Source organism: Salvia hispanica, chromosome 3 (genome assembly GCF_029641045.1).
Source record: "Salvia hispanica isolate PSC_SH4W2 chromosome 3, Shi_PSC_v1, whole genome shotgun sequence".
Taxonomy (NCBI): domain Eukaryota; kingdom Viridiplantae; phylum Streptophyta; class Magnoliopsida; order Lamiales; family Lamiaceae; genus Salvia; species Salvia hispanica.
Window position 1 is genome coordinate 47596710 of NC_142694.1, and position 140895 is coordinate 47737604.

The window sequence follows — 140895 nt, forward strand, 5'->3', positions numbered from 1 at the left end:
TATGGCATCGTCGTCGACACCATTTAATTTCAGAGTGTTTGCGATTTCCACGTATTTGGAGAGATGGCGGTTAGCATCTTCAGTCGCCCTACCTGCAAAAGGAGTTTGCTCGACCCTTTGGATAAGGGGCATGCGTAACTCAAAATTGTTAGCATCAATACGAGGGCCGTTAGGAAAAGTGATCATATTCCCATGATTGAACATGTTCATCACAGGTAATGTTTCTCTGTTCTTCTTTTCCATGGCTTCTCGGGCTGCTCTCTCCGCATCTCTCTCATCCATCAGCAACTTCACCATCTCCTGCAGCTTCTCAATATCTGTTCGGTCACCCATTGTTCCTGATCCTTTTTCACTTCTTATTATTCTACGAGTTCTTTCAAGTTCTAAATCAAGCGGCTCTAAGATGTACTTCCCAGAACGCGTTCGCATACAAAACCTGCAAGACTCGAAAACAAAAAAAAATTAAAACAAAAGGCAATAAAAATCCAAAGTAGTAAACTTATCGTTTGAAGATATCACTCCAAAGTGAATTGTCTTCCCCGGCAACGGCGCCAAAAACTTGATGCACTTTTTATTTGCACTATAAATACCTGCAAGTATACAGAGTAGGTATAGTATAGCAAAAGGTTAGTACCGGGTATCGAACACGGGGAAGATGTACACAAAGTGTCTATCTTCTACTAGAACTCAATTACTATCTGGAGAAACAAGAATTTTTGGAAACTTTTGAAAACAGTAAATATTAAAAACAGTAAACAACTAAATGCAAGCAAATCACGGAGAGAAAAGTATAGAGATAAGGGGAATTCCAGGGATGTGCTTTCACTTTTATGGTTATACAAATTCCAAACTACAATACCCTAGCACGGTTAAATCCATTATAGAGGATTCCTACCTGATGGTCTATGGAAAAACCATGGTTTGGGCACTTTCGAAGAAGAGCTTTGAAACGAGCAAATGCCTCATAGAGGGGCTCGTCATGGCCTTGTGTGAACTGAAAGATCTCACTTTTGAGCTTCAAAATAGTGCCTGGCGGGTAGTATTTGTCGAGGAAGGTAGCTACGATGTCCTTCCATGTGGAGACCTTTTCTGGTGGCATACACTCAAACCACTCCTTAGCAGAATCAATCAATGAGAATGGAAAAAGTCTTACCCGTATGGCATCGTCATCGACACCATTTAATTTCAGAGTGTTTGCGATTTCCATGAATTTGGAGAGATGGCGGTTAGCATCTTCAGTCGCCCTACCTGCAAAAGGAGTTTGCTCGACCCTTTGGATAAGGGGCATGCGTAACTCAAAATTGTTAGCATCAATACGAGGGCCGTTAGGAAAAGTGATCATATTCCCATGATTGAACATGTTCATCACAGGTAATGTTTCTCTGTTCTTCTTTTCCATGGCTTCTCGGGCTGCTCTCTCCGCATCTCTCTCATCCATCAGCAACTTCACCATCTCCTGCAGCTTCTCAATATCTGTTCGGTCACCCATTGTTCCTTATCCTTTTTCACTTCTTATTATTCTACGAGTTCTTTCAAGTTCTAAATCAAGCGGCTCTAAGATGTACTTCCCAGAACGCGTTCGCATACAAAACCTGCAAGACTCGAAAACAAAAAAAAATTAAAACAAAAAGCAATAAAAATCCAAAGTAGTAAACTTATCATTTGAAGATATCACTCCAAAGTGAATTGTCTTCCCCGGCAACGGCGCCAAAAACTTGATGCACTTTTTATTTGCACTATAAATACCTGCAAGTATACAGAGTAGGTATAGTATAGCAAAAGGTTAGTACCGGGTATCGAACACGGGGAAGATGTACACAAAGTGTCTATCTTCTACTAGAACTCAATTACTATCTGGAGAAACAAGAATTTTTGGAAACTTTTGAAAACAGTAAATATTAAAAACAGTAAACAACTAAATGCAAACAAATCACGGAGAGAAAAGTATAGAGATAAGGGGAATTCCAGGGATGTGCTTTCACTTTTATGGTTATACAAATTCCAAACTACAATACCCTAGCACGGTTAAATCCATTATAGAGGATTCCTACCTGATGGTCTATGGAAAAACCATGGTTTGGGCACTTTCGAAGAAGAGCTTTGAAACGAGCAAATGCCTCATAGAGGGGCTCGTCATGGCCTTGTGTGAACTGAAAGATCTCACTTTTGAGCTTCAAAATAGTGCCTGGCGGGTAGTATTTGTCGAGGAAGGTAGCTACGATGTCCTTCCATGTGGAGACCTTTTCTGGTGGCATACACTCAAACCACTCCTTAGCAGAATCAATCAATGAGAATGGAAAAAGTCTTACCCGTATGGCATCGTCGTCGACACCATTTAATTTCAGAGTGTTTGCGATTTCCACGAATTTGGAGAGATGGCGGTTAGCATCTTCAGTCGCCCTACCTGCAAAAGGAGTTTGCTCGACCCTTTGGATAAGGGGAATGCGTAACTCAAAATTGTTAGCATCAATACGAGGGCCGTTAGGAAAAGTGATCATATTCCCATGATTGAACATGTTCATCACAGGTAATGTTTCTCTGTTCTTCTTTTCCATGGCTTCTCGGGCTGCTCTCTCCGCATCTCTCTCATCCATCAACAACTTCACCATCTCCTGCAGCTTCTCAATATCTGTTCGGTCACCCATTGTTCCTGATCCTTTTTCACTTCTTATTATTCTACGAGTTCTTTCAAGTTCTAAATCAAGCGGCTCTAAGATGTACTTCCCAGAACGCGTTCGCATACAAAACCTGCAAGACTCGAAAACAAAAAAAAATTAAAACAAAAAGCAATAAAAATCCAAAGTAGTAAACTTATCGTTTGAAGATATCACTCCAAAGTGAATTGTCTTCCCCGGCAACGGCGCCAAAAACTTGATGCACTTTTTATTTGCACTATAAATACCTGCAAGTATACAGAGTAGGTATAGTATAGCAAAAGGTTAGTACCGGGTATCGAACACGGGGAAGATGTACACAAAGTGTCTATCTTCTACTAGAACTCAATTACTATCTGGAGAAACAAGAATTTTTGGAAACTTTTGAAAACAGTAAATATTAAAAACAGTAAACAACTAAATGCAAGCAAATCACGGAGAGAAAAGTATAGAGATAAGGGGAATTCCAGGGATGTGCTTTCACTTTTATGGTTATACAAATTCCAAACTACAATACCCTAGCACGGTTAAATCCATTATAGAGGATTCCTACCTGATGGTCTATGGAAAAACCATGGTTTGGGCACTTTCGAAGAAGAGCTTTGAAACGAGCAAATGCCTCATAGAGGGGCTCGTCATGGCCTTGTGTGAACTGAAAGATCTCACTTTTGAGCTTCAAAATAGTGCCTGGCGGGTAGTATTTGTCGAGGAAGGTAGCTACGATGTCCTTCCATGTGGAGACCTTTTCTGGTGGCATACACTCAAACCACTCCTTAGCAGAATCAATCAATGAGAATGGAAAAAGTCTTACCCGTATGGCATCGTCGTCGACACCATTTAATTTCAGAGTGTTTGCGATTTCCACGAATTTGGAGAGATGGCGGTTAGCATCTTCAGTCGCCCTACCTGCAAAAGGAGTTTGCTCGACCCTTTGGATAAGGGGAATGCGTAACTCAAAATTGTTAGCATCAATACGAGGGCCGTTAGGAAAAGTGATCATATTCCCATGATTGAACATGTTCATCACAGGTAATGTTTCTCTGTTCTTCTTTTCCATGGCTTCTCGGGCTGCTCTCTCCGCATCTCTCTCATCCATCAACAACTTCACCATCTCCTGCAGCTTCTCAATATCTGTTCGGTCACCCATTGTTCCTGATCCTTTTTCACTTCTTATTATTCTACGAGTTCTTTCAAGTTCTAAATCAAGCGGCTCTAAGATGTACTTCCCAGAACGCGTTCGCATACAAAACCTGCAAGACTCGAAAACAAAAAAAAATTAAAACAAAAAGCAATAAAAATCCAAAGTAGTAAACTTATCGTTTGAAGATATCACTCCAAAGTGAATTGTCTTCCCCGGCAACGGCGCCAAAAACTTGATGCACTTTTTATTTGCACTATAAATACCTGCAAGTATACAGAGTAGGTATAGTATAGCAAAAGGTTAGTACCGGGTATCGAACACGGGGAAGATGTACACAAAGTGTCTATCTTCTACTAGAACTCAATTACTATCTGGAGAAACAAGAATTTTTGGAAACTTTTGAAAACAGTAAATATTAAAAACAGTAAACAACTAAATGCAAGCAAATCACGGAGAGAAAAGTATAGAGATAAGGGGAATTCCAGGGATGTGCTTTCACTTTTATGGTTATACAAATTCCAAACTACAATACCCTAGCACGGTTAAATCCATTATAGAGGATTCCTACCTGATGGTCTATGGAAAAACCATGGTTTGGGCACTTTCGAAGAAGAGCTTTGAAACGAGCAAATGCCTCATAGAGGGGCTCGTCATGGCCTTGTGTGAACTGAAAGATCTCACTTTTGAGCTTCAAAATAGTGCCTGGCGGGTAGTATTTGTCGAGGAAGGTAGCTACGATGTCCTTCCATGTGGAGACCTTTTCTGGTGGCATACACTCAAACCACTCCTTAGCAGAATCAATCAATGAGAATGGAAAAAGTCTTACCCGTATGGCATCGTCGTCGACACCATTTAATTTCAGAGTGTTTGCGATTTCCACGAATTTGGAGAGATGGCGGTTAGCATCTTCAGTCGCCCTACCTGCAAAAGGAGTTTGCTCGACCCTTTGGATAAGGGGCATGCGTAACTCAAAATTGTTAGCATCAATACGAGGGCCGTTAGGAAAAGTGATCATATTCCCATGATTGAACATGTTCATCACAGGTAATGTTTCTCTGTTCTTCTTTTCCATGGCTTCTCGGGCTGCTCTCTCCGCATCTCTCTCATCCATCAGCAACTTCACCATCTCCTGCAGCTTCTCAATATCTGTTCGGTCACCCATTGTTCCTGATCCTTTTTCACTTCTTATTATTCTACGAGTTCTTTCAAGTTCTAAATCAAGCGGCTCTAAGATGTACTTCCCAGAACGCGTTCGCATACAAAACCTGCAAGACTCGAAAACAAAAAAAAATTAAAACAAAAAGCAATAAAAATCCAAAGTAGTAAACTTATCGTTTGAAGATATCACTCCAAAGTGAATTGTCTTCCCCGGCAACGGCGCCAAAAACTTGATGCACTTTTTATTTGCACTATAAATACCTGCAAGTATACAGAGTAGGTATAGTATAGCAAAAGGTTAGTACCGGGTATCGAACACGGGGAAGATGTACACAAAGTGTCTATCTTCTACTAGAACTCAATTACTATCTGGAGAAACAAGAATTTTTGGAAACTTTTGAAAACAGTAAATATTAAAAACAGTAAACAACTAAATGCAAGCAAATCACGGAGAGAAAAGTATAGAGATAAGGGGAATTCCAGGGATGTGCTTTCACTTTTATGGTTATACAAATTCCAAACTACAATACCCTAGCACGGTTAAATCCATTATAGAGGATTCCTACCTGATGGTCTATGGAAAAACCATGGTTTGGGCACTTTCGAAGAAGAGCTTTGAAACGAGCAAATGCCTCATAGAGGGGCTCGTCATGGCCTTGTGTGAACTGAAAGATCTCACTTTTGAGCTTCAAAATAGTGCCTGGCGGGTAGTATTTGTCGAGGAAGGTAGCTACGATGTCCTTCCATGTGGAGACCTTTTCTGGTGGCATACACTCAAACCACTCCTTAGCAGAATCAATCAATGAGAATGGAAAAAGTCTTACCCGTATGGCATCGTCGTCGACACCATTTAATTTCAGAGTGTTTGCGATTTCCACGAATTTGGAGAGATGGCGGTTAGCATCTTCAGTCGCCCTACCTGCAAAAGGAGTTTGCTCGACCCTTTGGATAAGGGGCATGCGTAACTCAAAATTGTTAGCATCAATACGAGGGCCATTAGGAAAAGTGATCATATTCCCATGATTGAACATGTTCATCACAGGTAATGTTTCTCTGTTCTTCTTTTCCATGGCTTCTCGGGCTGCTCTCTCCGCATCTCTCTCATCCATCAGCAACTTCACCATCTCCTGCAGCTTCTCAATATCTGTTCGGTCACCCATTGTTCCTGATCCTTTTTCACTTCTTATTATTCTACGAGTTCTTTCAAGTTCTAAATCAAGCGGCTCTAAGATGTACTTCCCAGAACGCGTTCGCATACAAAACCTGCAAGACTCGAAAACAAAAAAAAATTAAAACAAAAAGCAATAAAAATCCAAAGTAGTAAACTTATCGTTTGAAGATATCACTCCAAAGTGAATTGTCTTCCCCGGCAACGGCGCCAAAAACTTGATGCACTTTTTATTTGCACTATAAATACCTGCAAGTATACAGAGTAGGTATAGTATAGCAAAAGGTTAGTACCGGGTATCGAACACGGGGAAGATGTACACAAAGTGTCTATCTTCTACTAGAACTCAATTACTATCTGGAGAAACAAGAATTTTTGGAAACTTTTGAAAACAGTAAATATTAAAAACAGTAAACAACTAAATGCAAGCAAATCACGGAGAGAAAAGTATAGAGATAAGGGGAATTCCAGGGATGTGCTTTCACTTTTATGGTTATACAAATTCCAAACTACAATACCCTAGCACGGTTAAATCCATTATAGAGGATTCCTACCTGATGGTCTATGGAAAAACCATGGTTTGGGCACTTTCGAAGAAGAGCTTTGAAACGAGCAAATGCCTCATAGAGGGGCTCGTCATGGCCTTGTGTGAACTGAAAGATCTCACTTTTGAGCTTCAAAATAGTGCCTGGCGGGTAGTATTTGTCGAGGAAGGTAGCTATGATGTCCTTCCATGTGGAGACCTTTTCTGGTGGCATACACTCAAACCACTCCTTAGCAGAATCAATCAATGAGAATGGAAAAAGTCTTACCCGTATGGCATCGTCGTCGACACCATTTAATTTCAGAGTGTTTGCGATTTCCACGAATTTGGAGAGATGGCGGTTAGCATCTTCAGTCGCCCTACCTGCAAAAGGAGTTTGCTCGACCCTTTGGATAAGGGGCATGCGTAACTCAAAATTGTTAGCATCAATACGAGGGCCGTTAGGAAAAGTGATCATATTCCCATGATTGAACATGTTCATCACAGGTAATGTTTCTCTGTTCTTCTTTTCCATGGCTTCTCGGGCTGCTCTCTCCGCATCTCTCTCATCCATCAGCAACTTCACCATCTCCTGCAGCTTCTCAATATCTGTTCGGTCACCCATTGTTCCTGATCCTTTTTCACTTCTTATTATTCTACGAGTTCTTTCAAGTTCTAAATCAAGCGGCTCTAAGATGTACTTCCCAGAACGCGTTCGCATACAAAACCTGCAAGACTCGAAAACAAAAAAAAATTAAAACAAAAAGCAATAAAAATCCAAAGTAGTAAACTTATCGTTTGAAGATATCACTCCAAAGTGAATTGTCTTCCCCGGCAACGGCGCCAAAAACTTGATGCACTTTTTATTTGCACTATAAATACCTGCAAGTATACAGAGTATGTATAGTATAGCAAAAGGTTAGTACCGGGTATCGAACACGGGGAAGATGTACACAAAGTGTCTATCTTCTACTAGAACTCAATTACTATCTGGAGAAACAAGAATTTTTGGAAACTTTTGAAAACAGTAAATATTAAAAACAGTAAACAACTAAATGCAAGCAAATCACGGAGAGAAAAGTATAGAGATAAGGGGAATTCCAGGGATGTGCTTTCACTTTTATGGTTATACAAATTCCAAACTACAATACCTTAGCACAGTTAATACTTTGAAAGGACGAGTCACCTAGCTTATGCTCATGCGATACAAACGTTGATTACTAACATTAGGTTTGTCAATCCTAACACGTAACTCCAAAAAGCTCCTAAGACCCTTGAAAAGTCCTCACTCTCAATTAACAGTGCCGTTTTAAAGGAAGCTAACTGTAGTGTCTACTAAGTGGATCTAACTCGCTAGAACTCTGTCACAGTTATGAAGCAAGTTGTATTGAATCATACATAATTGTGTCACTCAATTATGAAGCATCATGATTAACTTAGGGAAGAAACAAAGTAAAAACAAAACGGATATTAAATAGAAAACGGAATTGTATAACCAAAGTTGCTACTAACACATCCCTAGAATCCTATGAGTTTAGTTACACATGACTGAATAAACTAAAAACATAGATTGAAGGGAAAACAATTTGAACATAAAACTAAAGCAAATAAAACCCGTAGGTTGAATCCTTGTCGTTCTTGATGTTCTTGAAATCCTTCTCCAACTCCTTGCACAATTGAAGTACTCTAGCTTTTGATCTCTATGAATGTTGCAAGTAGTCACTCTCTTTCTCTATGAATGTGTTCTTGTTGTGTGAAACTCTTTTGATGAAGCTTGAGGTCCTATTTATAGGGGAAGATTATTCCTCATCATAGAAGGAAAAGATCTTCAAAATTTGGTAAATCTTGGAGCAAATCTAGGGCTGGTCGGATTCGCCGCCTTTCTCCGGCGGGCCGCCGCACCTTGGCCGACGATCGCCGCGTTGGAGTCCAGAGACTCTGACCCTTCGGTGGCGGACCGCCACATGTCCTCCGGCGGTCGCCGGGCGAGACTCTTCTCCTAGCATAAATTTCCGAGGCGGGCCGCCACATAGCTCTGACCGCCGGGCACCGGCGGTCGCCGTACAACTTCGCGGCGGTCGCTGGTCGCCGTCTGACTCCAGATTTCCAGACTATGCGTTTTTACTCCCCTTTTCGGCTCAAATATGCACATTTCTCACAAAACACGTCAAAATACCAAAATGTATAGAATATGCAAATAATGGACATGTAGAGTGATTTTGATAACAAAAACGGACCAAATAATGGCCTTAAAACAGTGCAAAATCCGGGCGTATCATTATTTTATTGAATGTTGAAGATTTGAATATTTGAAGATTTGAAGATTTGAATGTTGAAGATTTGAAGATTCGAAGATTTGAAGATTTGAAGATTTGAATGTTAAAGATTTGAAGATTTGAATGTTGAAGATTTGAAGATTTGAAGATATGAATGTTGAAGATTTGAAGATTTAAATGTTGATGAAATTTGAAGAATGTTGAAGATTTGAAGATTTGAATGTTGAAGATTTGAAGATTTGAAGATATGAATGTTGAAGATTTGAAGATTTGAATGTTGAATATTTGAAGATTTGAAGATATAAATGTTGAAGATTTGAAGACTTTGTAGCTAGAGATTTAGAGAGAATTTTAGAAAATGATTTCACACAATTTAATGAAAAGACAATTATAACCCCTTATTGACACAATGAGGTATTTGTTGACATTTTGTTAATCTTGTGGATTAGTGGTCCATATTGCATCTCATTTCTCAATTTAGCTAAATAATCTCAACCTAACAAGACCCTATATATATATATATATATAGGGATGTATTCAAATCCTTTTCATATCTTTTGTCCTTTTTCCTTCTTAATCCTAGCCCCATAATTTTGTCATCTGACGGTTAGATTAATGCCACGTGTCATTTAATAATGCACATTTTCATTATAATAATGCACAGCGGCTAATAATGCAACATTATAGACTAATAATGCACAACGGCTAATAATGCAACATTATAGACTAATAATGCATTGATCATAACCATCCAATTCAAGGATCCAAGGGCTGAGATTAAGAAGGAAATAGGACACTTAGGGTGCAAAGGAGCCTAACGCACCCCTATATATATATATATATATATATATATATATATATATATAGGGATGTATTCAGGTCAGAACGCTAAGTATAAGTAAAACTCAAAACACTTGCAGTCCATTGGATCATATGATCTAATGGTTAGATTAATGCCACGTGTCATCTAATAATGTAGAATTTTAGACTAATAATGTAGCTCGGATAATAATGTAGCAATTTAGTTGAATAATGTAGCATTTTAGTTTAGAAATGTACAGTTTTAGTCTTACAATGTACATTTCTAGTCTAATAATGTACCTCGCCTAATAATGTAGATTTTTAGTATGATAATGTAACAAATCACAACCATCCAATCTAATGATCCAAGGGCTGTGATTTGTGCTGTGTTTTACACTAAGATGCTGTAAGGACCCTAACACACCCCTATATATATATATATATATATATATATATATATATATATATATATATATAGGGTTGCATTAGGGTCCTATTACACTCTTAGAGTCTTTCCTCTTCTTAATATCAACCATTAGATTGATGGAATGGATGGACTAGATTAAAAGGGCCAATCTGATCCCGTATTGCATTATTTGTGCATTTTCGTGCATTAAAAGGGTAAAGCAGTAAAATAACACACTACACAATCAGTTTCGAAACGGCAGGTCCGAAATTTACGCGGCATTTTCATCGACCTCTCAACTCCCCTCTCTCTCACTCCATCCCATCAACTCTCTCTTCTCAAAAATTCTCCCCCAATTCCACAAAACCCTAGCCGCCGCCGCGAAATCAAGTTTTACCAACGCTGCCTGCCGCGAAATCTCCGTTGGTGGACCATTCCCGCTGTGGAATCTACGTCGGTGGACGATTCCCGCCGTCAAATCACTACGCGCTCTCCGTTGAAAAGTGAAGCGTCGCCTTCCAAAAAAAAGGTTTGGTTCTATTTTTTTTGTTTGGTAGGCAAAAACACTCCTAAACATCGATTGAAGTCAGAAACACTCTTAAACAGCGATTTATAGTTTATAATCGTAATAATTCACAAAAGTGTTTGGCGCGATTTTGTTGGAAAAGATGAATTTGTGGTTATTAGAGTTAAGGTTTTGCTCATACTTGCTATAAAAATTCGTGAAAACCCAGTTGGATCTGGGTTTCATCGGTTTAATTTACAGTTGGTGTAATGCACAAAAGTTGTTGTTTTTTTGTTGGAGAAGTCGATATTGTGAGCATTTCTATGTACTGAATGCTTGATTTCTGGCCAATATGTACACTGTTGGTCATTTTTTTGGGCGATACCACACTGATATATGGTTGAAAACTAACCGATTTTGGCACTCTCGTCGCGCAGATATAGAATGAATAAAAGAGCTCGCGCCTACAAAAGCCAGCCAGAACCCAATCAAGGTTATGCATCATTCCAACATTTTTTGTAGGTGATTGTTCTGTTCTGTAGGTTATTGTTCATTTTATAGGTTGGAAAAGGTGTTCATTTTCTGTAGCTAGTAATTGAGTAGTATAACTAGGTTTGTACATTAAATCTTCAGATCTGTGCATTGTTGAATAGAGGTCGTGCATCACTTGTCTTTAGCTTAGGTTATGCATCATTCCAACATTTTTGGTAGGTGATTGTTCTGTTCTGTAGGTTATTGTTCATTTTTTTGGTTGGAAAAGGTGTTCATTTTCTGTAGCAAATAATTGAGTAGTATAACTAGGTTTGTACATTACATCTTCAGATCTGTGCATTACTTACTGTAACACATAGATTATTTGTTGTTAACCATTGTTTTTCCTGTTCTGGACAGGGTCTAAGCACCATCGGATTGAGTTCGACCAAGCAGTTGACGATGTTATTCCCTTAGCATTAGCACAGAAACTTCGACAAAGGTTAGCCGCGGAAGAAGCTGGAACAAGTTTACGCAATGAAGACGTGGATAAAAAGAAACCGAGAGGGAAGAAAGCCGACCACCTGTATTGTCGACAGAACCCCACCGAGTTCATTTCATGTAAACAGAAGCTGACTTCCCGGCAAAGTGAATGATGCATAAAATATAATATTTAATGCATTGATATAAACGTGGTAATGCACATTAACAAATTTATCCAGTAATGGAATATATAAAGTGAAAGATGCATAGGATATAATATTTAATGCAATGATATAAACGCGGTAATGAACATTGACAAATTTCTGCAATAATGGAATGAATAAAGTGATTGATGCATATAATATAATATTTAATGCAATGATATAAACGCGGTAATGCACATTAACAAATGACTCCAGTAATGGAATAAATAAAGGGAATGATGCATAGAATATAATATTTGATGCAATAATATAAACATGGTAATGCACATTAACAAATGACTCCAGTAATGGAATAAATAAAGCGAATGATGCATAGAATTTAATATTTAATGCAATGACGTAAACGCGCAAATGACATTAACAAAGTTCTCAAGTAATGGAAAAAATAAAGGAAATGCTGCGTAGAATATCATTTTTAATGAAAGGCTACAAGCGCAATAATTCGCACTAACAAAGTACTCCAGTAATCTAATAAATAAAGGGAATGATGCATAGAATATCATTATTAATGCAAGGATTTAGTTCGTCTTCCTCGTTCGACCTCTTGCAGCCCTCCCTATTGCATACCACATGATACCAAGTAGTAACACCGTCCGACGCCTTCCTCATTCCTTGTTTGCGCGTATCAAACCCAACAGCGCGGGCATACACATCATAAAACGCAAAAGCAAAAGCTATGGATTGGAACTTCTGCCCAACCACAGGCTTCAATTGTGGAGATCATTCAGGTATAACGAACACTATACATAAAACGAAAGAAAAAACATATCAGAATATATTATCATTACATGATACAAATCGTACATTACAACTAAAAAATAGTGCATTAGAATAGAATATTTGAACATTACATACGACGATTAATACCACACTGTAGCCGAGATAATAACTAAACCCTAGTCAAAACAATGAAGCGCGTCGACTCAATAACTAAACCCTAGTCAATCATCGCTGATTGGAGAAATATGATTACCTTCTTCCATTTTGTAGAAATCGAAATCAATCAACGATTGCTGCCAAAAACGTTTTTCAACGAGCAACAAAAGTTAATAGTTTACGTACTAATGTTTCAACAGCGTTTTTTCTGGACGATGAAATATCTTCAACGGAGAAGAAGGGAGAAAAGATTGCACAGAAAATTTGGGTAGAATCGTTTATTTCTGTAGAAAAAACCGATACAATCATGAGAAGAGAAAATCAAGGACTTACCATAACTAACTATATTGTGTATTCCTAATCAGCCCTTTTCGTCAAATTCAATGATTAAAAATAAATAAATCAGCCTCTATTTTGGGCCATTAGATCTCTAAAATGGAAGGCCAAGATTAAAAAAGACAATAGAACATAATATTAGAAAAGGATATGAATACATCCCTATATATATATATATAGGGTAGTGATATAATGAAAACCATATATATAATGAAAACTCAAAACTTTAATCTTAGCCACTAATTATTAGTTATCAACGCTTATTATATTTCCAGATTATTAATTTCAATAACCTCTATGAATCTGGCAACAGAGGACATATTAGACATTTTCATAATAGAGTGAATCATTTATTTATGGAATAATTATGCAATCCCGATTTCGTCGTTCTCTCTCCTTCCACTATTCACGTTAACTAATCAGTTTCAATTACTCACAAAATCAACACAAAAGCAATGTAAGTTTCTGTACGGAATACACCTAAAATCATATCACAAGATCAACACAAATCAACGCGCAATCAATACAAATTCAGCACAAACTCAGCAGACCAAATTCAACAGCAGAGACTATTACCAACAGATATCAGAATTCAATAGCAGAGACTATTACCAACAAAAATACGATTTCAACTGCAGAGACTATCAGAATTCTACTGCAGAGACTATTACCAACAAAAATACGATTTCAAAAGCAGAACAAAATAATCAAGCAATTTAAACGTAAAAATCAATATATAATCAACACGATTTCAACAAAAAATTCAACATCAACACAAGATCAACACAGGATCAACGCAATTTCAACGCATAATTCAAGCCATTTCAACTGCAGAGACTATTAGAATTCTACTGCACAGCCTATTACCAACCAAAATTCGATTTCAAAATCAGACCAAAATAATCAAGCAATTTAAACGTAAGAATCAATATAGAATCAACACGATTTCAACCCAAAATTTAACATCAATACAGGATCAACACAGGATCAACGCAATTTCAACGCATAATTCAAGCCATTTCAACTGCAGAGACTATCAGAATTCTACTGCACAGCCTATTACCAACCAAAATTCGATTTCAAAATCAGACCAAAACAATCAAGCAATTTAAACGTAAGAATCAATATTGAATCAACATGATTTCAACCCAAAATTAAACATCAACACAGGATCAACACAATTTCAACACAAAATTCAAGCATTTTGTTGCGGGAAAAAATTTCACTTCTTGTTTGAACTAGGGTTTTGGCTGTATCAACTTGAATTTTGTGCTTTTTTTCAACCAAGTTTAAGTTTTGACGTCAATTATGTGTTAAGATCTGAAAATTTTTGGTTTTGGAAAGTGGGAGAGAAATCAGGATGACAAACCGTTCAAAAATAATCTCACAAAAATACCCCCTGTTGATAAAATACATACTTTTGTTGAGATTAAAAAACAACGCAATATTAAACACAGATCTGTAAAAATTAGTGGCTAGGATTATGCCTATATGTGGCTATGTGCGTGTTTTTCATTGTAAGATCGAATTTCTGCAGCTACAGATAAACATGTTACTAAGGTTAATACAGTATGAGATATGAAGAGTAAATTGGTGGGCTTTGTAGGAGTAACTAGTAAAAGATCCATAAAACGAATATTCATATCGAACCATAAAACGAATATTCAACAATACATGAATTAAAAAGAGATACGGAGTACTGTTTAGCAGAAGCATTCAAGAGCGAATGACATTAATATACTCCATGGACACATGTTACTCAACACCGCTCATCATCGTTGCCGCTCAATATTTACATTTTTAAAACATGTGCAGGACTGAGGACTTGATATACTCCATGGACACATGCCATACGTTGTTAATTTGAAGTGTTTGCCTAAGTTGTACTCCCTCCGTTTATGAAATAATGTCCAATTTTGCTATTTTGGGATGTCCGTGATTTAAAGTCTAATTACTCTTTTTTCTAGTTTAGGTAAGGTGACACACCATTCATCTAACTTATTACACTCACGTTCTATTATAAAACCAATATATAAAAGTGGGTCCACTTTCCACTAACTCATTTCCACATTGTTCTTCACAAAATCAAACAACTTCTTAAAATCCTTGTCGAGTTCAAATATGACTATAAATGGCGGACGAATGGAGTAACTTCATTAGTCCCAATCTCACTGACGCCATTACTCACAACCAAACTTCAGTGATCCGATAGCAGTGGAATCTTTATCCTGATGGTTGTCCCTTCCCCATCATCCCGAGCCGCCCGCTCACAAAAAAGAGAAGATAGTTTAATGATCCATGGAATCATGAAATCAGAGTATTGATATTGCAACTAGTCTTCATGTTGTTGTTGTATATTTTTGGGAAGGGGGAGATAACCTATGCATTAAATTTGAACAAGAGCCCAGAGCATCAACATTTACCAGGGGCATCAAATAAAAAATCTTACTAACAAAAAAGCCACAGGTCTTCGACTTATACAAGTCCAGAGGAAACAATTTCATAGATTAATAGTGCAACACACCCACATAATGGACCAAAATGATAGGATGAATGAAGCATATGCACTATTGTAAAATAAAGCAAAAGAGGAACCAAATGAGGATGGAAGTAGGCATCCCATTTTTTGCAAAATGGATAAACAGTAAAACCACAACTAGAGAAGCAAACAACAGTAATAATATAGTGGCTACAAGCAACAGCCAAAGATCTCTAAATTGCATAAAAGACAAACTAAATCAATAAACGAATGGAATCTTACCGTCAGGCCTTTAACGATGCTCTCATTACTATGCCCGACAGTATCAGTTTTCCTTTCGCTACAACTTCACTGTATTCATGGAATGAAGTGTTTGAAGATGTTACTGCTGTCTTAAATAAGGTCTAAGCTTGTCAGCCGAGTTCTGAATTACTCTCTCAGCCAGTTTCTTCGCAATTGGTGTAACATCCTGTCAATGCATTTCTGTCAGCACCTCATAGAACATGATCTATAATATTTAAAAATAAGTTAAAATAATATTAATAGTTATTTATATTTAATTATTTTATTTTTCAATAAATCTTAAGATTGTAAATTATAAAATGACTATATATATAACTTAATTTCCTAGTATTAGTATCACCCAACTAATTTGGTCGATGACCATTAAGTCGATTTTATTGTATACGTACTATGCATCTTCAAGCAAAAATTGTGAAACAAAATTAAATATGATAATACAAGAGTGAAAATAATTTAAACTGATAATTATTAAGTCAATTCTAATAATGTTAACTATGGACGTTGCTCGAAGTCTACATGATTGAAATACTTAGTAAAATACTATAAGTTTGAATTTAAATATTTTAGAAATGAATTAGCCATAAGAAATCAGTTACAAACTCATAGAATATTATTTTAACTTTATCAGATTTAATGTTGTTACATAGATTTGTTTTAAAATTTTACTCCATATATATCAATTCAATTTGAACTTAGGGCCGATTCCATAAGTAAAAGATTACTCCCTCCGTCCCAGTTTAAGAGTCACTTTTTGCCATAAAAGTCCGTCCCAGTTTAAGAGTCACTTTTAGTATTTTCCATATTTGTTCATACAATTTTACCCCATTCTTCATCAAAATTACATAAAAATGCCATTACCTACATTAAAATAAACCAAAATAAAAATCAAACATTTAATTAACCCCAACCCCCCCAACCCACCTAACCCTACCCTCATTTGACTTTCATCTATCTCTCTCTCTCCCGACTGTGTTTCTTCGATCTAGAAGAAACCTAATCGTCGCCTCCGATTCATCTAGAACGGAGCCCTAATCCCCGCCTCCGATTAATCGCCTCTCTAAAACCGCCGTTACTCCATCACCGTTGCCTTTTCATGGCCGATGAATGGGTTGCAACCCCGGATTTTGAATCGTCAGAAACCCTAATCGTCCCTGAAACACCACCGGAGGTCCTTGACCGGTGGGAAATCGAACGAGCGGTGGATTTGTACCACCGATCGGGAAATCGACAACCGTTTGGCGGCGTTGACGGTTCTGAAACGCCTCCACCATCTGACGTCGTCCAAGAATCTGAATTTCTTCCACCGGCTGGGGTCTTCGACGGATCTGAAACCCCACCACCGTCTGAGGGCTTTGAAGGATCTCAACCACCGTTCCAGCCCTATGACGACTCTGCAACGCAGGCACCATCCCTGCCCTTTGACGAGTCTGAAACGCAGGCACCGTCCCTGCCCTTTGACGACTCTGAAACTGAACCACCGTCCCACCCCTTTGCCGACTCTAAAGCTCAACCACCGTCTTCATCAAAGGTGGAGTACACCGAGAATGAGAAAGCAATGTTGTTGATCTTGTTGCCTAGCATGAAAGATTTCCTCTAATCTGTGAGTATTTTTTCTGAGTAAGCCACCCCCTGTATTGGGTTTGGAGGCTGTTTCTATGGAATTGATTGAGGAATATTGATGCCTTGGCTATGTTGGAGGTTCTGATCTTGTGTGATGGTTTGGAGGCTCTGATTTTGTCTGATTGTTTCTCTGTGATGACTTTTTTGTGAGCGTTTGACATGCTATTGTGTGTATAAACTGTCTTGGTTGGATTATTATGATTAGAGCCACCCCTTTGATGGTTTGGAGGCTTTGATCTTGTGTGATTGATCCTCTGTGATGAAAATTTTCTGAGAGATGCATGCTATTATGTGTACACACTGCCTTGGTTGGTTTATTATGCTTAGAGCCACCCCTTTAATGTTTGGAGGCTCTGATCTTGTGTGATTGGCATGCTATTATGTGTCTACACTGCCTTGGTTGGGTTATGATGCTTACTGCCACCCCTTTGATGGTTTGGAGGCTCTGATCTTGTGAGATTGGTGCCTTGTGATGAAATTTTGTTGAGATTAGCAATGCTATTATGTATATACACAGCCTTGGTTGGGTTATGATGCTTAGAGCCACCCCTTTGATGGTTTGGAGGCTCTGATCTTGTGTGATTGGTCCTCTGTGATGAAAATTTTCTGAGAGATGCATGCTATTATGTGTATACACTGCCTTGGTTGGTTTATTGTGCTTAGAGCCACCCCTTTGATGGTGTGGAGGCTCTGATAAGCCACCCCTTTCATGGTTTGGAGTCTTAGGGCATATGATGAACCTTTTGTGATGGTTTTTAAACAAAAACACCCACTTATAGCAGTTACACTTGCAATTCATACATACTGCAGCTTATATATTGCAGCCTATATACCCTAACCCAAAATAAAGGCTGCAAACCAAAAAACAAGTTTACATCCTAAACACCAACCTAATTTGATGCTTATACTGTAAACCCCATGACCCAAGTGCCCTATCTACAACCCTAACACAGTGCTTAGATGCCCTATGTGATATGAGCCACCCACATCATTCTCAGGGAGTAGTAGATACTCCAAGCTGCCCCTTACAAGAGTTTCTTCAACCTCAAGTGAGGTTGGAAGCCCCACTGTCCTACTCAACCTATCTTTGTTCAAGTGGGGTATTTTGTAGTTGTTGCCCCCATGGACTTCTAGGATCTTGCTTAAACAGCTTTGCAATGTTAGGAAAACCTTGTTCAGAGTTTGTGGTGTGAGTTCCTCAAAAGAACTCCAAACATTTGCCAACAATTCATCTATATTGGTGGCTAGTTTGTCATCTTGTAGTGACTGTATAGCCCTAAAAAATCCAAGGTCCAGCACATTAGTATCTGGGGAGTTGGCTGGTTGGCTAATTAGATGGAATTTAAAACCATCTGTACTTGCAGCAGCCTCAAATTGGAAGTCAGAGGATGTGAGGTGGGGTTTGGCATTATCTTGTTGGATGTATATTTCCTTGCTTGCATTGGCTGGCCACTTAGCCTTGATTGCTGGAATAATCTGTGCATGATTTGTGATTGAATGCTTAGATGACTAAGTGATGACATTACTAATGTCTGATAGCATTGTGAAACAAAGAAATGTACAAACCTGATTAAGGAGACATTCTCTCATGGCTTCCTTGTTAACTGATGGGATAGGCTTTGTCTCAAGTGTCCCTCTTGGCCTATTCTTTGACTTTCTTTTGGCTGGAACTTGCTCTGTGAATGGAAATATGCCTATTTTACCATCAAAGATGGTCTGCCCATCACTGCCAAACATTGGCCTACTGACAGCACACATGAACATCACTTTAGTGATGAATCTTTTTGACTTACAAGACCTGTAAGGCTCATCCTCATCCGGCAACAGGTAGTATCTGTCTGAAGTCTTTGTCATGTAGAACCATTTCTCATCAATATGAACAATGTTATGCATTGCATGATAGAGAAGCTTACCTTCAGCTATGGTTGGCTGAATATGAGTCAGACACCATCTCATTCTTGAAATTTTGTTTGCATCAGTGAGTGCAGGCTTGATGGCATTTGTATGTGGTCTTATCTTGTTAGCCTTGGACCATCTGCCAGCTGTGGTCTTGCTAACTTGCATCTTTATAGCAAGTTTTCTTATGGAGGATCTCTCAAGCATAGACAAGTGTCTAAACTTGTCTTCATCAAGGTCTATTTTACCTTTTGTCTTGGTATAACCTGATGCTTTTCCTTTCATGACAACAGGTTCTCCTTGTTCCATTTGATGACTGGCTATCCTCCATAAGCGGCTGACTGTCCTTGGATGCACTTTGAATTTGTTGGCTGCATCTTTCAATGAACCATGTGGAAGTGCTCCAGCACGGCATTGCTGTTGAAGGAACTGCACAATAAGGTTCTTCTCTTGGCTGCTCAAACTCAGAGAGGCCCTCGACCCTTGCCCAAACTCTGCCTCTTGAAGAGGCTCTGCCTCTGGAAACTGTTCTGCCTCTGGAAATTGATCTTCCTCTTCAAATAACTCTTGCTCCATCTCCTCCTCCATCTCTTGCTCCATCTCCATTGCCCAATGATGAGAATTTTCTGAGGGTAAATTAGCTATAAATATGTTTGCTTTCTTTTTTGGTAGGTAGATTAGAAGTGGTTGATAGTAATGGTGGAGTGAATGTATTTATAGGTGTACCTTAGCATTTGATTTTTCCCTCCATGGATTGTACTAATTCCCTCCTAATTTTGGAGTTTGAATTAATGAAAAAATTGTTTCCCTCTTGTTTGTTTTGTTAAATTTTGGCCGATGGCCTCTTCACCTTTTAGGTGACTTAATTGTTGTTTTTATTAATCATATTGAAACATTTAAAATCTTAAGTTTATTTAATTTAATGAATTTGTCTTACAAGTCAACATTAAACATATTTTTACACCTAAAACTTAATTTAATGAATTTGTCTAACAAGTCAACATTAAACATATTTTTACACCTAAAAAGTCAAAAGGGACTCACTTTCAACCAACTCAATTCATTTATTACACATTCTACCTTCTCACTTCATTTATTACACACCCCACCTTCTCACTTCATTTATTACACACATCAATTCTTTCTTAAAACCCGAGCCATAACTATAACTGACTCCTAATATGGGACGGAGGGAGTATATAAATGGAAATAACCAAAAACGTTTTTAGTGGTATGTTTACAAATATAAAAAGAGGAATTTAAGAAGGAAATAATCAAATAATAGTACATTAATAAGGAAACAAGATTAAATAAAATCGGTTTATAATTTAAAGACTATTTATTTAAGTTAAGTTTCCTTTTATTAGTATCTCATCCCCTCCTCTATTAATACGTCGTTTTACCTAATCTGAAATCTCCCTCGCAAAATTAATCAAAATTCTCAACATGAAAACCCCTCGGATTTTGTTCCTCCAATCCCTAATCCTCCTTCTCAGCTTCGCCGGAGCTCAGCTGCCGACGGAATCCACCAACGACAGCCACTACTACCGTTGCGCCAGGATCAGCCCCGTGGCGTGGACCATCATCGCCGGGTTCATCGCCGTCGCCTTACTCTTGTGGCTCTTCTCGATCTGCATCGAAATGTGCGCTGCCGCTGCCGCCGCCGCCCCCGCAATGCGCGTCCGCTACCGCACCGCCACCGTAGTGCGCGTTCCCCGCGGCCTCGGTGCAGCGGTGCTCGACGCATTCCCGACGTTCACCTACGCGGAGGTGAAGGAGCACAAGATCGGGAAGAGCGCGCTCGAGTGCGCCGTCTGCCTCAGCGAATTCGAGGACCACGAAACGCTGCGTTTGATCCCCAAATGCGACCATGCCTTCCACCCCGAGTGCATCGACACCTGGCTCGAGTCAAACGTCACCTGCCCGGTCTGCCGGGCCAATCTCACCCCACAGACCGGCGACGAACCGGTTCATCTGCTTGAACCGGGGATTGGCAATATTATGGAGGAGACTAACTCGAGAACCGGCGAAATCGCGATTCAAATAGAAGGGGATGATGATAACCCGAGCCCCGGCTTTGATTTACCGCTCCGGTCCCTCAGGTCGTGCGCGACCGCGAGAGTGGTCGCTTTGGATAAGTTTAGGTCGCACTCGACCGGGCGCTTGTTGGTCCAACCGGTGGAAAATCTCGACCGGTTCACATTGAGGCTGCCAAACACGGTTAGGAAGAAGATGATGGACCGGACCGGTTCGACCGGTTCACTCCGGCGCTGGAGATGCGTGGCTACTTTACTGCCTAAAACGAGGAGCTTGCGGAGAGGTTTTAGAAGCGAGGAGTGGAGTGGCCAATGGGGTTTTTTCTCGAAAGGTGAAGGTCGACGAAAGTGGGGAAGCAGTGGGTCGCTGCTGAGGATACCTTCTTTCGTGTCGTTGGAGCCGACGACGGACATTGAAGCCGGTTTAATGTCAGAAAACCGGAGTACGTCCCCGGTTTAATATGTTGACTTTGAGTAGAATAGATCACTAGAGGGAAGCTTATTAACAGCAACCAAATATTTTTGAATTCTTTGGTTGATTTGATTTTTGTGTTTTAATTTCTTGCTCTTGGTAATATATCTAATGATGGATAATATTGTTTTCTAATCTAAGAAAGAAGGATTGGTCGTAGCTGTGACGTAAATCAGAGACTAATATTAGCTTGTTATTGATTTAATAATTTTTTACTATGATAACATCATAGTCTTATTAACCAGTTATTGATATTTTAACATATTTAATAATATATGAGAATGATTCTTAAATTTCACTATTTTTTTCCATCCGTGTTCTCTATATCTTAAAATTTTCATGTTGAACTCATAAAATTCAGATATATAATTATAAAGAGTATTATTTTATTTTTAACATTTTATACATATATTTATTTATCATAAAATTTGCACCCCTAATTCAAAAACTCTGTATTCGCCGCTGGTTAACTATGAACGTTGCTTGAAGTGTAAAGGATTGTAATACAGTACATAAGTTTGTAAATTAAATGTCCTAAAAAGGAATTAGCCATAAGAAATAAGTTAAAAACTCTAAACATATTATTTTAAAATCTGATATCGTTTTATAGATTTGTTAAATAAAATATTACTATATCTGAATTCAATTTGAACTTTCCTGAAGTAATAGCGGTTCCATAAGTAAAAGTTTATATAAATGGAAATAACCAAAAACGTTTTTAGTGGTATGTTTACAAATATAAAAAGTATATTGGCATCTAATATCATAAAACTTTCAAAAGGTTGGGTTTTTCCCATGAATTTTAAAATTGGCAAATAATATCACGAACTTTATCCCGGGTTTGTTTTTTTCCACGAATGAAAAATTCATTTTATTTTAATAGATTGAAGAACAATTTTGGAGGATGTGCTTCAACAAAAACTATCGTCAAAGATTGAAAAGCCTGAAGCTTTCAAAATTGTTGCCGTATCATGATATTATTTGTGGGAATTTTTTCATTCATGGGAAAAAAACAAACACAGGGTAAAGTTCATGATATTATTTGTCAATTTTAAAGTTCGTGGGAAAAACCTTACTTTTTGAAAATTTCATATAAAAAGGGCAATTTAAGAGGAAATAGTAAGGAAATAAGTTTAAATAAAACCGATTTATAATTTATCGACGCTTTATTTAAGTTAAGTGTGTCCTTTTATTTGCATGAGTATCTGTTTAAAAGATTAAAATAAAGCTTAGTCGTATCCAACTCTATGTGGAGTATGATTTATCCAATAATTAAATGGAGTAGTAAACAAATCCCCTATTTAAGTCTCACTTAATGATTCCTAAAAGCTATATATACTTCTCATAACTATCGTGAATTCTAGTAGTTCTGTGTTCAAAATTTCACAGTTTGAAAGCGCATCTGCATCAATGGCGGGAAAGGAGGAAGGACGGACGGTCGGGATCGATTTGGGAACAACGTATTCGTGTGTGGCAGCATGGCAGCACAACCGCGTTGAGATCATAGCCAACGATCAGGGCAACCGCACCACACCCTCTTACGTTGCTTTCACCGACGACGACGAGCGTCTCATGGGAGATGCAGCCAAGAATCAAGTCGCTAGTGCTCCAACTAACACCGTTTACGGTCAGTTTTTTCTCGTCTATGCACTTATTATCTCAACATTAATAACTATTATTACAATTAAATAAAAACTAATGCACCCTCCGTTTGTGAATTAAAAGACACTTTTAATTTTCCAAAATAGCAAAACGAGTCTTTTGTTCACGACGGAGAGAGTACAACTTAGTTAAAGAAAAACAAAATTCTACGTGTAAGACAAGTTGAGGAAACATTGTTTAGACAATATAAAACGATTTTCTTTTACCATGTAGAAGCACCTTAAACTCGAGAATTGATCAAACATCTTAAATATGCTAAGTTATGCATATCGAACAAACAATGCTCTAGATAAAGATGTTTGTATTGTTTCTTACTTAGCTAATTTGCAGACGCAAAGAGGCTGATTGGCCGGAGATTCAATGACCCAATGGTTGAGAGTGACATGAAACTGTGGCCATTCAAAGTCATTCCTCACCCCACCGACAGCAAGCCTATGATAGTAGTGAGCTACAAAGGGGAGGAGAAACAGTTTTCAGCTGAGGAGATCTCTTCAATGCTGCTCTCCAAAATGAAGGATATCGCCGAGGCTTATCTTAGATCACCTGTGAAGAACGCTGTCGTCACCGTGCCTGCTTATTTCAACGACTCTCAGCGCCAGGCCACCAGGGATGCCGGAACCATTGCCAGCCTCAATGTTGTAAGGATCATCAACGAGCCTACCGCTGCAGCCATTGCATACGGTCTGGATAATGGGGGCAATGTGGCTAAGAATGTGCTGGTTTTCGACCTTGGAGGTGGCACGTTCGACGTTTCTGTGGCCACAATTGAGGCAGATATCATTGAAGTGAAGGCTATTGCCGGCGATACTCATCTTGGGGGCCAAGACTTTGATAGTAGGATGGTGGATCACTTTGTAAAAGAGTTTGAAAGGAAGAATGGTAAGGACATTAGTATGAATCCAAGAGCTATTAGGAGAGTAAGGAGTGCTTGTGAAAGAGCGAAGAGGATCCTTTCATCTACTTCCCAAACTAATATTGAGATTGAATCTTTGTTTGAGGGTATTGATCTGTTTTCGAATATCTCTCGCGCCAAATTCAATGAGCTCAACATGGATTTGTTCAAAAAGTGTATTGAACTGGTTGAGAAGTGTTTAAGTGATGCAAAGGTGGAGAAGAGCAGCGTGGAGGAGGTGGTGCTCGTAGGCGGGTCGAGTAGGATTCCGAAGGTTCTATTTAAAAATCCATTAGACTTATATAATTGTCTGTTGTCTATTTATTACACCAATGTGTCATAGTTATTTTTGTTTCATAATTGCCAACAGGTGCAGGAGTTGCTGAAGGAGCTTTTCGATGGGAAGGAGGCGAGCAAGAGCATTAATCCAGACGAAGTTGTGGCGTATGGTGCTGCAGTGGTGGCTGCCAAGTTGAGCGGTGAAGGCAATGGCAATGTGCAAAAGCTCATCATTTTCGATGTCAATCCGCTTTCACTTGGTCTTAGAATTTATGGAGATGTGATGTCAGTATTCATTCCGAGGAACACACCAATCCCTACAAGAATGGTGAATATTCATCCGACCACCGGTGACAATCAGACCAGTTGCAGGTTTGCGGTGTTTGAGGGCGAACGAAGCAAGACAACCGTGAACAATCTGCTAGGCGAATTCGTTCTGAGAGGCATTCCAGCAGCGCCCAGAGGTGTTGCAAAAGTCAAAGTGTGTTTCGACATTGATGTGAACGGTATCTTGAATGTGTCAGCAGAGCACGAGGGCACCGGGTTGAGAAACGAGATCACCATTGCCAACTACAAGGGCAGGCTGTCTAGAAAAGAGATCGAGAAGATGATTCGGGATGGGAAAAAATACAAGCTGGAGGATGAGGAGTTTAGGGAGAAGGTTGATGCGAGGACTGCGTTGGAGGACTACGCGTACAACATGAGGGACGCCATGAGATGTGAAGCCCGGATTGGAGCGGACGACAAGGTGGAGATAGAGAAGGCTTTCGAGGCTGCAACGGAATGGATCAAGTCGAACAAACTCGCGAGGGTTGATGCATTTAAAGAGAAGATGGAGGAGCTTAAGAGGATTTACAATCACATTCAAGCAAAGATGCTCCTCCACAGTATGGAACAAGTAGATTGATTATGAGCATATGTGTAAGGGCATGATCGTGCGCTGTGTGTGTGTCTTTACATATATATATGAAATTTTAGTTTAGAATTAAACACAATATTATAGTATCTATATCTGTACATATATAAAAAAGAAGTTTTGAAATAAATTACATGAATGTCATGTGTAGTAAAGTTTATTTCAATTTAGTAATGCAATTATGAGTTAACGTTGCTTATTAGTGTACCACCTTTTATTTGTTTGATGGTCGTGAATTTGTATTCTGAGACAATAATTTGATATCCTGATTTAATGTCCATTACTCATATACCGTTAACAATTGTTGGGTATCATAAATTCATTCTTATACAACATGTCATGTACCACCTTTTATTTGTTTGATGCTAATGTGAGTTGATTTTTTTTTGAAAATATAATTCAGTTTCTGAAATGGTACACGAGTACTACAATTAGAGATGCCCAAGGTTTACGGTTCGGGCGCTGAATCGTGAAACTGTAACCGGCGGTTACGGTTCCGAACTAGAACCGTGAGATTTAAATGAAACCATAATCGTCACTTTTGGAACCGTGGGCCGGTTCAGGTTTAAAATTTTCAAAACCGAAACCGTGCCGGAACAGTCGGTTTCGGGCGGTTTCAAATCGAAACCGCGAAAAAACGCAGGAATATCGTGAAACCGAGTTGAAACCGGAAAAAACCACCTGAAACCGTCGCTTCGGAACTGTGAAAAACAGTAAAACCACCGGTTTGAAACTAAAACCAAAACTGAAACCGGCGATTTTAAAACCAAAATCGTAACCGTGAAACACCCTCACGGTTCAATTCTGATTTGAGAATTTCCAAAACCGAAACCAGCATTCGGAACCACCCTCACTCTTACATAACTCTCTCCTCACTTTAACTATTTATTACCATCATTTTTCTAAAATGAGTGCAAGAAATAAAATGATTCAACTACCACGGAGTGGAGGGAGTATGTAGTTATAGTATTACATTTGTGTTGTGTATTAATTTATTTACAACTTATACAACTAGGATCCACTATTAAACACTAAAAATAGTATTCCCTCCCTCCCATTAAATATGCAACATTTTCTTTTCGGCACAAGATTTTATTTGTGAGTTAATAAAGAGAGATTAAAGTAAGAGATAAGAAAAAGTAGAGAAAGTATTATTTTCATTTTTAGAAACATTTCATTTTTAATGAGACGTACCAAAAATGAAAACTTTTCATATAAGATCTCACAATCACTAACACTATTTTTATTATTCTTCTCATTTCTCTTAACTTACCGATCATGCATTGATTTACGTATTGTCCCAAATGTCGCTTTCTTTATGGGACGTTGAAAATCTCACAAAGAGACGAACTTATACTATAAAGTTGTCAATTCCATCGAATTGAGTAGCAACCTTTAGCTTTTCGGAATGTTTATGATGAGTTGACCGATATTTAATAAGCAACGTCATTTTATTATACTACTAGGGGGTTTCACATAATTTTTCTTTTGTTTTTGCACCAAAACTGGTGGTTTTGGTGGAAAATCGTCTGATTTTAGAGACACTACATCCACCCAGCCTGCACCTCAACCGCCGCTCTTGAACCGGGAAATCGGTCGTAAATCAGGAAATTGCGCTTCTCCAATAGCGCCAATTTAGAAACGGTCACCATTGCCAACATCAAGGGCAATTGAGAGGATGATTCGGGAGTTCAGGGAGAAGGCTGATACGAGGAATGCGCATGAGTGACTGCACCAAACATGAAACCAGGATTAGAGTCTTACAAACTTGCCAAGGTTGATGCTTTCAAGAGAAGATGGAGGAGCTTAAGAGGATTTACAATCCCATTCATGACAAGATGCTCCACAGCATCATTATGGGACAAATCGAATGATTAAGAAGATATGAGTAAAGGCATGATCCTGCGCTGTCCTTTTCTATATGGAACCATAAAACTAACATTATTATAGTGGCCTTAACCATCAGTTATCCATCACCTGAATAAAGAAAGTTCACTTAATACACAAAAACCACTACATTCTGAATTCTCATCTCCAAACTAATCTATGAACACACTCCACCCAAGCAAAACACTAGTTGCTTGCAACCATGGCATCATGGGCTAGGTTTTCCACTTTTTTGATACACAATCGGTTGTTATCCTGAGCATCCGGGATCCGATCAAGAACAATTGAATCTTCTTCCTTGATTTCACCCCTTAAGATTTCCATAGCTATCTCATTCTCAACCATCTGTTGAATCACCCGCTTCACTGGCCTCGCACCAAAGTTGGGGTCGAACCCTAAAGTTGCCAGCACTTTAACCGCATCCTCCGTGTACTGCAAGTTGATATTCCTCTGTTTCAGTCTGCCTCTCACACGATCCAGCTGCGATAAAGAAAATACATAGTTCCATCAGTATATCCTCTACTTGAACATGTACGTTGGTCTAGTCGAGCATATAAAACTGATGGAGCAACTTACCTGAATTTCAACAATTTTACTGATTTGTTCCGAGTCCAGAGGCTGGAAAACAATGTATTCATCAATCCGGTTCATGAACTCTGGACGGAAAGTTTGTCTTGCTAGTTCCACCACCTGCCTTTTCATCACATTATATACTGCATCCTTGCTATCCTCTGTGTTTCTAAGAGTATCGAGGATGTAATGAGATCCGATGTTTGATGTCATGATCAGAACCGTATTAGTGAAACTCACAGTCCGTCCTTGAGAATCGGTTATCCTTCCGTCATCCAAGAGCTGCAACAGGATGTTGAAAACATCATGATGTGCCTTCTCGATTTCATCAAACAACACCACTGAATATGGCCTTCGCCGAACCACTTCTGTCAACTGTCCACCCTCTTCATACCCAACATAGCCTGGGGGTGCACCAACCAGACGTGAAACTGCATGCTTTTCCATATATTCACTCATATCAATTCTTACAAGTGCATTCTCAGTGTTGAAAAGGTACCCAGCAAGAGTTTTTGCTAGTTCAGTTTTACCAACACCTGTTGGCCCCATGAACATGAAGCTTGCAATAGGGCGATTTGGGTCAGAAAGCCCTGCCCTCGAACGTCTTATTGCATCAGCTACAGATCTCACTGCCATATCCTGCCCAACAACCCTTCTGTGGAGAACGTCCTCTAGCAAAACGAGCTTCTCTCTCTCAGTCTGCTGAAGATTAGATAGTGGTATGCCAGTCCATCTGCTTACTATCTCAGTTATGTCAAGATCCGTAACTTCCTCTCTTAGTAATGACTTTCCAGATGTCCGATAATCAGCAATGTTTTTCTCAGCTTCTTCAAGCTGGCGCTGGAGTGCCATCAATGTACCATACTTGAGTTCAGCAGCACGACTCAGGTTGTATTCACGCTCAGCAGCTTCCATCTCTAGGTTAACTCTGTCAATCTACTCGCACCAATAAAATAGATAAGTCCAAGGATAGCATGAGGGAGCAAATTTAATAGCTGCTACGAGAGTTTTAAGCTATTACCTCTTCTTTAATTGACCGAACTCGGTTCATAAGAATTTTCTCATTTTCCCACTGTTTGTTTAACTCCCCTTGCTTTTGTTTTAGAGCCACCAAATCATGTTCGAGCTTCATCAATCGCTCTTTTGAAGATGGGGCTGTGTCGTTTTTAAGAGACAGCTTTTCCATCTCCAACTTGAGCACTGCCCTGTCTATCTCATCCAACTCAGTAGGCTTCGATGTGATCTCCATTTTCAGCTTTGCAGCAGCTTCATCTACAAGGTCAATGGCTGGCACACCAAATTTCACTTGTATGAGTGTGTGACTGAATTTGGATTATCTATTTCTTAAAGTAAACACCCTAGAATATTCATGTTTAGATAACTTTATAATTACTGAAACAAGGAAAAGATCATTGGGACGGATTATACTAGCGTTAGTTCATTTCTGCATAATAGGGCCTTAAGTGGTCCCACACTAGAAAAGATGAGCAACATATGAGAAACAAGTTGTGTTCAGGCAACAATTAATCTAGTTTTGCTCATACCCTATTGCTTGCTAAACTATAATGCAGCCATATATGGCTGAAAAGTTACCAGATGAAGAGTTCTCTAGTTGATATGCATCTGTAATGCTAGAGGAAGAAATATAACGTAATATGAGAGCATGTATAGTGTCGCTTGTGTAAACAAAACCTCTGGTTTACCTTTGTCAGGTAGAAAGCGCTCTGTGATGTATCTATCCGAAAGAATTGCTGCTGATACAAGAGCATTGTCTGATATTTTCACCCCATGGTGAAGTTCATAACGCTCCCGTAACCCACGCAAAATAGAAATTGTGTCTTCCACAGATGGTTGTCCGCAAAATACTTGTTGAAATCTACGTTCCAAAGCAGGGTCCTTCTCAATGTATTTCCTGTACTCATTCAGTGTGGTGGCGCCAATGCATCTCAGTTCCCCACGGCCAAGCATGGGTTTCAACAAATTTCCAGCATCCATAGCACCACCAGTAGCCCCTGAAATGGAGAAATCTACTAATCACAACATGTTCATATGTGTACAAATTACAATCATGATCACAATATTTCCCAGGCCTACAATTAGGACATAATCATATATCCAAAAGGTAACTTCTGTAATCAGTAATAAAGAAATATAACTTGATCTTAATCGGAAGCAAATTAACAAGGTGAAAGCATCATGCTTCATTACAATGAACTTTTTAAATACCTGCTCCAACCACAGTGTGAATTTCATCAATAAACAATATGAACTGCCCATTAGAAGCCGTCACTTCCTTCAGGACAGCCTTTAACCTTTCCTCGAAATCCCCTCGAAACTTTGCACCAGCGAGCAAAGAACCCATGTCCAGAGAGATCAACTAATGCACACATGCAAAAGAAGATTCGAAATTAGAATGATGAGAGAGGTAAGAATATTCAATAAAACCAAATTGTAAAATTGGAAGGGTCAGGGGACTCCTGCAACTGAAAAATACTACTCCTGTTAAACTTCAACGCAGATATTATCTGAATCTCCTTTTTAGATGCATGTTAGAGTAGAGTGTTAAAAATGATGACAAGTGCATATGCCCCAGCCGGAGCAGATGATTCTTAATATTTTCAGTGATGACTGATGATACTAACAGAGGAAGTAATGAACAAGTGGCTTCTTTGCAAATGATAGTTTTATTACTGATGAAGATGGAGTGACTACCTTCCGATTTAGCAAAGGTTCTGGAACATCTCCACGGACAATCCTTTGAGCTAACCTGCAACATAGATGGTGTATTATTGATAATTGCATCCCATCTTCTAAACCTTCAAATACAGATTCTTTTCATATACAATGTGCAAAATCATCAATACGTGCTAGAGTTTGCAATAAGTTAATGTCTGTCCTAAATCCTAACACGGGAAAAAGGAAAATGAACACCCATTAAGCAATGCAAACCAAGTCAATCTCCCAAGTTCTTCCAGAATTGAGTATATTCATTGAGAAGCTTCTTCTGATCAGAATATGTCATATAAAATTAAATGAGGTCTACTGAAAGAGCATATAAGAAGACGAAATACAGAATAAGACACAATTGCAAAAGTTTTGAGATATTACCCTTCAGCAATTGCAGTTTTTCCAACTCCAGGTTCCCCAATTATAACAGGGTTGTTCTTTGTTCGACGAGATAATATTTGGATGCAGCGGCGTATCTCATCATCACGTCCAATAACTGGGTCGAGCTTTCCACGCCGGGCAAGCTCAGTTAAGTCATTCCCATATTTCTCAAGTGCCTCATATTTACCTTCTGGATCTACAATTGGAAAATAAACACTAACTTATAAACCATAAACAACAAATGAAGCACAAAAAGCAGTCTATAGTTAAAACTGTCATCAATCCACACGGATAAGCATAACAATGGTAGTTCAATAACGCATCCTTCCTCTGCCTAGAACCAACATTGCAACAAACTCTTTCAAAACATAACTAAAAGGTGTTGAAAGTAGAAATTGCAAGATGGTAGTACAATACATACTCTGATCGGTCACTCTTTGACTGCCGCGCACGGCATCAACAGCATCCTTCAAAGCCTTGTCAGTTAGCTGGAGATTGGCCAACAGCTTTTGCCCAAATCTTTTATCCGAAGGGAACGACAAGACCAGATGCTCAACAGACAAAAATGAATCTCCCATTTGCTTTTTACATTTGCGAGCATTCTCCAAGAGAGAAGTGAAGTGCGGGCCCACAATAGGCCCGGTTGTATCCCCGGAGACCTTAGGCTGCTGAGATATGAAGTCGTGAGTGGACTGCAGCAGCGAAGTGTTGTCAACACCAGCCTTGGTGAATATCCTCCGAGCAAGGCCATCCTTCTGCTCCAAAAGAGCTTTCATGAGATGCTCAGTCTCCACCACTTGATGTTTGCTGTCTTTTGCAGCATCCACAGCTCCGAGAATTCCATCCCACGCCATTTCAGTGAACTCGGAGTTGCTAATCTGCCACACGCCGAATTGATATTGGAATAAACAGCAATTCGTGATTAATTCAGCGAGGAAAAGGAAAATTATGGTGAGATACCTGAGAAGAGGCGGCGGAGGAGTAAGAGCGGATGCATGATGAGGAGACTGAAGGAGAAGAAATTGTGTTGGCATTGAGGTTAGGAGTTAAGGGACGAGCATAGAGACTCGTGGCGGAGGCGGAGCGGAACGCAGGGGAGGATGGTGGTGGGGTTGGAGGAGCCCTGGCGGTTGCCCTAAGCGCTGCGACGGCCGACCTGCTGAGGCGCGTCGCCGGAGAGCTTCTAGAAATTGGCATCGTCGCGGAATTGAAACGAAAACAGATTTCAAGTGTGTGATGGGGTTTATGAATTAACGGCCAAAGCTTGGGGAAAGGGAACGCACTTCTACTAGTACACTCTAGAATCACGTAGAGAATTCATTTTGATCTATATAATAAATTATTAATATAAATATAAATATAAATATAGGGGCATGTTAGGGTGTCACCACCCCTTAAAATAACACCATACCGTCATTTCTAGTCAATCATTTGTACACATGGACGAATAATAAGTTGCCACGTGACAAAAGAAAAAGACCCAAAAAAGACAGTCAGCAATTTGCTGGCCTTTATCCAGCAATTTTTCTTGTCCAGCAATATCCGACACACTATACAACAATCTATAAATTGTTGTGTAGTGTTTGTAATATTGCTGTGTAGCGTTTATAATATTGCTGTATAAGTGGTGTCACGGTGTCACTTTAAGAGGGGTTGTCATTTTAACAGAAACTTATAAATATAAATATAAATATAATTATAATTATAAATAAATGAATGAAAAGACCATTAAACTAGTCACGTTATTTTAGTCGATTTATATTTTGGATTATGGTAAATCAAATCGTAAATGTGGTCAAATTATAATTATTTTTAATAAATTTTAAAATTGATTTAGTTATTTCCGTACCGATATTTATGGCAAAAGTTTATTTCATTAGAGCAACCGTAAAATATTTATGATATTTAGACCATTTTTTAAGTTTGTGACAAGTAAGTTAAAAAGCAAGCCATATTGATTTAGTTGTATTAAATAGGATAAAACAGCTATGTACTTTAATCGGATATACTGATTGGTTTGTTGTATAAATTAACAAACGAAATATAAAATTTGTGATATTTTAGAACAATTTTAATAGCTCGTGGAAAATAATTTAGCTAAAATTTAATGCATATGGATGCCAACATCGTATGCCCGCTTAAACGACGTAGTTTGTAGGTGAAACTTATAATATTATAAAATAATTACACAAACTTTAGTTTGAAACTTTATTATGGAAATTTTATTACTACAAGTTCTACGTTAGTGTATCTTTCCACCACTATAGTTCACAGTTAAATTTGACAAAAGTTAGTGTATTTTTTTTGCTGTTAGCCCTTTGAAAAAGAGAAATTATTTCATTATTACTTGAAAATAGGAAAATACAACTAGAATTTAAAAACTACAATATAACCAAATCTTAAATTTTTCTCGAGCTTCTTGGGCATTTTATTGTGATGCTAGCCTCGGGCAACGTGGAAGGTCCATAAAAATGATCAATGTGTAAGACTTATGCAATTAAACTCCGGCACCTACACTCCGTCGTCGGCCTATCATCAAGTTCAGTGATTCCACCATCGACAACCATCATTTTCAAACACGAGCAACCGAAACATCAACGAGTTCCTTCCAATCCAGAGTATATAATCGACCTATGTTGTTTTCATTTGCCAAAGCTCTATGAGTTTGAAGGGTATGGCATGGAATTATAGAAATATTAGGGAGTTCTTTTCATCTTTTTTGCATCATGAGAAGGACCATGTTTATAATTCTTGCTTACGGAATGCATACATATATAACTAAATCGGTGGGCACTACCAATTTAAAACCTTCCCAAGATACAAATCCATGCATTTCCTTATCTGATTAGAGGAACAAATGGTCATGTTTGGTAGGAGTGATAACTCATCTAGTAAATTGTTCATAAAATTCCTTATCACCCCTATCAAATATGTGCTAATGAAATGAATTATGGGGATTGCAAATATGCAAAACCAATTTTTAGGAACTCTCTTGTAGTGCATTTTAAAAATTAAAATGTGTGAATGTCATTAAACATTTTTAATATTTTATTTTTGAACGTTGGACAACTTTAATATTTATGAAATTGAATTTTATAAGTTAGTAAAAAAATAAGTAACACGTCAAATTCTCATTAAACAAGAGTATGTTACAAATTTACAATTTTTTATTAGATACGAAAGCATAACATAAGAGCATCTCCAATAGCGGCTAGTCCACCGATTAGCCGATTCACGTCGCTAGCCGGTCGGCTAGCCGAACTATTGGAAACGGCCAGCCGTGAATCGGCGTGGGCTAGCCGATTTGAGAGCGCTGGCCGCCATTGTGGCGTGCCGATCGGCCAGCCCCCAATTTTTGTTCTTTGTTAAAAAAAATTTTGAAAACCTATATATACGCGATTTTAGTTTCATTTTCATTTGCACCACTTGTTTTAACGAGTTTTCTCTCTCTCTAAATTTCTGTATAAGAGCAATATCGAGCGATGAGTAACGCGGGTGGTAGCAGTGGTGGTAGTGGTGGGGATACTGAGGAGTACGAACAGCAGATGAACGAGGCTATGGAGGCCTACATGAACCGCGAGCTAGAGCGGTACATCGCCCTCCCCCCGTTCTCCACCGCCGAGCAGTGATTGATCGGGATCACGTAGCTGCACATCAGCGGCTATTTGACAACTACTTCTTAGAGAACCCGCGGTTTCCCGCCAACATATTCAAGCGGCGTTTTAGAATGCGGAGGGAGTTGTTTATGCGTGTCGTTGACGCTTTGGAGCGTCGATATCTTTATTTTCGCTTCAGGCACGATGCGTCTGGCAGACCCGGCCACACCCCTATTCAAAAGTGCACGACGGCAATCAGGCAGTTGGCCTACGGAGGCGCGACAGACATGTGGGATGAGTACCTCCACATCAGTGAGTCGACAGCCCTGGAATATCTGAAGTATTTCTGTCAGGGCGTGATTGCAATTTTCCGTGATCAGTACCTTCGAACCCTACCCCCAAAATTGTCATGATCTGATGCAGATGCACGGGGAGCAGCATGGATTCCCCGAGATGTTAGGCAGCATAGATTGTATGCATTGGGAGTGGAAGAACTGTCCGACTGCCTGGAAGGGAGCCTACACGACCGGCTACAAGAGAAAGAATCCCACGATGATCCTCGAGGCCGTAGCTGATTACCGGCTGTGGATCTGGCATGCGTATTTTGGGGTAGCCGGGTCGAACAACGACCTCAACGTCCTCAACTCGTCGCCCCTCTTCAACGAGCAGTGTCAGGGCATCGGTCCGGCCGTCTCATTTGTGGTCAACGGCAACCGGCATGATATGACTACTATTTGGCGGATTGGATATACCCTAGGTGGCCCGTCTTTGTGAAGACGATCAGGCATGCGGCGGATGACAGGAAGGCTTACTTTGCGGAACGACAGGAGTCGGCGCACAAGGACGTGGAACGTGCATTTGGTGTGCTCCAGTCTCGATGGGCAACAATCAAGGGTCCAACGCGTTTGTAGGATGTCAAATGCATTGCTGATATAATGTACGCCTGCATTATCTTGCACAACATGATCGTCGAAGACGAAGGCGTACAACTGACTAATTGGGCCAATGACGATGAAGCCGGTCCAAGCCACAGAACGGCCACCCCTAGCGTATGACGTGGGGTACCTCACGATGAAGTCGGCCGCCTCTAGGCACATGCCGACATGCGCCAAGTGGATGCTCATATTCAGATCCAAAATGATATAATTGAAGAGTTGTGGGCACGAAAGACTGCACGACGATAGTTTTTTTTCTTTATTATGTAATTTATTTTTTTAAATGAATGTACTTTTTTTTAATGCAATTAATGAATTTTCCCGTATATGTCTCGTAAATTTAATTTCGTAATTTAATCGTAAATTTTATTCCGTAAATGTAGTTGTTTTTTAATTATTTTTATTGCGGCTGGCCTATGGCTGGCCTAAGGCTAGCCTATTTGAATAAAATGTAGATGTGGCAAGTGGATTTTTAGTGCTGATGACGTGACAGAGAGAGAATGGATGGCTGACATATTCTTATTGTGGATGCTCTAGCTTAAATAGGTTAATTTCAACACTTTTTATAGTTATATAAAATATTCATATTTGAATTTGAATAATTACTATACCTAGGTCCAAACCAGGCACCCGTCTTTGCCTCTGAACCAATACGTCGTCGTCGCCATAATTCTCCAACAGCAGAGGGCAAAATTTCTCCGCCGCCGGCCCTCGGCCACCGTCAACACCTTCTTTCTCCTATCGCGGCTTCGACCACTAGTAATTAGATGGGTTCGGTGAAGAGACGGACGTTGGAGGAGGGCTGCGACACTCCGCCGCTGAAGCAACGGAGAGAGAATGGGAATGGCGATGAGAATGGTTTGATAGATGAAACTGTAACTTGCCTTCACGAAGTATCGTATCCAGAGGGGTACCAGCCTCCCGCTTCAAATAATCAGCAGCGTGAAGCAAAGCCTGCCAAGGAATTCCCCTTTTCTCTTGATCCTTTTCAGTTGGAAGCTATCAAGTGTCTCGACAACGGAGAATCCGTCATGGTATTAAACACGCCGCTTTCTGGTTAATTTTTTTTTTTTGTTTAATGGAAGGAGGGGAGCAGCAAATAGTGTTGAACCAATTAGTGTTGATTGCTTAGTTGTTTGGCCAATGGCCAAGCTTAGTTTAGAGAGCTTATTATAAGCTCCTACTTCCTATAAGATGTTTCATGAGCTTTATAAGACGTAAAGTTGTTAGTGCTTATATTGTCAAAGTGTTTGGATAATCTAGTTTATAGAATTGTGAGTTAGAGAGATGAAATTGGAAAGGTGTATATTGAAAGTAATAAACTTTAGTATGATTGTGGAACTTTTTTGGGGGGAGCTTATAAGTTTTTGGAGCTTATTTCTACCGTTTATGACCTGTTTAGGAGCTTATAAAACATGTGTGTTATTGTGTGAGAGGTCTGTTTTTGATGGGGACAGAATATGGTTATGAAATGTTTGTAGGTCTCTGCACATACATCTGCTGGTAAGACAGTTGTGGGCTTGTATGCCATAGCGATGTCGTTGCGGAACAAGCAACGTGTGATATATACATCTCCGATTAAAGCTCTCAGCAACCAGAAATATAGAGAGTTTAAAGAAGAGTTTTCTGATGTTGGGTTGATGACAGGCGATGTCACTATCGACCCCAATGCGTCTTGCTTGGTGAGTTTGCTGATACTTACATATGCAGATATGCGTAGTTGTTGATGTGTTCTTTCTTTTAGTTTACATAAATTTGATTTTGGAATCTTGTTTCAGGTTATGACCACTGAGATCTGGCGAAGCATGCAATACAAAGGATCAGAAATTACTAGGGAGGTGGCCTGGATTATTTTTGATGAAGTACATTACATGAGAGACAGAGAGAGAGGTGTTGTGTGGGAAGAGAGTATAGTTATGGCCCCGAGGAACTCCCGATTTGTGTTTCTATCTGCCACAGTGCCCAATGCAAGGGAGTTTGCTGATTGGGTTGCAAAGGTACTTGACTTGATTCACCACTTTGCTTAATGGAGTATTTAACAAATGCTATGCTTCCGAACACATAAATCACGAATATGTTAATATTAAGTCTGATAATATTCATAATATTTTGTGTTTTGTGTCAACCTGTCAAAAACAATAAAACGATAACCTGCTAAAAACTCAATAATCCGGTAGTGAATGATAACCTGCTAACAATCTACTAATAATTTTGATAAAGACTATTTAGTGACACATGACATGATTGCACAAATTCCTAGCCCTACTCAAAATTATAAGAAAACTATGAGTCTATCAATGCTTATCTATTATATTTGCATGAGGATGGAAGTTCCTTTGAGATTCCTGCATATGTATGATAGAGATAGAAAGACCTTTTTCAACGCATTGATTTCGAGTAAAGAAATGACTTCCATATTTCTTGGGGGTTGAGGGGTTTCCATTTGTTTTAAATTTTTTTAACTCTCTTGAATCTATTATTTTGCAGTATTTTCTCTCTTGTATTGTTGTGCTAATATCCTCATTTATTATCCAGGTGCATCAGCAACCATGTCATATTGTTTACACAGATTATCGGCCAACACCCCTTCAGCATTACGTCTTTCCTTGTGGAGGTGATGGCCTCTACTTAGTGGTTGATGAAAAGGGTAAGTTTCGCGAGGACAGCTTTCAGAAAGCTCTTAATGCTCTGATTCCGGCCAATGAAGACAGAAGGAAAGAGAATGGGAAAGGTCCGAAAGGTTTAGTTGCGGGTAAAGCTGGTGAAGATAGTGATATATTTAAGATGATCAAAATGATCATTTTGCGCCAGTATGATCCTGTCATATGTTTCAGTTTTAGCAAAAGAGAATGTGAATTTCTTGCTATGCAGGTAGCATTCTTTCTTTACATTCTTTTGAGGCCGAATAAGATGGATTAGTACTACCTTTTAAGAGTGACCAATCACCTTTATAATTTCATGAACAGCATATTTATCTTAAATGTGCAATCGTAATGTCAGTTCATAGTATAAGAAATAGCTGAGCCACACCTGACTTAGATTCAGCCTAAAGTTTGGTGTCCTTGCAGTACAGAGTGCTATTGTAAGACTGCCAACTCTTTTATCTCATCATCAGAAATATCATGCTATATTACCATTTTAATTATCTCCAGCTTGTAGACCAGTGCTGTAAAGATATTCATAGTTATTATTTGCGCCGTTATAGTTAGTAGATACTCACTCTGGCCCATTCAAAGTGACACATTTCTATAAATAAAAACATCTCTCTACTTTATTCTCTCTCTCCACTTAACAGTTATCACACAATAAAATCTGCATAAAATCATGTGCCCAAAAAGAAATGCTTCACATTGTTTGGGATGGAGGGAGTAACATATTCTATTTCCAACAGATGGCAAAAATGGATCTAAGTGATGAGGATGAGAAAGTAAACATTGAAACTATTTTCTGGAGTGCTATGGATATGCTGTCGGATGATGATAAGAAGCTGCCACAGGTTAGATTATTTCATATCGCATCCAATATAATATAAGACGTATTGACCACTATAATGAACATACTTCTTACTATGTTATTGTTCATGTCTTCGTATGTTGACCAATCCTAGGTTTCAAATATGCTGCCCTTGTTGAAACGAGGCATAGGTGTACATCACTCTGGTTTACTGCCCATACTGAAGGAAGTCATTGAAATCTTGTTCCAGGAAGGATTTATCAAGGTCAGTTACTTGATAGGAGGTGTTGATGATACCTCATATCACTCATTTGTCTAACTTCACTTCTTTGCTCAGAAATAGTGCTTGAGCCTGTCCGTAATATTGGCTCAAGTTTGTGTTTTCTTGGGTCTGGAAATTGAAAAGGCAAGCATTATCTCCATAAGTTTTTTAATGTACGATTCTATAGTGGTACAGTGACCTACCTTCTGTATGTTGCATACTTCCTGTAACCTATATAGTTTTCTCTGATATGACGCCAAAAAATCTATATGGTCATATGTATGTTGTAAAGGTGAATATTTTCTAGTTATGGCTGAGAGATGTTGATTACCTAAATTACTTATGAATTTACTCTTACACTTATTGTATGCATTGCAGCAATAATTTAACTGGCGCTGTATGTTGTTTTTCTCTCATGCATTATTTCTGATTAAGCATTTTTACCTTCTGTCTTCAGTGCTTGTTTGCCACAGAGACCTTCAGCATTGGGCTAAACATGCCTGCAAAAACTGTTGTCTTCACTAATGTTCGGAAATTTGATGGAGATAAGTTTAGGTGGATATCCAGTGGGGAGTATATACAAATGAGTGGCCGAGCTGGTCGTCGTGGAATTGATGATCGGGGTATTTGCATCCTTATGGTTGATGAGAAGCTAGAGCCTTCAACAGTGAAATTTATGTTGAAAGGAAGTGCAGATTCTTTGAACAGGTGCTTTATCGGAATTGTTATTCAGTGACATGGTTATGGCATAATTATTAGTTAAAAGCAACGATATAGTTGGAGTATTGCATGAAGTAGGCTTCATTTTGTACCATCTTCTCGAGCTGTCTTTTGCTGTTATAATTAACTTGTCCTGAGTTCTCCTGATCATGCTAATCGCCTATAATTAACCTGCTATAAATTCTTCTAGTTTGGTATATTCCAGTTCGAACACATTAGCTGCATACTTTAAGGTGCATTACTACACATTAATAAGTATTAATCTATGTTCTAAATACAGATTTAGACACTGCTGTAAATTAATGGCTACGACAAATTTATTTATTATATAGATGTATAAATTTGTCTCATTTTTACGTTACAGTTAATTAGTTATTGCTCAGACAAATAGTCTGATTGTTTTTAAATTGAGAATGGTTTTATATCGTGTGATTGCTTTTAACTATTTGTTAATGATGAAAATATATACTGGTATTCAATTGCTTCAATAATTCTTGATCTGGATACTGACTTTAACATTAGTCATTGAAAACACTCAAGATTGCTTTTGCAATCAAAATATTTTACTTGGATATAGATCTAATTGCTTATATGATGGATTACTTCTCTTAATATGCAGTGCATTCCACTTAAGCTACAATATGCTTTTAAATCAAATACGAGCTGCAGATGCGGATCCTGAGAATTTGCTTCGTAATTCTTTCTACCAGTTTCAGGCAGATCGTGCCATTCCTGATCTTGAGGTCAGTTGGTATATATGCTCTTTTTAAATTTTAGCTCGTATGTGCAATCATATTCTAAGCATATAACTTTTCCTTGCAGAAACAAGCAAAGATCCTTGAAGCAGAGAGGGATTCTATTGTAATAGAAGAAGAAGATAGTGTGGAAAACTACTATTCTCTTCTAAAACAATACAAAAGTCTGAAAAAGGAAATCCGTGATATAGTTTTTTCTCCAAAAAATTGTTTGCCTTTTCTGCAGCCTGGAAGGCTTGTTTCTATACAATGCACAAAGAATGATGAGGACTCCCCATCATTCTCTATGCAGGATGAGGTCACATGGGGAGTAATCATAAATTTTGAGAGGGTTAAAGTAGCCTCTGAAGGTAAGATGGGTTTAAGTTATTTGTGGTCTTTATGTGTATTCGCTCACTCACTAGCCTTACTCTTGTGACCCAGATGATGCAAACAAGAAGCCCGAAGATGCAAGCTATACAGTGGATATTCTCACAAGGTGTAGAGTGCATAAGGATGAAATTGCTAAAAAAACAATTAGAATTGTTCCCTTGAAGGAGTCTGGAGAGCCTGCTGTCATTTCGATCCCTATTTCACAGGCAAAATATTTTCTATCCCATAACTCTTCGATATCTTGTGGTGGAATTTGTTTTTCACGTTATGTGATGTGATTTATTTTGGCATTTACTTTTTACCTAATGCTGCTGAACTTAAACAGAGGGTGGTGTTACAGTGGATCTGAGGAAAGATTTATGAAGAATTATAATTTGGTCAATGACCTTAATTTTTAGTTTTGGAAGCTTTATAATTCAGTTAAATGACCTTAATTTTTAGTTTTGGAAGCTTTATAATTCAGTTAACTTGTTCTTTCCTTGCTATGAAAATTATTTATATTTTCCATAGCACTCCAATATGCAGATCAGACTTTAAGTGATGGTGTTATAGAATAAAATACAATACTTTTTCTTCAATTTTTTATATTTATTTTGTTGATTTTGCAAGTAATTTGTACTTCTCCTTGTGATGACATTTCCTATGATGTCTTGTCATCAGATTGATAGCTTAAGTAGTGTCCGGCTAATAATACCCAAGGATCTTCTTCCATTAGAGGCTCGAGAAAATACTTTGAAAAAAGTGTCCGAAGTTCTGGTAAGATTTGCAAAAGAAGGTGTACCTATTCTAGATCCTGAAGATGACATGAAGGCAAGTTAGGAATTCAGTTTTCCATTATGGATCTGATACTCAAGTATTTAGAAGTTTTTAATCTAAATTAATCTGGTTAATTAATGGTCTAAAAACTCCAGGTTCAAAGCAGCTCTTACAGGAAGGCGACACGAAGGACAGAAGCACTGGAGAATCTTTTTGAGAAGCATGAAGTTGCTAAATCTCCTCTGATTGAGCAGAAGCTCAAAGTCCTGCATAAGAAGAAGGAACTTACAGCAAAAATTAGATCTCTTAAGAAAGCAATGAAATCTTCGTCTGTGTTGGCATTCAAAGATGAATTAAAAGCCAGGAAAAGAACTCTTAGGAGACTGGGGTAAATATGACTTAACATCTATGTCTCTTTTTTAAAACAAAAATCTGCTACTTCCACCTTTATTTGGCTGACGTGGATATATATCTAGGGAGAACGATTGTCCTTTCCAGATAGATATTGTTTTGGACTTTGTTACACTAGTTCAGTCTTTTCTTTGTTCTCTAAAATATTTGCCTTATGATTTTACTCCCTCCGTCCCAAAAGAATATGCACTTTGGATTCGCCACGGGTTTTAATGCAAAATTGGTAAAGTAAGAGAGAGGTAGAGAGAAAGAGTAATTAAAGTATTGTTAGTGGAGAATGGGTCCCACCTCATTAGAGAGAAAACAGTCTTCAAAATTAGAAAGTGCATATTCTTGTGGGACAGACTAAACAGGAAAGAGTGCATATTCTTGTGGGACGGAGGGAGTACTTATTTATGAATATAGAATGTCTTGATAAACATCTCCTAGAAACATTGCCATTCTTCTCTATCTGCCTCTGTTATATTGTTTCTCAGAAATTGGCTTCAAAATCTATGTGCAAAATAATTTTTGAGAGCGTGACAGCTTGGGAGTTTGTTTTCAAATTTCTCCTATTTAAGTGGAGAGCCAATTATATGCCTAAAAACCCTTTCTTTAAGAACTTTATATGCTATGGCTACTCTTGAACCTTGATTCTTTCTTAGTGATAAGTTCTTCATCTACTGCTATTGCTATGAATAATGATTATCATATATCAGTATTAATCTGAAGATCTTTCAAATACACAGATATATCACAACTGATGATGTTGTTGAACTAAAGGGTAAGGTTGCTTGTGAAATCAGCAGTGCGGAAGAGTTGACATTGACAGAACTCATGTTCAATGGGGTTCTAAAGGATATAAGGGTGGAGGAGATGATATCTCTTCTGTCATGTTTTGTTTGGCAAGAAAAACTACAGGAAGCTCAAAAGCCGCGGGATGAGCTTGAGTTGCTTTTTATGCAACTACAGGAGACTGCACGTAAGGTGGCTAAGGTTCAGCTTGAGTGCAAGGTACCTGTTCACTTTATTCGTAGTTCTCCTGGAGATTGATTCTAGTATTAGTGTCTGTAGTTGCTTTTAATGCTATCTCTTGTTTGCATACTTCATAGATTGTCTAGCGTTGTTCTTAGAAAGGATAGAAACTTTGTTTTGTTAAAAAATATTATTCCGTGTGCCCACAAGGAATAGAATTTTGATAGGAGTAGGATTATCTAACAAATGGGAAAGAGGGCAGTGACTCGATTATGGTCTAGTTGGTGACTTGGAGTCAAACTCCATATGCATAAAGCCATAAATTGATAACCTTTACCTCCCTAATCAGTGGCTGGGGTTTTGCTTGGTTTACAAGGTTTAATGGTTACAACAAGATGACAATGACCATTGCTCTATGTAATTGTTGGCTTTGTTTTGTTTTCTTTTGTTTTACTTGACTAATTTATGGGCAGTTGTCAACTTTCTGCGGAAGGTATATGCTCCTGCTTTTAAGATAGTCAAATACCTAGTTTAATCTCTGGTGGCAGGTCAATTTATTTTGTCACAGCTTTACATTTTGAGGGCCTCCAATATAAAATAGTACTGTAGCTGTTTTTACAAGTGAAATGGTGGAAACAGAATTTCAATTTCATGCTGATATGTACCTTTCATTTGAAATGGTGGTCTCTGTGATTGTTTAAATTTAAATAAGATTACCTTCACCTGTGTCATCTCAAATTTCTATTTACCCCAGGTACAGATTGATGTTGAGAATTTTGTGAGTTCCTTCAGACCAGACATCATGGAAGCTGTCTATGCTTGGGCTAGAGGATCTAAATTCTACGAAATTATGGAGATGACTCCTGTTTTTGAGGGCAGCTTGATCCGAGCAATCCGGAGACTGGAAGAACTCCTTCAGCAGCTCATACTAGCTGCAAAATCAATTGGTGAGACAGATCTTGAAGTTAGATTTGAGGATGCTGTCACCAAGATCAAGAGAGATATTGTCTTTGCTGCCTCCTTGTACTTATAGACTATAGACGACTTGGGAGTAATTTTTATACCATGATTCAGCGTGAGAGCGATGGCTCCAGTGTAGTAAACGTCATGTGGGGAAGAGAACACCTTGGATCTGGAATGTCCACCAACTTGGGGAGAATCTTCATTGCTGGCATTGGGGACAAGCTGGCGAAGTTCCCCATATTCCAGAGGGAAGGTGCTATGCTGGAGTAAGCAGAAGGAAGAGACTTTAACTTAAATGCTTGCTGCAAAGTTGGGAAGAAAGCTGTTGCTATAGAAGATACCTGAATCATGTTATACTTGTCCTGTTTCACTATAGGTTGGTTTAAAAGTAGCTACTTCCTGTTCCATAGATTATAAGTAGTTTTGTTATTTTTTTGTTTTCATGTTTCTCCACATCTTCTGTTGCTGTAAAATGCTTTTAGAAAAGGAATCAATTAGAGTTTGATGATAGATTTTCCCATTGTACTAGATATGACATTATATAAACTGGTTCAATTTCTTCCAAATTCATTATGTTCCTTTGGCTGATTGTTGCAGTCGGGCAGAGAATATTCTGGTAGAGAAACGAAACTAACAAAACTGATAAGGATCCAGGTAGTGTGAGATCCATTTCCCAAAGAAAACCAAAAGTGATATTTTATTTTACTAATTTTTTTGTGGTGATTTTCAATTTCTCAAGTAGGCAAAAGATAAAATTAGATCCAACAACTATTGAATCTAAACCAAAAAAGAAAGAAGATTAAGCAATGGGTAATGAAGAAAGAGGGATAAATGTCATAGATGGAATAAGCTAAGGCATTTACACCATGCTAATATGCATTCATGGCTGAACCTTCAAGTTATCCACAAGCCTCAAAGTATACCTCTACTTGATCCATGCTTCACTAAGAATTGATGGATTCAAGCAACCTATAACTAAGAATTGAATAGGAAACCCTCTTCAAGAGAACAAATCTCAAGCATATAATTTCATAAAAATCTAAGTCCGCATGATTTTATAGTTTAGGCCCAAAGTTCAAGGAAATGACCCACAAAATCTAAGTCCGCGTGATTCGCCCGGTCGGGCGAACTGTAAGGCGCAAAATGCCCGGCCGGGCGTTCTTTCTGGAACTCGGCAGAACGCCCGACCGATTTTCAAGGAGCAAAACGCCTGGTCGGATGTTCATTCTGGATTCCTGGCGTCATTTCATAAATCGGCCATAACTCTCTCAACCGGATTCTGATTGAGGCGTGCAAGGTATCCACGCGAAGCCCTTTCGAAGAAGAAGACATTGATAGGCTGATCACCGGTTGAATCCAGCTGTATGTAAAATCCTCGATGCACGGCTTCCATGATAGTATCATCCTTCCCTTCTTGGAAAGGATTCGTCCTCAAATCCGAGCCTTCTCTATTCCTCGCATCCTAGGGAGGCCCACTAGTTTTGTTGGACCCTTGGCATGTCTTCTGTCTCATCCATAGCTCACACCGAAGTGAAGACTCTTGACGTCTAGCAACCGTGGTCATATCAAAAACTTTTATAACAAATAGTCTACTAGTAAAAGGCATGTAGTTTTTACAATAAAAATCCATGACAAAAAACTTTATAATCATCCTCATTAACAAAGTGATGCTATTTGCTAACATGGAGAAGTTTTTTTTGTTTGTTTTTGATTGTAAGTCAAAAGTGCACACTGCTTACGGATGATGCATGCTCGCATAACGCATGTGTATTGATAGTTTTGTAAATAGTTATAATTTAATAAAATATTAATAAATACTTTCATATTAATATTGTTTAATTGTATAATTATAATTGAAATTTAAAATAAAGAAATTATAATTCAAAATATAGCGTTAAAAGAAGAAAAAGAAAATGAAATAACATTTTAAATACTATATACTAGTTCACACGAATAGAAATTAGGTGCAATAACTTTTTTTTAAACTAACTCCAAAAGTTTATTTCAAATCCAACCTCATATTTTATATGAGAGTAACTATAATTTAAAATCTACTTTTTTATAAATCACATAATCAAATTAGAGTTCTCGTTATGCTTTTTGTCTTTATAATTAATCAAGCTTCGATTTTTTTTATTTCTTTATGCATCTTGTTTTTTAAATATATAATATTTGAAATAGAGAAAAATAGAGAATGAAAAATGTTTTCATTTGAAATTAGCATTTCTCAATCCTTGTGTATAACTCACAAAAGATGCATCTAATGGCGGGAGTTTCAGTTAAATTGCATAATTAAACTGTTTAGATATTACAATAGAAATCAATATATGAATATTAATTAATTTCAAATGAATTAATATTAATCAGTATGCAACAATTTAGAAACATGCAACAATTAAACATCATGCATAGTTATCAATTGATCGATTTGATAATTTGGATTGGTTCCTTGATTTAATGATCATTTACAACCAAGAGATCTCGAGTTTTAAATGAAAGTTTTTGGTTGATCATTCACAACCAATAAAGTAGTAGGAGTGTTTTATAAGAATGAGAGGTTTTAGGTTCGATACAACGCTTGTTCTTGATTTGACGTTTTGGCAACGGAACTGGTTGGAAACACAACGTAGGTCTTGTAAGTTGTAACTATTGTAACTGTGGATGAATGACGTCGTGATGTAGAATGATTGACGTCACAAATGATGGAATGATTGGCACTGACAAACGATTTAGAAAGAACTTTTGATAAGTCGGATTAAAGAACTCAATCAATTGAAGATTCGAGAGAACTTATGAAACTTTTGTAATCCAACAATGAGGCCAAGAAACTTATGAAAAAATAAAACTTAAAAATATAAGTAAAAGGGAAATAAATTAGAAAGAAAACCAAAATTAAGTAGAATTAAAGACAGTTAATTTAACTTTCTATCTAATTATCCTACTGACTAGGAAATACTACATAAATAATTAAAGATAAGGACGTTGATGTCATTGTTCGACCTGGCTACACCGAAGTACGCATGCCAAATCCATGGTCACTGGTCAGCAATAACTTCGCGAATGATCGTCGGATGGGTGCCTTTGTACTCGGTATTGAACTGGTCTCTCCAAGTGGTCGGACAGTTCTACCATTGGTACTGGTAGTCATCAGGTCGGCGACCGCAGATATGTGGGGCTGAAAGTCTTGATGACGTCCTTACAAAAATACTTCAGACACTCGCGCCTAGTCGTTATGGCAACTTGAAGATACCCGTCGAACATGTAGACCGCTTCTTCGTAAGCCAACTGCCTAATTGCAATTGTGCACTTCTATAATGGCGATAGTCCAGGTCTGCCACCGGCATCGGGACGCTACTAGAAGTACCCGTAACGTGCCGAAAACGTGTTAAACAATATGTAAGAAAAGTTCTCTAAAACGCCGATGGAAAATCACCGTCCCCCGTCGTGGCTCCTCGGCAAAGTAGTCTGCAAACAGCCGTTCGACAGCCCCAACGTGGTCACAGATGACCGTTTGTCAACGTTGGATCAGTCTAGGGACCCCAGCTGCAGCTCTGCTTGAGCATGTCATTCCTATTTCGAGTAAAAGTTTTTCGGCTATTAATCGAATACCGATGTTTTGCTCGTCACTTCTCACGTGCGAACAACTTGCATCGTGCTCCATTCCTCATCCTCCGCAGGCTACACTATCTTCCCACTAAGCTTTAGGTGGAAAATCTTGGTGTCAGAAGTATAGGACAAGTTACCCCCAACCTTTTTAACCACCATGTTGATATTGGAGTACTTATAATACAAAGATAGTGGTGATATAATGTTTTTTTCCATCTTGTCCACATTGAAAACATTTGATACAAAAAGTAGTACTAGTATGATAAAAAAAAATTCCATTTTTTTGTATTTTTCAATTTCTCATAGTAAATTTATGAATGTAATCTATAATGTCATTAGCTGCCAAAGGGAGTTACATTTGCCAGCCCAGTAAAAAAAGTAAGCAGAAAAAATAACGATCGTCGATAATATCAATCTAGCATTTGGAAAACGAATCAAACATATCCAAATTAAATACTACCTCCATCCCCAAAATTTTGACACAATTTACTATTTTGGTCCGTCCCTGAAAATTTGACACACTTCACTTTTTACCATTTTTGGCAGTGAACCTCATATTCCACTAACGCATTCATACTCACATTTTATTATAAAACTAATACTTTAAAAATATGACTCATATCCCATCAACTTTTTCAACTCACTTTCCATTACATTTCTTAAAACCCGTGTCGAGTCAAAGTGTGTCAAAATTTGGGGGACGAAGGTAGTAATTGACTTTGAATATTAGAGAAACACACACCTTCTCCAACACATTCTACTCTCTAAGCACTTTGCAACAACTCTAATAAATGAACAATAGCCAGAGCATAATTTGTCTTGCGGAAAGAGAATTTTCCTCGATTTGACTTACAGTTTGATTTGTTTTATTGCTTACATTGCAATTTCCATCTTCGTTCACTTTTTATTTCTTCGTTTTATTTCATTTGTCACTGGACAAGTAAAATCAAATTAGACTTGGTAGTAATAATTAGGATACATGTGCTGTTGACAATAGGTTCTCTACCGTTGTCGTGACTGTTAGGAGAATGACATGACCACATAGAAGTGGAGCACTAGGTTTAGCTAAAGCATTTTCACCAGAGCACAAGGTTCAGCCAAAGCTAATCAGCACAATGCTCTAAAGTTGGGAACTCACTTGGGAAGTCAATGGTTAACAAAATCGTCTGCATCTTGCTCATCCAAATACTCCCTCTTTCTCATTTCCTATACCGATCAGTTCACATTTTGCAGAAAGAGTTATTTTGTACGAAGAACAGCAGACCTCGACGACAGAGGGTCAGTTTCTTGGCAATGCATTTATCCTGGTGATAACCTCATTTCATGGTGCTCCAAGAAGTCATTGGTGGTACAGCGCTCGAACACAGAGGTCGAGTACAAGAGCTTTGCTCACGCAGCTTTGAAGATGAGCTGGATGAGTGAACTTTCAAAGCGGTTCCAGTTATATATGGATGGACACTCTAAGCACGATTATCTTAGCTTCCAGCCTTGCTCCACGTTGAGCTGAACGTTCATTTTGTCTGCGATTAAGTTGCAGCCAAGAAAATCAACCTGAAGCATGTGCCCTATTGTAATCAGGTAGCGGATATCTTCACTAAACCGCTAAGGTACCAATTCTTCTCAAGGCTAAGGAACATGTTGATGTATCCCCTTGACCGAATTAAGGGGAAGTGTGATCAGACTCAGGTAAACAAAAGTAGGATGTAAAACAAGCATTGCTTCTAACAACTAAAGTAGGATTGCATCTACAAAAAATATTCCAATCGTGAACCAGCCAACGTATTTCATACAACGCTCTGCCAGAGCAATCATAATCCTCAATAAAAATCTACACTAGCAGAGAGAGTACTCTATATGTTTTACATTACTCATCTGCAGTTTCCATATTTGCACCTTTAAGATGTAAATGTTTTTCTCTTTTCTGAAACTCGGTCAAACCCTTCCCGCTTCCAGTCACTCCAACTTTCCCAAATGGATCATCAGGTGACTTGAATATGCTCTCGCGCTTTCGGCCAGAGAAGAAACCAACCTTTGGGACAGCCAAAATTCAGTAGAGCACATGAAAAATGAGAACCTTACTGAAAAGACATAACATGTGTAAAATGCTTGTCTTGCAGATTGTAAAGTAAGTTTAAGCATTAGTAGTAATATTTAGTGACTAGATTCATATGAGATTACAGCTTGGAGTTTCGAAGGCAAACAAAATATGTGAATGACAGGAAGAAAAAAGAAATAACAGAAAATAAAGTGATTGATGATTCTAGATTCTGTCGCTAAGATAATTCATAGCAGTGTAACTATATGTGCCTAATCTTTTATGAATTATGCCTGTAAGCACATTGAGACATGCAGGGATAAGCAAATCCCAAAAAAATACTAACATAAATACCACTATACCAGCATTGTGCAAGCATCAAAATGTGTGTGTGCAGGTGTTGCATGTGAGTGACAGACAGATCCGGCGTAAAAGGCGGTGCATGCTCATTTTGAAACACAAGAGAGGAAAACACTGCTAGCTTGCAGCAGTATATCAGCAGTCAGAATCCAATTAATGTGAGCAAAACACAAGCACAAGCAGGCACCCAATGTCAACATACCTTTTTAGCTTTGCCTTTAGTGGTCTGGAATTGCTGCCAGGCATTCTGCCTCTTATTTTGTGTGACTTCTTTTGCTTCCATACGCATTTTGGATTTAAACGCATGGATCTTTTTACGCTTTGCAGCTTTCTGCAAAAAAAAAAGAAAGATACAAAACCGAAGTGTACAAGTAAGAACAGAGAATACCATGAAGTGATAAGGGATGGCAATTTTCCACAAACCACATCATGGGTCCTTCCTCAACCGGTCAACCCTAAAGATGGCATAACCCCTATAAAATGGCTGCAAATCCAAACATACCACATCTTCCGAATCATTAGGATCAATATGAAGTTTTGCAGGAATAGTCCAGGCCTCAAATTCCTTGCTAGCAGATTGGACAATCTTCTGTTTAAGGGCTTCTTTTGTAGCCACAGCAATCTTTTCAGCTTCCAGCAAAGGGTCTGCAGTGCCTTCTTGGATAGGTCTCACATTATCAGGATCCACCTGGAATCACCAAACAAAAATCCTAAAATCTTTCACATCAAATTTTCAACTTTCCGATGCAAAAGCTGATGGGTTGATTCACCACATGCAATCTCAAAAATCACAATACTATATAGTGCTACTAAATTTGGGCACCACCTAACATAACTCATGGGGTCGAGGTGTGTGCAATGTGAGATCTGACTGGGTCAGATAATCGGTTGAAACATTTAACAAATTTTAATAGGATGTCTTCCCATTCATGTTATGTGCCAAGGTTAAAAACAACATATTATGTTTTACTCTCCATGATTGATGAAGCTAAGAAGCAACCAGAAACTAGAATTCATAGTTAATTGAGATACCCCCAGCCAACCCCAAGAATAAAGCACCACATGAGAAGGAAGATAAAATATACCTCTTCCTTGTTACCCCATCCCTCATAGCTGACATAATACCCGTTTGCAGTATGAGCCTCAATGGTTGCATCATACCTGAATATTCAATCTAAATCAACCACAAACAAGAGGGAGAAGAGATAAAGAAACTGAAGGATAAAAACATCTTTACTACACAAAACCCAGTAAAAAAAGGACTACGTACCACTCTCCATCTTCGCTCCAGACTGCTTGGACTTTGATGCCAATAGGAAATTTAATACCATTAATAGCAGTAGCTGTTGGGTTCTGCAAGAAATACCAATATAAGTAGTCGCATCAGCATTGCATGCAGTGACACCTAGTAATCACTAATCAGATATAAAATACACTTGTGTTCAATTTGAAAATTGAAATTATAATATGAGAGTAGTTGAAGTGGTGGTTGGGGGGGGGGAAGCTGGCACCTACTGCAAACCAGCATCAGAACCACTCAAAACTGATGGTTCAGGCTATCTGTTGTATTATATAAAACCATGGTTCAACAATAGTAAAGCTGTCATCTGAGATCAGGCATGACCACATTTCAAAATACAGTGACTTCCCATCTTCAAAGATGTCTAACACATATATGTCATAATTGTGTTAGAAATTTTAAATGTAGCTAGGAGCAGCCATAACTTATTGTACAGAATATAAAGAAAACAAAAATACAGTAAACTAAGTTGGAAAAACATGTTTACTTTACTTGAGAAACACAACTCATCAGTATTTTGCAACAAACCTTCAGCATCTGGTCACCCCCCAACCCCTAGTGTCATCATTCAGAGGCGGTAGATCAGTTTTTCTTCATATACTATATATATTAAAAAAAGCAATCGCCACCTGTTGGTCTAAGGAGCCATTACCCCTGTTCCCAGAAGTGTTCTCTTCACAATCATGGTTATGCTTTTCTTTCAGCAGAAAATGACTAACATCTTAAGAAGGTGCCACTATGGGTTTACTGCTTCCTGATATCTACTAGCAACTTAAACATAAATAAGTGGCATGTTAGATGAGAATGTGGAGGAACTGAAAAGCTAATAACCCCCTCCCTTAAACATTGCCCATTTTGCGATTTTAGTTTATTCCTTAAACATTGCCCATTTTGCCATTTTATACCCCATATATTTCACATTTTACTCTCACTAAACAACTTATTTACACAAAAACCAAGCGTGGCCTGAACACCAGCCTAACATTTACGAATTAAATAAAATACCACTATGAACACAAGTACGTATTGGACTAACATCAAAGGTTCTCCCAGAAAGTTGCAGATCAGGAGATGCTTCACCACTGGTCCCAGTAACAAGTTCAGAACTACCATCATTTTGTTTTGCAGTTTCCAGAAGCTCCTCTGTCAATTCAATCACCTTCAGCCACAAATAAACCAAAATTATAATCAGCCAATAATCCTAATACAATTAGTAATAAGATGAAAAAACATGAACTCCAATCCAGTGTGGCACTGTAATAGCTGAAATTCACAAGAGAGAACAGGCTGGCCATCACCACATAGCACACCTGCAATGGAATCAAGACACAAGTGATGGACATCTTGACAAGTCCTAGTGCCTTGTTTCTAAACCCTGACACTTCTGCACACTATGTATGCTTATTTCTTTTAACAAGATGAGATATTCTCACCTTGACAAACCAAAAGGGGAAAAACATCTTTCATGTTCATCTGTCAGAGGTAGTTCCTTGAAACTGCTTGTACGAGCAATAGTAATATTTGAGAAAGAAAGAGAGAGAGAAAATGAAATTAAACTTTCAGGAAAGAAATGACTCTCTAACCTATTACTGCATGTTAATGATCAGTGTTCTTAAACATCTTTAACAGCTAGAACTATGATGATACATGTAATGTTAAACCAACAAAAGAATGGGAGAATCTCATCCTTAGAATGGAGGGATCCACCATCAATGATGAAAGAAAGGAATTTTTCTAAAAAAAAATCACCTCTGCGAGTTCCTTCTCCATGTCCAAAAACTCAGAATTCTTCGGGTCATCATTCAATAGTTTACGTACCTGAGTCATATTAAAGGTGCAAACAGATGATCATATATGCCATATTTGGAACTGGAGTAAAGTAATGTTCAATTTTAAGAGAAACCAAAAATCAAAAGTTAACAATAGTTTAAGGAATGAGAAAATTGTTCATAGGCCTGACATAACTAAAAACAAGATAATGAACAAGTGAACACCATACATACTCCTCCTAATCTGACATAGATACAAAATTAGAAACAAAAAATGAGCAAAACAACAATACAAGATCACCTACACTAGATAAGAAATTTAACGAAATGACTTAATAAAAACATTATTGCCTATGCAGTGAGTGATATCATTTCAAAATCAGAGATACAGATTCTAATAATAAGCTCACCAAAATAATGTAAAAATTTTGTAATTCAGGATTTTGTATTCATCTAGTTAGTAGCTCAATCAAGACTAAGAATTAGTCAATTTCCTCTGCATGGTGTTGTTCATGGTCTTCCAGCTCAAGATTTTACTATTCTTACTATAGGTCCTTTATTATAATCTTACTAACCCTCAGTGGTAAATTGAAAAATGATCCAAAAGTAAAATCCATATTCCTTCTAGGGCTCTTGTTAGATTTAAAGACTAAGGAGAATTCCCAAATTGTACAAAGCTATAACCTCAAATCTTCCTTACCAAATCAGCCAAAAAGAAGTCTTTGAATAATGTACACAAGAACTGAAAAGAAAAGGAAGCACCTGCTGAAGTTGGTCTTCGTAAGTAGAAAGGTTGGCAGCCAATTCTTGGATATTCACCTCTTCGCCTTCCATCTTTTCCTTACAAATTCTACTCAAATTTCTCGGGACGATAATTGAAACGAATCAATCGTAATTCTGCTCAAGACATATATAACAAAAAAATGGGGAATAAACGAAACCCTCGTCAGGGCATGGCGGCAACGGTCGAGTCTCGAGTCTATAATATTTGCTCAGGAAAATATTTAAGTTTCTAAACTTAAACAAAACTTTGATTTTGCATGTTAAATTTAATATTCACATGTAAATTAAACTTAATATATATCATAACTCAACAAATGAAAATGATTTAATTTTGTATAATAAGTTATATGTTGTTTCAATGCCTAAAATGTAACGTTGTTTTAGTTAACTTTTGATAAAAGTCGATTGTCACTTAAGTAAGTTATCAAATTATGTCGGCGTTCAAATATTGATAGGTTATAAAAACAAGAACAAATCAATAATTTAGTACTACATGCAAATGTTAAAGCTGATATGCAAATTTAAAATTTGATAAATTTAGTACTCCCTCCGTTTCTTCATAATTGAGGCGAAACTTTTCGACACGGAGTTTTAAAAAGGAATGTTGGGTGTGTTAAATAAATAGATAAAAAAGTAAGAGAGAGAAAAATGTAGAGAGAATAAAATCTAAAGAGAATAAAGTAGATAGAATAAAGTAAGAGAGAGTAAAATAGGAAAGATAAAAAAGTTATCATATATGGAAATGACTCAACTATGAAGGAACTTCCTGATATGGAAAAATAACTCAACTATGAAGAAACAGAGAGAGTAATTTAGATGAAAATTACTCAATATTTAAAACATCTATCACTTTTTTTAAAATATTCAATTACTTTTTTCTTTATATTTAATAGTATCGATCATATTTTTTATTAACTAAACACATTAAGTAATAGTAACTTCTAAAATCTTGTGTCATCCAAAAAATATCGTCTTGTCTTGGGCGAAGAGTGTAATTCCCAAGCTGTAAAGTTGTGTTGACTAATGTATATGTATCTACGACGTACAACGAATATCGTATTCAAATATAAAATACTTAAAAAATAACTAGAGATTGGACATTCCCTGCAAAAGGAAACAACCTCAACTACTTTGATTCGGATACTATTTGGGATTAAGACTAAAAAGGAAAAATGTCAATTATTTTTTTAATATATTCATTTCGATCCAATATTATTCTAAAATTTGAAATTTCTCAAAATTTTAATCCGATCCAAATCGAAAACACAAAAGAATATGAAATGGATTTTATACATCGATTTGATTGGATATTTGGATTTCAGATATTTTGTTTCACTCTAACTTCTACTCGTTGAGACGAAATTGTTTATGTTTGGGGACTATACATCAATCCATGAGCACTAGTAGATCTGTATCTCGTCTTGCAAATCGAGGAATGCTCTGGGCTGGATCTGTACATGTCAATTAGTTTGTTGTACTTCTTTTGTTATTTTTCCATTTAGTTATTTGATATATTTGAAATATTAAAAAAGTCCACTTTTACACTACATTTTTGCACCCCAATTTTATTTTATAATAACAATCGCAATACAATATATTTTGTAATCTTGCTTAAACTAGAACCATGTCTACTTGAGCTAGATTGACAGGAAAACGATAGCGGTGTGGTTCGATCTTCATTTCCCACCGCTAGCATTTTGGTGTTGGTAGTATAAAATGTTTGTTCTCCCTATCCTATGTTAAGCTCTGAAATTCTCATCGGAAGGATGTGCTAGATGCCCCAGACACGTAAAAGAACTTGGTGTAATTCATCCTCACATGTAAATCTAAATTAAGTAACATGACAAATTTAATTTTCGTTGTAGATTGGTCTTACCTACGCTACATAAAAAGGTGAAACATTTCCATCAAGATGGCTGCTTAATAATAATACAATACTACATATATTTCACCGTTAATTCAATCCTACACGTATTTATTGCATAGTAATTCTTCAACTATAATTGAGTAACTAAAACAGCTCACTAGCCTGAATTAGAAAAACTGAAACCCTCATCAACATTAATCTACTAAGAAATGAATCATGCATCATCCCCAAAGTTGAGAAGCTTCCAAATATCAACGTCAATGGAGAAATCAGCGAAGTCCTCCTTTACATCATCACCTTCATCTTGTTGTTTGTTGCAAGCATCATGAATTAATCCCGTTTCGCCGTCGCCGTTATCAGTGGCTATTTCGAGCAAGTTGCTCCACCACCTCGTGCATTCATCTGCGTCGTGGCTTTGAGATGTATCCGCGGTGACTAGGCCGGGCTCAGGGCGTGGGGATGAGAAGGTCCGAGGTCGGGGGCGCAAGATGTTGCTGCGAGTGATGGATTTCTGGGCTCTGGCCCGACCGGCCTCTGCTGCTGCCCTCTTCTCGATATGGCTGTTCCAGAAGTTCTTGATGTCGTTCGCTGTCCTTCCCGGTAGCCTACCCGCAATCAGGGACCATCTGAAATATCAAGTATACAAATTGAAATATTCTAGTAAAAGATGGAGTGTGAAATATACAATTATACATAATGATTTCTTCCATTTTGGAAGAAAGTGTTAGGAATACAATAAGGAAATAAATTTTTAATGTAACATGTATTGTTTAGCCAGGAAAAGTTTGTTTTAAATGGTGCATCACATGATATTTCTTTCCTAAATCGGATATACTACTAGTACTACTACTATCTAATTATTGGATACCAGAATCATTGAAAAAAAACAGAGATTTTTCAACCTTGCATTTAAGACAATATGAGATCACTAAAGGGCTGTTATCTAACTTGTCGAGCTCCGAACATGCGTGCATTTATGAACATCACATTGTATACTAAATTAACCCTTTTTTATGGTAGAAGTGTGCATAATAATGCAAACCCTCTGATAATTTCTCCTTTCCATGTAACTAATAATCGATGATTGGGGTGTGATATTGCAATTGGCAATTTTAACATTGAAGATTCAAAAAAAATTCGGATACAAGCAAACGACTAAAAATTCTTTTAGTTTCACACAAAGTGCAAAGTTTCAAGGCATTCAAGATTTTTAAAGAGCTGAAAATCAATAGTACGTGTGAAATATTGATAAAATAAATTAAAAGTTGACATCAAATTAACCATGTTTTACATTAATTTTATGGAAAACTTGTATGCAGAGAGAGATAAAAAGTGAGTCGAAAATAAAGAGCAAAGTGCGCATGCCTGTTGCCTAAGAGCTTGTGAAGCCTGACAATGAGATCGACTTCGTCATTCGAAAATTGGCCTCTTTTGATATTAGGCTTCAAATAATTCAACCATCTTAACCTACAACTCTTCCTGCATCTGTTCAGCCCTGATATATATACATTCAAACATAAAACAAATTTGCATTTCACATATATATAGATGTAGTACAGTACTATCTAATTACCTGCTCTAAGAGGAACAAGATGCCACTTCCCTTGGCCATAAGTCTCAATGCATTTCCTAAGGAGAATATCTTCCTCTGGGGTCCACATGCCTTTCCTCACTCCCTCCATTGATTCAATTATCCTCCTCTTCTCTTCAACCAATCTTATATAACTTGGAGCACGTGATGAGAGTGGTAAAGAATTTATGGAGCATCTACCGTATCTGCTCTTCCCGTTCGGTGTTTATGAGTTGCACATATCATCCCAGACCATTTCCGAATTTCTGTTAACTGCTGAAAACGACGTCGCACTCATCTTTCTTTGCTTCGTCCCCCCTTCAAACATTGAACTCTCCGTCACTGAATCCATTTATTGACAAACTACGCGAATCGGTAATGGCTTTGACGGTAAAAATTTGTACCAACGATTTTTGGCCATCAGTGAATTTTACCGACATCATCCATTCGTGTGGATCATACTTTTCCGCCAGCAAAATAATAATGTTTGAAGAACTTATAGATTGTCGAATAATTAAGCTAAGCTAATGAGGTAATTATAATTTAGAAGCTGATAATTTTAGCCAAACAAGTAACTATATTATAGATTTTGCATTGAAGCAACGAGTAATTAAGCACCATACATATATACCTATAGGGTTGCATTTTACTTACTTTCCCTGCATTTTTTTACTTATTTCCAGTGTAGTTTAGCTAGAGATGAGGCTGTTGTTGGTTTCATACAGTTGAAACAAATTCCAACACTCAACGGAAGTAGCCATTGCCGTTGTGCCCCTTGTCCAATTCTTCCTCCCGAACCTCGTTGCGCGATTGCTGTTCCTCTCTACTACATCTGGATAGCATTTCGATGTGCTTTCTTTTCATTCTGCTCTTCAACGACTCTTCCTTCTCATCGACAAAAGACAAGAATCTTCTTATTCGTACAGATGGTGAACTGGCTTGCGCGGAGGATTCTGACAATTTAGGAGAATGCCGCCGGAACTTGCTGCAAATCAAGCAGAAATAGATGAAGACGGCAGCTAAGCAGGTGATTCCACATATTAGGAAAAGCCCCCTGAAGCTCTTCAGGTGAAGTTGATCAGTGTTATCGGAGCTTTTCTGACTGCAAGTTCTTGTATTCAGCCACCTGTCGTGTATCTTTTGAAGTTCGCCACTCTCCGACAGAGATAAAATTGCAGTGGACATGTCCATAGCTAGAGGAGAGTCTCTTGGAAATGCCTACAAAAGGAAGCATGCACAAACCTTACACGATCTAATCAAATGGGAAAGAACGAGACAAGAAGATTTCCATCATATATGTTGCGCAAACTTATAACGAAAACAGTTGGTCATACATCCATGTTTGGAGAAGGATCAGACACCAATTACAAGATCAAGTATCCATAGCTAAATCTAAATGACAATTCGAGTTCCCAAGATGCTAAACCGTACAAAGAACACGTGTATACATACTAGAGCGTTTTCCCGAAAATGTATTCAACTAATGTTCACTTCAAAAACCTTCAAACTTAGGAAAAATTTCATTTATGTCCTGCTTTACAGAATCTGGTGACAGTTATCAGTCAATTTGCCAGAATCTATATTATCCAATACATATTCTAAAATGCTCATTAAGCTCTATGAAGCTAGCAAGGTGTCTCATAAATCAAAACTTTTTTCCAAAATCGAGGGATTTTGAACTGAAAACTTAAGCTGGAGATCCAAACTATAATGAACCCTTATTTGTATGTGCAGAAGGATCAGAAGATTGCTTCTTTCGGAACTCCGGGCAATATTTTTAGTTAGCAACAAGGAATTAAGTACTAGCTCTACAACTTAAATCAATGAAAACAGTTCTAAACCATTTCCATTCTCTTTTTTTTTCGAATTTACCAAATGAATTATTTTGAAAATTTTCTCTGCTAATTGTTAACAATCATGTATGCACGACTCAACCAATTGAACTAGAATGTTTTCTTATATTGACGACAGCTACAAGAATGCAGGCTTCCAAGTTGGCATCAGTTAGTGATATCTTTATGTGACATCAAGGTTAGAAATACTCACAAATCCCCAACCGCTTTTTGTGAACTCTTGTCCAACAGTTTGGAACATGCAGTAGTTTGAGAGGAACAAGTCTACGTATGGACGCTCATCCACGACTGCAGCAACTCTTCCTCTGGTAAGTGCATCTGCATATTCTTCCGGCGAACCGAGAGGGACAAGTCTAGATTTGGCAATGTTGAGCTCGTCGCTTAGATAACTTTCGGCAAAGGACCCCACTTGAAACCCGATATGGTCATTGCTTGTGGTCAAGGACTCAATCCCCCTAATGGTTGGGGCTAATTGTTGAACGGTGAGAATTGAGGTCAAGCTTGCAGTGTAGCTTGATGTAATTATCAAGACCACAAAAAGCCAGAGGATTAAAACCATACGACCAAGAGTACTTGTCGTATTTTCTCCTGAAAATGCAAACAGCCATCGAATGTCAGAGAAAAAAATTATGCTACTGCCAAGATATTAGCCTAAACACTGTTGATACTTACTGTGTGCAAAAAACATAGTTGAAAAGCCAAACCTGCAAGGTGAAGATAGAAGAATACTGAGTGTTTAAACTACCAAATCTCATACAAGTAGAAACAGAACAGAAAAATAAATAAACATAGCTTAGAAGCACGTTCATCGAGGACTCGTGTAAGAAATAGATTGTCTCTCCTAGAGACGATGTTATATTGCTTATAATCTCACCATAAAATTGTGAGGAACTGTTTCTTTGGAGGACCACGAAATTCATCATTTATTCTGTGTTCGAGGATCCAAATCACCACTGCAACAATGAGGAAAAACGCCGCTGTAACAACCCACATCAAGGCACTGAAAGGGCGCATGAAAGCCCAAGGGCTGGAGTTCATTTTCCTGACTGGCGCCACAACAACCAGCCCCGACTCTATATAAGGCTGAGTGAAGTCCACTATCTTGGTACGGTTGGTAACGATTGCTATATCACCAACGACTGCATCAAAGGCCTGCACATAAGCAGTTGTAGAACACAAATTCAAGTTCATTTTCGAGGATACAAAACAGATATTATCAGTTACAGACTACGCTTACATTGGTTGTGATCAGCCTCACGAGCTCTGCATAATTAGGATTCTTGTGTCCATCCCCATATAAGACAAACTTATGAGGGACCGCATATGAAAGCAAGTTTATGGCAGCAAGGAATACATCTATGCAATATCCACCAATCTCATTGGTTTTTTCATCCTCCGAGACAAAAGCTTTGTAACTGACCCTGTTTGGAATTCCAATTTTTAACTGCCTCCCATTATGTGGGAAAACCCACCCTCGTGGCTTGTCCACAGTTTGCCCTGGCCACACCGTGCGGTCTAATTGCTGGCTAGAACTTGAACGATTACGTTCTTTGGTGTAAAGAACCTCTGGAGGCACAACCGAAAGGCCAGAATAGTTAGACCAGTAACCTATTTGCTTGTAACTCCCCCCAACAACATTAAGTATATCAAATGCAGGATGCATTATGGATTTATTATCTACATCAAAGGCAATCGGACCAGTTAAACCTGTCATATTGGTATGTAATATGTTATGAAGCAGTTGACTCCCTCCATCAAATGTGCTTAATGCTCCAAGGTTTAGGGTCCCTCCTCCCAAATGACTCAAGTTTGAGGCATTTGAGAAAGAGATGGTGCCACCATGATCCAGAAACAATTTTACCGCATTAGCAACCATCCAAACAGTATCATAAGCATATAAGCCATAAGGATTGAAGCCAATAGAACCATTGCTTAATCTTTTCCACCTAGACAAGAATTCACTTTTCCTCTTAGAATCTACAGTGTGGGGTCGGAGTGTGAGCGCTCCTTGAATGGATTTAGCGGCTTCTCCAGAAACAGGCCTCGAATCCAACACAGTGGACATCCAAGCAGTAGCAATCCAAACATATCCCTTTCCCATCATGCCAAGTTTATTGGCCAGATCAAAAACTCGAAGTCCAATTATAGAGTAGGCATGCACAACAATCACTCGGGACTCCATCACCGAAACCTCAACTAAAGCATCCCTGATCTCTCTGCGAGTTGCTAAGGCCTCGGGGGGAAGCACTGCTTTGTAAGAGATTTTGCAACGCCTCTCGGCAAGCTTATCCCCTAGAGCTATAATACTTCCACGGCTCTGCTCATCGTCTGTATAAATAGTTACCACCTCTCTGTAACCAAAGTAACTAATCATATCGGCTATGGCTGTCATTTGGAAAAGATCATTTGGTGCTGTTTGTATGAAGTAAGGGTATTGAAGCGATGAAAGGCTGGGGTCCAACGCTGTAAACGACAACATTGGCACATGGAGTTCGTTTGCAATATGTGATAGAATATGTGCCATCCCAGAGGTTTGTGGTCCAATAATTGCAACCTTATTAGTCTCCATGTACTCCAGTCCTGTGTTTAGATTCACATATAATCTTATCTCCGTTATACACTTCCAAAAATTCTTGTCGCAAGAACATAAGAGTAACATTAATTAACTCATAAACACGCTTTCAACCACATATTCATAGAAACTCAAACACACATACTCAGACCAACACAAGCGCATCAATATATGTGGATTGAACATAAGAGAAACATTAATTAACTCATATTCAGCAAGAAGAATAAGGAAAACACGCTTTCATGCACAAATAGTTCATAGAGATTCAGATAAACATACTCACACAAACACACCCTTATCCATACATGTACCTCCAATAATACCAAGGAAGCCACTGAAATTTGAATCGTGATATGAAAGAACAAGTTTTCTTCCTCCAAGAATGGTAGGGTCTGAATTGACATCTTCAACAGCAGCCTCCATTCCAATCTTTGACACGCCTCCATTTATAGTATTGAACGAGAAAATGGCACCTATATTCACATCATCCGGATTCGATTCCTCCTCTGAAAACCCCCCAACACAAAGCAGAGCCAAAAGCACAACCCACAAATTCATCTTCAGTGGTATAAAACCAAATAACTACCAAGCCTAAAACGGAGTCACCATAACAAACCACAAAAACAAGTGCCAAAATTCAAGAATTTTGTTTGAAAAAGCATGTTAGGCCCATTCCACCCAACACAAAGAACTAACTTTTGAGATGGAAATGAAGGAATAATTGACACCGTTTATAGCTATTAAGAATCCTCAAACTGGGGCCATGGCATAGCTAAAATTAGATTCCTGAGAAGTCAGAAACAGTCCACAAAATCACTTTTTTATATAAAAAGAAGGGGCAAGGCTCTACACGAAGAAAAGCATAAACAGAAGCAGAGCGAAAAGGGCATGTGTTTCGACGGGAAAAGGAGAGAATTGGCACATGGTGATGCGGTGAAGAGTGGGATTTGAGTTAATTTTGTTAAATTTGGAGATACTGATGGATTTTGGTGTGCTACTAAACTGAGACTTCAGCTTTTGGCCGCGGGTGCTGCGCGCACTCATCGCTGATGCATGCCCAACTCCCACCAAAAATTTCTCTGTCATGATTCCAGTCCCACTTCATTGCAAGGGGAATGATGAATCATCAACCATCCATTTTTTCAGCGAATGCCGGATTTTTTTTTCTTTCCTTCGTTCTTGCTTTTTGATTAAGAAGCACGTTCTTTTTTTTTTCTAGTGTAAATGTGATTTACGACCATTATCTTTTAATTAATAAATACATCTTTATTTCAAAATTGTCACTTTTGATAAGAACGGTCATTGTAACATCCTTTTCTATTAATTTTTTACAAACTCACAAAAATTTTATATAGTAATATTTTAATAGTGTTTGCTTTTTTTTAAAATTGTTAATGGTAAATTATCAAAAATATTGTTCAAATTTTAGTCTGTCTTTAAAAATTAGTCATTTAAATAATAATAATAATATCCTGAGTGGATCCCTAGGAGAGGGAACCTCCAACTTATCAGTGTTGCCGATCAACGATAGACGAATAGTAGTATTAGGGGATTGATCTCTCTAATTTCGCAAAATTTATTATTATTACCGGTAAAAAATTATCTTTCATCTGTGATTGTGAATAACTGATTTTTTCAATCTTTTCGACCTTACAAATAAAGAGTCATTCTTCGTCAATTTTAGATTCATAAGGGTGCGTGGAAACATGTATTTATTATTCTAAGTTCAACAAAAAATGAAAATCTAGCCCAACATGAAGGAACTCAACAACAACATTAAATATAGGGCAAACCTAAGAATTCATGTGTTGAATATGAAGATTCTTCACTTGAATGACCAGATGACCAGATTTTCCGTACAATGAGTGTGATTTTTGTGTCCAAAAACTGTATTAAAACTGGTAATTCACATTACATGTATAAAAATACATTTATTCATGAAAATTTTAAATCCTACCAAAATTCAGTCCAAATTGGTCTACTATGTCCTTCCTTTATGGAGCAAAAACAATATTTGATCACATATGAGAAGGTAGAAAACGCAGCACCAATAAGTAAAACGTTTTGGTAATTAAACTGCACTTTGACACACCATAATAACAAGTTGCATATGAAAATGACAACACCCTAGGAATCTAGTCATTAGTCATCACAGAAAACAAAATTGTATTATTTCAATAACAAGTTGCATATGAAAATGACAAGAAGCTAAGAACCTAGGTTCGTAGTAATCACAGAAAAAAATTGCATTTTGCAACACTTAATCCATTTCCCAAGAATTCTGTTTTGGCTTCAACAAAAGCAATAGAATGAAAAGAAATGTAAGATCAAATTAAACTGAAAAGAAATTCTTACTCTTAAGTGATTACAAGCATGAAAATCTCAAGTGGCCTTTGCAGAGCTTCATTTGGAACCCACGCAATATCATAATGTCTACAGATAACTGAGAACCTGGACACCGAGTCTCATCAGGGGCCGTCCAAAGGCATAACATGTGTTCGAACTGCATGACTCGATCGATTGCTTATCACCGCGAACATATTCTATGTAAGTGCATCATGCTTGCTCAATCACTGTTAATTCTTGTGCAAATTGGTAGAGGGACGAATAAAGATTTCAGTCTGTTTTCGTGCAGTGTGCATCTGTTCCGTGCTGTGTGCATTGCCGGTAACCCATTGTGCGAAGGAACTCCCGTATCTCATGTGCACTACTGTTGCTTGCTTGTAATAAACGCTCGTCTTCTTCATATATCAGGTATGGCGCTTCACTCTTCTTTCTCGATAGTAATTTTGAAGCGCCCTTTAGGACATGATACTCCCAACCCTGAACGTCTATTTTAAGCAAGAGAACATGCTCAGTGTCTCGGATTACATCATCGAGAGGAATGGACCTTAGTTGAAGTGCAATCTCTTCATTGGACTTGAAAGCCATCTTGGCACCAGCGGCTGAGACTGCACTGTTGTCAAGCCGGCCAACCAACTAATAATTTACATGTAGACAAGAAGGATGTGATTATCAGCAATCAAAGACCACCGAAAACTAGGACTAGGGGTGGGTAGGTAAGGTATACCTTACCGAAACCACCATACCGTATACCTTACCGTAAATACGGTATGTGAAAAAGTCATACCTTTACCTTACCAAAGTTTTCGGTATACCGAACTTTGGTATACCTTATTTTCGGTATGATAAATTTTTATACCGATACCGTACCTCATTTTCGGTATATACCGTACCGAAGTTCGGTATACCTTACTTTTGCGGTATACCTGACTTTCAACATCAATTAAAATAGAAAATTAGAGTTTTTAAAATATTATTTATAATTTATAATTTTAAAAATAAATTAAATATAATTTATTCATAATTATATTTATATTTCACAATAGATTTTATAATTTAAAAATATAATTGTGTTTATATTTTTGTGGTATATACCTTAATTTACGGTATATACCGAATTTCGGTATGTAGCGGTATACTGCGGTATTTGAAAATTCATACCGTTACCTTACCGGAATTTTTCGGTAAGGTATCATACCATACCGAAAGTCACGGTATACCGAAAATTCGGTATTTTTGATATTTTTTTGGTACGATAAGGCCGGTATTTCGGTATTTCGGTATTTTTCCCCAGCCCTAACTAGGACTGACACATGAGTGAAGAAAACTTTATTTATACAATTTTCAGACTTAAACATGGATAGGACAACACTCGGTAAGAAAATTATGTCTTCTATATTCAAAAGAAACAGCTAATCAGGGAAAACAACGCAATTGAAACAGATAGACAGAGGCGCCTCAATACCAAATACTATGATACATCACTCACGAAAACAACTTGCTAAGGAAAAATGATCAGTGTTGTAAGAAATCCCACCTAGCTCAAATATAGCCCCCTCTAAGCCACAAGATGAGCTCCTGATCCTGCTTTTCTCCCAAGCACCTAACCCTGGTTTGGCGCCTGACAACGCCATGGTGCGCTACTAGCTATCTAGTTTCTAATGTCTTTGAAAAAGATGATCGTACAACTATTTAATACTACAAGAGAGTGCTAGTCATAACTGGTGCCCTGAGCCCAACCAATCAGGATTATTGGTCACCACCAAACACAAGGATATGTTGCCCTTAATAACAAATCCATAAGAAACTAAGGTTCATATTAGAGACCACCATTGACAGAGACCCTAACTAAACCCATTGTCTCTCACTTTCTTGCATCCATCTCCACCACACTATATTCTGAACATGCTATGCCAGGAAAAGGATTCACTTTGCTACCACGTCATCTATCTCTTAACATCCAGTCATAGAAGCCATATCTAATTTATCAAACACAGAGTACAACACAATGTAGAGCATCAACAGTGAACACCATAACGGAGGATTGAGCATACATAAAAATCTAACGTGAGACAAGCTTAACATAGATATTCTACAGTTCTCCATAAGAAGTTACCGGTTCAACCTCGTAATTAGTAATTACTCACATAGCAAATCCCTAGATAATTCAGAAACCTACCAAATCTCACAACTTCAGCATATTTAATACACACATGAATAGCGTTAATTACCAATCTAATCCATTCTTAATCCTAAACAAGCTAGCTCTAAATCCAAAGCCTATTGTTACAAAAGCAATCAAACACATTTGACAATTAGAAGAAGAAAAAAACGTAGAATACCTTGTGGAACGTGATGTTGCCGGAGTGATCAGAAGCAGCGGCTTCAAACAGCTCAACCAAATCCCCAACTCGATTGAAATAAATCCCCTCACAAAGCCTCTGCAAATTCTCAAAAACAGGCTCGAACGCCACCACTTTAAACCCCATCACCGCAGCGGCGAAGCTGGCCATCCCCACATTAGCCCCAACGTCGACGAAAATCCCCTGCCGATTGCGCGCCTTCATCTCGCCGAGAAGCTCCTGCACGGTGGCCGATATGTCGGGGCGGCGGAAGGGCTTCCCCTTGAGGATGCGGACGATGTTCTTGTGGGGCTTGTCGGGCAAGGTTCCGAAGTCGGAGAGCGAGTAGAGGAAGGGGAATTTGAGCCCCTCGACGGTGTTGGCCACCACGGGGTGGGCCTGCGGGGCGGCGAGGCAGTCGAAGGGCTTGATGGCTCGATCTGAGAGGGAGTGGTTGGGGGATTTGGGGCTGGGGTTTCGAGTGGGGGTTTGGGAGGAGAGGTAGAGGAATGTGAGGAGGACGAGGGAGGTGGAGATGAAGAGGAGGAGGTTTTTGGGGGTTAGGATTTTGGTGGATTGGGTTCGTCTCCACGCATTCGCCATGAATTGGATCTTGCGCAATCAAACTGGAATCTAATCAATTCGATAGCAGTATCCTCCTAATCTAATCTCAATCCGGTAAAAACAGAATCGGATCATGAACTTCACTCAATTAATTGCGGGGAAAACTCAAGTCATTGAAATGTAGTCGATCTCAGGAGATGCCGGAGTCTACAGTGATTTCCTGCTCGTGATTCAAATCAAGCTTCGAAATGGATTATTATGCCTTGTTTGGTAGGGGTGATAATTCATCTAGGAACAAATTTTATGAACAAACATTTTTGTTCATAAACAAACATTTTTGTTCATAAAATTTCATTCCCTTACATAGTTATCAACTCTATCAAACATGACTTAGTATTTTTGGACTTCCATATAACTAATTTAATATGTATGTCTATCTTTCAGTTTGATCTAATAAAGATTAAAGTTTGGCCTAAAGTGTATTTATTTTGTTATGTAAATAAGTGTAGATACCATATGAGATATTCTATTTAATGAGGGACCGAATAGAAAATAAAGAAATTTATATTTAATATAAATATAAGTTAGAGTTATGGTCCACATACGTCAGAAGAACATTCGATGTCTCTGTATTCTCTCGGCAAACTATTGCGAAGAATGTCTCTGATCGTTTAGAAGATCCATAGCCGCTGCAAAGCAATTCCACCGTTCAATTCTAGATGGATCAAGGTACGCTTTCGCTTTACAGTTTATGCTCCTTCTCCATCGTTCTCGGTTAATCATCATAGAGAGTTTTATATAATTGTTCACTCAATTATTCCAACAATTTGCAGCATTGGATAGGCTCGCGCTCATGCGCAATCATGATACTCCGTTAGATGTGATGGTCTTGTTGGTATAGCACAATGACACATATTTAGGTATACCAAAAGTGTATGAAGCTAGTGTAGTAAATAGCTATGGACAAAGGGGTTTTTATTTTGTAGAGATCAGATCACTCGGGATTCACTAATTACCGAGATTTCTTTTATTGATTGATCTTTGAGATGGCTAATTTCAGAAGTTACAAATCAAGTACAAAGCAATCACTGACAAGATTACAAGATTACAAATACTCTAAGTATAGAGGTTATAAATCAGAAACCCTAGCTACCGGTCAAGCCTTCCACCAGGCTAGACCCTCAAGCTTGATCTGATTAAGCTCCTGCACACTAAGTAGAAGTATTAGTAATAGAAACAAGATCCCTAAGGATCTAAACAACAAACAGAAGACTAAGCAACCAAGCAAGAATAGTAAGGATATGGCTCAGGTCACAACAGTGACTGCACTAGTCCAAGGACCTCCCCACACGCTTCTACCACAATTCACAAAATGAGAACCAATCGAATGAACTCAGGGACCAGAAACCTCAGTTTCACCGAGTGCACAACCACGTAGCCTCCTCAACACATGGATCACCTCCAATCTCTTGAAACGCAGCTTCTCAACATTGAAAACCTCCAATCACAACAAGATCCAACACAGGACACTCAAGAACTCACTACACTCAAGATCTAAACCGATGAACCTCTCTAGAACCGAGAATCAACGGTGGAAACAAAAGATCGGAGAAGATCGCTAGCGAATAAGGCCGGAATCTTAGAGGAGAGAAGACGGAGCAGTTTTACAAGAGAGAGAAACGCCTGGATTGGAATGAGAGTGTAACCGAAGAGTCTAGAGACTCATAACAAACACACACATTTAATCCAACGGTCAAAGAGCACGATCCATGTGAAGCTGCTACGTGGCTAGCATCGGCACCACCAAAATAAGTGACGGGCCTGCACAGAACGGGCCGAACTTATTATTGACATTGGGCCACATATTAATTAAATGAGGCAAGCCCAATAAAATTAATATACAAGTCCAATACACAAATAGTCCACATAATATTCGACATATTTTTTACGTGATATCAAATTCATATGTGACATATCACATTGACTTCATAATATGTGCAAAGCTATTTCATTTCTCAACTCGTTTGTATTCTTCTACCTGAGCGAAAAATCTCAAGTCACATGGCCAGTGGCTTACCAAGTGTAAAACATATATCACCCTAACTTCAGGCAATGACTACAAAGGTTGACAGAATCACAGAAACTACTGCAAAAGTTAGGGAATTGATAAATTCAAAGGAAGTCTTTGCTCGTCGTCGAAGTGGATGGTATGTTGTTCAGTATTTCCCCAAATAACTGGTGTTTAGCTCAGACGTATAGCTCATAACTCAATCATAAGAGTATGAATCTTATGTAGTAAATCTTCATTTTCATTTTCATACCTGACAAGGGCGGTGTTGAGCTCAGACGTGATATCAATGTGAATCTTATGCTGTAACTATTTTCTGCATTTTAACTTTAGTTTTCTTGGAGTATTATTTTCATGCATTAATACTTGTATTCCGAATCTCAATACTATAAAATTTTCCATCAGATTCTCATACTAAGACAGCAAGTCCAGTTCTTAAATTGTAAAGATTGGCGAAGAATTGATGCAATTCTATCCTTGAATTTCCTACTAAATCATAGCAAGAGCAAGAAATTTGAAGAAACCAGAGCAAGAATATGAAGAAAAGTGACGCCTTTCCACTCAAATACCAAGACAAAAAAGTACTTATTCATACACAAATTGCATAGTTTCTACTGAGACGAAGAAATAGATGTTCAACAAAATATCCAAATCAGAAGTTTTTGATCTAGTTGGTAATGGAAGCTAGAATAATGAATTACAACTCCTTATGTACCAAATTTTACACATACAGCATAGATATCCCAAAGGAACCACCATCCAGTCAACATACATTAAAACCAAAATCTCAAAGTAGATCTCCTTATTCAGCTATTCCATCAAAAAACAAAAAATGTTACAATCCAACCTCCAATTAGGGACATGAAACAGGCCGCAAAATTCTCTTCATATGCCCATATGGAAACAATGCCGGCTCACATAAAATCATAGTCATCATAACCATCATAACCATCAACCACCACAGCATCATCTTCTTGTTTGCCAACATGCAATTGTTTCTTCTTTCCAACTGTAAGCAAAATATATAACTTGTCATAAAACTACTATCACGACAATTCGACAAACCAAATTCGCTAATGCAGGATGCAACTGAAAGTGACAAACCTGTCTTCTTTTTGCTTGCATTGGCTTCTTTTTCAGCTTTTATCTTTTCGTTTGCGATTGCAGTAATGGATGAGGCAACTTCTTTGGCGTCTGCTCCTTTCAATGAAGTCAATGACAACCTCATAACAGACTTGAGCAGACCAATGTAGTGATAGCTTTTCTGTAACACAGAAAATGTATAGGTCATCACACTTCTATACAACAAATGCAAAATAAAGCGGTATAGTGAGGCAAATATCACGAACCTCATATGGACGAAGTTTATGAGAGATGAGTTCAGCATATTCCAAAAAGTCGCTCTCGCTGTTTGGAATAAAATTATCCAGAGTCTTTTCATCACCCTTCTTGGAAAACAATTCTGTAGTAGCCTTAAAATCAGCTTCCTCAACAAGCCTGTAGAAACAAAGCACGTGTATTGATAGATACTCGGGTTTTTGGCTTTAAAAACCAAAAACTTTCACCGAATTCCGGTTTTTCCCACGAACTATGAGATTGGTTTTTAAAACCACGAACTTTCACATCGTTTGCTATTTCCCAACCCGACCCGAATAACACATTTCCAGTGCAGAAGCTGTCCAACGTGGACAGTCGCAAAAATGAGATGGACGTCGGTTTTATGACCCTTAAATGACGTTGTTTTACCCTAAATCACAATTAAAACACTTAAATGATCAAAATCAATCAAAATCTCGTAAACCCTAAACGAAATCGTCAGATTCGAATTCAGTCAGATTTTGTTCATCTTCATTTCGAATTCAGTCGTTCCTCAGGTAGGCGAATCAATTTTGGGTGTTAGGGTTTCATCTTCAGAATCGTCATCACAAATCGTCCGCACAAATCGTTCTCAAATGTGTTATTCGGGTCGGGTTGGAAAATAGCAAACGATGTGAAAGTTCGTGGTTTTAAAAACCAATCTCATAGTTCGTGGGAAAAACCAAAATTCGGTGAAAGTTTTTGGTTTTTAAATCCAAAAACCCTAGATACTCCATGTTATTTACTTAAGTTAATGAAAAATATTTATTTGCATTGTTATAAAACTGTGACTGCAGATGATGGAAGTTCAGTGACTGGTTCTTTCGGAGTTCAATGATGTCAACCACCCCACCCCCACAACTCCAAGAACTAAAAATAGAAACTCTAGTATGAAATATGAGCCAAAATGAATGACAGGACGTATTACTTCAATTTTGATAGCACGAGAATGAAGATGACCGAAAAATTCAAATGTAAAGCATAAGACTACCTCTGCTGCCGAAGTTTTTCTTCTAAAGGATCTAAAGGCACCTCTTTTATGGCTTCAACAGCTTTCACATTCTTTTCTTCTGCTTTTGATGCAGTCTTTTTAACAGCCTTTTGAGGAGGTGGCAGCGGCTGACGACATAAATTTGGATAATGGTAAGTACGATAACATACAGAAAATTAAGAGCAGCAAAGCAACCAAATAGTGCTTAGCATACCTCCGCAGGCTCCTCTTCATCTTCCCAAGAATCCTTGATACCATCTTCATCCAAATCCTCATCATCCCAATTGCTCTTCAGCAGCTCCTTTTTGCTTAAGAGATCTGGAACAGGCTCATCTTCTGATACACAAAAGGGTCATTACATTAAGATATTGGAAAAGTAACAGAGGCAAACCAAGATACATTCATTACTCAACAAAAAACAAAAAAGGCAAGAAGAGATGTTTAGGGTGCAATCTAGTTGTGCAAGCGAACAAACATCTTGTTATTATCCAGTCAGAGTGATCCATATTGACTCAGAGATACAAGTCTTGAGATATTCAGTGACCAGTTTCAGCAAGAACAATCGGTATCTAAAGTCAAACTGTCACAATTGACATTTATTAGAAATCACAGAAGATCTAACCATGCCAAGATGATGAGATCCTCAACCCAACTTTTTGGTAATTTTACCATGAATTCCGAGAACTGGAACTTTGCTACTGATGAAACTAGTATAATAACTAATTCAAATATCAAAAGTGATTATCAGAAGCCAAAATCATATGATGAAAGCTGTTGATAAAATAGCTAACAGAGAGAAAGAATGTTAATTCAGTTATAGCAAATCTAGAGTGAGAGATGAACCACTTAAACCCAATTTACACAAGCCAAAGCCATCGATCAATTAGGGTACAGAAACGAGTTGTATAACAAAGAAAATAGTAGAATTCAACAACCACCCTAAAATCGATCGAGGCAATTGAAAAAAGAAATGGACATACCCCAATCCTCCATGTAGTTCCGCTGCAAAACTCTTCAACTTTCGATAACTCCTCTCTATAACAGACCAATTTAGAATACAGTGAAGCAATTACTTGAGAATCGCATCAATTAACAAAAAATATACTCACAAACCATCAATCAAAGAGTCCAAGAGAGTGGGGAGGATGTGGTGGAGTTATTATTAGGGTTAAGCAAATGGCGGTTGATTCTCTCTCCTGTTATCCCATATATTTAGTGAGGTTTATTAGATTTGTTTTTTCCTTTTTCGCTCTTTCAGTCATTAAAGCATGGAATTAATATTGCGTTATGGAAGATGTCTCACACGGTTACACTCGAAACCACCAAACCAAAGCATGGAATATATATATATATATTTTTTTTTTCATTTTTCTTTATCTTCGCCAATGCATGGAATTATAATAAAAGGGTGCATAGTATTTAAGAATTTGAGATTGAAACACTAGAAAGCATGTACAATATACAAACAAGAGTTTTGGAGAAATTTACAAAATTAATATTTAATTTAAAAAATTATATTAAATTAAATATATAGAATTTAAAGGTTATTAAATTTGTGATTAAGTGGAGTGAAAGGGAGGTAAATTTTAGTTAAATGTTCTAAACATGTGATCATCGATTTAAATGATTCCATGATATGCGTCTAAACGTCCTTCCCGTCCCTGTAAATAGTTGTTTAGAAGTGTTCTTGTGGTGATTGTTATTTAATATTTCACTTTAGAAACATAATTTTATTTATTAGTATTGTTATTTTGCGAGATATGTTTCTTAGAGAGAAAAGAAAGTGTAGTATCCCAGAAAATTTAATTCAAACTCTAACAGTTGGAGAACTATTATCCCTAATTAGAATTTAATGATGGTGTTAGGTGATAAGAAGAGTTCCTGATTTTGCTCCAACTAAAGGAGTACTAGATTTTGGGGCAGGAACTGGTTCAGCAATGTGGTGAGCCCGTTGAACATGTTTCCTGGGTTTCACATGATATATGCCTATATTTATATCGTGTGTGAACTGGTTTTGATTTTTTACAGTGTTTATTCAATTTTGTAGGGGGATGATGGAGGTTTGGCCTGGTTTTGGTTTAAAGTTTGATTAGAATTTCAAATAAAAATATTTTTTGTCCTTTCATTGAATGCATGTGGTGTGAATTGTTCGATTGCATACTTTTATGAGTCTCATTTTATGCTTTGCTCTACGGATGATCGTTTTAATACATATTGATTATTGATTTTGTTCCTTATTTTATTGTAGTTTTAGGTAAGACAGACGACTTTAAAGATGACAAACGAGTTATTTTATTGTGATAGATTTTTATCTTCTACTCTGTGATTTCAGTGTTGATTTGTATAGATTTTTTATTTTCATTTAGTTAAAATTATTACTCGTATTGTTCATTGTTAATATTGATTTTAATTTTATTTAATTAATTTATAATTTAAAATTAATATTTTAGAAATATGTTAATCTATAGCACAGGCATGATACTAGTTGATTGTAAAAAAAATAAGATTTTATGATAATTAAAAATGAAAAATATGATGGTTAACTTATTCGAGCATAATCATATTGATCTGATTATCTGAACCTTTAGTCAAGTTAACCAATAATCATACCATGTCATTTTGAATCATCTAATATAAGTAAGTCTCAATTTCAAAATGAAAAGAAATCACATGTGTGCTCCTTCGGTGAACTCATTTAGTGGAAAAGAGGGAGGAGGAGTGGTGCCATGGAGGGCAAGCGGAGGATGAGAGTGGAAATGGAAGAATGAGAAAGAGACGATGGTGGTAGAAGGGGAGGAGGAGGAGGCGACAAGGATGCTCTAGCCAGAAAATAATTGGGGCATCCAATATTTAATTTTATAGGATCTGGTATAGGATCAAGCAATAAAATTTAGAATAGGTTGAGTGTTGAATATTCATGGTTTACTATTTAGATTATTTTTAATCAACTATTTGGGGTTGTTCGGCTTGGTTATTTATAATTTAATTATTGTTTTTTGCTAAATTCTAATCTAATTTCTAAATCTTATTTGAACACATTGTCTGTTTAATTATGTTAGACCAGCCTCAATTATGTTTCCTAAAATCATAAGAGGAAGTTTTTTCTCTCTTCTTGTGCGTACTTCTACTAACATTTTTGTGTGAAAAAATACTTACTTCAAGAACAATATTACTACTTACTAGGAACAAAAGTTTACCCTTGTCAATGGTACTATAATTCCAATCACAGCCTGGTTAGTTCTCCTCTAATTGTGTATTTTATATAATTAAAAATGTTTTAAGAGAACTATTGTCCCACACACAACCACTTGACCTCGAATTATTAATACGATATTATATTGAGGCCATTTTCAATATACAATTAGAATTAGTCTGATTCAGATACCCGCATCAAGCACCCAAAAGAACGGGTTCGGTATTGGTTGGGGTCTTAGATTGTTTCCGGTGCATATTTTTGGATCGGAGACCGAGGAGTATTTGTCTAATTGTTTTTCAATGGCTTGATTAGAAGGGGCCGGTAGCTCTATATTTGGGCTGCTAGAGTAGTATTCTTGTTTCATATTTAGCCCATTTCTATGGAGCTTAATGGGCCTCGAGCTAGTTTAACTTTCAAGTCTATACGACCCCACCTCTTCTATGTATATTTCAATACAATTTCTTGTCTTTTTTTTTTCAGAATATATAAATTACCATTTTCATATTGGCTCAAATATCTTAAGATGAGAAAGGATCAGTTCATAATTTAATAAATTAATTCAAATCCAGTACCCCAATATATTTCGTTATTTGGTCCTACTATCAAATTCGTGAAGAGCTAAACTAAATAAATACTTAAGTAGAATTAAATAGTTATTTGGTCCTACTTTTCGTTATTTAAATAAAATGTTATCCATCAACTTGATTTTAATAAATTTCAATCAACTGTGATATGAAAAAAAATCAGAAGCTCTTAGTATGAAATAAGTTCAATCGTACCAAGGCGTTTCATGTTGAAACTGGTTCGGATAATCATAATTTCCATTTGTACTTAATAAATTTCGCTTTGTGCAGTGATATGTTCAAATTAAATTTTGGTTGATCTTACTATAAGGGCAATTTTGTCTGAAATGATAATTTGGCTATAATTTATACTCCATCTGTATCATAAAAATAAGGATACTTTCCATTTTGCAATGTTCCATAAAAATATTTCCTTGTAACTTCTTCCTCTCTAATATGACGGGCTTTATTCTCCACTAAACAATACTCCTCGTCCCAAGATATTAGACCCTTATTCCTTTTTGGGGTGTCCCAACATATTTGAGTCATTTTTATTTATGGTAAAAATTTACTTTACTACCAACTTTACTTACACTACTAAACAACATCTCCTAAATTCATGGCCTCAAAAGAAAGGGCTCTAATATCTGAGGACGAAGGGAGTATTATAATTACTTTTTTCTTTATATCTCTGTTGTACTTTTACTCTCATACTTTTACCAATTCTTTATAAGTTGACGACCGTTTTTTATTTCCATTATCTATAATCACTATCTCAGATTTTGCATCATTAGTTATTTCAATCATACTTATTTAAAAATAAATTCTCTCACAATATAAAGAATCACATTTAAAATTTATGACCAAATTTAACTTTTTAAAAACATATAGCCTACTTGTGAAATACAATCAATTATTAAATACTTAATAAAATTGAAATTAAATGGTAAATGATTATACTATAATCAATAAAAGTAAATAAACTTGAATTTCAACGAGAAGAGAATGTAGTTATTTGAAAATAATACTCACAGCATAACACTAAATTTTTTTATGGATGTCGTTGACCCAGTGAATACCAATTTTTACTGTCGTAACTCGTAACTTTCAATCAAGGCCAATAAAATCTGATAATCCACGACATCGAATTGAAGATCTTTAAACAATATTGGTACGCACTATCTTAGGTTAAGTATAACTCGAATAATTGAAAAACATACTACATCCGGCAGTGAAATATTGTTCCGTTTTGCCAATTTAGTCCATCTAAGAAAAGTTGTCTACTTTATTTTTTTTCTATTATTGGTAAATGAACCTCACATTCCACTAAGCTGACATTATATTATAAATATAATACAGAGTATATACATATGAGACTTTTATTCTACTAACTTTTTAACTCATTTTTGTTCACATTTCTTACATTCACACCAAATCAAACTTCGACAATATTTCATAAACGAAGAAAGTAATTATTTTATTTTTTTTCACTTCTCACTTGATACACAAAATAATACTCCATTGCGTACAATATTAGGATGTAAGAGCATCCGCAGCGGTGGCGTCCGTCCGTCCGTCCGTCCGTGCCAGCGGCACGGCGCTGCTCTTAGCTAAGAGCACGTCCGTGCCGCTGAGCAGCCCTACGTGGCGTATTCTTATTGGCCAACGGCTAAATTCGATTTTTTATTTTTATTTTTTTTAAAATTCGAAATTTATTTAAAAAAATGTTTTTAAATAAAAAAAATATTTTCCCACTTCCCAAAAAATTATATCCGTTTTCTACCCACTTTTAATTTATTTTTAAATTTTTTTTCCCCAAAATTCACATTTTCATCTATAAATACCCCACTTCAACACAAAAAATTCCCATAACACTTTAATTATAGGAATTTTTAATTTGTAGGATTTTAATTATGTATTTTTTTATTTTCTAGAATTTTAATTATGTATTTTTATTTTTTAGGATTTTAATTATGTAATTTTTATTTTTTAGGATTTTAATTATGTAATTTTTATTTATTAATATATTTTTTATAATGTAAAAATGTTTTTAGTAATTGAAATATTTAAATTGAATAATATAATAGTGGGACTCTTGAGTTTGTCCTTAGCTAAGAGCACGGATGTGGGTATTGTGCTCTTAGCTAAGGACAAGAAGTAAAAGTAGGTCTGAACCCACCTCCGTGCTTTTAGCTAAGAGCACGGACGGATGAGATGCTCTAACGTAGTTATACACTCAAATTATTTATGCCAAACCAACTATAATATCAAAACCAAGCTTGACACTTAAAAATCACAACGTCGCATCAAACTGAAGACAAATTACGGCACCTACCATTGTACTAAACCTTGCTTGAATCGTGATACTTGGCAACAAAACAAATCGTAAAGAGCAATATACGACAAAATATAGGATTTGTTAAAACAAAATATAATGTGAATATGAGAAAGGAGACCCCTGCACATGGAAATAAAGTGTAATTTTGTTAAGCCCAGTGAATATGATACCTCTACGTGACGGGCCATATTATCACTCTCTAATCAAAATCATTTCTCATTTCAACCAATTATCTTGGCCCCATTTCTTTCATTAAAACGCCATAAATCGTCAATTAACCGTTATACCTATTCAAAATTCATCTTTGATTAATAATCTTAATCATTATCTTGTTTACGATAAAATATAATCAGTCCTTCAAGTAGCAATGATCAAGACTATGAGTGTATTTAGTATTCACAGATATTCCGCCGATCCCAAAAACTATATTTCACTCTGTTACTGATATTTTTGGGGCCCGGATCCTACGCGCAGTACCCCAAAATAAAATTGGAGTAACAAAATACTCCTATTAAATTGTGATAAAAATATTAGGGGTGATTTGGTGATTTTATAAATATTACAAGTGAAATAATAAGAAAATGGAACAGAAAATAGAAAATTTTTCGAAAATTCTATATTACGAAAAATTCACATGCCACGATCCCATATTCTGAAAAGATCACCGAATTTAATCCTAAATTTCGAAAGGCTTGCGAATTAATAAATTGTGTAAAATTTATGGAGGGTAATTTGGTCAATTAATAAATGTTAGGAATGAAATAATCATTAAAAAGAAGAGAAAATGCATAAAAAATCGAAAATCTCTTATTCCGAAAAATTCGCATGCCTCGGACTCATATTTTAAAAGGTGAGCGAAATTAATCTCTCATTTCGAATGGTCAGCGAAATTAATATCTTTTTCCGAATTCTCTCGTTTCCGGGAGATATTCCCAAACTGAAGTAAGCCAAATATAAAATAAGAATGCGGCGCCACAGCTGCACATTCGTCTCCAACCCGCCTCCTTCGCCACCCGCAGCATCAAGGTGTGCCCTGGGTTGTTTTATTAATTTAGTTTGATCAAAGTGTGTTCAATTCGACACCGATATTCCCCAAAATCTCCACATCTCGCCCAAATTGATTAATCGATGTTTATTACTAATATTATTGAGTTTATTATTGACTTATTTCTTTTCTGCTTTCCTCAATTCCCGCTTGATTAACCACTGCACTGTCATATTTGGGTCCAACACTTCTTCTTTGACTTGTTTGTGCAGCAGGATTATTTTCATCACTCTACTCTGGTGTGCTATTCATTCATGTTATGCCAATGACAAACCTCGCTTCCTGCGTTATCCTTGATTTGGATGGAACACTTCTTAATACAGGTGGTGTTTATATCTCTTTTCTACAGATCTTTTATTTATATCAATGCGATTATAATAATTTCTTCAATGATTAAAGGGAAGTACTTTTACCAGTCCTTCTGTACAAATAGATTGCCAACTCATACTTAGTATATGACCATAGATTTACTACAATGTTTACTTCACACATAATTAACTCTCATTTCTTACTCTTAGTGCCTTATGCTAACTTCTAGTTATGAAAAAACTCACTCAATGTGGGTGCTGGATGAACTTTATAAGCCTTTATGTTGTGTCCTCAAGTGTTACTTATTTTAATTTCATATATATCAGACGCCATTGTGCACGATGTCTTGAAAGCTTACTTGGTAAAGTATGGAAAGCAATGGGATGGAAGAAGATCTGACAGAGTTGTTGGAAAGACACCCTATGAAGCTGCAACTGCTATTGTTGAAGATTATGAACTTCCCATAACTACAAATGAGCTTTTATCAGAACTTTCTCCAATGTTCTCCGAGAAGTAATGCTCCTCTTATTTATATTTCATGTTTTCTTACCTAAACTTTGCACAATTAAGGTTTGAGAAGAAGAGGCACACTTGTTGATTCAGTAAATTGTGCCATCTTTGCCTATGGGGATAATTTACTTTAGGAACATGTTGGCACGGTTATCATTTTCTCTCATTAGTTTTCCTTGAAGTTATCAAGTGTTATACTAGTATGTTTCAATTATGTTATTGGCAATATGAACCTTCTTTTCTTGGTGAGGACTACCTAATTGTTATTTTAATTTCATATTAGGTGGTGCAGCATCAAAGCCCAACCTGGCGCCAACAGGTTAATTAACCATTTGAGGAGTCATGGTCTGTTGATGGGCTTGGCTTCAAATTCCTCAAAGGAAAATATTGAAACTAAGATTTCTTATCATCATGGTACTTGGATGTGAATCTGATTTCTGCACCCACATCACTGATGTGTATGGTTTTCATCTGCATTTCATGTGGCGTTAAAATCTTGTAGGCTGGAAAGAATCGTTCTCTGTCATTTTAGGTGGTGATGAAGTCACTTGCACGAAGCCATCTCCTGAGATGTAAGATTGGTTAAACCTACTTTATCTTGCTACTTTGGACGCTTCTTTCAAGAAAGAAAGCATTAATGGCCATATGATTTTGTGGTTCATCGTTGCAGATATATTGAAGCTGCTAAGAGGCTGGGGGTAGAAGTTGCAAGTTGTCTTGTCATTGAAGATTCACTGTAAGTATAAGTGAAGTACTATGTTGCAATGGGTTGACAGTAATACTTTGAGCAAGTTGATATTTTGAGATTTGTGGTACTTGGATTTTTCTTCTGCGTACATTGAATATGTTATTTTCCCATGGAAAACATTGCTTGCTAGCCAGATATGTTATTTCACAAAGCTTTAAGGACCAGAAATGGTGCCAACCACTTTGTAGAATGAATTTCTTATATTTTTACACATGTACACGCTTTTTTCCTAAAAACATATTGTAAATTTGTGTAAATTTAATAAAATTACAATGCTATTATTATTTCATGTATTATTTATAGGCCTGGTGTTGCTGCTGGTAAGGCTGCTGGAATGGAAGTGGTTGCTGTTCCATCACTTCCTAAACAATCCCATAATTTCACCTTGGCAGATGAGGTGATTAATTCCCTCCTAGACCTGCGACCCGAAAAGTGGGGCCTACCCGCATTTGAAGACTGTGAGCTGCTCTTTCCCGACTTTGATTGTTTTGTTACATGTTATATTCTACATGTTGATTTAGCAATTACTGCAGGGTTGGAAGGTACTTTACCAATAGAACCATGGTACATTGGTGGTCCCGTCATCAAGGGCTATGGCCGTGGTTCAAAGGTTCTCGGGATTCCTACAGGTTTTTCCACAAACAAATGAATCAGTTACTCTGGTTGTTGATAGAGTAGTTTGGTCTAACAAACCTGGTCTTATGCTGCTCTTCCAGCTAATTTGTCGACTGAAGGTTACTCGGATCTCCTCTTGGAGCATCCTTCTGGTGTTTACTTCGGTTGGGCTGGACTAGCAACTCGAGGTGTTTACAAGATGGTAATGAGCATAGGTTGGAACCCTTACTTCAACAACACCGAAAAGACAATTGTGAGTCGTGCTCGTGTTGCTCTTTTCTGCAATCTTTTGTTTGCCTTTTCCCATTCTTATCCTATAAAATCATTACAGGAGCCATGGTTGCTTCATGATTTTAAAGAAGATTTCTATGGTGAAGACCTACGTCTTGCTATTGTCGGCTACATACGGCCTGAGGTATGTTTTCTGATCATTGCTTCACGTGAAAAAAAATATGTAACCAACGTTAATGGTGTCGTTGTACAGACCAACTTCTCGTCGATCGAGAGCTTGATAGCAAAGATCCACGAGGACGGAGAGATTGCTGAGAAAGCGCTTCAACTTCCCCAGTACTCCAAGTATAGGGATGATCCATATTTCAAAAGTTCATAACACATACTCCACTCATCAATTCATCAGGAAGCCGAAAAATGTGATGGAAGAATGCTTCAAAGAAACTCATTTTTATTTGGGGTTGTGATTAAAGAATATCTTAATATTGAATAAACTATAATCATTGTAATTCGGCTATCAACCCATGATCGATTCGGTTGTGGTAGCGCTGATTATTCTATTCACAAAAATTCAAAGTAAATGAGTGTGAGTATGAAATGATCATTTTTACCTCTATTTTCTTTTGCTTGATACGATATATTTAAATGAATCTGGGTTGCATATAACTATTATTTCTACTAAATTAAGAATAGCTATTCCTTCCCCAACCCATGGGTTCCATCTTTTAGTCTTCATTCTATTTCTCATTCATTTCATTTCATCATCCGAAGCACGTCATAAGTTTGTACTCCTACTAATTAACTAATGTGTTTGAACCGTCCAATTATAATTTCTTCAGGAGACTCCAATAATAGGTTTTAACTGTTATTTAATGGGTTTTAGTTGTTAATTTGGTTGATAAGTTCATTGTGTGTTGATAGTTGTTTTGCCATGGTTTCGTTTAGCAGGTCCTCTAAAATCGATTTTGTTCTGCTACATGCTCACAATATATGATCCTTTTGGTAAACTTTTGCAGGCTTTGCTTCTAATGCCATTGCTCCAGGACACGATATTGGTCTGGTTTCAGATCTGCCTACTGTGGCAGCTATTAAAAATCCTAGCTCAAAGATTGTCTATGATGAGCACAACCATGAGAGATACCCACCAGGTGATCCTAGCAAACATGCCTTTGCGTATATTGTTTTAACAGGAGGGAGGTTTGTGTACGCATCACTTGCTAGTCTCTTGGTACTCAAATTTGTTTTGAGCATGTCTGCCAGTAAAGATGTCCTTGCTCTTGCTTCTCTGGAAGTTGATCTATCCAGCATTGAACCTGGGACAACTGTTACTGTGAAGTGGAGAGGAAAGCCAGTTTTCATTAGGCGCTGTACTGAAGATGATATCAATTTGGCCAACAGTGTTGACCTCGGCTCCCTTCGTGATCCACAGGAGGATGCTGTTAGGGTAAAGAGTCCTGAATGGCTTGTTGTTATTGGGGTGTGTACCCATCTGGGTTGCATTCCATTGCCAAATGCTGGTGACTGGTGGTTGGTTCTGCCCGTGCCGTGGCTCTCATTATGACATATCTGGTAGGATCCGTAAAGGACCCACACCATACAACCTAGAGGTCCCCACATATTCCTTCATGGATGAGAACAAGTTACTGATTGGATGAGAAGTAACTTTCTTTTTTGATTTCCTGCACACAAGAGCCAGAACCTGGAAGATTCTATTATCTTTTTATGCTCGTTTGTAAGTTGTAATTTGTTCTTAACGCTGCCCCGTCGTGCTTCATTTGACCTGAACAGAGGCTCAGACGTTTGTCGAATAATTCTGGTAACTTTTTCTTTCATCCACCTATAAAGATTCAGTTTCTAAGATTATGATATTCAGAAATAAGCTATGCTGTGGTGATATGTGAACTGTGTACTATGGAATCAATCGATTAGGTTGTAAAGGTGCTGAAAACAATCTACTTAGTGTGGAAGTGCAGTGTGTGACACGTTTTTGAACTCGAATGTCATTATGAAATAGATCCTGAGAGTTTTGTAAGTATGTTTTTATCTTACTTTATGCTGTAAAATTATCCTAAACTTGAGAATTGTGTAATATGGGAGGCAATGTGCCGTAGTTGATATAGAATCACTGAATCACAAGCATATTAGCAAAAGAATATATGTGAATTAGCATCAGCAGTCCTGAATGGGTACCAACTTCAGGGGCCCTCCGACACAATCGGGAAGCTGATCCTCATCGATATCTTGGAGCAGGGTAGGTCTTAGTTTTTTGTCATCCACGAAAACAATCTGAAAAAAAAAATACAACTCAATTTACCGAAGGTCTTTGGAAGTGAAATGTAAGTGGAATTTGGTAAGATACCCTTCTCTTTGTGTTTTAGTTAAAGAAGAAAGATTTGAGTAATATATAAAACCAACCTGCTGCAAATTTTCTCAAGAATGTAAATAACAAATCCTGCAGAAATAAGGAAACAATAGTTAATGCAAACATGATACTATGGTCAAAAGGAAGAAAACTAGATTAGAGGCTTACGCTTGATCTCCTTGCAGGCTTATGGCGGGCAGCGAAAACGAGCATGATGGGGGCGTCCAGCCTTGTCATGACCTTGCACAAATAACTTATTTTGGGCCAGTTCATTAGGGATTAATTTCGGATGGAGATATGGAGCCACTTGGAATTGATTCTCTCCTCCATTTCAACTACTTTAGAAACATAGCTGACGCCTTCTCAACATCGAGATCACGAGCCCGAAGAAACCTACGGATCATCAAGTCATCCACATCCTGCAAGACCCCAAAAATCATAATCTCACTAACACTACTAGACTTGGAATTTGAAAAATATACAACTCAAAATCATTTTAAAGTAACGGATGGAGAATTTAGTTGCGAACGTATCAAAATACAATCAAATCTGTTTCAATAATTTAGATGAGTAGTACAATACACTTTCAAATTAAAGGTTCATTGGATTATGTATAGCCACAACCTTTTATACAAGCATGGTCAAGTGATTTTAATTTTCAGCCCCTTGTGTGGTGGCTTGGATCCCCATTATATAAGGATCCTCGGCAAGGAGGTTAAAATAGATAATAACATGAGCACAACTACTAGAGGCCGTGCACTCATGTCATAAGTTGCACTGTGGCTGGGTCGCGCGGTTCTTGTGCTCCTAACTTGGGGACACACGGTTCGTGAATGTGGGGCTGCCTCCTACTGTACGAACCGTGCGGTTGTGCACCATTGTGACATACAAATCCTCTTTCAAGTCCCATTTTCGCTCCAAATTAAATACAAAATGGTTCTACAAAAACTTAAAAACCCATAAAACAACCTAATTCTACTAGGATATTTCCAACTAACCATTTTCAAGATGGTTATTGAAACCAACCCATATCCATTTCATGAACTTGAGCAACGATTTCTTAAATTATTGCCCTTCTCTGTCCAATGTGGGGGAGATATTTCAAATTTTCAATAGTCTCCCTTTCAAATTAGATTCTCTTTAATGGAGTAATTAATAGATTTGCTTTTATTTTTTAGGGTATATCTCGAATTCGAATAATGTAGTAAGTATCTAGCAAAAGTCTTGGTATTCAGCCTACTTGCATATGTAACATTTTTTTAAAATACAAAAAACATTTTACATAAATTTCTTCAAGTGGTTAGCTGGTGGAGTGAGTGCCAATCAATATCAGATTAGTTTAATTGTGGCTTTAATTTGTGCAGAGTTAATTAGCATCTAACAACTTTCCATTGTATATTGTAAACACATCTTGGGCGGCTCCCGCTTTCCCATTTATTTATTCATTACACGTTACTTATCCGTTACGCTCCACATTAGCCTAACAACCATTTTAAAAAATTCGAATGAATTAAAGGCTTATTATAAGAAGAATAATACTTTAGTCTCTCCCCAAATAAAAGTCCCCATTTATTTTCACTCACATTACTTGATCCCACTTTTAATTACTATTACTCCTCGGCCATAAATATAACTCTATATTTAGTTGACGTATAGAGTAAAAGTAGTTTGAAAATTTTATATTGGAATGACTTAAAAGAAAAAAAAATGTAGTCAACGTATTAATCCGTCGTTTCGGAATAAAAATTTAAAAATTAGTTAACGCGTTAACCATAATTATAATAGTTAAACAAAGAGCTCAAGTAATCAAAAAGTGTTCAAGCACACATAGGTAGAGAGAAAGGAAAGAAAAGAAATGGCGGATGCTGCAGTAGAATTCTTAGTGAACAACCTGAAGGATCTGCTGCTCTACCACTCTCATCTCCTCACCGACGACTCGAAGCAGCAGATCGAGAATCTCGAGACCGATCTCCGCGTCTTCAAGGCGTTCCTGAGGGACTCTGTGAAGAAGCGGAGGGAGGACAAGAGCACCGGAGAGCTGGTGAGGAGCATTCGAGATGTGGTTTATGAGGTGGAAGACGCGATCGACGCCTTTGTCACTCATGCCATGGAGAAGAAGTCAACGACGTCGTTGCTCAAGTTCTGGAAGCCTTCCGTCAGTCTCCAGGACATTGGCCCGAAAGTGGAGGTGGTGAAGCGCAAGGTGGAGGAGGCCAGGCGAGACTTCGCCGGCCTCAACGTTGATGATGAAGACAGCTATGCCAAGCTTGAGGTTGGTTATACACCTTATTTTTCTCTTTTAATTTTTATTTCTTTGGATGATTGTGCTTTGTGAATTTATTTAAATTATTATAGCTACTTTTCCAGAAATTACACAGTTTCTGTGGTTTACTTGAAAAATGGCAAATGGGAAATACTACTTTCGAGATAAATAATGAAGGCAAATTTTATTCACTGCCATAATAATAGTAGTGGTTGTCCAAAATGTCAAAAGTAATTAAAAATGTCCACTAACGTAAAAAGTTTTACAACTTGGAATGTTCTCAGTTGTGAATTACAATTTCGAGATAATAAAGACAAATTTAGTTAGGTGGTGTTCGATTTTTCTAAATAAAATAATATCAATATATAATTTAGGATTAAGTTTTGAGTTATTTTAGCCGTAAAGGAGTTAGCTATGACTAATTATCTTATGATTATACATCTAGGACTGAGTTACGGAATTGAATCTCATGAACCAAACGCACTACATATTTAATTCCGGAATACAATCTTGCAAACTGAACACCCTTTTAGTATTAAGTTTTTTTTTAGTAACTCACAATTAGAATCCTCTCAATCGTGAATTAGTACTACTACTAGTTTATGGCTACAATTCACATCTTTGAGTATTTTTAGCTGTGGGCGGAGCTAGGATTTCACTTGAGAAAGGACAAAAATAAATTATATAGAAAAATTTTGTACAATTGAGAGGGGCATTTAGTGTACTTTGTTATTATGATTGAGAATTTATTTATAAAAATACAATAGTGTTGAAGGCATGAGGCGGGGCATTTGACCCTGCTCCGTTCATGCTGGCTCCGCCCATTTATTAGTGTAGTTCACAATTTTTTATGTTAGAGTTTTATCTATGTTTAATATCTTGAAATACTTCGTCTTTAAAAAATTAGTTTGTTTTTATCTTTTTTTATTTTGGTAAATATTTTTGAATTTTGATAAATAAAGTGGATTGTTGGGGGTTATTAAACAATAATTGAAGTATGCATCTTGGTAGCAATAGGTGCAACAATGATAGTTTCAAATTGCAATAGCAACATCCACGGATATGGTGGCGCAATTTCAGGGAAGACATGAGAATTTTGGGAAGATGATTGGTGGGTGGTAAATGGGAGATGATTAGGTAGAACTAGGAGAGGGAATTAAATTTCTACTTATAATTTAATTTATGTTTTTAGATCAATAAGACAATAAGTATTTAATAAAGGTAGATAGGTCTTTATACTATTCAACCTATTTGAACGCATGCATTTTTCTTTACTAGAAACTATACAATGGTAATTGGTAAATGCGGAGGTTTAAAAATCGGATCGGACCAGACCGTTTTACCGATTTGGTTCCGAATAGGTGCTTGGTCAAGTTCAATTCATGCTCTAAAAGATTAAAACGATCGTTATACCGTTTTGAATCGATAAAATCGACCGCTTTGGACGAAAGTTAGTGGCCAATTGGACTAGTTTTTAATTCTTAAGATATTTTGAAAAGAAGATTTTTTTTTTCCTCATGGAAATTGAAGCCTTAACATGTAGGCTGTACATCATTTTATTGAGAGCTTCAATTACAGTACAATATACTCCTACTAATTATTTTTAATATTTATAATCAACATTTAAGTATTATATATTAGTATTATTTATATTTTGATATGAAATTTAAATATTATTTGAAGTATATTCATGTATAATATATTTAATTATATTTTTCACCTATTAAATGTTATTATATTTATAAGTTATTAAATTTAATTGTATATTATCATTCACTGAATTTTAATGTTTTTATTTTATATATTTAATTGCATATAAATTGCTATGTTTTATACATAATATTTATTACTAATAAGCTAAATATATTATATATTAGTATTAGTTACAGCGGGAGTGATCGATAACTAACTAATTAGCAATCCCAAACTAAAACTAAATCTTAGTAATTAGATTAGAAGATCTAAAGGTTGAAACAATATCAGATGAATTATATTTTTAATTAAAAAAATTAATAAATAAAATTAGAAGGTATTAATGTCAATTCTCTCTCATTAAAATCATTTTAAAACTTTAAATTTGCGTAACTCTCTCGATTTAAATTATTTTTTCGCAAAAAATATATCAAATAAAAGATAATTTTATAAGGATTCCAACGAGATGTCAATTGCATATGTTCCGAGGACGTTCAGATGATGAAATTTGATATTTTTTATTTTAGTTTTCGTAAATGTTGATAACCAGATTTTTATAACAAAACCATGTAAAAATCTCAATAAAACCATGTAAAAATCTCAATAAATATGTGTTGATATTTTCTTATACTAGTGTTGATATTCTTATGTCATACTTGATATTTGTAATACACTGTGTTGATATAAAAAAACATTCACGAAAATTATCATATATTACCCTTTTGTTGATATTTTGTCTACTATTTATTGAGATTCGTAAGATTTAATCTCATTCACTCATTTTAAAATCTAAGGGTGGAGATTTGGTCTTGATTTTGGATTAGAGTGCTATAAGCATTAGAATTGTTAACGGGTGACCATTAGAATTGAGAACATACTTCGGCAATTTTTTAACACTATTTTGTATATTTGTATGGCTTGCTATGTTCATATTATTGCGTTTAGATTGATCTATTTTATACTAATAATCAAGCAAATATATGGAAGTCGATTAATAAAAATGTAGTCGAAGTACCGATATGAAATGTACCGATATTGCTCTTTATATGATTTTGTTGTAGTGAAAAGAAGCATTATTTGATAGTTATAATGTTGCAAAATGGAGTAGCTAATATGGAGTGATATTTAAACTAAATATAGTTGTCACTAACTTAACTTTAATGCGGTATATAAACTTAGGTGGCGTTCGGTTGCCATGACTAATAATCATGAGACTATCCATCTAGGATTAAGTTGTGGTGGTTAATCTTATGAACCAAACATGATACATATTTAATCATGAGATTTAGTCTTGCCAACCGAACACCCCCTTAGTATTACATTTATGCACCGGAGATCTTTGACGTGTTGCATTGATGTCTGAAATAGGTGGTTCGACCGCCAAGACAAAAAGAAGTGGTGGGTGGTTTCACAGATGTGGCAGCAGAGCTAGTAGCACATCTCACTAAAGAAACCAACTATTTTGATGTAGTTTCTTTGGTTGGCATGTTTGGGTTGGGCAAGACAACATTGGCTTTGCAAGTATTCAATAATCCTGACATCATCTACAAGTTCCCTGTCCGCATATGGCTTCCTATCTCCGATAGTTTCTCCGCAAAGGACATCTTTCTAGACATTCTTAAAGAGTTCACCACTATAAACGAGGACCTACGTCGAAAAGGTGACGAGGAACTAGCCAAAATAGTTGCTTCCTATCTCGAGATAGCAAGTTTTCTAATCGTGTTGAATGATGTCCGGAGTAAAGAGGATTGGGATAGACTCAGCGTTGCTTTGCCACCGAACAATACAAAGGGTAAAATCTTGATCACTAGTCGTAAGAAGGATGTTGGCGCACATGTTAGTCGCCTAGAGTCTCAGAAGGAGTTGCGTTTCTTCACTCAAGAAGAGAGTTGGGAGTTGCTTCGAGTGGAGGCACTCTGCAACCTAGATTGCCCTCCGGACTTGGAAGATGTTGGGAGACGGATTGCAGGAAGCTGTGGGGGACTTCCGCTTGCAATAAAAGTCATAGGGGGCATCCTTGCAACGAAACTTTCAGCCTCGGATATGGATGCAACGAAAAAAGAATGGGAAAAAGTATCCACGTGCGTAAACACATATCTTACAGAGAACGACCCTGCAGATCGAATAATAAAGAAATTTATATTCTTGAGTTATGATGGATTGCCTTACCACTTGCGCGCATGCTTTCTCTATCTTGGCGTGTTTCCCGAAGACTATAAGATTCCAGCAACAAAATTGATCCGCATGTGGATTGCAGAAGGATTCATACAACAAAACAATGACTACAGTTTAGAGGAATGTGGAGAGATGTATTTGGAGGAACTTGTCAGTAGAAACTTAGTCACGGTTGAGAAGTTTAAGCCGAATGGTAAGGTCAAAACGTGTCGTATTCATGATGCCTTGCGCAACTTCTGCAAAGATGAAGCTAGAAATGAGAATGAAAACTTTTTCCAGGAAATCGAGTCTGGCAATGGAGGTTCAGACTTAGATAAGTATCGCCGTCTTTCTATTCATTCCAAGGTTTCGGAATTTATCTCTTCAAAACCTTCAGGTCATCGCGTTCGCTCATTTATCTGTTTTTCGAAGGAACAATGTAGCTTGCCCTCGGAAAACATTCCAGACTTCCTCGCGGCTTTCAAATTACTAAGAGTTTTAGAAGCGAAACCTGTTAGACTCGCCAAAATTAGCAATGAGATGTACCAGTTGGTTCATGCAAGGTACATTTCGTTGTCTTTGGATTCGTCAACTCTTGCATCGAAGTTCAGCCACCTTTGGAACACACAAACTCTCATAATCGACACGACATCTAATACTCTTGAGGTCAAGGTGGATATATGGAAGTTGACGCAGTTAAGACATTTCAAGACAAATGCATCTGCTATCTTGCCCAAGCCAAGTAAGGACAGCAAATATGGCGCGGAGCTTCAAACACTGGGAACAATTTCAGTTGAGAGTTGCACGTCCGAACTTATCGAGCGTGCTTGCAATTTGAAGAAACTGGGCATTCGTGGGCGACTAGCCATGTTTCTGGAAGGAAAGGTTGGATCCTTTGATAGTTTGGGGAAAATAAAAAATCTTGAAAAGCTGAAACTAGTAAACGACGTAGGTCCTAAAGCAGCTGCAGCAGAGGGCCAACTGCGTTCGCTTCCTCAACCGTATCAATTCCCTTCTAAGCTGAGGAGCCTCACACTAGTTGCTACTTACCTCAGTTGGAATCTCATGTCAACCCTCAGCATGCTGGACAATCTCGAGGTGCTTAAGTTGAAAGATAAGGCGTTCATGGGGAACACTTGGAAGCCGGATGATGGAGGTTTCCGTCGTCTTGAGTTCTTGCATGTTGGAGAGACGGATTTAACCGTGTGGAAGGCTTCATCCCATCATTTCCCGAAGCTTAGAGGCCTTGTGCTCAGGAACTGTGAGAAGCTTCTCGGAATTCCAATTGGGCTGGCTGATTTAACAAGCCTCCAAATGGTGGAGTTGGTCTACTGCAAATCTGCGGCTGCGTCTGCCAGGAGGATACACGAGGCGAAGAAGGCGACGACACAGCCACAAGGCTATGCATTCAAACTCTCCATTTTCCCTCCTACTGATTGATCACAGGTCACATTCCTTTCCAACTATCAACACCTATAAATTATACTAGTATTTGATAGTAGTATATGTTCATATCAATTTTTGATGTTTGCAGGGGTACCACTACATGACTAGTTGCTGCAGTCTGGCTTGAGTCTTCTTCACTTGAATGTATTAATAAGTTATCTTGATCAACAAAGTATTGCAATCCTAAAGTATTTAGTGATTGTGTTGAATAATCATTGTTTATTATGTCATATCATGTGTTTCAGAAGTGATGCTGATATGATGTAATTAATTGTTGTAAATTTGGACTAAAGTTTTCATGAGACAAAAGTTTGTACAATTTCGGTGTGAATTCGTTTCTTATTCAAATTTCAATTTCTTTTGCTTTGTCTAGTGCATGGAAGTGTAAATGTAGAATTAGAATTATAGTCTTATATTCCAAATCTAATACATGTGTTCCATTAAAAATGAAATATTTTTTTTTATTTTTCTATTAAAAATAAAACATTTTTTAAAAATAAAAGTAATATCATTTTTACTTTTTCATATATTATTAACTCACAAACACTGCATACAATAAAAAAAAAGCAAATACTATTTCATACTTATTAAGACATATGGAGTACGGGTGCTTAAACGGTTCTCGGTTAACCGGAACCGACCGGTTAATTGAGGAACCGGAACCGGAAAATCCGATTCCGGTCCCGGTACCGGTTTCAACTTTTTGAATAAAACCGGTTCCGATTCGGAACCTGAACCGACCGGTTCCTAACCGGGAACCAGATTATAATTTAATTTTATTTCTTTATAATTTAATATACTAATAAATCTAATTTAATTGAATTAATTTTGAATTAAAGTAAAATAATTTGAAACATTGAATGATTTTTAGATTTAACTAGTGTTAGATTTGCTTTCTGAAGTGTTTAAAACGTTTAAACTGTGATTCTTTGCATCTACAAGTATTTCCCTAATCCATTTTTTATGAACTAACTACAATGAGTATGACATTATAAGTTTGTCTTAAATTTTCTAAACAACTTATACATATACAATATCATTTCATATGATAGAAATTTAATTTTATAACAAATGTATGTAACAATTCATTTAACATACGATTTTAATCTATTTGTGAATAAATTATTAACTGTTCCGTTATAAATAAAAAAAGTCACAACAAGAACAATTAGTATTGGAAATTCCAATGCATATTTGTTTAGCCAAAAAAGGGAAAATAGAATTCAATTTTAAAACTATTTTTTTTTTTAAATTGATAAAGTTTAGAATTCTTATTTTTGTATTAAAAAAATTGCTAACATCTCTCTTATCCATATATGAATATTATTGTATTGCTGGTTTGTATTTTTTGTGTATTTATTTGAATTTTTAGGTATTATTTGTTATATTTCTAGACGTTGAATTATTATTTTTTTAGTATTGAACAATTTAAAATTATAAAAAAAATCAGATTAAAATTACACATTGGTTCTGGTTCGGAACCGGAATCGACTGGTTCTTAATCGGCCGGTTCCAAATCGGAACCGATCAACCGGTCCAATTAGAACCGGAGGCCGCCGAATAAGGAGGACTAATATAGAGGTATCTCAAAAGTATTTGATTTTGAAATTGATTTGGTCGATTCCTTCAATACAAATATTCATAGCACACACATCACACACATGTACACACAAATAACATTTCATATAAGTTATACTCCTACCTATAAGCTGGTGCTCTCGATAAAAGCCCGAATTCTATAGCCATCGTCAAATCTTGATATATTTCTCTGCTATGTAATCAGTAATAACTGGATTACTTCGCTTATGTAGTGTAAGCGTAACGTGTTAGATGTTCGAATTTAATAAATTTAAAATAATGGCTAATTAGTAAACAGAGAGGTTGATAACTCAAACTTAAGGCGCATGTTTGATAGGGTAGATAACTCCTCTATGAATGAAATTCTATGAAAAAAATTGATCATTAGTAAATAGGAGGTTGATTATTCAAACTTAAAGTGCATGTTTGGTAGGATAGATAACTCATCTATGTAAAAAGTTTTATGAACAGAAAAATCATTTTTGCTCATAGAATTTCATTCATAGAGGAGTTATCTACCGTACCAAATATGAGTACTACTCCACTAGAAATATAATAAATCGAGAACCCCCGGCAGATGGGACTAGTTGAATAAATAATGCTCCTTCCGTTCTAAGTCTCAACTAAGTTGAATTGTATTCCTTTTGGAATGTTCAAATTAAGTTGTGTCATTTCCCGCTTGGACAAAAAAATAAAACATCTAATCACTCCTACTTTATTTTGTCATCTACTTTACTTTCTCTTTATTTCTCCTACTTATTTTTCAACACAATTTCTTAATTTTCATACCTAAAAATTTTGTCTCAATTTAATTGGAATAGGAGAATATCATAGATTGAAAATGGTTTTCAGTTTTTGTCTTTTGAGTTTACATAGTAAGGCACAAATTGCCTATGTTAAGAGTTTTGACACATTTCACATCTTGATTTCGCGCTCTTTATTCTGTATCCAACTCATAGGTTTAACACTTTCTCAATTCCACAAAAATAGATACTTATAAAACGATATAAATCTTAATACATGATACCAACAATAATAGTAGAGAAGCATTCTTAACTCAACAATACTTTAATTATATTTTTTATCTCTCTTTCTTATCAGTCTTGCATTAAAATTTACTCCCTCCGTCCCAAGGAAGATGACCCATTTCTTAGGTGGCACGGAATTTTATGCAGTTATATTTTGTGTGTTAAGAGGAGAGAGTAAAGTAAGAGAGAGGGAATAAAGTAGAGATAAAGGTGTTTCCATTTTAAGTAATGAGTCATCTTAGTTGGGATAAACCAAAAAGGAAAGTAGGTCATCTTCAATGGGACGGAGGGAGTATATTTTTTTAAAAAGTTTTTATGTTTAAAGGATGGAAAGAATAAAAAGTTAAGTTAAAAAAAATTAATTTTTTTTATAAAAAATAAATTAAAAACGTTTTTATTTAATAAAATATTAAATTAATTCTAAATTAATCATAACCATAAGATAAAGAAAAATGAGTGGCCCAAATTTGGTCTCTAGTTTGGTCTTTAAGAAGGGTTCGACATTGATCACAACTCTCTCTCTCTCTATATATATATATAGGGTCCTATTCTAATGCTTTTAGCACCCTAATTCAAAATCAAGACTAAATCTCCACCCTTGGATTTTAAAATGAGTGGATGAGATTAAAGCTCACAAAATCTCAATAAATAGTAGACAAAATATCAACAAAAGGGTAATATCGTCATTATGTTATCATATGATAATTTTCGTGAGTGTTTTTTTATATTAACATTGTGTATTACAAATATCAACAATATGACATTGGAATATCAACACATTTTTATTGAGATTGGACATGCATAATATTGAGATTTTGCCTACAATATATTGAGATTTTTTGTTGCATTTGTTGAAAATAGCTGTTTATCAACATGTACGAAAATTGAAATATAATTTATCAAATTTCATCACCCGAACATCGTCGGAACATATGCAATTGAGATCTCGTTGGAATCCTTATTAAATTATCTTTAATTTGATATATTTTTTGCGAAAAAATAATTTAAATTGAGAGAGTTACGTAAATTTAAAGGAGAGAGAAAGTAGTTAGTTATAATTACTACATATAGGATTTGACATTAATACCCTTTTAATTTAATTAATAATTATTTAAATTTAAAATATATTACACTTGGCATCATATTAACCACAAGATCTTCTAATCTAATGGTTGAAAATTGGTCTCAATTTGGGATTGGTAATTAGTTAGCAATTGATTACATCCCTATATATATATATAGTATAAATTAAAATAAATTCGGTTATTCGGTTTTTTTGTTCCTCCGAACCGAACCGAAAAACCAAAATTTTTTAATTTTCAAAACCGAACCGAACTGGAAAGCCTAGAAAACCGAATCGAATTTTTAAATTTCGGTTTGGTTCGGTTCAGATATTCGGTGTTCGGTTTTTTTGCTCACCCCTAGTTATGGCGAAGAAGATAGGGTTAAGTTTTGGTGGCTCAAGAATTGGTGAGGAATAGAATGAGGAGAGAATGGATATATGAAACTGCAAAGAAATATAAATGCTAAAGAAGGTACGTGTGACGGTGTGGTATTGCAATGTTTGTCTGTTACCCTATTCTATAATTGTTCTAAGGTTAACAGGTGTTAGAGTGGACAAGAATGCATAATTATTTTCCATGTTTAAGTTGTGTCATTTTGATAGGTAAAACTTATAATTTCGAATAAGATTCATATTTTTTTGCATTATTAAATTATATAAAACTTTTTTTTATGTAATTTCTTTGTCCTCTACCTTAAAATAAAATCTAATACTCCATTTGACAAATTTTAAAGTTTAATGGAGTAATATTTTGAAATATACGTAAATTATTAAAGTGAAATAATTTTCTTAGCCACACAAATATGAGTTACCAAAAATGATGCGAAAGTCACATTTATTATGAATTAATTATTGGTAAAATATATACAATTACGAGGAATGTTCCAGTGCGATTTAAATTAAGCCCTATAACGCATGTGATTTAATCGAATTCGGCAAAGTAGTACTGAGAATTCGCTAAACTTTGGGTTCTTAGCATTAGATTCATTCCTTAATCAATTTCATGTATAAAATTAAAGGTAAAATAAGTAAACAGGTTGATTTGCTAGACAGAGGATTGAATATGGTGTATTCCATTTAAACAAGCATTAGAGGCCATAGCTAAAAATTGGGATTACTTACTAAATTAGAAAATTGAATTTTACTCTATGTGCCTTTTCATGTAATGTAACTAAGATTAAACGAGAAACGAGAATTGTAATTGTAGTGTCAAATTAATTATAAGAATATATAGATTGGGGAGTGTTAGGTGCCACCACCTCTTAAAATAACACTATACCATCATTTCTAGTCAATCATTTGTACACGTGGACGAATAATAAGCTGCCACGTGGCAAAAAAAAAAATCTGAAAAAGACGGCCAGCAATATTTTGTACACTATACAACAATTTTTTTTGGCCAGCAATATCCAACACGCTATACAACAATCTATAGATTGCTGTGTGGCGTTTATAATATTGATGTATAAGTGGTGTCATGGTGTCATTTTAAGAGGGATTGTCATTTTAACGCAAACCGATTGATTTACATAGCTTTGGATTTTAAATAGATCTCATAATATAAATAGATCATAATCAAGATTGATGTGTCTATTTCATTAAATAAATAGTAGATAATGTAGTATGTTAGATTGAATTCAAAAAATGTGTTACACAAAACACAATAGGCGACTTTAGTGATAGGTATACTCCTAAATTTGTGGAAAAAGAGTGTATTTGAACTAATTCAATCATTGCTATTAAGTATTATCCAGTAAGTCCTCCAACATATGAACAGAGTATGAGACCATCTCCAACCATTTATACCAAATTCAAACCTATTTTTGAGTATGTGTCATAATGAAAAGTAGTTTTACTCCAACCATTTACACCAAATTCGAAATTTACACCATTTTTGGGTTTTTGTCTCACAAATTTTTTGCAGTAACATCATATTTGGTGTTGTTTCACAAAAAACACCAAAAATGGGTTTGAGTTTGGCGTATGATTAGAGAAGATTTCTACACCAAAACTCATTTATTTAGTATGGTTGGAGATGATCTGAAGTGTGCCTCGTTCTAGTTTCAATGATCGACTATATACATAACTTTAATGGGTCTTGTTAGGTTGAGATTATTTAGCTAAATTGAGAAATGAGATGCAATATGGGCCACTAATCCACAAGATTAACAAAATGTCAACAAATACCATATTATGTCAACAAGGGGATATAATTGTCTTTTCATTAAATTGTGTTTGAAATCATTTTCTAAAATCTCTCTAAAACTCTAGCTGCAAAGTCTTCAAATCTTCAAATCTTCAACATTCAAATCTTCAAATCTTCAAATCTTCAACATTCATATCTTCAAATCTTCAAATCTTCAACATTCAAATCTTCGAATCTTCAAATCTTCAACATTCAAATCTTCAAATCTCTTCAAAATTCAAATCTTCAAATCTTCAACATTCAAATCTTCAACATTCAATAAAATAACACTTATTAAAATGTCAACAACTAAAAAATAACACTCACAATTCACATATCAATACGCAACAATTCGTATTAAAATGTCAACAACTAACAAATAACACTCACAATTCACATATCAATACCGAGAATATCGAATGTCAACAACTCGTATGAAAATGTCAACAACTAACAAATAACACTTACTATTCACATATCAATACCGAGAATATCGAATGTCAACAACTCGTATTAAAATGTCAACAACTAACAACAAACGTTACTTATGTCAACTAGGGGGTATAATTGTCATTTTCGCACGATATCAACTACAGAGACATTATGTCAACTACGATGTCAACAACAAACGTTATTTATGTCAACTACGATGTCAACAACAAACTTTATTTATGTCAATTATTATGTCAACAATAACATTTTACAAATAATTAATGTAAAAAACAAATATTTTCATGTCAACGACGTATATTATTTATGTCAACAACAACGTTTTACATATAATTCATGTCAACAACAATGTTTTGCATATATGTGGTTGACATTATATGTGTGCTGTATATTTTCATGTCAACGACGTATATTATTTATGTCAACAACAACGTTTTACATATAATTCATGTCAACAACAATGTTTTACATATATGTGGTTGACATTATATGTGTCCTGTTGACATGAATTAGTCAATTAATTGCAGGTGATTTTTGATTATGATATAATTAAAAAAATTGCAGCTGATTTTCGATTTCCCCCCAATTTGAAACCCTAACTAGTCAATTAATTAACAACATTTTCATTTTCCGATCAGAATCCGGGAAAGTGATGGGGAGTATGACCGGAATAAACATCAGAATAGTCGTCGGAGTCCAAACAATCGGCGAAACACAGAAGATCTGGAGAAGCTTCCAAGCTCTCGGCGCCATAGCCTTCGCCTACTCCTACTCATTAATCCTAATCGAGATTCAGGTACTTGAATTTCAGCATTTCACCTTCTCCGATCCACGATTCAGTCATCAATTACTAAAAAATCATTGTTTAATTTGAATCAGGACATGATAAAATCGCCACCGTCGGAGTACAAGATTAACTTCTCTCTTCATCGGAATCGCAGCTACGGAGGCCTCTCTCTTCAGATCTCGGTTCGTCGCAGCAGAAGCGAGCCTCCTCTCTGGCAGAAACGAGCTAGATCTGAAGGATTTCTCCAACAAAACGTGATTCAACGGCTTCGCCACGGCACCGACGGAGCTTGATGCCGCTGCGGTTGCGTTGAAACACTTCTGACAGAGATTATTAGCGTCGGAGGAGTTTCCAGCCACGCCGTACGACCTTGAACTCCGTCTCCTCCTTCTCCGTCCTCTGCGCCATTTTTAACTCAAAAATTTAAAATCTGAAAAACAAAGAACAAATGAATCCAGACAGAATCGTTGGCGGATTGATCTCTAGAGAGAGATACAGGGGCGTGTGGAGACCGGAGAGATAGAGGTGGAGAGAGTTGCGGGCTGGCTTTGGGAAGGGAGAAGAGAGTTGTTAGATAAAAAAATTTACCACCATGTCCTTTCATAATAAATTAATCTAAAAATATTTTTTGTGTGTCAAAATCTGGACCACTCATTTAATAAAAATGAGTGGCTGATATTGCATCTCATTTCTCAATTACTCTAAAAAATCTCAATTGATCATGGACCTAACTTTAATTGTATATACATGAAAGAAGATGAATTTGAGCTTGTAAATGATCATTATTTGAAATAATTATGACGAGATCAAAATTAAAGGGGAAATTAAGGTCATATGATACAGGAAGTGTAAGTGAAATTAAATTATACTCCCTCCGTCCCATGTTACTTGCACTTTTACTTTTCGGCACGTCACAAACTCCTTACATTATTTATAGTTTAAGTTAGAATTAATGCATTTAATTAATATGTTAGTTTAAGTTAAGAGGTCATTTATTAAGTGACGTCTCATTACACTTAAAATTCTAATTTAATTACACAAAAAAATTAATCTCAAATTTACGGCCTAAAATGAAAAGTGCGAGTAGTGTGGGACGGAGGGAGTAATAAATATTGCTTTGGAAATACGAAGACAATATAAATCGGTGATAATTTATAAAAAATATTCAAATACTTTTACTACACGTAGACATGATCTTTTATTTGATATTGTTGATAGATAGAGAAATTGTCAATTATTATTAGAGCAAAACTGGTTATGAATATTGGTGGCTCTCTCCTCTCATCAATGAGTTCAACTTCACCGCCGCAAAGATGCATTTCCGTAGCGTCTTTGGCCATTTGATCAATACAATTAGGCTCTGTTTAGTACACAAAATTGGAGGTGTATAATTGAAATTGAAGCCTTCAATTTTAAATCAAGTGTTTGGTATTAGAAAATTTCTTGGATTTGGAATTGGAATAATACAGTTAGGCTTTGTTTAGTACACAAAATTGGAGGTGTATAATTGAAATTGAAGCCTTCAATTTCAAATCAAGTGTTTGGTATTAGAAAAATTCTTGGATTTGGAATTGGAATAATACAGTTAGGCTTTGTTTAGTACACAAAATTGGAGGTGTATAATTGAAATTGAAGCCTTCAATTTCAAATCAAGTGTTTGGTATTAGAAAAATTCTTGGATTTGGAATTCCAAATCCTTCAATTCCACAATTGGAATTCCATATCAAAAGTAGTGGAATTCCAAATATTCACACACACACACGTCACACATAGGGGTGTTGAAACAGGTATTGCGAGTACCTGCACCCGACGAGCCGAGTATCCGCACTCGATTTCGGCTGAAATTATTGTCCCGATACTCGAGTCGGGTATCCCGCTTCCGACACGGCGGGTACCCAACCCGACCCGACCCAAATTTTTTTGTTTTGTTTTGAAAATCTTTTTGTTATTATTATTATTATTATTTGCGCTATTCTCAATTTGTTGATTAATAATGTTAGTATTTTGATGCAATTGTAATTATAACCATAAAAAAGTCTACAAATTCATTAGACATTGAACCTCCGCAGTTTATAACTAATGTATATGCCACTAAGTAATGTATATGCCACTGTATTTATAATGCATATGTTTGTGTAGTATATGCTAATGTATAAATTAATAGAATACATATGCTACTGCATATATAATATTGGTATTTGTACACTGAAAAACACGCTTTACTCATAATACAGGAAAAAAGACAAACATTATATATTGAAATCTGAGTTATTGGCCGAGATAATTTTAAAATTATATTAATATTAAAAATTATAAAATACTCCCTCTGTCCCACAAAAGATATCACACTTTCCTTTTTAGTTTGTCCCACAAAAGATGTCATATTTTCTTTTTTGGAAAAAGTTCTTTCTCACATGAATATAAAAATTATATTTTCTCTCTTCATTTAACACACAAAACAAAACCTCTTAAAATCTCGTGTCGTCCCACAAGTGTGACATCTTTTGTGGGACGAAGGGAGTACTAAACTAAAATTGGGTAATTTTCGGGATAATCGGGTATCTTGTACCATGATACCCGCAAAACTAAAAATATGATTACCTGATCCCGATCCGTTATCCATTTCCGTCGGATAGTGAGTACCCAATACTCGACGGGTACTGGGTCGGGTGTGCGGGTACCCAATGCCGGCTACCCGTAAGAAACAAGAGTAAAGACAAGACAAGAAGTTTGGTGAAGGAAATAATAAAAAATAGTGAAACCCTATCTGAAGTGGAAAAGGAAGCACATTAATCACATGCATCAATTGTTGTGATCACAATATATTTTCAACTGGAAAAGGAAGAGAGTAATAGGCACCAAACACAAACAGAGAATCTTAAGATATTTCCAGTGCATCTAATATGATGATTAAATTTTGATTTTTAAATGATCATTATTTATGGGTAATAAATTATTTTATTATCAAACCAACTTAATTACATTCAACACAAAGCCTGGCTGCTGGAAAGAGACGCATTTGGGTAATTTTTCTCTCTCCGATAGCGTAGAAAAGTGAAAACTGAGTGAGATTAGAGGTATTGGTATAAGATGTAATAAGACTACAGACTCCATCCCCATCTTCAAATTAAATTAGCATTCACAAACAAGGGATGAAGCCATTCTGTCTGACAGGATTTAACTATTACTGAGCTTTTACTTGTAAGGTCCGTTTCAGTACAATGGAGAAGCATTTATTCTATGCAACAACCAAGCCACCACCATCAATCTACATACTTATGGGGCAGTGGGGCTTGTATATACAGATTGAATCAATTTAGAATAATAAATGGAAAAATTTGTTGAAATCCATATTTATTGTGAATGGATAAAGGAGTAATACTCCTTATTTATGCAGTATTAACAAGAATATTAGCCAGTTGTCAGCTGGAAACTAAATAAATTGAATCAATGTCAAATATTTAATTAGACTAGATATTCATAATAATTCGAATGATGATCGGAAGTAATTTAACATCAAAATTAGCAGAGAACTTATGAATTCAATCAAAGAAAATGTGAATGCTATCATATTACAATTATTTTAATTATAAATGCTATTTGAATATCAGTTTTACCTCATTTGACCGCTATTAAAAATCATACTATTATTTTAATTTTATTAATAACTCAGCTATGGAGACGCGTTTGCAAGCCACTAAATATGATTTAATTGCATTGAAAGGCATGCAATACTAATGGAGTATAAATAAAATTAGTACATGAATTATTGTGATGGATAGATAATATGGATAGTCATTCCACCATCGAGCTAGCTGTAAATATATCACAAAAAAAGAAAACACATTTACTAAAAGTTTGCTTACTTAATTGGGCATAGAAATAGAGGGATAACCAAAAGTAGTAAGTAAAGTATTAATGATTTTTATAAGTTAGGAACCGGTCATGTCAATGAAACTAGTACATGAATAATTATTGTGATCTCATTTTTGTGACATATAATGAACTTTAATTAAAATTGTACACTATTTCATTTTTCTGACATATCATTTTTTTTATGTACCCCTGAAAAAATATGTGTCTGTCTTAGCTGAATGTTTAGTTTGAAATAGAAAAAAGAACACACATTTACTATAAGTTTATTTACATAATAGGGCTTAGAAATGGAGGGATAACCGAAAATAGTAAAGTATTAATGATTTTTATAAATATTTAGTATTATATATGTATGTTTTTGTGATTGGCACCACCAAATGGTGGGTGGGTGTCGAACTTTAATTAAAATTATATCATACACAATTTATCATCTATACAAATGCTAAATAACTATTGTTGTCTATTTTATCTCATATATATCCAATGGAGAGTAATACTAATAGACCAAACACAAACAAAGAAGAGGACATACCTACCATAGTAAAAGTTTGTTAAGATTTTAAAATGGAGCATTGGATGCCTCCCCATGATTTAATTGTTTTTCATTTTATGGGGTTTTTAACTTTATGGAGAGTACTAAAGTATGACTTGTGTATTTTAGCTCAATATTGGTAATTAGGAAGCGGCCATGTGAATGAAATTAGTACATGAATAATTATTGTAGTGAATAACAATATATTGTTTTGAAAATGCTATGTATTGAGTTATTCTTAATTCACAAATTAAATTAGTATTATATGAGGAGGTGCATGTATATAAATAGTCTCATTTAACAGACCACCTCCACCATCGAAAAATGATGAATCTTCGTATCATCCTTCTTTTCCTCCTGCTCTCATGCCTCACAATCTCCAAAGCACGATCACTCCCCCACCCGCTCGGGTTTCTGCCCGTCGCCGTCCAGGGGCTGTCGTCCTCTGGCTCCCGTGCCGTGATCCCCCCACCATTCGTCGACCTCCACCGCTCCTTTTTTTTTCCTTTTCCCCATTCAATCAAGGGTACTTGTTTACCCATTTAGCATCTACTTATGTTTTAATTTTGAGTGTGTATGTATGCTGTAGGAGGTGGAGGAGGAGGGCTGGAGGTGGAGGTGGAGGCTTGTATTTTATAATGTTTATGTATATGGACTAATTACGTATGTCACCTTTTTCCTTCTGTTTGCATCATAAATTTCATATCTAAGTTGGATTTGTAAATTAATTTACACTAAATATACAAATTTGAATACTCCTCATTAAACCTCTCTAACATTCAATAAATAATTGGTAATCATCCATAAATACTGATTATTCAACTACTATTTCGAAGTAAATAAATTCTTTCATTGCCTATATTTAATTCTATTACTAGCCCGTTCTCTATTTTTCATTTTTCCAAAATTGTGATGAATAGTGAAAATTGTTATGAATGTGACTAATTATGATAATTTTAAAGTTTAAGGACCATTTGCACACTTCACTAAAAATAAAACAACAAACTAGCACAAATTATTTATTTCAGTTATGCTGAAACGTCAAGAAATAAAAATACCATAATAGTAGCTAATATCATTAATATGATACTATCTTGGTTTTTTTTAAATATTAAAATTAGTGAATAATTAAAATCATACTTACTAAAATTTAATAGATTACCTGATCCAGCAAACATTTTTCCCGTGAAATTTAGCAAAAATGCATATTAGGATATTAAAAAAAAAAACCGAAAAATGAAAAATAAAAAAATGCATAAGATATAATAAAACCAAAAAAATAAAGATGTGTGCGTTAGAGTCATATTGTGAAATCCGTATTAGAATACTTAAAAGAATTGAATAAACAAAAAGTAAGTAATTAGTATATAAAAGTTTAAGGACGTCGTTGATCGGCATTGGGCTTGAGTGTTTGCAGTGGTAGAGGAGTTCATTACCGCTGCAATTAGTAATGGATACATTAAAACGTGTCTAATGGAAGAAAATAAAATGTGAGCGAGTAAACATTAATGGATACACTAGTGATGTATCCGGGTACCCAAAGTAATTTTCGTAAATTTGCAAATTTGGGTATGTTTGTATGAATATTATCACATTACTCGAACACCTATCTTTTATGCATGATTTAATCTTTCCTTATCCAAGAATATTGAATCTAGGTATAATTCTATCTAATAACCAAACATGACCTATGAATGATGGATGTTATAACTTATGAATTTTTTATTTCTAAAATGTTTTAGTAATTTTTTTCTATTAAATTCGAACTAATTCAATTTTGTATCAAATTCGAGCTAAAGTTTGTATTTCTAAAAGTTTGTAGTCAATTTTCTTTAAAAAATCAAAGTTATGAGATTTTAAAATTTGAAGTAAAATCCTCACGCATATATAGGATTTGAATTTGTTTTCCTATGCGAGTAATCAAACTGCTAGTTAGAAGTTTTAGATATGCTAAATCCTCACGCCTCGAAATATTTTGAAGACGAAGATGAAGAAGAAACGACAACCTGTTTCTCCCAGTTCATGCAAGCCATGATCAAACATCTTGTTATAAGTTTTAGATATGCCAAAAACTCAACGGAATAACTGCAACTTAAGTGGATGCAATAAATATGAATCTTATTGTAAATGATAAATTTTACTACATATTAAAAGGGCTTGTACGACTCAAATATAAAAAATAATTCTACATTCTCGATCGCCCTAACACCAGTTAAGTGTAGAAAAATCATACATTTGGATAAACAGGAATCATTGCAATACCACACATGCCTTCTTTAGCATGTACTTTTCTCTTCAGTTTTATATATCCATTCTCTCCCCATCCTGTTCCCCACGAATTCTTGACCAACCAAAACTTCACCCCATCTTCTTTGCCATAACCAACTATTACAACCCCATGATTTAATCTTGTTCCACACTTCCCTGTCAAAACTCCAGACTTATAAAATCGCAAAGTACTTGCGTCAATGTAAACCGCGATAGGTTGGTTAGCTACTGTCTTTAACAATGCTTTCTCATTATTTGGAGGAACAGCACTAAAGCCAGTGATGTTTATGGAAAGAGATGATGGTTTGTTATTGGAACATTTTCCTTGAATTGCAGTGTAAGGATAATCGATATCAGATGCAAGACCACCATTTTTCCTAACGAATTCGAAAGCATGATCTATTGTTCCGCCATCGCAGCCATCATGCTCGTAGTTGCAATCCAAAATATGTTGCTCTGATAATTGAGTTAGCTTGCCCGATCGGATTGCTACTATGCTTTCAATGGCAGCAACAGCAGAGAATGCCCAACAACAACCTGTATTTTAAGATCATAATAAAAAATGTGCAAATTCATCTTAAAGATATGAGCCATACATAAGAAAAGAATGGAAAAAACTTGAATGTTATCATGCCAATTATAGAGAAATGAAGGAAAAGACCTCGCATACGAAAACAAATTCAACGTAACTGGAGAAAATTATCTACACTACAAACATTTGAAAATATAGTAACCTTAGTGGAAAATAATTGTTTTCAACACCGATTGATCAAAGAGGAAGAATTTATTTTGTCAAACAGAAACACATGACACGCATATATAGGATGTGGTTCAAATAACAATAAGATAATTATGAGAACTTTGCAGATTAATTTTGCTAAGAGTAAATTTAGTGCAGTAAATAGCTTGTAACTGCATTATAGAGTTCTCATAATTATCCCAAATTTATATTAAAATATATTGCATTATAGACAATAGATTGTCGAGTTAGAGAGCTAACCACATTCTCCTTGATTCACTACTTGATTCTCTATAGCTGTGACGACATTGTAATCTCTCCAGTCAAGACGATGTGGCACGTGTTTCATACCTTTGTATTCAAAAGATGATTGATTTGATGTTGCCTTAAATGATGGCACAGAACTTCTTGCATACTTTGCCAAGAACTCTTCATTCGTTAGATCTGCAAATTTATTTATCCCAAGCTTGTACGTGTGTTTACCTTTTTTATTATGCCTCTCAATGTGCATCACATTATCTTTAAATATCTTATACCTTGTTTCCTTTACTCTCTCGTTCTCATATGAGAATCCATGTTCAGCCATCCATTTCTCATGTTTTATAGACATGCTTTCCTCACTATAAGACAATGATGATGCTACGTGATAACATGATGTACCCAAAACAAACAAAATAGCTGCATAATAACAATTTTTACTGAAAGACACTACGAGATATTGACTAGTGTGATGTTTTGTGAAAGGTTCGTATTGCATATATATAGAGCTATACAATGTAGATTCTGTAATTATATGAAATTTATTTAGAACATTAATTGAGTAGATTTACCATGAGATGTTACATGTATCACATTTAAATCTGATTGATACTATATTAAATTTCATAATATCTTCAATTCATTAATTACTAACATTGCCTATTTATAATGAGTATGCATGGACCATTTATTAATTAACTTGCATTTACTATATGATGTATAATATGAATGTTAAGTATATGTGTGACGATCATTCAAGTGTAATTTTCTAAATAAAATTGTAAATATATTAATAAGAGAAATAGTTGACTCGTCCTCATTTATTTGATTTAATAAATATCACCCCTTGTATCTAATCACCAAGTCACTGTGATTCCAATGTCTTTTTTGTACACTATTTTCCTTAAAAAAAGTACTATAAACGTGAAATACCTAATTACATGCTAATATTTGATATCCTAAAACATTTATTGGGTGCATAATCACTATAAAATCATATCACTTAATGCAAAGATGTGATGTTGTCATTTGTGGAAGGAAAATGATATTTTTATATTATATATTGCCATATCGAGGTTTAAATAGTAATTTCAAATTACATTTCTTTATTGATTAAATTATACTACAAAGGTATTTTTACATTCATGTAACCTTTTTGTCCTATTTAGCCGATTAAGCCAACGGCGGCCCAACTTATGTGCCCAATTAAAATAGGGTTTAACCTTATTGCCCCAACTCATTCTTGTATCATTAATTCATTATATACTACTTTTGCTTTTACTAATTTTCGAATGTTAGAATATGATATGCATCCCAACATATATATTAATATATACTCCCTCCGTCCCATAAAAGATATCAGACTTTCCTTTTTAGTATGTCCCACAAAAGATGTCACATTTCTCTTTTTGAAAAAAGTTCTCTCTCACATAAATATAAAAATTATATTTTCTCTCTCCATTTAATACACAAAACAAAACCTAAACCTCCTATAATCTCGTGCCGTCACACAAATGTAACATCTTTTGTGGGACGGAGGGAGTATTAATAATTGTTTAATGTAATTTTTGTTGCATAATAATAGATAAGTAATTCTCCCATCCTTCCTGTGTAAGCAAAGCAGACAATGGAAGTAGATTGCTGCTGACAAACCAAACTCCGTGTATAGAAGAAAGCATCTAAGTTGTTTGGATTGTGCTAGTAGTTGGGAATTGTTGTTGAAAACAATATTAAATGGCGATCAAGAGCAGAAATTCCCAAAGCAGTTGGAGAAAAAGGGAAGAGAGATGTTGAGAAAGACGTGGTGCGGTCTGCCATGAGCTATAAAAGATGTGGGAAGGAAGTTAGCCGAAAAGAGAGAGTGTGGGAGTGAATGGGAAGACATTGTTGAATTCTGGGAGTGCATGTCCAACCATGACATGGTAGCACCAAACATTTCGAAAGCCCTCATCTTATGGATGATACAGAAGCTGGAGAGATCACCGGATTCCGGTAGCGTGCAAATACAAGAGCTAATTACTGAGCTGTGCATTATTTGGGAGAGATTAAATCTGGATATAGGAGCAGCCTGTATTATTTCACATGTGACATTGTTAATATGGTACGCGAAGCCCTGTCCCTGTGCGCCAAGGGTGATAACGTCTCTTTCCTCACTAGATTGAGACTGCGAATGTTCAAATTGGGAGATGATGATGCGGAGAAGCAGAGATCACAAGGCCGTGATGCTGCTGCTGATGATGATGAGCATGTGGTAGGATTAGAGAAAGACGTGGAATTGTTGCTTCGTAGAGTGGTCTTCAAATGGTTAAAGAGTTCATTATTGAAGTGAATGACTTTCCCATAAAAAGATTTTGTGTCAACCCTCTACTACACAAGCTATCCACCAAAAAAGCAGTGGAGGAATTAGGGTTTCAGATTGCAAGGAACAATGTAACCAGCCGATTGTCTCAGAGTCCGCTCCATCGTGCTATCTATTGCAGCAAGGACAGGCTCGTTTACTCCAACAACCATGATAGACTTCTTGTTTCTCTCTTCTTCCGTGGAGGTGGTCACTTGGATGCCATCCGTCTTATTGGCAGAATTTTCAGCTACTTAAGATACTCGACTTGGAAGATTTTGGGATCAAGATATTACCAGAGAGTATCGGCACGTTAGTGGAACTAAGATACTTGGGATAGAGAAACAATTACATACAAGAGTTGCCACGATTGTTGGGGTGCTTGAAAAAGCTTGAGGATCTTGATATAGCTCTAAATTGTACGGTGGAGGTGCCGGATATTATATGGGAAATGAGTAGCCTACGTCGCCTCTACATGACTAATATCATTTTCCGAGAGCCTTTGTTTTTATTTGTTTTGGGTCTTGAGAGCTTAACCTACGTCTCAGCTGAGAATTGGACATGTGCTGGCTGGTGGCCGTTGACGACTAAACTCCGGAAACTCGGGATTGAGATTGAGGAAGAGTCATGTATAGGAGCTATCTTGATAGCCTTGTCTAAGATGAAGGAGCTTAACTATCTATCGTTAAGAGGGTCTCGTTTCAAGAGCATGCACACCGGTGGTATTCCGTCTTGTCTCGTTACACTTAAATTGGATGGACGCCTCGCCGGTGTCAATAATGTGCCTCGTTACATTTCTTTCTTGAAGTTGGCTAATAGTTGTCTTGTTGAGGATCCCATGCCACAACTAGGAATGTTGCCCAAGCTAGAATACCTCAAATTGCGGAATGCATACACTGGTCGAGAAATGGCGGTCATGCCCTACGGCTTTCCCCAGCTGAAAGTCTTGCACATCGAAGAGTCGTGGAATCTCAGAGATGTTAAAATTGGAAAAGGTGCAATGCCGAGGCTTGAGAAATTACAAATAAAAAAATGTCCGTATCTGGAGAACCTCCCTCGAGAGATTAGGTGGATGGATAATCTGGAGGAGTTAAAGATGGTGACCACTAGAAAGACTGCAGTGAAGATCATGGAATCGGGCTTAATCTCCAAAATAAAAGTGGTGGAGATGTTAGAGCTGCATTTGGCCAGAGAATTCACCTCTCTCTATGAATGCTTAGGTAGAGCCGTAGAGGTATGCTTGTCTATCTGATCATTCCAATATTATGATTTGAAGGATAACATATCCATACGTATTCATAGGTATTAAAGATAATTTATAATCAATCGCCATTTAATATTTTTTGTTTTTTTTGGGGGGGGGAGGGGTGGGGGTCCTCACCTTTGCGGAATTCGATTAATCTTGTTTGTTTGAACGGGTTTTCGGGTTATGGCCGGAAATCTCCTACACCGGGTGGCAGGGTTTGAAACTGTGACCTCAATGTCACCACAACTTTACGCTGCCAATAGTGTTATAATCCGTTAATAACTTTGAATTCATGTAGAGTTAACTAGTTTTTTATTCCATAAATCACAACTCCAAAATCTAAATACTTTTTTGATGTGATTGATTGTCTATAAATACGCGGATAGAGGGTCTTATCTAGATCTTACCACACATTTAATTATTGAAACATAGAGAGTCGTCTATTGAAAAGACCTAGCGAAATAAAGAAATTGAAAAAGAGATAAAAACTAGAGTATATATTGAAAACAGTTAGTAAATTGTAAGATTATGAATAAGTGTATTATTGACTAAAACCTTAATTCTATTTCTCCGAACTTATTATTGTGCATTGAGTTTTTCACAAATTGATTTGGTTGTTACTTGAAAATCTTAATGCTTGAATGCAAGCAACATGCAGTCGTACGGGTACCGTGGGTACCCAAACCCGATTTTGCGGGTACCCGTACCCGAAAACTTCAATATTTTACTACCCAATCCCGACCCATATAGTTAAACGGGTAACCCCATACCCTCATCGGGTATCCCAAACCCGCAGTTGCGGGTATCCAAACCCGCATACATAATTTGAGTTGTGTATTATATTATTCAATGATATTGTGATTTTAGTTTTCGCTTACCATCAATGCTAGTAATCTAATACAATAATTTCATGTACAAGTCCAAAATTCTTGAATGAATTTTGGTATTGTTGCTAGTTGCTACACTATGATTTTAGATTTTTATTTTTTTTACTTTGTTGTATTTGCATAATTTCCAACTATTTATGCACAAATATGATGAATTATCATCTCTTAAGTATAATATAACTACGTATGAAATATAATGCAAAATCCAAATTTCAAATAAGCAAATACTATGATTAAAACATCAAGCATGTCTAAAATTAAATCACCATTAAAAAATTTAATATAAAACCAAAAAAACTTTTTCATCAAAAATTTAAATATAAATAACTTCAACTAAAAGTCTAAATATTTTTAATCTCTAATCTAAAGACACTAAACTAATAAAAGTTTCACTTTCACCGATCTTGCAATGCTTCATTTGGTAGCGGATAAATAATTTGAAATAAAAAGTATCGTGGTGGAATATATAGAGATTTGAAACTGATTAACTAAAATTAAATATTTGAAAATCTTAACGCTAAAAATAACGGGTATTATCGGGTTTAACGGGTATACCCGCCCGGGTAGCGGGTTTAACGTTTCCCATTGTCGTCGGGTAGTGGGTACCCGCTACCCGCCGAGTAGCGGGTCGGGTTGAGGGTTTCCCGATACCCGCTATCCATTTCGACACCCCTAGTCGTACAGTTATTTTGGATCAGCAGATTGAATTCTAACTTGTCTCAATACTATATTTATCAGAAGGAAAATACATTCGGAGGAAGACTGGAAGGGGCTCTCATTCTACACTATAAACCAATACAACGTTACATAAATAGATGCTCAAATCTACATTTGATTCATATAAAGCCATACAAAGTTATTCAATTCGATTGAAGGAGATGGGATAAACACAAAGAAGAATGCCTTCCCACGTTTGACATACAAAGAAAAGACTGAGTAACACACCCTTAAACATCAAGAAGATATTGCTTCTGAAGTGACATTTCCTTCAGTGATAGGGCTAACCGACGGAAAACTTCAAGGCTGTTCCCTGTTTTGTCCTGTGAATCAACATTCAACGTCAGACCCAGAGTAACAGGAGGGAATTACATAACTAATTAAAAGTTACAATAGGTGAGCAAAGATGAGTTTAGATTGCAAGAGGCTTGGGTCTGGTTTTACGATTTTCTATCAGGATATAACTGATATTAATACTTGAACCATAATCACCAAAAAACAACAAAATTACTGAATTGAGAATTCACAAGGCAAAATATCAACTTAAGCAGCATACCTCACTCAGCGATTCAAGTCTCTCAAGAACTGAAACTAGTTCTCCACAAAGCGAAAGCATGTCCTCTTTATCATCCAGAGAGGAGTCATATGTGATTGCCTTCTGAGAGTGTCTATAATCATGAGCATTTGAACTGTATGTACACAGGAAAATGCATCAGCGGAACATAAATTAAATTAGAATCATCAAGAATTAAAAAAAGTGCTCTACCTATCTTGAAAATGAACAAGGATGATGTTCATCAAATTTTGTGATAGCAGAAGCAATAGCATGATAAGCTGACTCCTGTGTCCAACGATCCGGCACATACCCACCATTGCAATATACCTCCTGCCCACACGGGAAAAGAAATGAGGTGCATATACAGCTTTAAAAAAAGAAATATGGTACATATATATACACCATCTGACAGATCCACCATGACTAAGTCAACTAGCAATTTATAAGGAATAATTTGTAGATCATAAAAGATCAAGTAGATCTTGAAAATGAACCAAGGATGATGTTCGTTTTCTGCAGTTCCAATTCTAAACCATAGCAAGCAGAAAGTTCCCACAGCTTTATGATACACAAACATATACAGTTATTTGCTTGCTAAAAATCAGCTTCTCTGCTTTAAGGTGTTTTCTCACTCCCTCTCTCATTGTGTATGTGTGTGTTACTGTGAGCGTGTACAAGTGATAAATAGACAGAGAGAGAGGAACCTTTTTTGGATACTTTCAGAGGATGGAGAATAATCTTGGGATACATATAAATTGATGATTTCATCAACTTCTCGTCTTGATAACTCATTGATGTCTTTAATCTAGAAAAACAGAAATTACAAACCTTTTAATGTGACATATAAATAAACTAGGAGTATGAAACAAATATCACTCGATCATTCTGCAAACCTTGTTGAGCAACAAATATTTTTCCTCAGCAGCTTTTTCAAGTGCAGAAGCTAGGATACTAAGGAAAGTAGCTAGTAAAGCTAGTGTAGGCTGTTGGGATGCAGAAGCAGTAGCAACATCTGAAACCTAAAGGAATGCCGAGTAAAACATATTTCATCATTTTGAAAATCCAGATTTGAGAACAAAACCAAACTAATAGCAGATTATAAATTTACCCACCTGCAGCCTTAGAGACTTCTTTGTAACAAGAAAATAAAGGTAAGAGCTCAAACTAAAGGAGAGACGGGATATACTAACATCAGCTTTCTGCAAGTTCTGAAAAATCATGTCATATAAAGAAAATAAATAAATATCATAAAAACTCAAGATGTCTAGTTCTTTCATTCCTCCATCCATTAAATTACTAAAAGTAAGGGAAATCTAACTACCTCTGATCGCACAGATTGTATTGATGAGAAAATGTCACGAGAAAAGAGAGAACTCATCATTCCAAATAGCCCTTGAACTAATCCATATTTGTCACTCTCCTCGTATGGCCAAACCTTATAAAAGTCAACAGTTTATAGTTAGAGAAAAGCTCTTAACAAAAATTTACAACTGTTGAATCCTGAAAGCCAATAGAGAATAATTGAGCAAAAGATTTTAAATTTGTATGCTAGTAGTTAATTTGCATCTATTATACAAGAAATGCAACCTACTATCTGGACAAAATACATAAACACAGCAATCACATGCACCTTGTTGACATTGATCTTTACCTTGCTAAGTATACCCACAACGAGGTTGATTATTTCCATTGTAAGTTCATTGGCATCTGAAAGATCTTCCTGGAGGATTTGATCAAACAGTAGTTGATGACCTTTAATGAATTCTATGATTTCACGAACCACTTTATTCTTCACCTGTCATACACTAGAATTAAAAGGATGTACTTGGACAGGTCACAAGAATAAGGGGAGAAACAAATTGCCTATGACAAAGCCATCTAAGGTAAACTGAAGAAACGATAAATCAAAGGACTGGAACAGCTAAAAGCAGTTGAAATACAATGCATATGTGATGACTGTTTTGGAATAAAAAGTTTTCATCAAGACAACATTGACCTTAAACATATAAATATACTAGTCATGGTAAGCTGCAACATGCACCAATAGGCCCAGGGATGCCATTGTGTTAAATGCATTTAACTTTATCAAAATTAAACATTGCGCCTCAGCGTAATTGGTTGATTGACAAAGGCATGCCACTAGCCACTTTTACAACAATATTTCCTTCGATACTAATTAATTTTATGTGTACTTGTTGAGAAAGCCCAGCCTGAATGCAGGACGTAGAAATTATATGAAATAGTTTGACCCAATTCTTAAGAGCGTAGAGGATGAAACTGTATAGTGCTTCTCTTAAACGGTTATTTTGTATAATAGTACATAACAAGTCCATTTATAAAGATTTGTTGAGTTGTCTAACCTCAAGGAACTCAGACGTATCAACCAGTGAAGTTATCGAAAACAAAAATCTCAGCGTAGGAGCAATCACCATTCGCTGTTTATCAACATCAAAAGAATTCTTCCCAAACTTGTTGTCAAGGCGCCGAATATTTCCCTGATGCAGGTTAGTAATTTATTCAAAGCCAATTAAATAAGGCCTTCTGATGTACTGATGGGAAGGATAAGAGAAGACATGACATACCTTAACAGGAAGATGTAGAGCTCTGCAAGAAGCAATGTGCTGAAGAGATCCCATAGAAAATAAATGCTGAGAACCCAGTCGCCCGTATTTATGGCTTATTCTCAGAAGCAAAGAAAGTTCTGCTTCAAGAGTACAGAGGCGCTGCATAGAATCTAATGAAAACCCACCATCCTGAATAGTAGTAAGAATATAGAAGGAAGAAATGAGCTTAGAAAATTCATAGGCTGCAAATAGAACAGCAATACAAACATGGCATGCATATCACATATACAACTGCCTTGTACATGCACACTGTATAAAGTTAATACATCTGAAGTTCACTTCGAAAAGCTAATATGGTTCTTAATTTTTTCATGTGGTTCTTAATTTTGAATAGGCACAAGCACTAGAAGTTCTTCTGAACTTATCTAAAATGAAACCAAAGAACATTGGCAGAAGCTATCAGCAAATATAGCAATTTAAATAAGCACATAATTGGTCGTGAAGTTTAAGACTCACTACCATTATAGTGGATGAGCAGAATTTAGAAAAAAATATGAGGTTTTTCATTATTAACATAGAAAATATAATATATACATATATATAAATGAAAAGGTAATGCTAATGATACGCAGTGCATTCATATCCTCAATCTTCTTTCTTCTTTGAGAGAAGGAACTTGCTGTTTATTCTTCAACAAAGAAAATATTCCAAGCACAACATATGTACTAAGGTTGTTCAAGTCATCAAAACTAAATTGCATGCCTAAAAGATAATAAGACAATATTAAGAGTTACATCAAAACAATATTAGGCATATAGTTTTGGAAATGGAAAGGCTTAGGCTCCTTTACCTGACAAGAAAAATTACTTATGCTCGTGAAGCAACTCCTTAAGAAACCTCTAGTCTCAAGTTGGCTCAAGAAAAACTTATCATGATCTACACGGACGAGTGCATCCAGGACATACAATGATATAGTCCTTATGGATTCACTGCCTTGTGTAGCATCTTTTATAACCTATATACAAAAAAGAAAAAAGTAAATAAATAAATGATACAAATCAAAAGGACGAACAAGTAGGTAAAGGCTCACAAAATAAAAAAAAAAGCTCGCTCTGATTTTTCATTTACTTTTAAGAGGCGATTGGAGAGGAGACGACAATGTAAAAAACTGCACCTTAAGAAAACTATCCATAGTAGCATTGAATATTGGCACTCTTTGGATAGAACAGAGTAATGGTCAGTTCACTCCTGCAACCCATCCAGACATAATACTTGTGTGTTCTCACTCACTTATCTATTTATTTAATTAACAGCTTCATTGTGTGGAATCTTCCTAATTTTTGTATTCTTTGGTAATTTACCAGCTTTAGGCTATGTCTAAAAAATTGTGCCACTTGATAAGGGAATACTGTCCAATTGAACATAACAGACTCATACAATCTTGCAGATAGTAGAAGAAACTAACATTGTGAGAAATCATCGCAATTCAATATAGAAACATAATTCCATTATAAATAAACTGTTTAAACTCTATAATGTATCTGCTCCAACCATTATGAAGCAGCAGGTTTATACTCCATGCTCTAGAATGTTCTATCAGAACCATTAGAATGGTGTCGTAAATGACATAAACTATATTAAGCGATTCAAATTTGAAATCATGATAGCAAAACTTTCTTTTACACATGTTACATGTCCAGGAAAAATCAGGAGAAAGACGATATCGGATAGTCTACAATTAGAACTAAGTTTTTCTTCGGAATGTAGCATCAATTTCTTAAGAAAAACATGACATCATAATCTACACCAATTGTTGAGATCTTGAGGAATGATTAACTTATTAACAGAATCCTAATCTGCAGGGTCCCACATACAACATAAACCAAAGTTCATATTTCCTACTTATATAAGTAGTACACCTTCCTTAGTTATTGATCTTATTCTCCTGGCATTACACTATAGGTCACAGTTATATTTCATTCTTAAAGGTATTAGACTGCGTTCTTTGATTTCAGCATCTCAGAGTGTAATGTGAAGGTAGGAAAAAACTAAACATTTTACCCTGCTTATGTTCATCAGCAACAAATGGTAAAACATTAATCAAATAACATGGAGAAAGTGAAGAGTGCAATTTCAGAGAAGATATTTGTGATTATCCAACCAGATTAAGAATAGGCTGGCCTTCCTTTCTGAGGATTGAAAAGTTTGCATGAGCTAATTCAGCTTGATCTTTATCAATCTGTAAGAGATGTGCTCTGGTCAATAAAATGAAAGTGCTAGAAATAAATGTTTAAATTATGAATCTGAACCTTTTCAAGATCGAATTCTTCATCTTCTTGTCCATTTTCAGACAAGAACTGCAAAATTGTTGCCGGAACATCGGAATCAAGTATGTGCTGACAATACTGGAAATAGCTAAGAAGCAATGCATATTGGCTGGATTAAGAAATAACAAAACATATTCAAAACTTATTAGTTTTCACTTTTCATTTCTAGACATTGCAATGAGGAAGCAGTATATTCTCAGTCAGATGTCATTACCGCCTTCTCAGTGCTTCTGAAGATTCATGTCTAAGAATTGCCATGATTAGCTTGAATAAAATAGAGCGGCAAGCTCCATTAGATAATTGTTTGCTCATGATAATGTCAAGGCATGTGACGGTATCAGATGTTGAGTCACTAGAGAAGACAAATCTCTCATCACGCAGTTTTGCCATGCAAGTGAGACCAACCTTGAAAGATGCAACAAATCATCAATATACATTCAATATATACAGAAATAAGCTCGAAGAAGCTGATTTATTTGGTTTATAACCTGGGTTAATATCTGAGCCATCTTCAAGGAACAGTCAGGAGCACCAGAGAAGTTCAAGGTAGCATCTAGTAACCTGCTCATATGACTCTAGAGTGAGTACCAACACAAGCATACCTTAGTAGATAACAAAATGGCAGATATGGACCTACTTGAATAGTATATCAGATCGATTCTCAAGAAATGAGATCCTTTGGGATGCAGCTATCTGGAGGTAAACAAATAGGATCACAACCAAAAAATAAGGAAGACAATAAATAAATTTAAATAGGAAGGAGGCAATAAAAAAAAATCAACTTCTTAAATCAAAACCAAAATTTTCATTTACCAACTTCCAGGCATCTTGTCACCTTAAAAGGCTAAGGATCAGCACCAAGAAAAAGAAAAATGGCAGGACTGATTTTATGCATATACAAAAGAAACAAAAAAGTTTCCCCCAACTTCCAGAGCAAACTCAATTTGTGAAAGATTCATGACTAAAGCGTATTGTAAGAAAGATATGCACAAAATGGAGCAAACCTCAACAATCTGCGACCAGCTTGTTGACATATGTAGCTGTGCAGCTTGTTCCTCAAGGTTCTTGTTGTATTTCCATCCCCATCTTAAAAGTTGTTGAATAGCTTCCCTTATTTCGTTCAACTCAGCTTCACCCTGAAAAGTACTTGACTGGGCATCGTACAAATTGAATTTCTGTCAAGAGAAAGTGTAATCAATTTATTAACTTCATTCAATGAAATCACAAGTAGACGAATCGAACATGAAGAGTGAGGAGGTGGGGACGAGAAAATACCTGCCATAGTCTATCTCTAAGAGATTCTAGGTCAATAAGGCGATCTCCACGTTCAGAACTGTAATAGACACTCCTTCCTGATGTAGTTGCGCTGGAGAGGATATCCTCAGCCTGCAAAGCATGTGACATTAGATAAAAGTAAATATACTACTGTAAAAATGATTTCACCTTACCAGGGATGAGTATTTTGCACTAGAAACAAACTGCGACGACTTCAAAGTGATATCAGGCGACTCAAACTGGACAACACCAAGCAACTCGAGCACCTATTATCCAAAATAAGGGTAAACCAACAAGTGTACACATTTTAGACAAGCACTGAATCCAAGTAATGAAGGAACTGATTACCTCACTATATAATTTTCTATTAGTGAGATAAAACTGATTACATCGAGAAAAAATTGCTTATCCTGATAAATATGATAGAAACACATTACCTTACTCTTACTAATGGGACCATTTGCTCCAATTTGTGAGTCATTATGAAGGATATAATTGGATCCATCGAGATCAATGCCATATTCCGCATGTCTTTGGCCAAACAACTCAGTGAGAATACTTTGGCAGGCTTCATGATGATTGCGATCTAGTATGTCTGCTGAGTGTAATTCTACAGATAAAAGCTTCAACAGCCAGGCTCTCTACAGGAGGCAAGAAGCAAAAATTAGCAAGGAAGCAATTACTTGTTCTGATGTCAAGGCTAGCACCATTTAGTAGGTTTTGATTCTACTTTATAACAAAGCAAAATAGAAGTGTTAAACTAGAAACCAATCAACCATGCATTGGCAGCCGGGCACATGCACAAAAAGAAATAGAAATGAAATACGCATACACATTACAGATGAATATAAATATGGATTAGTCAGTAATAAAACCTGATGAAGTGAGCTGATTCGAAGCGCCTGGCTGCTCTTTGGAAGGGGAGCAACACCAATTGAACTCAGATGCTAGATTTTAGGACATATAATCAATATAATATTAGCCAAAGCCTCCTCGTTGACTTAATAAACAAATTTGAATAGATCATGGCAAAGGAATCACCTTAACAAAAAACTGGTACTTCTTGGTACACAGCAAATCCATAAGAGGTGCAGAAGTCAATGGATCCACGCAAAGTTCATAAAGGAGCTGCAGAAAAGTACTTAGCTTATGCTGACATAGGTACAAAGCAGATGGTTCTACAACATCCACATCATCGAATCATTGACAAATAGCATAAACATTTATTAACGCTCCTAACCTGAAAGCCAAACTCATGAAGCAAAGCATTGACACCTGGAATCAAAAGTTTGTCCAGAATTCCAAGAACGACCTTCAAACAACTATAAGACACAATAAAGCATGTTATATGTTTAACAAAGTAGTGCAAAAGAAATCAAATCAATCTATAAAATAAGTGTAGTACTAGTGTATTTTTAGTGAAATAGCTTTAAAAAACCTGTACTGAAACTTTGGTTGAAGCAATGTCCTCTCAACCGGGCCATCAATGTCAAATTTAAGCAATAGATGAGTGATATTTGGAGCTGGTCTACTGATATTGTCGATAAGAAGCTGCATTCAGAACATTAAAGTTATGGACTCTCTAGATGGATCATAACAGATGCAGCAAAATATAAAGAGAATTAAAGCAAATTTAGCCAACTCTTTAAGTTTAAATAAACAGTGTTAAATTCTGATGTGATTCTCTTTCGTATAAGTGTTTAGTAAACAATGGCTATGTGCTTTGAGGCAATGAAACAAAGTAACTCTTAGTTTCTGACATTACTGCAAGCCAATTAGTGGTCAAGCATTAGTTGAAAACGATTTCATCAGGAGGTTGTGGGCGAGCAACTCAGTTTCAATTCAATCAATATTTCCTGCTTCTGTCCTTTCCAGGTATTCTTTTCCTTGATGGGATTTATCCCATCGGCCTTCTTCGACAAGTGCTAGACAAGTCCAGGCCACCCCCATTAGTAGTTTGCAATGGTGGTTGTCGTAGCGAGTTTGTTAAAGGTCCCTGTTCCTTTCTCCACGGACGGTGTGTTTGGTTGTACTAGGATGCCTCATGTCCCTTCTCTTTGTTGTTCTTGGTTATATTTTTCTTCTCCCCTAGGCTTTGTTCTAGAAAACCTCCTTCTGTGATTGTGGTTATCCCATCGCATTCATCGGCTTTTCCCAAGTTGAGTTATTTCCATTGGGGTATGACAGAGTGTTGTTTTAAAAGTGTACATTTGATTTATTACTTAAACTAGTTTACCATCAAAAGAAAATATGCAAACAGAACTAACCAAGCTCAATTATTTAATGATTGCAAACTACATGTGTCCTATTCAGCTGCATGACCTAAAGTTTCCAACTATTATGAACACATTAAAGTTTCTATATACTACTCTATAGCCCCTTGATGAAATTCTTGCCTCTTTAAGTCTTTTTCCCGTTTAATTTGGTCCAGTTCATGACATGAAATATGAATAGAGATTGGTGCTTTCAATATTGTTGACAAATAAGAATGCATAAAGGCTTTACTTGCATAAATATATTTTTAAAGGGGGGGCTTACTTGCATAATTAGGACACCAGGATCTGTACCACTGTCCTCAAATATTTGACACTCTTCAGACCGCATCTCTAAGCAGGCAGCATAATCCTCAATCAAGGTGCTAGCACTACCAGATTTCAAGAGCAACTGGGAGAGCCCAACCATACGAGAACTGCATCCATTAAGATTAAAGACAAATAGTCATAATCAGCAAGTATTTTCACCTTAAGATTATGACTGCAGATGAAAATAAGGGAGATTGAGCAATTGCCTTAGAATACTCAATATTTTAATGGAGCATAGCTGAATCTGCGGCTGAAAATCATATCGAACGTATTCAAGTAAAGCTACAATTTGACTATGATCTTGAGAGAGAACGACATCCAAAGGCTGCATCAAAGAAACAATCAGGGATTTTTCCACTTAGTGCACTGGCTTATATTATAAAAGTGTCAGCGTGTACAGATGTTCAATAACATTAGGTTGAGCATTAAATGAAGATCACCAGTGGCACGCAACTGAGAGGATAATGAGAAAAGGAATATAAATTAATAGAAGCAAGAAAAGCTAATTAAGGTTAAGCATTCCGACGAGAAGAAAAAAAGAGTTGTAGATTTCCATTTCATTTCATTATTTGTTAGTGGAAGCGGGAACATTACTCCTGCAACCACTACTAGATGGTTTGATCTAGATATCTAGTTTTCTTTTACCTGACGTAGCTGAACCATACTGCTCCATTGAAAAGCATGAGTATATTTCAAAGGTAGGCTAAGACTGAAAGCTTCAGAAAGCCATGAAATAAGAGCTCCATGTCAGGAACTGAAAAAATCTCTTAATTGATTGCTCATAACTTAATCCAAGAAATCCTAATCTCAAAAATTAGGGGAAGGTTCTGATGGCGCCCTCATCAAATCAAGGAACTTTTATAAGGATGCTCACCATTAGAGCTTGAAATGATTCCTTTGGATTGACAAGCTTTTTCAGCACACTGCCTCAGTATATTGATGTAGTAGTGTAAATGCAGGGATATTTGTGAACTAACGGTAAAATGACTATAGAATTAAATGAGAGAAGAATTACCTATTTAGAAATATTGAAATTGTTCAGAACCTCGATATCTGATCTAACATGTTTCCATCAAAATTATGAAATTAACTCATAAAAGAAAAACAGTTATTAAGAGTTGTCAAAAAGTGAAAAGAAGCAGCACTTTGCCCCATAGATCAACATTCAAATATAGCATTGAATAATGGGCAAAAACAAGATATAGCAATAAATACCTGATACAGGGGGCGCCAGAAGTCAGAAACACTTGAATCTTTTTCCATAACAAGAACCACAATTTCCAAACAAAGCAGGACAGCCTTTTCAAGGAGCTGCCCGTGAATCTGATTTGTACGTTCTGTGATTAGAAAATTAACTCCTTGTAAAACAATCCCCAATACATTCCGAAACAAGGTTTTCCCACTCATAAAATCCTGCATAATAACCAATAAAAAATTCATGAGAAACTTTTCAACCCCGTAAGAATAACAGAATATAATTTATCAGTTTTAATCATAACCCAAGTTTTATTAGAAGTAATATTAAGAAAGGCAAGCACAAAAAGGAAAATGATATGCAGACAATACAAACACACAATCACCAAAATGAATAATGTAGATTAATTTAGTGAGATGGTTAATACTCCCTCCATCCCCAAAGAATATGCACTTTGGGTTCGGCACGGGTTTTAATGCAAAATTGGTAGAGTAAGAGAGAGGTAGAGAGAAAGAGTAATTAAAGTATTGTTAAGAGGAGAATGGGTCCCACCTCATTAGAGAGAAAAGAGTTACCAAAATTAGAAAGTGCATATTCTTGTGGGACGGACTAAAAAGGAAAGAGTGCATATTCTTGTGGGACGGAGGGAGTAGTTCTTTTCCCATGCAGTGTGCAATTTAATTTCAAGCTTTAGCATTTACATAGTTCAATTTCTACAAATACAAATCTCACAAGCTTTGGGTTCTTTCAAAACAAGAATTTACTATAGTCGACATGAGAGAATATGAAAAGCAGACAATACAAAAACACGATCACCCAAACAAAATGACAGAAGCTATCGTTTTTAATAATGTAACAGCATCCTTGTTAGCGAGAGGATAATAATCTAATACCACTCACACACCTACATAAGTTACAGATTGGTGAATATGCATCAGAAGAAGAAAGAGCTTTAAAACTCTTTTAGCATTGCAAATGTTAAGATACTTGTTCCTGGTCCTTCATATAAAGCTGTTTGCCAAATGTACTAACTCTTTAAAAAAGCAAAAAAAAATCAGATTTATCATAAGAAAAATAAAAGCAGACTGGCAAAACTGAATGGAAACATCAGCAATTCAACAAAAGCACCTACAGATGATCAGAAAACAAGCAAAAAGCTAATACCTTCATAATTTCAACAACTGGAAGCTGCATATGAATTGGATAAGACTGTCGCCCCGATGAATTTTGAGATTCGTCAACAAAAGCATCACTATCTTCTTCTCCTACATCATACATGCTCAACATCCTACACATGACAACATTTGCAGAATGGCATTACAAAAATAACATTCTGAAACTAAAGTAGAGATATTATAGCTAGAAGTTAAAAACACATATAAAGAATCAGATATCAAAAATAAATTTTAGTGAGGCTGCTTAATCCAGGAATTGATCGAACTCACATCTGAAAATGCTTAAGACAAGCTATAACTAGTTGCCACTTCTCAGAAGGATCTGCATAGGCTCTCTGTGGGAATGGGCTAAATACATGATCATATACAAATCTGAAGATGCCAATGAATCTGGTAAAACAAACGATAAAAATGTTAACAAGAATTTTACAAGTTTTACTATAATAAATTTTGGACTATGAATACCTATGACCTCTATCACTGACATCCTGTTCGTCAGAAACAAGAGTATTTAATAGATTGATGAAGGAGATAGTGGAAGGATATTGCTCTCTTCGAGCTTCAATTTCATTCAGCTCAAATCTCATATCATACACCTGCAACGAAAAAAGTAACAAGACTGCAAATCAGATAAGATAGCAATTAAAATGAGAAAGTAAAGGAAGATTGATTTGAGTTCGTATGCATTGACCACCTGAGTTTCACATACGATTTCAAACGAAAGACTATACTATCGAATAGCTTAAGGGTATCAAATCAATCCATTGATTAAATTTTGGTCATGAGAATGTGATACTCAAGAAAATATTGGGTAAGTTCTATTATTGAAAGAGATTATATAAATTTATGGGTAATATAAGCAGAGAGGCAAAGTAACTCACCTGTGTCTCCATAGTTTGTCCAGTGTATCCGGCATTGGGTGCAACAACAACAGGTAAGTCATACTGCTCCAAGAACCTCCAAATTGTTTCTTTCATAATAGGAGATACATGAACAAATGTAGCAATGGCATTGCGCAAAGCACCCTATAAATACATGCAGAAGACATTCAGGAATCTTAACTTGCTGGAGGAATAGCATTAAAAGGTGAGAAAAACTCTAAAATTGTGAGAAGAACCTTGAGATAAGGAGGAACATTCTCATAACTGAGGAGTTTGAACAGTGGCTCGATATCAGTAAACCAGTTCTTCCTTTCACTGGGATTTCCATTTTCCACAACCTATATCACAGGGAAAGGATAATAAGCTAAAAACAAGTAAAACCTTCAGTTTTTATTTACAAAGTATAAACATGGCTTTGGGAAGAAAAATAAATAAACAGTTCACAAATCTCGTAAAAGATAAATCAGTCCATAAACACAACCAAAAGCTTCTTCAATAACAACATAATATCTTTGGTCGATCATAAAATAGGGCCTGTTACAGTTTCAGTCATCTGAGAGTCTGAGACTGCTTCCTGGAGTTCTGATAGTGTTATTAAGCTACTTGGGAAAAAGATAGCAGCATGGAAATTTGCTATTGGAAAAGAAGAAAAAATTATCTATTGGACTGAATGGAAGGAGCCAGAAGTGGACAGGACATCCAGAGGAAAAACTAACAAAGAGAAGGCTATAATTAAAACAGAGCTAATATCTCCATTCTTTAAACATGTATGACCAATTTCATCATGGTTTAGAAAGCATGAGATAATCCCAAACTTAATCCTATCCCAACACTGATACAGGTTCCTTCCTTATGTTAAAACATCTTTTCTTCCCCTCAACAACCAAATAGATCAAGAAAAATATAACCCTAATGATGTACAACAGTACAAGCTAAAAATCATTTAGTCCATAAAGGTAAATGCAATTGGAAAATTATTGATGTTCAACTGGTAAGTGGTCAAGACAATTGAGTTTGAATAAAGTGTATAAATCTTCACCTTTTTCAGAACACTCAAATACGCAACTAGTGCTTTGGAATCGCCTTCTTGAAACTCTGGCAATACTGCCCCAGGTGTCTGAAAAGACTGCTTAAACTTTTCCTCGTAAATAGACAAACAGTCGAATAAAGTACTCCACCCAATAGAGCGAAATATTTTCCCCTGAAGCAACTCAAAAACTTTGGAAGCGCCCTCTGGAGTACAAGCCTAAAAAAGAAGGCAACACTAACCGAGTAAAGAATGGAAATGAAATTACTGTAACTTTATTATTATTTTTAGCAAAATAGTGGACAGGGAACATACCAAGGAACTTAGCATGTTCAAGAACGCCACGAGCGTTTGAGAATTGGTATGATCCTCACCAGAAAACTTAACAAATGTCCAAATAACATCATTACCAGAGAGTAATTCAGGTTCCTTCTGCAGAAAGTTGTAGCACAGTTAAAACAGTCGGATTTTGAAATAACACCATCAAAGCGAAACATCTTAAATGACTAAACTAGTAAACTAATTATTGATCTTGCTAGCAACATGAAAACATAATCTACATGAAGTCAAAAATATTTAGTACCAGATACAGGAAAAAGTATTTGAGACTAATTATCAGTTGAGAATAGATATATAGGATGTTAGAGACACTTGAGAGCCTAAAAGACTAAACATCAACCGTACAAATATGAACTTAGGTGGAATACAAATCAAAATAATGCAAGCCAATTCAAGAACCTTGAAAGCCATGTTCATGACTGTGTTCAATACATAATTACTCAACCAGAAAACCCAGGTAGCTTAGTTCAATTAATTAGTTATATACATAAAGATCAGAACCACATCAATATCAAAGATGATACATAACTCTTTGGACTTGTTTGCTTCGGTTGAAATGGGTTGATGGACTACTATACTATAGGATAGTCATTCATTCACTTTGACAGATGACACTAGGGAGGATAACTTGAAGTTAGATACTACTATCTAAGAAACCGATAGACTATTTGGTTCATGTGAATCTTGTGGAGTGAGTTGTGACTCGCATAATCCAAAACAAACAATGACAGCATTTCTTTGAAAAGGAAAGTGAAATCACTTAGTTGGTCCTGAAGATTCCTTTTTTGGCAGCTGAAAAATTATACAGTGGGTCTACATACACTGCACCAAGGACTGGAAGCAACATGAGGAATTAGAGGAAGTCCACAATACTTTATTCTTGCATAAACAAAATCCTACTAGTTAGAATAAGTCTGGTTCAGTCTTAATGGCCGATAGCTTGAGCAATAAATTAGGACATGCAACATGCATCAGGATAGACGAGGAAGATTCTGCTTGAGAAATCGGGGATGGTGCTCTGTACAAGATCTGTTTTCGATGCCCTATCTAGTTATTATAGAATAAAAGTTGGGCACGAGCTCAACCAAACCAATGCACACGCAGGTTATCATCAAATCCACAGTTCAGCCAAGAATGTGCCAAAAACAACCTTCTGCCCTCACTAGAGGAATTATGAATTCTAGACTTCTAGTCATGTTCACCCTGATGAACAGCCTGACCACCTTTTAAGCAACCATGAGCTACTTATTTCAGCCATTTTTATCAAAGTTTCTCATTGTCCTCTTGTGCAGTTAAGCTGGGTGGGAAGTTTTCCAATGAACTATTGTCATTTTGTATTTTGTTAATTCTATTACTCAAAGCAAATAATATACTTTTGTTTGTTCATTGCTTGGTTTAATAGTATTATTTCCATCACAAACATAATTACCAAATTTGCATGTGCAGTAAGGAGAGGAGCAAGAATGTACACCTTATATATTTCACTGACAAACTCTAAAAGAGAGACAAAAGGTTGTGATGCAATTTCAGAAGTTTCTTGGGGATGGGCACCGCTTTCTATCATCTGGTTATGAGTGCCAGCAGCACGGTATGGACTCAGCATGGCCATAGCCTTCTCTTTTGTTTCTTTGACCTGTTAGAATAAATTAGCATCAAAGTACAAATTCCAAAACTATCATAGGAAGAGAAAGACATAAATTTGCACTTGGCAAACTAAGAACCCTTCATAGTCCAAGGTAATTTCAAATTCTATTTTAAAAGTTAACGAATCTAACAAAACATAATACAATGAACCTTGTCCCTGGCAAGTGGATGTGAAAGAAAGCATGTCATTAGCTTGTGAAGATAAGCATTGTAGACATAGACCATATCCTCATCATCATTCTGTAGAAAGAGACAAAATTTAAGTTGATGGCAAGCTCAAGAAAGAGAGAGGCAGCATAAAAAGAATCAGGCAGGTACTCTAAGTCAAAAAAATATTTTAATATCATTCTTTATCGAGTACTGGCAATCTTCATATTCAGAGGGATAATATAGTATAAGCCATAACGAAAGAAGTGAGGACAAATATACAGATGAAAACACAGCAGAAAGAAACACAAATGCAGAGGAACATATAAGCAGAGGGGAATACAATTTCATGCGGGCAAGGGAGCATGAGGGAGCCCAGCGCTAAACAACAATAATATTCACTTACTTCTGACTTACAAGAAACATCTACCAAACTACTCCACACACAAAGACAGTATAGAAAAGACTCAAGTAAATATCAATCGGTTTTGTAGTGTCTGATTAAGAATGGAAAAACATTGTTGGAGCAATTCATAATCAAACCAAATATGCCATACTGCCTAAATACCAACTAAAACTATTGTCCACCCATTTCATATAATATGCACATATTGAAGTACTTAATTACACTAAAAACATTACTCAAAACAAACAACAAAGCACGGACACCCAAAGGCCATAACTCCAGAATGACAACTGTAAAGACCCTCAAAGATGAGCTACACCACATGTGGCTCATTGCACACAAGTCATAACTACATACAATTAGGCCTTGAAAAGATGGCTCTACAAACATGTAAAATACGGAATCAAAGACAAAGAAAAAGGAAATGAGAAACGAAAATCATATTCCTGTTGGCATTGCTTAAAATAGATTTAGAATTGAGATGATATAAAACCCTAGCCACTAGTAAAAAAACATATATACAGCAACGACTTAGGAGCTAGCGACTATTTAACATCAAACTTAAATGATTAAAAGGAGATTCTGACATGCATACAGTAAATCAACCAGAAAACACACAGTGATGCACCAATCCACATTTGAATACCATTTTACAAGATTAGGAAGATTGTCTTTCTATGAAGAGGAATCCATATGCAATTCTAATCTTCACCAAAAGGATTTCATAAATGATCCAGTTATTGCTACATAGCAACACAAAAAGTCACCAACCTGATAAGCTGCAGATCTGAGAACCTTATCGAGCCAAAATTGGAAGACATTATTGGCAAAAATAACTTCCAAGCATGAGAAAATACTTTTCATATCATTGGAAGGAGTACTAGTTGTTATCTCTTTCATATCATTTCCATCTTGCACCAACATCAAATGTACAGCCCATGCAAACCTTACACAATTAACAAAACCTTCAACTAAAGGATCATTTCCCGTAGCCATCACCTGAAGGAACCATTAGATCAAGTAAGAATCATATAACACGCAGATAGATATCAATAAAGTAGGTTAATAATCTTACAATCTCATTAAAACCATGCCTAAATGAAGCATCGTGAGATAACACTGACACTTTGTCAGGTGTTGCACTCAAAGCATCTGATATGAAAGCAATGACAATAGAGAATAGAAGGCTGTATATTATCTGCATAGAAAAAGAATAGAACTCCATATCTCCAGTAACAAAACAAAAATGAACAAAATAATCATAGGAGACTCGTTACAGAGCCTTATAACCATAAAGTTATTTCAGACCTGATGCTTCATGGTATCTGTGGCCCCAGTGTATTCCATAGCACATTCTCTTAAAGCGAAAAGTATATCTTTAACATCTTCAGTGCCTGCATGTATGTAGCAAATGCAGTCTTATCATTCACTCTTGAAAAGCTCTCCTCTTATTCATGTTTGGATGACATGACTTAAATAACTTCATAGCCAAAGGCATGAACCGGAGACTATCTAAGATATGGGGTTAATATTACTTGGAAATAATGAGACTTAAGAGTACTGAGCAAGGGATGCACTTTAGAGGCATGCAATAACCGATTAAGTATGTCATATGTTTTGCAAGAACTGCAAGTTGTGCAGAGCGTGTGAGAGTAGGGGATATACATTAGAGGCGTGCAAAAAGAGATTATGCATGTCATATAATTTGCAAGAACTGCAAATCCCTTTGATTGTATAGTATGTGAAAATACACAATGCTAAAAACATTCTCTCGTTTTTCTATTGCAAAATAAAATGAGTATTTTCATACGAGAATTTTGAACCATTGACTATTGACTCCTTGGAATTCATGAATGATTCTGGGATTTGAATTTCAAATTGTGTTTTCCTAATGACAACATACAAATTGAAGCAGAACTAATCAGTATTTATTTTTCAATTAAAAAAGATTTAAGCGATTAAGCATGTCATATAATTTGTAAGAACTGCAAGTTTTGCAGAGCGTGTTCTATAGTCATACAAATTTGCACTTACGCTGCAGCTGAAAAAGATTCTAAACATTGTAATCAAAATCACAATAGCAGCTTAAAAGTAGTTTCAGCAGAAGATATCCTTCTCAGGCTTACTTGCACGCTCAACCAAAATTGAAAGAACAAGGCAATGACCAAGAATGAGCCTTTCCCTAGAAATTACAGCTTTTCTCTCCACCAAAGCACCCCTCGAGTCAAGAATGTAGCTCTCAGAATTGGGGCCTCCTACACCTGTAGGGTCTTCTCTTTTCAGTTCCTACTTAAGAGAAAATCATGTGATGAACCTAATGTATTCAATACTGAAGAAGGAGATAGGGACAGGGAAAGAGATAGTGACAAGCAAGAATACAACAAGAACAGGGAAAATGTAGGCGTCCCATCAGGAAACACAAAATAGAAGAAAAAACTGCACATACATCATCTTTTCATGGATCTACTGGTAATATAAAACCTTTCAGATCATCCAAATCTACATTAACAAGTAACTGCATTATTGCATTATTCTGTGTAAAATCTGGGTAACGAAGAAATAGTAGAAGAGATAAGATCGCAAAAGCCTATAACTGCAGATCTTTCACTGCTGGCTTGCAAGGAACTTAAGAACAATAAACTCAAATAGGCTGACTTGCATTTCAATCGGTTCCATAAATTGATCCTTCACTGAAGTAAGCTCTAGGTTTAAAGTATTACACCAAGAAAAAATAAAATCTAATGGGTTTCACTTGCATGTCAATCAGACATACTGGCCGTATTACATTTTGCTATATAAATCTCTCCATAATCCATATATGTGCACCTTTTTTCCACACCTATGTTTAGTTCTTATATTGAGCCACTTAACATTCTGATTGAAGATCTGTATCCTAATTCCTACATAAACTACTAAGCACCAAAAAGCATACCTTGTTCCATCTACATCATATCAATTTTAGAGGAGAGCTGAGGACAGAGTACGCACTGCCAGATTGGGATTCGCTTAAAGTTGAATGTTATTAATTTAATCATTAATTGTTTACATGCAGGTCCTTAATGTGCAAGTGCGTGCAACATCCTAAACAATTTTTTCTAACACAGTAAATTTTCAAATTTGAGAATTTGAGAATCTAAACAGACTATATGAGCAAAAGGGCTTGAAATCAAAATTAATAATCAAAATGACCAAATACTGATAGAATACACAGAGAGAAATTACTTCATCTGATGAATAAATCTTTGGAAAAGAAGATTACACCTTTATGAGTGAAATAAACCGCTTTCTAAGTCCAGAAGCAATGAGATCTTCTAAATAACTTTGAATTTCTGCAACAAGATCAGCTTCAAGACCCTCGAGACCCTGATCAAGAACAGTAGCCTGCACAAAGCAAACAGTAATAGCAATTAAGAACACAACAAAAGTATTACTAGGGATGCGAGAAAGAATAAACAATACCCTCAATAGCATGTAAAGTGATGTAAGTAGATCTCTTCTCTCCATATACCAAAGTCCTACACCAAGACGATAAATATCTAATGGGTCACGACCTAGCAATCCCCACTGCAAGAAAACAAAAGATAATGATTTAAAGCAACAAGGAAGCGCAGAGATGCTATATGCTATTCAAAATAGTACTATGATAACAAATATATTACCGTGACCTCTTTATTCAAATAAATTTAACAATTTTCTCATCTGTGATCTGATCTTTCTTCGTTTTTCCTTTTTTTCATTGTTTCCGGTTATAGGCTTGCTTCACCATAATTTGAACTTGATATAACTAATAACGATTTTAAAAATCCAGTTCTAGGCAACACAGCATTATTTTCTTGTGAACATCTACGGACAAGAAAATCAGATGTTACCTCTTGATTGGAAGACACTAGCAAGCGCACGCATTCTATTTCATTGAGATGGAGATCGTCGCTCATCTTTAAAGCCTGAAGATCATAAACAAGTAATTATTTGAAAGGCAGACTGAAGTGTAAGACTTAGACACAATCATACATCAACACGGTTTTGCAAATAAAAGAGAAAATAAGAGCATGTAGGTTAAAAAAAAATGGATTACTGTCACAGTTACAAAAATCAGCTAATCAACCAATTAGGATTTAAGTTTGCTATTAAGCATCAATGCAAAATGTGAAAGATCAGTAGATGGTAGTATAAGCAGCATATTATAACATCTCTTGGCTTAATGGATAAGCAATCAGCTTCCATTATCTCTTTTTGATCCCTAATAATTTATAATTCCAGAAAGTGCAACAAGTTACAGCTAAAAAAAGGTAGAAATGACTAAGGGGTGCAGATTTTTTATCTCATCCAAAATAAGGGGAAAGCTATTATCCTGCATCTTGTTATCTAAGAAATGTTTGAGGATCAGATGCTGAATTACAGTTACTGTAACCAAAGCCAAACATAAGCATTTGCAATGTATTTAAACATTAAGAGTTGCAACGTCATGTTATGCAACACTCTAATACCTGTAGTCACATTTTTCAAAATACCATTTAAACCACATTCTGCTGGTAGTAAAATATGGGAATGCGTGACAAGCACCTTATCCTTTAAGAAAGGATGTTTTTAGTTATATTGTGAGGCAGATCATAAACACATGCGAACTTGAAGGTTAGTAACAAAAAAAGGCTGTGTTGCATTGTAAAGCCATGAAAAGATTGTGATATATTAAGGCAATAAACCCTAAGTTTAATATATCTCAGAGCTTTATTAAATCATATTCTGACATCAATATTTTCTACATCTAAGAATTCATCTACAAGTGAGAAATATAAGCTTATTAGCATAAAACTAAATCCATAATGGAGAGTCAAAAGAAACATCTTCACGAGATAATATGACACTATAGCTATGGACTTCCATTTCTTGCTAAATAAATCAAGTTTCTAATGAATGTTAGTTTAATAACTACTTGTCTTCATTAACCTCAATGATTCACTTATTCATCCTTGTTTATTCATCAAATTCCTCAATCTCCTCAAGGTGGTCAGTATGTTTATTCCAATCCAAAAGTAAAGATTCATAACTTTTGATTAAGATAAAAGGAAGGTGGAAACTAACTATCTGAACATCTTGATCATCGAGAGAGATTGGCGGGGAATCCGGCAGTCTCACTTCTTTGGACTGGACTTGAGCTCTGTCTGACGCTTTTGGAGCCTACAAATTGTGAAATTTCATAAATCGTATTAAAAGATACAGGAGCTGCTGCCAGATAGACAGATGTATGGAAATCTTGCCGCTGTTGTATGCTCCTAAACCAACTTCTAAGGGCCCGGCATTTTGTTTAGAAAACTCATAAGATGTTTCTACGCATCAAGAACAACCCTAAAATCAGGTACCATAACTGGACATTTGATTCATGAAATTGTAGGAAGTAAAATGACGATTTTGGAATCTCAAATTCTCGCAATTCAATTAGCATATGCTAACCTAGTAGAAATGAGAGAATTGAAACATATGAAGTAAGAAGGTACCGGGTAGGAGAGTAGAGATTTGAGGGAAGGGAGCGAGAGGCGGATGGCGTGCATCAGCTCGACCCTCTGGGCAGCCGGAGGCGGAGTCCGCGCCAGCAGCGCCGCTTCGATTGCTGACAAGAGCTGCTTGGCAGAAACCATTGCTGAAGGATGAAGAGATTTCTGCTGCGTTGGGGTGAAGGGAATGCGAGGCGAGGAGCAGCAAGAGAAGAGGGGTAATTAAGGGCGGGAAAAGCCCTAATTCAGGGTTTTAGAATGACTGCGATCTCGCACCACTCTCGCTCTTCTCATATTAATATTCAGAATTTTAAATTACAACTCCGTTTTTTAATTTCTTTTTTCAGTTTCATATATTCAAATTATGATATTTTTAAATCATTTTTTTGTTTTTGCTTAATGAAAAATTAAAGAATATGTATTGTACTATAAAATTGAACAAAAAAGGATACAAATGTTGAAAGTTGAATTTATTGTTAAAATAAAATCTAACATACACCTATCAATCATTTTTTTTTCTCTGCTATTAACATCTTCTTCCTTATTTTGAAAACAAAATTGAAAGAGGAGTATATTGCTCATGTTGCCCACTGCTTGTGCCTATATAAATTGTGACTATAAAAAATGTATTTATTATTAAAATGACTTAATTATTTTCCTAAAGCTCCATTTAAAATGTTTAGTGACATTTTGTTACTTCGATCCATGTCACTATAATTACTGGTATTATGAGTTATCGATGATTGATGAAAAGTTATACTTACACTGTAAATATCAATATGAATTGAGTGGCTCGTTCAATCCTCAATATCAAATAGGTTATGACATGTTTATGTTTATTATTGTGTGATGTGGAGTAGTATATATATGTTTGAATGTCTGTATTAAATAATTCGATAAAAATAAATCATATTTGGATGATTCAATACGCATAAAAGTAGATGTAGAGTTTATCAATACATCTCGAACATGTATTACAGTGGCACCGCACGACGAAGGAAAGAGGAGAAGGCACACAGAGAAAAGACAGCATTGAGGAATGTTCGTCCGAGATGGAGAATCACTACAGTGACGTCGCACAGCCATTGAGGAGAGGGAGAGAGAATGCCGATGAAAAGGAACTCACTGAGACCAACAATAAGACACATGAGAATAAGGTGAAACAATCAAGGAATTGCTCAGTAGAGGGGGAGAGGAAGTACCCTCCGGACAATTCATCTCTTCCTCTTTTTCTCCACCACCTTTTCATTCTCCTTCTTACTGGCTGAAAAGTGTCTTCTTTCTGCTTCTTAATTTATCTTTTTGTTTCTTTTATCGTTGTGGCTTGCTCAAGTTGGATTGTCGAACTGGTCCGGCTAGCCAATTGTACGCCCCTTCTACCTGTGAGAACAGGTTAGTGGATCTAGTAAAGATTCGGCCTGATCAAGTCGACCTACTCCTACTCGAGTGAGATGAAAAGAAGAGTGCAGAAGCTTGTTTTCAAAACCTTAACCCACAATACTATTAACTAGTATAGGGAAGTAATGATCAATCCCACAGAGATGATGTGTTTAACATTTATTTTCGAGACACGGAATGGGAATGGCTGCGGCCATGCTTTGTAGGGGTGGGTTAAGTTAAACTATTGGACTCAGAAGATAATAACTAACTAAATTGATCAACTAGTGAAAACTTGACTAGTCTACTTGATCAACTTAACTGAACTTTCCATATTTGGACAAACAACATAAATGGGGGAAGTGTAGGATAAAGTACAAACTTTTTAACAACTTCATCTTCTTCACAAAATCAACATGGAAAACAGAGCAAATAACAGATTTGAGATGTTACGGAGTACGAAACATCAAAACAACTCATAAAATTAAATCTACACCCAAGATCTAAGTTACGACTACGTAAACAAGAAAACTAACTCATAATCATGCAGAAACGAAACATAAACTGCTAGTTCTACATCAAACTCTAATTAAAACTAAACTAAATCAAGACCAAGTGTGTGTGTGTGTGAAGAAAACAGGAAGATGAAGTGTAGAGAACTCCTAATTTCAGCTCTAGAAATAGAACTGGAAACTAATGAGCGTCGCGTTGGAAGCTGCCTTCTTCCTCCTTCTCTATGTCCATTTATAGGAACGCGTGAGGTCTGGATCCCTAAGGCATTTTTTACTGAAAAGTCTGTTGTGCCCTTTTCTCTTGGGGATTTTTCTTATACAGCACATCAGTCTTCGAATTGGTGTTCCTGCTGCATGTAATTTTATTCCAACTTGATCCATTTGCGCAGCAATTTGGCTCCTTCTCAAGATCCACTTAGAGGTGCCCACAGTTCAGGAACCAGCGGTTACGGTTCGTAACCGCCGGTTCCGGTTTTGGAAATTGTTGAACCGGAACAAAACCGCGAGGGTGTTTCGCGGTTACGGATCCGGTTCCAAAACCGCCGGTTTTGGTTTCGGTTTGAAACCGGCAGTTTTCCGGCAGTTTTTTTACGGCTCTTCACGGTTCTGAACCGCCGGTTTTTTGCGGTTCTGGCATGGTTTCATGGTTTTTCGGCATTTTTTCGCGGTTCCAGTTTGGAACTGTCCGGAACAAGCGGTTCCGGCACGGTTTCGGTTCAAAAATTTTGAACCTAAACCGAACCACGGTTCAAAAATCAATGGTTTCGGTTCAGGTAAATTCTCACGGTTTCGGTTTTAACCGCTGGTTCGGTAAACTTGGGCAGGTCTAGATCCACTCATCCGCTCAGTTGATCAGCTCAGTTCTCTGAAAATGGCGGATTTCACACACACCTGGCTCAAAATTGGTTGTTAGTTTACAGAATTTGATGTAGTTTTACTACAAAACACATGCATGAAACGAGCCTCATCACTAGCCGATCTCCTCACCACACCACTATTCACCACAGTCGCCTTCTCTTTATTCACCCAAATTATTTTCGATAGATCATAAACATTCTGGTCGCGCGGCTTGGAGAATGTCATCTCTTTGCCATTCTTGATTTTCTTCTCGAAATTCTTCTTCATCCTTCTGATTTTATCAAGGAGCTGTGTTCGGCTACCATCAACCTGCAGATCTTCCTTGACAAAAGAATGAAACATGTTTATATCTTGAGTTGGATCTGTTTTATGCTTAGCTAAGTAGTCGATCATCCCCTTCAAGATGACAATCTCGTCGTCCTCGCTCCAGATTCTCTGGAATAGGTTAGACTTCCTCTCGATGTCTCAGGCTCAGTGGACTTCTTGAGAGTATTTTTAACATTGCGTTTGTGAGAAAACCACATCAGCAGCATCATTCTGAAGTATTTTAACATCGTGTTTGGGAAAAACCACATCAGCAGCATCATAAGTATTTTTAAAACCGTGTTTAGGAGTAACATGATAGGTCTCGTTTTAGGCCTTGGTTACTGGTCTGTATAACGTGCTTAATTGGATAATATATGCAAAAAATAGTTGTTAAAGTTTGCAAGATGAGGTACTAGTCAGGAGGAAAGGGTCGGAAAAGATTCAAGTGAAAAGAACGCAAAAAACATGCTAAACTGGCCAGAATACACGCCATGAAGCTAGAGTGCAAAAGGGAGTGAATTGCTACAAAAGGATCTAGAAGGGGCAGAATCATAAACTCAAGAGAAGGAGTAGCCCTAGGGATTTGGGGAAGGAAACCCTATAAATAGAAGATCAACCTTGAAGAAACATTGTTCATGCTTAGACCGTTCCTAGCTTAAATTTACTGCATTTCTTTAGATAGGTCAGTAGTTGGTTTCACTTGAAGTTTTCGGCCACCCACCGGAAGAAGGAGTCCACCGTTTGTTCCAGCCAGTTCACCACCGTAGTTCAGAATTTCACTCAGCTTCCGAGGAGTCATCAACCATTTGCATGCTTTCTTTTAATGCTTTCTTAGTTTAAGTACTCCCTCCGTTCCATAGTAGTAGAGTCATTTTATCATTTTAGTACGTTCCATAGTAGTATAGTCATTTCTCTTTTTAATAAAATTCAATACATTTCTTCTCACTTACTTTACTCTCTCTTACTTTATTTTCTCTTCATCTTTGTACCTTTTTCATTCTCTATTATATTCCACAATTTACTTAACTCACTTAATACAATTTTTCTCAAATTGCGTGCCGGAAAAAATGTCTCCACTAGACCACTACTATTGAACGGAGGGAGTACTTGTTTTTACTCGCACCTGACTCGGATTCAACTTGAATGGAATGAAGTTTTTATGGTTGGATTTACATTTCAGCTTGCCTATTACGTACTTTCTGCCTTGTTAGATAGATCTAATAGTTTTACGTTGTATTATGTTGATCGAACATTTGAATATGCTATGGTTAAGTTAGATCTAGTGTTTCTTTGAGTTCTTCAAGGTTTCAATCGGTCGTCTTTTCTGAAAATACATAAATATGAGTTTTCCGCCACTTTCCATGTTAATTTGTTTGCATACCAGTTGGTTTCCACTTGATTCAGTTGCATGGGTTTAATGTCTTGCCTAGATCTGAGTATAGAGTCGTGATTTTGGGATAGATCTGAGTTGTTTGATTCTGATTTCAAGCAGTCATCTATGGAAGTTTAGTTTTCTGATCGTTTTTCGTTGCTTGATGAAGAAGAGAACGTTGTAATCTAGCCGGGGGACCACCTTTTTACTATAGTTGCTTTTTTATCTGGCTTGTCCTTTGTTTATTTTTAGCTTTTCTGCGCACCTAAGCAGTTAGTTAGTTAGTCAGTATGTTCCTTGATTCCCTTTACCTTTTGTCTATCCATTTAGGGTAAGTTTTCATTTTTCACATGCACACTAGTAGTCTAGCCTTCACCCTCACGTACACATCCGAACATTTAGTTACTTACTGGTCAGGATAGGTAGAGTCTCACTTTATTTTACGCCTAGGTAAAACTCAACCCCAAAAGCCAACCCTCCCAGAATGTCATCACAAGAGTATTAGCCTAAATCCATCTCTGTGGGATTGATCCATTGCTCTGCTATTTTACCCAATAGAAGTGGATTGAGGTTTTTGATAGTGAAGATAGGCACAAACCCAACGACACAACTAGGTCTAGGTAACCTCCTAGCCAGTTGGAACTTACATACACACACCTGCAGAGTCTAGCCTAACTACTTACTATCAAACGACATCAGCAGCATCAGATGAATTGGTGGTGTGGCTTGTTTTCACCAACGTGAAGCACGGCTTACTATTTTTCACAGGCTTCAGTTGAGGCTTTACCACTAGCTTCACCGCTAGTGGCCTTTGCATCAAATCGACATCAAAATCCGACTCAGTTTCAGATTCTTGGGGATCCAACTACAAGAAGACAGACAGTCTGATACAAGACCACTTTGGCATTTTCCACTTCTATTTTTTCTATTTTCTTTTTGGGGGGATTTTCCATAGAGTACCAGAGTGAATTTGAATCATCGTTTTTTTATTTTTGCTCTTTCAAGATGATTCCCAAAAAGAAAATGAAAAAAAAAACGAACAAGTAGGAAAGCTATAATTGTAAACCACGATCGAATTTATGGAAGCATTGGTTTATACATTTCTTCCTCTGATGAAGAGGAAAAAAGGGGCGGCAACAGTGGCCTCGCCATCGCAGATTGAGTGTGTTGGAGTTCCAATCCAGAGTCAGACTCTTCCTCGGAATCGACTTCATCGTCTTCTTTGCTAGAATCGGACATAGTCTCATGATTTCTTGACATTTTTTTCCAAAGGAAAAGTTTCTAGGGTTCGAACATAGGAAAGAACCAGTGGGAAGAGGTTGTCGTGAATGTAGTAGCCCGAGTCTCCGAGATGGAGATGCCAAAACGGAAAGAGTTCGTTGGTGGTCACAAATTGAGCGGCGAGGAAATATCCTCCGAACAATTCCTCTCTTCCTCTTCGAATATAGGAAATAACCAGTGGGAAGAGGTTGTCGTGAATGTAACAGCCCGAGTCTCCGAGATGAAGACGCCAAAATGGAAAGAGTTCGTTGGTGGTCACAAATTGAGCGGGGCCGCCCAACTGCCGTCAAGAGAAGAAACAGAAGAGTCCTCGGTTTGTTCGGCCGAGGGAAAGACGAAGTATTCAACCGAATAATCCCTCTCCAAATTTATGTAGGAGAAGAAAGTTAAAGATCACCAGAGTTGAAAAGGCAAGAAAGCTACAGTAGTGAAGCCATCACGTCACATCTAGAGAAGGCATATAGGAGCCGCTTCGGCAAGCAGCAGAAATCACAAGAGGCCGACGATTGAGAAACAAGCAGAAGCCCACCGAGAGAGGAGAAGCTACTACCGAAGAGGTGGCAGCCGTGAGAGGTTGCGAACTCACGTTATAATGGATGAAACGTTTGGCTGGAGGGGAGATATCAGCCACTACCAAAGATTCAATCTCCGAATCAAGGAGATAACTGCCGAGGTGGAAGGCATTGCTGCCAACGTCTGAACGGCGAGGGGGAGAGAGATAGTGTAGCCACACAACCGCTTTGAAGAGCTGGTAGGAATGGGGTGTCGTCGGGAGAACGTCGAGAACCCGCTGCCAAAAGACGATGTTGAAGGAACAACCGCCGGAAAAGGCAATGCCAATAAGAGAAGATGATGTCTTCTTAAATTAAATGGGAGAAGACCCAGAGATGGGGACGCACAATGGTTGTGAAGCATCGGCTGTTGAAGAATAAAAAAATCAGATTGAAGGAGTGACGAGAGAATTCTCACCATCGGGAAATGAGCGGACATCGGATGGGCGACCAAAAATATTGTTAGGGAAGAGTGACATAGGAAGTAGAGGCTCCACGAAGTTCGACGAGTTGGCGTAGCTTGAGAAAAAAAATGAAAATAGTGGCCTCATAGTTTGAGCTGGAATGTACCGAGAATGGTCTTAAATTGGCTACTAGATACGAGCAAAAATTGTCCAGATTAGCTCCTCAATAAGAGTCAAAACTGTCCAAGATAGCTCCTAGATACGAGCTAAAACTATCTAAATTGGCTCCTTGGCATGAGCTAAAACTGTCTAGATTGGCTCATTGAGAGCTAAAACTATCTAAGTGGCTCCTAATATGAGTAAAAACTGTTTAGACTAGCTCATGAACATGAGTAAAAACTGTCTAAATTGGCTCCTTGACAAAAGTTAAAACTGTTTAGAATGGCTTCGTGGCACGAGTTAAAAATGTCAACAGAAATTTGAAAAACTCTTTGGTACGAGTATAAACTATCAATGATGAACTGAAGATGCTCTATGATACGAGCATAAACTATCAACAAAAATTAAAGGACTACTTAATACGAGTATAAACAACTTATCAAAGTGAAGATCGTGCAAATTAAGTGTCGAAAAAACTCGATATTCAACTTGATGGGGAATGTTGGAATGGAGAAATCAATTAATTGAAAACAAGAAATCAAGAGATTAAGTTATGGCAAGAATAAAGAAGGAAATCAATTAAAGATTATGGAAAATCAAATAAAAAGGATATTAGTATAATTAGAATATATTTTCCATGTATAGCTAGATTTAGAGCCTATAAAAAGTTGTGTAACCATTGAGAAATTTAATTAAAGTCTAATACAATGTAGTCCATAAAGCTTTTAGAAGCAACAAAAGCAGTGACAGATCCAAACAATAAAACTTGTGGAGCGGACAATAATAAATTAAATATTGAATTACTTATTAAAAATACTCCATTCGTCCTTGAAAAGTACTACTCCCTCTGTCCCATAGAAATTGGCCCTTCAGGGTTGACACGTGTTTTAATGCGTAATTTGTGTAGTAAATGGTGGGCCCATAAATGAAAAAGTAAAATAGATGGAGAAAAAGGTTACCACAAATGGATATGGCCAATTTCTATGGGACGGACGAAAAAGGAAATATGGCCAATTTCGATGTGACGGGGGGAGTATTAACTATTTCATTACTAGTCCGCTCATGAAGAGTACTTCTATGAACTTTCTACTTTTGGAATAGTTAAATATCATATTAGCCTTATACATCATTTTGTTTACAACTTATATCGTTACACTGCGTTATACTATATAAACTACTAACGTGAAGCCCACACTCTACTAAAATTATTTACACCACCCTTTAGAGCATCCACAATGGCGGCGAGCGGGCCGGCTAGCCGATTCACGGCGCTGGCCGGTCCGCTCGCCAAACCATTGCAGTCGGCTAGCGCCAAATTGGCAAGAAAATAGGCGAGCGCTGGC

The 140895-nt window shown here is 36.5% G+C and overlaps 13 protein-coding genes, 1 long non-coding RNA gene, 6 other non-coding genes and 2 pseudogenes across 24 annotated transcripts; 12 read left to right on the top strand and 10 right to left on the bottom strand.

The window, feature by feature from the left end:
• The first annotated feature begins 911 nt into the window (after positions 1 to 911).
• LOC148930981 (small nucleolar RNA R71) lies at positions 912 to 1018 on the top strand. Its single transcript, XR_016137467.1, has one exon. It is a non-coding gene; the product is annotated as a small nucleolar RNA R71 (small nucleolar RNA).
• Positions 1019 to 2067: 1049 nt separating this feature from the next.
• Positions 2068 to 2174, top strand: LOC148930982 (small nucleolar RNA R71). The gene has a single exon (XR_016137468.1). It is a non-coding gene; the product is annotated as a small nucleolar RNA R71 (small nucleolar RNA).
• A 1049-nt stretch (positions 2175 to 3223) lies between these two features.
• LOC148930983 (small nucleolar RNA R71) lies at positions 3224 to 3330 on the top strand. Its single transcript, XR_016137469.1, has one exon. It is a non-coding gene; the product is annotated as a small nucleolar RNA R71 (small nucleolar RNA).
• A 1049-nt stretch (positions 3331 to 4379) lies between these two features.
• LOC148930984 (small nucleolar RNA R71) lies at positions 4380 to 4486 on the top strand. The gene has a single exon (XR_016137470.1). It is a non-coding gene; the product is annotated as a small nucleolar RNA R71 (small nucleolar RNA).
• A 1049-nt stretch (positions 4487 to 5535) lies between these two features.
• Positions 5536 to 5642, top strand: LOC148930985 (small nucleolar RNA R71). The gene has a single exon (XR_016137471.1). It is a non-coding gene; the product is annotated as a small nucleolar RNA R71 (small nucleolar RNA).
• A 1049-nt stretch (positions 5643 to 6691) lies between these two features.
• LOC148930986 (small nucleolar RNA R71) lies at positions 6692 to 6798 on the top strand. Its single transcript, XR_016137472.1, has one exon. It is a non-coding gene; the product is annotated as a small nucleolar RNA R71 (small nucleolar RNA).
• Positions 6799 to 18360: 11562 nt separating this feature from the next.
• Positions 18361 to 19913, bottom strand: LOC148930987 (uncharacterized). Its single transcript, XM_089067036.1, has 2 exons — positions 18991 to 19913; positions 18361 to 18900 (listed from the first exon to the last, which is right to left on the bottom strand). The coding sequence occupies exons 1-2, from the start codon at positions 19906 to 19908 to the stop codon at positions 18361 to 18363; spliced, it is 1458 nt and encodes a 485-aa protein (XP_088923162.1). The 5' UTR covers positions 19909 to 19913.
• An 851-nt stretch (positions 19914 to 20764) lies between these two features.
• On the top strand, positions 20765 to 21850 carry LOC125210223 (RING-H2 finger protein ATL38-like). Its single transcript, XM_048109792.2, has one exon. The coding sequence runs from the start codon at positions 20767 to 20769 to the stop codon at positions 21814 to 21816; it is 1050 nt and encodes a 349-aa protein (XP_047965749.1). The 5' UTR covers positions 20765 to 20766; the 3' UTR covers positions 21817 to 21850.
• A 1388-nt stretch (positions 21851 to 23238) lies between these two features.
• Positions 23239 to 25568, top strand: LOC125210224 (heat shock cognate 70 kDa protein-like). The gene is made up of 3 exons (XM_048109793.1): positions 23239 to 23455; positions 23821 to 24656; positions 24753 to 25568. Exons 1-3 carry the CDS (start codon positions 23239 to 23241, stop codon positions 25566 to 25568), a joined length of 1869 nt encoding a protein of 622 aa, XP_047965750.1.
• Positions 25569 to 27460: 1892 nt separating this feature from the next.
• Positions 27461 to 32435, bottom strand: LOC125213902 (chaperone protein ClpB3, mitochondrial-like). Its single transcript, XM_048114691.2, has 9 exons — positions 32103 to 32435; positions 31564 to 32020; positions 31143 to 31338; positions 30747 to 30801; positions 30261 to 30411; positions 29738 to 30046; positions 29056 to 29321; positions 28041 to 28970; positions 27461 to 27944 (listed from the first exon to the last, which is right to left on the bottom strand). The coding sequence occupies exons 1-9, from the start codon at positions 32337 to 32339 to the stop codon at positions 27651 to 27653; spliced, it is 2895 nt and encodes a 964-aa protein (XP_047970648.1). The 5' UTR covers positions 32340 to 32435; the 3' UTR covers positions 27461 to 27650.
• Positions 32436 to 36279: 3844 nt separating this feature from the next.
• On the top strand, positions 36280 to 44885 carry LOC125213570 (DExH-box ATP-dependent RNA helicase DExH9-like). The gene is made up of 14 exons (XM_048114193.2): positions 36280 to 36707; positions 37155 to 37355; positions 37452 to 37670; positions 38209 to 38544; positions 39065 to 39169; positions 39281 to 39391; positions 39846 to 40096; positions 40728 to 40851; positions 40931 to 41213; positions 41287 to 41441; positions 41896 to 42045; positions 42147 to 42379; positions 43131 to 43395; positions 44111 to 44885. The coding sequence occupies exons 1-14, from the start codon at positions 36441 to 36443 to the stop codon at positions 44387 to 44389; spliced, it is 2979 nt and encodes a 992-aa protein (XP_047970150.1). The 5' UTR covers positions 36280 to 36440; the 3' UTR covers positions 44390 to 44885.
• Positions 44886 to 49629: 4744 nt separating this feature from the next.
• Positions 49630 to 54375, bottom strand: LOC125209022 (uncharacterized). Of its 2 annotated transcripts, XM_048108602.2 has the most exons (9): positions 54152 to 54222; positions 53370 to 53438; positions 53054 to 53116; positions 52657 to 52779; positions 51591 to 51673; positions 51406 to 51481; positions 50823 to 51008; positions 50523 to 50651; positions 49630 to 49954 (listed from the first exon to the last, which is right to left on the bottom strand). In XM_048108602.2, the coding sequence occupies exons 3-9, from the start codon at positions 53078 to 53080 to the stop codon at positions 49790 to 49792; spliced, it is 789 nt and encodes a 262-aa protein (XP_047964559.1). In that variant the 5' UTR covers positions 53081 to 53116; positions 53370 to 53438; positions 54152 to 54222; the 3' UTR covers positions 49630 to 49789. The 2 variants fall into 2 exon arrangements, with proteins under 2 accessions (XP_047964559.1, XP_047964555.1); XM_048108598.2 differs by lacking the exon at positions 53054 to 53116 and having other exon boundaries at positions 54152 to 54375.
• Positions 54376 to 56092: 1717 nt separating this feature from the next.
• On the bottom strand, positions 56093 to 58027 carry LOC125213542 (transcription factor MYB90-like). The gene is made up of 3 exons (XM_048114143.2): positions 57613 to 58027; positions 57405 to 57534; positions 56093 to 56665 (listed from the first exon to the last, which is right to left on the bottom strand). The coding sequence occupies exons 1-3, from the start codon at positions 57719 to 57721 to the stop codon at positions 56254 to 56256; spliced, it is 651 nt and encodes a 216-aa protein (XP_047970100.1). The 5' UTR covers positions 57722 to 58027; the 3' UTR covers positions 56093 to 56253.
• Positions 58028 to 58166: 139 nt separating this feature from the next.
• LOC125213541 (glutamate receptor 3.2) lies at positions 58167 to 63261 on the bottom strand. Its single transcript, XM_048114142.2, has 6 exons — positions 62346 to 63261; positions 60700 to 62042; positions 60337 to 60614; positions 60135 to 60166; positions 59656 to 60050; positions 58167 to 58827 (listed from the first exon to the last, which is right to left on the bottom strand). The coding sequence occupies exons 1-6, from the start codon at positions 62590 to 62592 to the stop codon at positions 58354 to 58356; spliced, it is 2769 nt and encodes a 922-aa protein (XP_047970099.1). The 5' UTR covers positions 62593 to 63261; the 3' UTR covers positions 58167 to 58353.
• A 922-nt stretch (positions 63262 to 64183) lies between these two features.
• LOC125208872 (FkbM family methyltransferase) lies at positions 64184 to 67504 on the bottom strand. Its single transcript, XM_048108369.2, has 2 exons — positions 66720 to 67504; positions 64184 to 65013 (listed from the first exon to the last, which is right to left on the bottom strand). The coding sequence occupies exons 1-2, from the start codon at positions 67320 to 67322 to the stop codon at positions 64651 to 64653; spliced, it is 966 nt and encodes a 321-aa protein (XP_047964326.1). The 5' UTR covers positions 67323 to 67504; the 3' UTR covers positions 64184 to 64650.
• A 162-nt stretch (positions 67505 to 67666) lies between these two features.
• Positions 67667 to 68313, top strand: LOC148930988 (uncharacterized). Its single transcript, XR_016136509.1, has 2 exons — positions 67667 to 68012; positions 68117 to 68313. It is a non-coding gene; the product is annotated as an uncharacterized LOC148930988 (long non-coding RNA).
• Positions 68314 to 69979: 1666 nt separating this feature from the next.
• Positions 69980 to 72961, bottom strand: LOC125214689 (uncharacterized). 2 transcript variants are annotated; one of them, XM_048115813.2, is made up of 7 exons: positions 72812 to 72961; positions 72679 to 72733; positions 71913 to 72034; positions 71699 to 71826; positions 70701 to 70848; positions 70456 to 70615; positions 69980 to 70360 (listed from the first exon to the last, which is right to left on the bottom strand). In XM_048115813.2, exons 2-7 carry the CDS (start codon positions 72689 to 72691, stop codon positions 70266 to 70268), a joined length of 666 nt encoding a protein of 221 aa, XP_047971770.1. In that variant the 5' UTR covers positions 72692 to 72733; positions 72812 to 72961; the 3' UTR covers positions 69980 to 70265. The 2 variants fall into 2 exon arrangements, with proteins under 2 accessions (XP_047971770.1, XP_047971771.1); XM_048115814.2 differs by having other exon boundaries at positions 72808 to 72938.
• A 5901-nt stretch (positions 72962 to 78862) lies between these two features.
• LOC125215825 (bifunctional riboflavin kinase/FMN phosphatase-like) lies at positions 78863 to 83141 on the top strand (annotated as a pseudogene). The gene is made up of 11 exons (XR_016137406.1): positions 78863 to 79163; positions 79476 to 79662; positions 79943 to 80073; positions 80162 to 80231; positions 80330 to 80395; positions 80711 to 80865; positions 80941 to 81036; positions 81124 to 81275; positions 81354 to 81437; positions 81507 to 81624; positions 82270 to 83141. The product of XR_016137406.1 is annotated as a bifunctional riboflavin kinase/FMN phosphatase-like (transcript).
• Positions 83142 to 85323: 2182 nt separating this feature from the next.
• LOC125215494 (putative late blight resistance protein homolog R1A-10) lies at positions 85324 to 91536 on the top strand. The gene is made up of 3 exons (XM_048116922.2): positions 85324 to 85887; positions 88939 to 91170; positions 91259 to 91536. The coding sequence occupies exons 1-2, from the start codon at positions 85471 to 85473 to the stop codon at positions 91162 to 91164; spliced, it is 2643 nt and encodes an 880-aa protein (XP_047972879.1). The 5' UTR covers positions 85324 to 85470; the 3' UTR covers positions 91165 to 91170; positions 91259 to 91536.
• Positions 91537 to 104896: 13360 nt separating this feature from the next.
• Positions 104897 to 106262, bottom strand: LOC125212464 (senescence-specific cysteine protease SAG39 pseudogene; annotated as a pseudogene).
• A 4893-nt stretch (positions 106263 to 111155) lies between these two features.
• Positions 111156 to 132999, bottom strand: EMB3142 (nuclear pore complex protein (DUF3414)). 2 transcript variants are annotated; one of them, XM_048113827.2, is made up of 45 exons: positions 132736 to 132999; positions 132323 to 132418; positions 131110 to 131184; positions 130700 to 130804; positions 130502 to 130621; positions 129367 to 129526; positions 128549 to 128634; positions 128316 to 128438; positions 128012 to 128239; positions 126838 to 126927; positions 126515 to 126676; positions 125020 to 125136; positions 124717 to 124923; positions 123914 to 124015; positions 123678 to 123821; positions 123262 to 123392; positions 123067 to 123186; positions 122786 to 122909; positions 121642 to 121839; positions 120633 to 120751; positions 120383 to 120533; positions 119283 to 119395; positions 119085 to 119166; positions 118886 to 118972; positions 118720 to 118791; positions 118282 to 118485; positions 118018 to 118110; positions 117845 to 117955; positions 117574 to 117744; positions 117207 to 117262; positions 117058 to 117130; positions 116784 to 116974; positions 116552 to 116678; positions 116404 to 116481; positions 115093 to 115257; positions 114261 to 114431; positions 114039 to 114173; positions 113330 to 113473; positions 113000 to 113113; positions 112791 to 112877; positions 112572 to 112697; positions 112383 to 112483; positions 111889 to 112008; positions 111679 to 111811; positions 111156 to 111445 (listed from the first exon to the last, which is right to left on the bottom strand). In XM_048113827.2, the coding sequence occupies exons 1-45, from the start codon at positions 132874 to 132876 to the stop codon at positions 111353 to 111355; spliced, it is 5646 nt and encodes a 1881-aa protein (XP_047969784.2). In that variant the 5' UTR covers positions 132877 to 132999; the 3' UTR covers positions 111156 to 111352. The 2 variants fall into 2 exon arrangements, with proteins under 2 accessions (XP_047969784.2, XP_047969783.2); XM_048113826.2 differs by having other exon boundaries at positions 112791 to 112886.
• Positions 133000 to 133946: 947 nt separating this feature from the next.
• On the bottom strand, positions 133947 to 138417 carry LOC148930989 (uncharacterized). The gene is made up of 4 exons (XM_089066676.1): positions 138256 to 138417; positions 137849 to 137986; positions 135593 to 135929; positions 133947 to 133996 (listed from the first exon to the last, which is right to left on the bottom strand). Exons 1-4 carry the CDS (start codon positions 138415 to 138417, stop codon positions 133947 to 133949), a joined length of 687 nt encoding a protein of 228 aa, XP_088922802.1.
• Between the last annotated feature and the right edge of the window lie 2478 nt (positions 138418 to 140895).

What these genes read in the sequence shown, in the direction of transcription:
- LOC125214689 (XM_048115813.2), bottom strand. An exon ending in GAAAAACTTCGGCAGCAGAG is followed by an intron (nt 70,849 to 71,698) that starts GTAGTCTTATGC and finishes TTGTTTCTACAG; the next exon opens with GCTTGTTGAGGAAGCTGATT. An exon ending in TGCAAGCAAAAAGAAGACAG is followed by an intron (nt 70,361 to 70,455) that starts GTTTGTCACTTT and finishes TTTTGCTTACAG; the next exon opens with TTGGAAAGAAGAAACAATTG.
- LOC125215494 (XM_048116922.2), top strand. Translation starts at nt 85,471, where the DNA reads ATGGCGGATGCTGCAGTAGAATTCTTAGTGAACAACCTGAAGGATCTG. An exon ending in ACAGCTATGCCAAGCTTGAG is followed by an intron (nt 85,888 to 88,938) that starts GTTGGTTATACA and finishes TGTCTGAAATAG; the next exon opens with GTGGTTCGACCGCCAAGACA.
- LOC125213902 (XM_048114691.2), bottom strand. Translation starts at nt 32,339, where the DNA reads ATGCCAATTTCTAGAAGCTCTCCGGCGACGCGCCTCAGCAGGTCGGCC. An exon ending in TCAAAGAGTGACCGATCAGA is followed by an intron (nt 31,339 to 31,563) that starts GTATGTATTGTA and finishes TTCCAATTGTAG; the next exon opens with ATCCAGAAGGTAAATATGAG. An exon ending in GTAAAATTGTTGAAATTCAG is followed by an intron (nt 27,945 to 28,040) that starts GTAAGTTGCTCC and finishes TCTTTATCGCAG; the next exon opens with CTGGATCGTGTGAGAGGCAG.
- LOC148930989 (XM_089066676.1), bottom strand. Translation starts at nt 138,417, where the DNA reads ATGTCAAGAAATCATGAGACTATGTCCGATTCTAGCAAAGAAGACGAT. An exon ending in CTTCATCAGAGGAAGAAATG is followed by an intron (nt 137,987 to 138,255) that starts TATAAACCAATG and finishes GAGTCGGATTTT; the next exon opens with GATGTCGATTTGATGCAAAG. An exon ending in TGTGGTGAGGAGATCGGCTA is followed by an intron (nt 133,997 to 135,592) that starts GTGATGAGGCTC and finishes GACACTTTTCAG; the next exon opens with CCAGTAAGAAGGAGAATGAA.
- LOC125210224 (XM_048109793.1), top strand. Translation starts at nt 23,239, where the DNA reads ATGGCGGGAAAGGAGGAAGGACGGACGGTCGGGATCGATTTGGGAACA. An exon ending in TCCAACTAACACCGTTTACG is followed by an intron (nt 23,456 to 23,820) that starts GTCAGTTTTTTC and finishes GCTAATTTGCAG; the next exon opens with ACGCAAAGAGGCTGATTGGC. An exon ending in GGTCGAGTAGGATTCCGAAG is followed by an intron (nt 24,657 to 24,752) that starts GTTCTATTTAAA and finishes AATTGCCAACAG; the next exon opens with GTGCAGGAGTTGCTGAAGGA.
- LOC125210223 (XM_048109792.2), top strand. Translation starts at nt 20,767, where the DNA reads ATGAAAACCCCTCGGATTTTGTTCCTCCAATCCCTAATCCTCCTTCTC.
- LOC125213541 (XM_048114142.2), bottom strand. Translation starts at nt 62,592, where the DNA reads ATGAATTTGTGGGTTGTGCTTTTGGCTCTGCTTTGTGTTGGGGGGTTT. An exon ending in CTTCCTTGGTATTATTGGAG is followed by an intron (nt 62,043 to 62,345) that starts GTACATGTATGG and finishes ATCTAAACACAG; the next exon opens with GACTGGAGTACATGGAGACT. An exon ending in CAGTTCCTCACAATTTTATG is followed by an intron (nt 60,167 to 60,336) that starts GTGAGATTATAA and finishes TTCACCTTGCAG; the next exon opens with GTTTGGCTTTTCAACTATGT.
- LOC125213570 (XM_048114193.2), top strand. Translation starts at nt 36,441, where the DNA reads ATGGGTTCGGTGAAGAGACGGACGTTGGAGGAGGGCTGCGACACTCCG. An exon ending in TTGCTGATTGGGTTGCAAAG is followed by an intron (nt 37,671 to 38,208) that starts GTACTTGACTTG and finishes TTTATTATCCAG; the next exon opens with GTGCATCAGCAACCATGTCA. An exon ending in ATGATAAGAAGCTGCCACAG is followed by an intron (nt 39,170 to 39,280) that starts GTTAGATTATTT and finishes GACCAATCCTAG; the next exon opens with GTTTCAAATATGCTGCCCTT.
- LOC125208872 (XM_048108369.2), bottom strand. Translation starts at nt 67,322, where the DNA reads ATGGCGAATGCGTGGAGACGAACCCAATCCACCAAAATCCTAACCCCC. An exon ending in GCAACATCACGTTCCACAAG is followed by an intron (nt 65,014 to 66,719) that starts GTATTCTACGTT and finishes GTAAATTATTAG; the next exon opens with TTGGTTGGCCGGCTTGACAA.
- LOC148930987 (XM_089067036.1), bottom strand. Translation starts at nt 19,908, where the DNA reads ATGGAGGAGGAGATGGAGCAAGAGTTATTTGAAGAGGAAGATCAATTT. An exon ending in GAGAATGTCTCCTTAATCAG is followed by an intron (nt 18,901 to 18,990) that starts GTTTGTACATTT and finishes AATCATGCACAG; the next exon opens with ATTATTCCAGCAATCAAGGC.
- EMB3142 (XM_048113826.2), bottom strand. Translation starts at nt 132,876, where the DNA reads ATGGTTTCTGCCAAGCAGCTCTTGTCAGCAATCGAAGCGGCGCTGCTG. An exon ending in TTGTCAGTGAAATATATAAG is followed by an intron (nt 125,137 to 126,514) that starts GTGTACATTCTT and finishes AACTTTCTGCAG; the next exon opens with AAGGAACCTGAATTACTCTC. An exon ending in AAGAATTCGATCTTGAAAAG is followed by an intron (nt 116,482 to 116,551) that starts GTTCAGATTCAT and finishes CATCTCTTACAG; the next exon opens with ATTGATAAAGATCAAGCTGA.
- LOC125209022 (XM_048108598.2), bottom strand. Translation starts at nt 54,223, where the DNA reads ATGGAAGGCGAAGAGGTGAATATCCAAGAATTGGCTGCCAACCTTTCT. An exon ending in ACGAAGACCAACTTCAGCAG is followed by an intron (nt 53,439 to 54,151) that starts GTGCTTCCTTTT and finishes AATATGACTCAG; the next exon opens with GTACGTAAACTATTGAATGA. An exon ending in TTTCTGGGAGAACCTTTGAT is followed by an intron (nt 51,674 to 52,656) that starts GTTAGTCCAATA and finishes TATTTCTTGCAG; the next exon opens with AACCCAACAGCTACTGCTAT.
- LOC125213542 (XM_048114143.2), bottom strand. Translation starts at nt 57,721, where the DNA reads ATGGAGGGAGTGAGGAAAGGCATGTGGACCCCAGAGGAAGATATTCTC. An exon ending in TCTTGTTCCTCTTAGAGCAG is followed by an intron (nt 57,535 to 57,612) that starts GTAATTAGATAG and finishes TATATATATCAG; the next exon opens with GGCTGAACAGATGCAGGAAG. An exon ending in CACAAGCTCTTAGGCAACAG is followed by an intron (nt 56,666 to 57,404) that starts GCATGCGCACTT and finishes TTGATATTTCAG; the next exon opens with ATGGTCCCTGATTGCGGGTA.